At 33.0% G+C, this 144,179-nt stretch overlaps 1 protein-coding gene across 1 annotated transcript; it reads right to left on the bottom strand.

Annotated features, from left to right (window-relative positions):
- Window positions 1-27,607: 27,607 nt before the first annotated feature.
- LOC111149284 (trans-2,3-enoyl-CoA reductase like) lies at window positions 27,608-127,891 on the bottom strand. The gene is made up of 12 exons (XM_022506266.1): window positions 127,658-127,891; window positions 100,579-100,630; window positions 68,677-68,721; window positions 62,896-62,999; window positions 55,060-55,175; window positions 49,583-49,688; window positions 48,027-48,099; window positions 43,773-43,816; window positions 36,238-36,295; window positions 29,199-29,284; window positions 28,623-28,668; window positions 27,608-27,735 (listed from the first exon to the last, which is right to left on the bottom strand). The coding sequence occupies exons 1-12, from the start codon at window positions 127,889-127,891 to the stop codon at window positions 27,608-27,610; spliced, it is 1,092 nt and encodes a 363-aa protein (XP_022361974.1).
- Window positions 127,892-144,179: the final 16,288 nt, after the last annotated feature.

The following is a 144,179-nucleotide window of genomic DNA, read 5'->3' as shown; positions in this document are numbered from 1 at the left end:
AGAAAACAGATGATTTGAAAATAACTAAAGGAAAATTCTATACCATACAAACCAAAAGAATAAGAAAGATGGAATAGCTACATTAATATCAGATAAAATAAACTTCTAACATAAAAAATAGTTTCTGAGATAAAGGGGAACAGAGTTTACCATAATGAAAGGAAAAGTATATTACTGACCTCAAAACTTATTATAAAACTGCATTAATCAAGATAAAGTGATATTGGCATACAGATTAATAAATAGAGCTATAAGTTAGAATAGAGAGCCCAGAAATAGATTCTCACTTTTACAATCATTTGATTTTTAACAAAGGCACCAAATCAATCCTATCAAATCTTTTCAACAGTTGTGTTGGCATCCCCAACTCTGTGGGATGTCCACAGAGAAAAAACAAAAAATATATAAAATAAAATTTGACTCTACTTCAAACTACACTCAAGAAATAATTTTGAGGTTATAAATACATCAAAGATAATATTGAGATTAACTATAAATTAGCTAAAATGCTTTTCAAGTAAAACATAAGATATGATCTTTATGATATGGAACTATATAAAGTGTATAAAGTTTTCCTAAAGCAATTATAGAAGGAAATATATGTATGTATATAAAACATATATATGTATATATATTACTATATATATATGGTTATTTACATAATGATTATATAATCTACCTATATGTATATAATAGATTATATAAGAATATAATATCTCTATGTAGAGATATTATATATTACATATCGCAAATGACTAATTGGACTTCTTCAGAATTAATTCATTTCAGACTTCTTCAGAATTAATTTCATTTTTTTTTAAGATTTTATTTACCTGAGAGCAAAAGCAGGGGGAACAGCAGGCTGAGGGAGAAGCAAGCTCCCTGCTGACCAAGGAGGCCAGTGGGTGACTTAATCCCAGGACCCTGGAATCATGACATGAGCTGAAGGCAGATGTTTAACCAACTGAGCCACCCAGGTGTCCCCCATTTAAGAAATTTTAAAAAGCAGGTCACACACTAGAATAAAATTATCTGTAAAGTTTATATCTGACAAAGATTTATAACATACGGCCATACTGATTTACAGCATGTAGTTAGAATACTTACAAGTTAACAATATCAGTAGAAACAATCCAGGGGTGCCTGAGTGACTCAGTCAGTTAAGCATCTGCCTTGGGATCAAGTCATGGTCCCAGAGTCCTGGGATCAAGCCCTGCATCAGGCTCCCTACTCAGTGGAGAGCCCGCTTCTCCCTCTCCCTCTGCTGCCCCCACCCTCGGCTTGTGGATGCTCTCTCTCTGTCTGTCAAATAAGTAAACGAGATCTTTAAAAAAAAAAAAAAAAAAAAGGAACAACCCAGTAAAATAAGTGAAATTTTAGCAGACACTCCATCAAAACCATACAAATGTCCAGTAAACACATGCAGCATTACTAAACATAATCAGCCATTAAGTAATGTAAATTAAGAGCATAATGAAAGACCACCTCACATCCACTGGAATTAATAAAGTGGTAAAGATGTAAAACAACTGGATATTTCACAGCTTCTTGGTGAATGTGCAAAAATGACCGTATCTTTAGGAAAAATTTTAACCATTTCTTATAAAACTGAACATAAACACTTAAACATTTCTTATAGAATCTACACTGTGATCCAGCAGTTTCACTCATTGGTAGTTACCCAAGAAAATGGAAAATGAATTGGACTGATCTGTGCAGAAGCTTTCTTTTAAGAGTCAAACACTGGAAACAACTTTGGTATCCAGTAATAAGAGATTGGAAGTATGTTTAGGTGGAAAATACACACCACCTGAATGCCTCTCAAAATCTTATGCTGACTGAGATAAACTTCTGAGCAAATACTGTATGTTTCCATCTATATGGAGTTCTTAAAATGGATACATATGTAACAAATGTTTATAGCTAAATGTGTACGGTGAATCTATGTGATCACTATAAAATTCTCTCAATTTTACTAAATGATTGAATATTTTCATAATAAAAATCTTACAAATTAATAGAAAAAGAAACAAATTTACTATAAGGAATAGATATTTCAATATCCATATGTCCCAGAGGAATTGCCATGCAGATAAAACAGCTTTTTTTTAAAATAGATAAGCAGCAGCATTTAATATTGACAAATACTCCAAGTTGATGCTTTCTTTACTTGGCTCTTAAGAAACCGTGTACTATTTTATTGGAAGGGGGGTCTTATTTTACTGAGAGCTACTTAATTTTCCTTGCTGAATCATTTCATATTTTTGAAAATCATTGAAGGGTCCTAGAATTAAGAGATTATCTTCTCTCTTCTGTTTACAAATGTTACCTTGGTAAACTCATTTGGCCTCTTGTCATAAAATACTGTCAAATCACAGTTGTGTATCTCTTGACCAGACCTCTCTTTTAAAACCCAGATTTTCTTCTACTTAGTATCTCTATTATAATCTGGAGTCTAATTGTCATTAAAACCTTAATATCCATTACTGATCTCCTGGTGTTTTCTAAAACATTCTATATCTGCTGCCCTTCCTTCCTTAGTTTATTACAATATCATCCTTCCAGTTAATGAGACGAAAATTGTTAGAGTCCCACTTTATTGCGTTCTTTTTCTCTCAAACCCAGTCCCATTGACAGAGTAGTCCACTACCTATTTTCAAAATATATTCAGAACCTAGAAACTCTATCTCCAGGAGTCCTGTGCTTGTCTCACAATTGTCTCCTTCCACCAAGTCCATTCTCAATAAAATAGAATAATCCTATGTTAAAACAGAAAGGAGATAATGTCATAACTCATGGTCTCATGTGAGTAAAAGCCAAAAGCTTACAAAACTATCTAGCTTCCTGTGTCTTCTTTGACTTCATCTGCTATTACTCTCACTCAGGTTCCGTTACCTTTCTACAGCTTGCTATATCTCAGAATGGCTGGGGATATACCCCGTAAGAGAATTGTATAGGCTGTTTCCTCTGACTGGAAAAAATATATTTGGCTCACTCCTTCACAACTATGACATCTGTACATAAAAGTTGCCTTTCAATGAGGCTAACTTAATCATCTTATACAGTGTTGCAATCCTTCAATTTCACCATACCCACAGATATTAATGATACTCAATTACCTCATTTTTTTCTTTCATGTGATTTATTATTTCTAATTTATAGTTATTTAGTTAGTTTCTACTTTGATTGTTTCCTTATTTGTCCTTATAAAATACAAACTCATTGGGAGTTGGGATTTTTAATTTTTTTTTTTTTTAGGATTTTATTTATTTATTTGAGAGAGTGAAAGAGAGAATGCACAAGCTGGGGGGAGGGACAGAAGGAGAGAGACAAGGGAAGCAGACTCTCCTGTGAGTGAAGAGCCCAACACAGGTCTGGATTTTAGGACCCTGAGATCATGACTTGAGTCAAAACCAAGAGTTGGATGTTTAAGTGACTGCGCCCCTCAGGGTTCCCAAGCCTTCAATGACTTTCACATGTCTACAGTGGGGCTGGCAAACTTCTTTTTTTTTTTTTTTGGTAAAGGTCAGACAATGAATATTTTGGAGTTTGGAGGCTATGTAGTCTCTGTTTCAGTTATTCAGCCTGGCACGTGCAATACTAAATCAGTCACAGGCAGTACATGAATAGATGATTGTCACTGTGATCTAATAAAACATAAACAATGCAACAACAATCTATTAATAGTCCAGAATTAGTCAATGGATTTAGTTTGCTTTCATTTTAGCAAACTATGGTTTACAGAATCATGTTGAAACAACTGAAAAGAAGAGAATCTGAGTATCTGTTCTACTTTGGATTTTCCTCTATTTCAACTCACACAACCACTATGTGTCAAAGCATATTTTATTGCACTTGCCCGCCTTAATCTTTCTTCACCTCCTAATTTCTGTCACACATTCATCTTCCTTCTGACACTAAATAACTTAGATACTGCACTTCTGCTTTTGAAATACTCAGCTCATTTCCAATTAAAGTCTAATTCTACATATCAATTGACAAATTACATTGACTTAAGTTCTCACAATCTCTTGTGTATCCACTCATTACCTGCTCCAAATATCCTCCCATACTTATTATGGAAGCCTGGTAAATGTGTGGGATTCCCCTATGGTAAAATGTCAAGGGAAATAGTGAGGCATGAAATTCAAATCGATGCAGCCCCACAGTACTGAACTTTAGCTTGTCAAACAATCGTGAGGATTCATTCCCTTTGCTCCATGCTAATAATATAACACTTACGTAGTGAAAAATAGAAAGAATAAATGAAACTAGTGTTCAAAGAGCCTGAAGAATTTGTTAACATTCATATCTTGTGGACTTCTCCTCTTTTAGGCAATGAAATCTCAGATTTATTTGGTTACCCTTAGAAGAAAACAAATTACTGTGACATTCCCAAAACATTTGTAATTCTATCCACAGGCAACTTTAGAGCTTCTCCTTCATTAAGGCTGCATTCTGTAGCTGCTGTTGTCTGTTAAAGTCACAGTAAACACTGTTGACAACCAGCTGTTCCTTTCTTATACCATAACTGAACTGCTTAGTGTAGATCATTACTTGGCTTAAATCCACACACATTACTTTTGCCACTCAAACAATAAAAATATTAATCTGCAAATATTCCTAATGTGAATTTTGAGTAATATGACATACTTCCCAAAGAGAATTATATTTCAAGTTACAAAATCCATTCTTAATTATACTCGAGAGTTAAAATACTATTGAATATTTATATTATTACTGTTTCTGCTTGGAATAGTGACTGGTTAAGAGGATTTGCTTTTTTTCCCTTCATATGACATGACATTATTAAAAACGTTAAAGCACTATCAGTCAACTACAGCTGTCAATTGTTCAATTACACTGAGCTTAAATTTTAGGCATTTAAAATGAATGTCATCCTTCTTCTGAAGTAAATACTGATATTTTCATCTTTGAATTTAATTCATGCAGATATTTTTAATCTGAAGTTCAGTGAGATACGTGGATGCATTTTAGCATCCTTAAATCCTCTGAATTCATATGCACAATTGTGCATGCCATTTTATTTTTTCTGATGGGAATAAAAGTCTGTATATAGACATCAGTAGATAAAAAAATGGAATGATGAGCCAAAATGATCACTAATAGAAAAATGATTGCTATGACTTTAGCACTGAAAATATAACTTTTTATTTTTATTTATGTTTTGATTTGGGTAATTTAGACTCTAAAAATTATTCTGCTTATGGATTTAAAACCTTTAAATTAACATTTAAAGATAATTTTGATATCACACACAGAAGGATATTGAATAAGATTTAAAAGAAATGATAGTAGACCCATGTCGTTTGCTGAAATCAATAAATAACATTATGTGACAAATGAATGCATTGTAAGACAGAATTTTTCATTATGTTTCTTATAATGACGTATGACCCTGTGATATAGGACTGTTACAAAAACGTTTCAGGGTTGTGATGTAATCAAACTTTTCAAAGGTCTGTGCCAGAGGACTGACTGATTTTTTACTATATGCCATTTGTAAAATCCCCAGCAAGTTTTTGATGGTTGCTTGAATGACTTTGTTCTTTAGATGGCTTTCTCTATCAAAGTATTTTTAAACCATGAAATCAAGCTTTTGGAGCCTGTTCATCTAGCAAATAGGTCTGGGCTAGGATAGAAGAGAGCTAATAAGGCATATTTCTAATTATCCTTATATTGCACTCAAATTAAAAAGAAAATAGAATCCAGTTTCAGAAGAGTGAATAGAAGAAAAGATGGTTAACCTTCCTGTACCTTTAGTTTTATCATTTGTAAAATCTCCTCTAGCTTGAAAATGCTATGACTTCAGTTTCAAGAAAAGTCTAGCAAATGAATCATAAAAACAATACTGCATTGATCAGTCTAATGGTTTGAATAGGATGTAATGATTATCGGTGACCCCCTCTGAGAAATCAAGCTATTAAACTTCTAAGGTCAATTCCAGCCATCAGCTATTCAGATATTTTCACATCAGCTACCAGGTACATTTATTTCAGCAGAATCTGGACCTATATACTTGAATCAATAATATACAACGAACACAGATGAACGATGTCTCAGGGTAATGAAGCAGACTTCATAAGCAGACTTCCTCAGGCTTATTGGATTGGCCAAAGAACAGTACTTGCTAAATTTTATACTGGGTGGGATTAATCACTCTTCAGTGTTATAGAGCAAGAGAAACAACAGAAACTCCAGTAGAGGTATATCAGAGATACGAATTTTCTGAAGTGAAATAAATATGTGACCCCTTCCAAGCTGCGATGGTCTGCTGAAGAAGAACAACATAACTTCTCTTATTTTTTCACTCTATTGAAACACTTGGCTATATATTCACTATTGAAATGTGTAGAAATTTTAGTGATGAAAGTTCATTTTCATTTTGTTTATGTTTTATACCAGAAGAATTGACCCCTTTTTTCAGTGAAATAGCACAAATAATTGCTGGTATTTAGAAAGATATTCAACTACAATTCTCAACACTTCTAAGATTTTTAATTATTGTAGGGAGAGAAAGAGAGGGCACACAAGAGCAGAGAGGATGGGGCAGAAGGAGAGGGAGAGAGAGAATCCCAAGGAGACTCCTCCCTCGGTGTAGAGCCCCAGGTGGCTCTCAATCTCACAACCTTGATATCATGACCTACGTGGAAATGAAGAGTTGGACCCTTAAGCAACTGAGCCACCCATGTGCCTCCAATTGTCAATACTTTTAAAGATTAGAGATGCTAATGAGAAAGATTCCTCCATCAAAATATATTAGAAATAAGCATGAACAATTAAGATTAATGAATACAAATATAATATAAAACACCAGGGATAAGAATTACAAATGTGAAGAGCTAGAAATTATTATTACATCTGTTCTCTTTGCCATCAGTTATGGTTAGTTAGAACCATAGATCATCTTTACTGGAATAACTGCATCTAAGTTTTGTTTCATTTTGTTTTGTTTAATTCTACTCTTTCATTTAAGACCTTTGAGCATCATGGTTTACTTTTGCAAGGTAGGAAGTTTGAGCATTGATCATATTAATGATAGATAAATTGAACATCTAAACTGATTTACATTTAAAAATATATTGCCTTATTGAAGGAAAAAGGCAGATCTAAAATATGGGGGAAAAGATGAAAGTGATTCTGTGTAAGAAGAGTTACCATTATAAATAAAACTTTGAAAAAATAAATGCAGGGGCGCCTGGGTGGCTCAGTGGGTTAAAGCCTCTGCCTTCGGCTCAGGTCATGATCCCGGGGTCCTGGGATCGAGCCCAGTGAGGGCTCTCTGCTCCGCAGAGAGTCTGCTTCTTCCTCTCTCTCTGACTGCCTCTCTGCCTACTTGTGATCTCTGTCTATCAAATAAATAAATAAAATCTTAAAAAAAAAAGAAAGAAAAAAGAAATGCATAAAGAGGATATTTAAGTGTTTTTCCATTGTGAAGTGCAGTTCTCTCTTTTGAGCCTTTTCAGAGAACTGGAAAATAATTATTTTATATTGCTTTTCAGATATCTGATCTAACTCTTAATAGAAAACCAAGAAAAATTATCTCTATGATTACATAGCTAGGTTTCTGTTGTTGTTGTTGTTTTGGTTTTTTTTTTTTTTATTTTTTTGTTTTTTTTTCCAAATTCCTAAAAGTAAGATAAGATTTTGTTTGGAGGAGGAAACTCAATCTTTAAAAACAGATTTAGCTCAAAAGTCTTTTATTTATTAGAAAATACATTCAAAAACTAACTCTTATTGAAGGACAATAATAAGTAAATTAAAAATTTTGCTTTCAATTTTAGTATTTTCCCTAAATTCATAATTGCCTATGTCTGAAAATCTGATGATGAGATAAGAAGTAGAAAGTGTTCTAGTCTAAAGTATGACACCCTTCAAATACTGATTAAATTACCTGTACTCTATTCATGTAGGAGAATCATAACATCAAAACTGGAAACGGTAATGTTATTCAGCTGTTGAAAGAATAACCTATCATGTTACATGAAATAGTATATAGAATACTACTAATAATGAGGAATGAACTCTTGATGCACAAAACAACATAGATGAATTTAAATTCATTGTAAGTGAAAGAAGTCAAACTTGAAAATACACATATTATATGATTCCATTCATTTGAAATTTTGTGAAAATCAAAATTATAGTGACAGAGAACAGATGCCTGCTTTCCATTGTTTGAGGATGAGTTGAGTAGTCCAATCAAGGAGAATGATAACAGAATTTTTTGGCATGATGGAATTGTTGTGTATAATTGATTGTGATGTCATATGTTACATGACTCTATGTATTTGTCAAAACTCAGAACTGTCTACTAAAGGGAATGAAATTTTTTGAATGGAAATTTAAAACAACAAATTGAGTTGCATAGCTATTTTTCATTATCTATATAGTTTTCATGAAAAATTTATGTTTAGTTAATTTAGCTATCACAGTGTAATTTATTTTTCACTTTATTGATACTTAGCCATTTTCTGATGTTTCAATGTTATACCTCTGCAAATAACATATTTATGCATGTCAATCCCTCATTCTCCATATTTTGAAAAATTTCCTTAAATATATTCTTTACTGTTTATGACCTCTTTAAAATATGTCTATTTATCTTCTGAAGGGATTAAAATGAATTTTGACATGTCACATGATTAATAATTATATTTTCCCTTATCCAAATTTGATATTGTCACATTCATTTTCCCATTTTTATTACAATAAAACACACATAACATAAAATTTGCCATCTTAACCATTTAAACTATACAACTATACTATTAGAACATTCATATTGTGGAACCAATGCCATCAGAAATTGCCAGAACTTGTTTCATATTGTAAATCTAAAACTCTGTACCCATTAAACAATAGCTCCTCTTTCTCCTCTCCACCTAGACCCTGGAAACACCATTGTACCTTCTATGATTTGAACTACTCTAGACACTTCATATAAGTGGAATTGTATAGTCTTTGTCTTCTTGAGACTGCTGTATTTCACTTAGTATAATGTCCTCAAAGTTAATCCATATTGTAGCATATGTGACAATTTCCTTCCTTTATAATGCTGAATAATACTTTATTATAATATATATTTATATATTATATACATATTAATTTATATATATATGATATTTTGCTTATCTATTCAACTGTCTATAAATATTTTAGCTATTGTGAATAATGTTACTATGAACATGGGTGTACAAAGATCTCTTTGAGACCTTATCTTCAAAGCTTATGGGTATACCCAGAAGTGCAAACTTTTTTTTAAGATTTTGGTTTTTTTAATTTATTTGAGAGAGAGAGAGAGCAAGCAGTGGGGAGGGGGAGTGGAAGAGAGAGATAGAGAGAAGCCCCCTGTTAAGCAGGAAGCCCAACTCAGGGCTCTATCCCAGGACCCAGAGATTATGACCTGAGCTGAAGTCAAACTGCTTAACCTACTGAGCTAGCCAGGCAACCCCCAGAACTACAATATTTTGAGGAAACTTTTTTATTTATTTTTTTCCCACACAAGCTGTATCATTTTACATTCCTGCAATAGTTCACAAGAGTTTCAATTTCTTCACACTCTTGCCAGCATTTATTTTCTATTTTGTTTTGTTTCGGTAGTAGTTATCCTAATGGGTATGAGATGGTATCTACTATAAGTTTGATCTACATTTCCCTAATGATTAGTGATGTTGAACTTCTTTTCTTGCGTTTATCTGACACTTCTTCGAGGAAAAGTTTATTCAACTCCTGTGTCCATTTTTGAATTATAAGCTATTTTTTTGCCTTTTACTCTGTAAAAATAAAGATGCACAAAACATTCTTAAATTTCATGAAGTTCGATTTGTCTATTTTTTTTTCTTTTGTTTACCATGTTTTGTTGTCGTATCCAAGAAACCATTGGCAAATTCAATGTTGTAAACTTTGGCCTAAATTTTCTTTTAAGAGTTTCTTAGTTTTAGGGGCGCCTGGGTGGCTCAGTGGGTTAAAGCCTCTGCCTTCGCTCAGGTCATGATCCCCGGGTCCTGGGATTGAGCCCCACATCAGGTTCTCTGCTCCACAGGGAGCCTGCTTCCTCTTCTCTCTCTGCCTGCCTCTATGCCTACTTGTGATCTCTGTCTCTCAAACAAACAAATAAATAAATAAATAAAAGTAAAAAAAGAGAGTTTCCTAGTTTTAGGCCTTACATTCAAGTCTTTGATTTATTATGAGTTTGGGTTTTTTGGTTTTTTTTTTTAAGATTTTATTTATTTATTTATTTGTCAGAGAGAGATAGAGGGATAGAGCACAAGCAGGCAGAGTGGCAGGCAGAGGCAGAGAAAGAAGCAGGTTCCCCACTGAGCAAGGAGCCTGATGTGGGACTTGATCCCAGGAGCATGAGATCATGACCTGAGCCAAAGGCAGCAGCTTAACCAACTGAGCCACCCAGGCATCCCATGAGTTTTTTGTTTTTTTATTTTTTTAATATGGTGATAGATCATACTCCAAACTCTATTATGTTCTTCTAGTGTGAATATTCAATTTTCCAGGTGCTATTTGTTGAAAAAACTGTCCTTTCCCATTGAATGATCTTGAGACCTTGTCAAAACTCATGTAACCATGTATGAGAGTTTATTTATGGGTACTTTATTCTACTCTACTGGTCTATATGTCTATTGTTATTGCAGTAATATACTGCTTGGATTTCTGAGTGTAGTAAAGTTTGAAATTAGGAAGTGTGAGTCCTTCAACTCTGTTCTTCTTTTTCATGATTTTTTTATTGTTGTTAAAACAGAAAAAGCCATTCTAAAATCCATATAAAATCTCAGATATCTCAAATACCCATAAAAAAATCACTGGGATTTTGAAAGAGATTGCATTAAGTCTGTAGATAACTTTGGAGATAGTAATAACATCTTAAAATATTAATTTTCCAATCCATATACATGGAATATTTTTCCATCTATTTATGGCTCCTTTAGCTTCTTTCAGTTATGTTCTGTAGTTTAAGTCAGATATGTCTTTTAACAGCTTGGCTAAATTAATTCTTAAGTATTTTATTTTTTGGTGCTTTTGTAAAGGGAGTTGTTTTCTTAGAATCCTTTTCAGAGTATTTGTTGTTTGTATATAGAGTGGAACTGATTCTTTAGAATTGGAATTGTATCCCGCTAATTTATTGAATTTATTTATTAGTCCTAAGAAGGTTTATTTGTGGAATCTTTAGGGATTTCTGCATATAAAATTACGTCATCTGTGAACAGAGATAATTTTACTTTCTCATTTCAGTTTCAATGTCTATTATTTCCTTTTCTTGCCTATTTCTTCTTCCAGTGCTGTGTTTAATTGAAGTGGCAAAGTTGGTGTATTCGCCTTGTTCCTGATCTTAGAGGAAAACTTTTAGTCTTTCAACATTTAGTATAATAGTCCCTGTGGATTTTTTATATATGGATTACATTATAATGACGTAGTTTCCTTGTATGACATAACTTGTTGAGTGATTTTATCATAAAAGGGTTTTTTTGTTCAATTTTTTGTCAATTTTTTTTCTGCATCAGTTGAAAATATCATGTTTTATCTTACCTCTGTTAATCTGGTATATTACATTAGTTAATTTTTGTTTTTTGAACCATCCTTACATTTCCAGGAATAAACATAATGTTTAAGTTGGGATGAAATTACAACCAAGTATACAACCAAGTATTACAACCAAGTATAATGCATGAAAGAAAATAGACATATTAGAAATACTATATTATGACCAAGGAAATATGATTGTTCTGGCGGAGTGGAACTTGAAATACTTATGACCTGATTATGGAGAAAACTACATTCCAAAGTAACATACAAAAGCTTGTTTATAAACTTGAAAATTCCTAAGAGTAGATCTTAAATGTTCTCACCTTACACACATGTGAAAGTTATTATGGCAAATGATGAATGATTAACCTTATTCTGATAATCATTTTGTAACATCTATTTGTATCAAATTACCATATTGCATATGTTAAACATATACAATGTTATATGTCAGTTATATGTCAACAATATTAGGGAAAAATAATCCAACACCCAAAACCAAAACAAAACAAAACTGACCAGTTTGCTCTTAATTCTTGTATTGAGAAAGAGCCACTTAATGGATTTAAGGGAGAGATATATACAGATAAGCATATGTAACTCTATCCATTTTGTTGAAGAATGTCTATATTGACTAGGATTGGTTTTAATAATGTCATAGAATATGAACATTACCAACCACAAAACATAAAGAAAAGAGCAATTTATGACATACTTTTAAGAAACAAGTTTCAAGATAAATTTTAAACAAATAATGTATAACGTCTATGAAAATGTTGATTCCAGCTCTACTAATAACTGACAGTGTGATTGTAGACAAGTTATCCTATATATTAAAGAGTCTCAGTGTCAGCACTATTAATATTTTTAAATGGGTAATCTTCAGTGTGTGTGTGTATGAGGGGAAACGTGGTTGGGTGAATGTATCCTGTGAACTATAGGATGTTCCGTGGCATTCCTGGCCTCCACTGTCTAGTCATGACCTCCTATTCACGGCAATCAAAAATGTTCCCAAATATTGCAAAATGGTTCCTGGGGAACTAAGTCAACTCTGTTGTAAACCACTGCTTTACACCCTCTATAAACTCACTGTCTTCAGCAATAATATAGGATTTTATACTGAAATAGATGGTTGGGAATATTAAATTAAAATATGTTGTTCCTGATTGTCATTTAATGCTACTTATGTTATGTTTTCTTTATAATATATCTTAATATATACAGGTGGTTTGTTTACTTTGTGAAATATGTGTAAATTTCATTTCATAAAGGATTTCTTTTCATTTCATTTCATTTTCATTTCAAAAAGGATTACTTCATTAGTTAAATATATAAATACATGTTTCTCTCTACTTGTCTGAAAAATAAATTATGAACAAAGGAAGTTATGATTATGTTGGATTCTTCTGGGAAAAAGAAGATTGAGAAGACATGGTAAACTCAGGTCAGTATGTATAACTCTGTGTTTTGAGATAATGGAGAAAGCAAAGCTCCAGGAGGAAACAATAATTTTTCTTATGCAATTTGAACCCATTGAATAATTATCTTAAATGAAAAGAAGGTAATTATATGAATGGGAATAAATCATAAACATAGGGGTACTTATTAGAACCATAACTGAATAAATAATCAGAGAAGTAATAGGGTAGCTGTTGGAGCAGCAAAAGAGATGCTAAGAAGATAAGGGGTTCTCTAGTTCTCTATTTAATACAAATGAAACTCCAAATTATTTCTTTGCATCTCAGCTAGACTATAACTGATTATGACCTACTGTCAAAGAAAGGGAGCTTCAGATGGAGATAAACTCTAAAAACTCCTCTTATGTTTAGTCTCTGGTTATTGGAAGGGATAACTATATTTATGACGACTAGGAAATAATCTCTCCTGTAGAATTTTAGTGCATTAGTTTGTTTGGGCTGCTCTAGCAAAATACCATAGGCTGGGTAACTTAGAAAAAATAAAAATTTATTTCTCATAGTTCTAGAATCTGCAAGTCAGACATCTGGGTGCTAGAGTGATCAGGTTCTGATGTGGAACATTTTGCAGACTGCCAATGTCTCCTTGTAACTTCATATGGTAGAAAGATGTGAAAGAGCTCTTTAGGTTATCTTTTATTAGGGCACTGATTCCACTCATAAGAACTCCACTCTCTGGGTCTAGTCATTTCCCAAAGACTTTACATCATAGTATCACATTGGGAGTTAGAATTTTGCAAAGGAATTTTGAGGTGATATAAATATTCAGTTTATCATATTCAGACTGGGTTAAAATTATTAAAATTAAGTGTGCTTTGAAAATTCCTTGTTTTATATATTAAGAATACACTTGATATTTCAGATATTCTCAATTTATACCACAAATGTTTTTATAAATGAAATTAATTGATGATTACATCTTTATTTAACATTTATGAATTTTAAGTATTATATGTATATAGCTATAATTTTATTTCAAAGACGTTAACTCCAAATTAAAAAAAAATAGAAATGATTTCTATCAAGAAACTACAAAGAAGAAATTCATAGTTTCTTATGGTAAAATGCCAAATGTTTCTGAGTTTGGAGCTCTAAATCAGTTACAGACAGACACAGACATTAATCTATTACACACATGAGTACACACACACATACACAAACATCTTTATATAGGTATTTTTAAAAATTTTAATTAATGAGTCCACTCAGGAGACAAATTGTCTTTTCAGAATATGGAGAATGTTTTAGGAAGTTCCTGGCTCAGGAGAATGTTGCTATAATTAATAGGCACTGCATATAGGTTGTGTGGCCTAGAAATCACTGATTTTCTGAATTCCTAATAGAGCTTAAAAATGATATTAAAAGGTAATATTTAATTTTCAGTTGCAAACTGCATTCTAGAATTTAGCATGGCTTGTGACTTATGACCTAGACTCACTGGAATCAAATAATAACAAACTAAAATACTGTGAATGTATACATTTTTTTAAAAATTTGATAATCAAATTTTTCTATTTGAATTAATATTCAAATAGGTTTATACTCCTTTATAGTTTTGAGCTGCCAAATCTTTTTGAGACCTTAGTGATGGATTAAGATTTTTAATCTTCTTTTCTGTAAGAATTGCAAATTTATCAATTCTCTCATTAAAAGTAAAAAAAAACTAAACTCAAGATCAAGCATTTCACACATATAAATGGCAATCTCCAAACGTAAATCTCCTTTGTTGTCAATGAAATGAAAAACAGTCTTATCAATTTTATTTGGTTGAATTTTATCTCTTTACTGTTGTTGATTTTATTCTGTATTATGAAGTTCATGTTGTTATTTAGGGGGAGTTTTTCTGTTCTACTGTTTTATCATTTGGAATAGCCAGTGCAAGTCTTTAATAAAGTTTTTCCTTCTAAAAATCATTTTTTATTCTATGTAGACTTCAAAAATAGCTCTACTTCATCAATTATTTTGTGCTAACTAAATTGTCCCACCACACTGTATAGCTTTTCCTCATACCCTAAACAAGGGTTTCTTTTCTAATGACCTTTGTGTTCCTTTCATTTCTATTGGGAAAACCAACAGAAATTAGCATTGTAATTTTAGCCATATACCAAAAAATTAAAACATGATATTGTGGTATTGGATATGTAAGGCAAGTGAGTCTTATAGATATAGATATAGATACAGACATAGATAGTTATAGGTATTATCAAAATAGACCCATATCTAGACTCTAAATGTACAACTTGTAGAAAATGATTTGGGTGCATCAGAAGAGCAATATCATTTCCTACTAAAATCTGAATTTTTTTCAGTAATATATTCAAATTTTCAGGTATGCAAACAAGCCAATGTTATTTGCTGATCATATATATTAATAATGTAGTGTGCACTTTTAAATATTCATAAAACTAAAATTCATAAAATTACAGTGAACTTACATAAAATGTGCACACATTGCAACATTTACATTTTTCAAGTGTACAAGAATTTACCAAATTAGACCATATGCTATGTAACAAAGTCTGAAAAATTTCAAAAATAAAAAAAGTAAAGAAATCATTTAGAGTATGTTTTCTGACCACATGGAATTAAGCTAGATTAAACAAAACATCTAGAAAAGAAGCCTAAATTCTTAGAGACTAAAAGCCTACTCTTAAATAATCCATGAGTCAAATAAGAAAAATATAAATTAAAAAATATTTTTACTAAAATGTAAAATGTAAAATAATAAATGCATGACATATCACAACTTTGGTAACACAAAAAAAGCTGTGGTTAGTGAAACATTTATTATAAAATTGAAAATGTTAAAAATTATTTTAGGTCCATTCTGAGAAAGTTAGAAAAGAAAGAACAGGGAAAACAAAACAAAACAAAACAAAACAACAACAACAACAAAAAAAAACTAAAGAAAATAGAAGGAAAACATATCATTACAATAGATGAAGAAATCATTTGAGGAAACTCAATACTCCATCATGTGGGGGTCAAGGGCAGGTAGCCCCAAGATAGGCCACTTTGACATGAACATTATTTTGAGTTAAAATCTATTAAACCCAGCAGATTAAAGAAAATCTCTTTACTTCCCCCTCAATTGCCTCTTTGTACCAGGAAGAGAGCTATTAACAGAGATTCCTCTTTACTAAGAAATTTATCTGCACAGTAGGACAACCTTTGTTTTGGAAACATCTCCTTTCACCTTTCTGACAAGGGTCTTTCTCCCCTTTGTATCCTCAGGTCCCCTACTCTTCTCTGAGCTTAGGTAGTATCATGTTGCCTGTCTTTGGAATTTCCGTATCTGTGTGGAGTCTCCATTTGTTTGCTATCAAATTTGATTTGCTCCTGTTAATCTGCCTTATGTCAATTTGATTCTTCATCCAGCTAGAAGAACACTGAAGGATAGAGGAAATTCTTCCTCTTCAACTATCATAAACATTTAACAAGCTAGATATAGATGTAATATTCCATAGTCTGATAAGGAAGACTTACAAAAAACCTAAAGGAAACCTTATAATCAATGATAAAACTTTGGAAATGTTTCTAAGTAAAAATGAAAATTATCTCTCATTTATACAATATTGTACTGAGAATGTATATATTTGTACGTTGCATGATTAATGCCTAGAAAATCCAAATTATCTCCAAAAAACCATTAGAAATAATGTAGCAAATAGCAACAACAACAAAAAGAATAATGCAAATACTTAAAGGTACTTTTATTTTTCAGATTTTTATTTATTTGACAGACAGAGAGAGATCACAAATAGGCAGAGAGGCAGCCAGAGAGAGAAGGGGAAGCAGGCTCCCTGCTGAGCAGAGAGCCCCATGAGGGGCTTAATCCCAGGACCCCGAGATCATGACCTGACCTGAAGGCAGAGGCTTAACCCACTGAGCCACCCAGATGCCCCATACTATTTTTTTTTTAAACTGACAAGTGGAAGATTAGAAAGAAAAGATATAACTTAAAATAGTGATAAAAATATTTGTTAAAATATATTTAATGAAATTTATAAAGATCTCTACATGGAAATAATTTTATTGATAGAAAGTAAAGACCATCTAAATAAACTGAGAGATTGTGAATTATAAAACCCAGTATCTCAAAGATCATTTTTTCTTAAATTAACCTATAGATTCAATAAAATTTCCATTTAAATTCCAGGAGATTTTTTTTTAATTTACAAAGTGATTCTAAAATTCAAAAAAAAAAAAAATTATGGCCCAAATATAACCAAAACACTCTTTAAGAAAAGGAAGGAAAGTGGGATTAGGACAAATGTCACTTGGAAAGATGATTAAATGAAGATAAGATAAAATTAGTGCAAGGTTAAACCTGAAGCCAAGCACAAAAAGCATGTCTGACCAGTGGAATAAAATTGTGAACCCCTAAAATAGACTTACATATATAGTCACTCAATTTATAAAGATATATATTGGGGTTAGGGTAGAGCATGAATTCATCCAAAATACCTGGTTGCTTAGTAACATGGAGGTCGCTGGGGGCAATGGAAGGTTTTGGAGAAGGGATAGACCTTTGGAATGACAAGGACTGTGTGATAACTCTGCTGTAGGAATGACCCATGGAGTTGCCTTCCTCAAAGCTTTCTTAGCCCAAACAGCAGCCCTGTGATCTAAGAAATGTATGCATTGTCTCCTAGGCTATGTTTAGCAGAACTCTTAGAACATGCAAATTAGCATATCATATCTTTCTTTCCTGTAAACAGACCCTACTAGTTCCAGGAAAACCCCTTGATGCACATCACGTGCTTGAGAAACAGTGTTAAAGACTTAAGATTATCCTGAAGGACCAATAAAGGTGGGAGCAAAAAGAACAAAGGGTCTTCATCTTTGACCATTGACCCTGTTGTCTTCTCCTCTCTTTGAACACAAATTTGGAGTAAACTTTCTTCCATCCACACAGTGAATACTGGCCATTCTTGGCAGGTAAAAGGCAATGGGCATTTTTTTTTTCTTTATAAACAGTTTTAGGACATTAGCTATCTGTAATAAAAATGCATTTTGGCCTCCATCTTAATCTGAATACAAATCTACCCATTCCAGATAGATTAGAGCTCAAATGTGTAAGATAAAATATTAAAGTTTCTAACAGAAAACTTTAGGAGGCAAAAAAAATTTGAAAAAGACAGAAAAAAACAATATATATACAAGAAAATGATTAGGCTATATTAATGTTAATGTTGCTATTAAAATATGCATTGAGGGACTAGAAAAACAACTCACAGAACAAGAGAACACACTTACTAGTTCATAGATCCATAGAAAAATAAAGAGACAACAGAGAAAATATAGATGGGTATAAAACAAGGAACTCACAACTTAAATACTAAAGATATCCTACATATCAATAAGAAAGAAATTCAATAGCTTTTTGGGTAAAAGACAACTGTTCACAAAAGAGGATACCTATATGACTATTAAGCATGTGAAAAGGTGCTTAACTTCATTAGCTACCAGAAAAATACAAATTAAATACACTGTGATATATCAGCACATACTCAACCAAATGCAAATTGGAAAATACTGTATGTTGGAAGAACTGACTGTGTGAAAACTATTTATTAAAGCTGGAAAATAAGGATACCCATTATACAGCATTATACAGCAATTCAGCTGCTAGATACATATTCAATCAGCCTATATATATATATATATATATATACATAATATATATATTTATATATATATATATATATATTTATCCAAAAAAGTATTAGTATGTTCATAGCTGAGCTATTTGTGATAACCTAAAACTAGAATTTACCTAAATGCCCATGAAAATTAAAACCGATAAAAAAATCAAATCAAAATCAAAAAGGTATCACACACAAATTAGAAGAAAAATATGCAAAAATACATGCAACAATACTTATTAACCTTGTATGGTTTGAATAAAAAAACACAGGAGTAAATCTTAATACATGCAAAATTAATCTGTGCTATTAGGAGTCACATAATTTTACTTTTAGGATGGATAGGGACTACAAGGTGGGTAGCGGGTAGGGTATTCAGGGCTGCTGGTAATATTCTCTTTCTGCAACACCCTAAGTACATTTAATATGAAAAAATAATTAATACTTAGAAAAATGTATAATTTTTGGTATATATGTATATAAATAAATTTCAATATACAGCTTAAAAAAACTTTAAAGGAGTTCCTATTATAAAATAATGTATGCAGATATTTAGCCATATAAAATCACATGAAAAGTTCAACACATGTTAAGTTGATCAGTGATTATATGAACATATAAAATATGAGGAAATATATTCGGAAAAGGTGCTAGAGAAAGAAATGTAGGAACCAGCCTATGAAGAGTCTGGTATGTTTAATAAAGGTTATTCTTTTCTTAATTTATAGTGAAACAGACCATACTTGTACATGCAAAAAAATATAAAAAGCATAGAACAATAGAAAAAAATATTAATCTTCCTAATCCAAAACAATTCTTAATCTTTTGATATCTCTTTTTGTGGTATTCTTGCTTTTATATTATTACTTAGTTTATATATAAACATGTTTGATTTTATCATCTTTGGTAATTTTTTTTTTTTTTACTTTGGTGTTGTAAAATGCCTGTAGGTTTAGATAAAGTGCTTATCCAGTTTTACACTCTGTTTTATTTATTTAATCTCTCATATGAGGATTTAATTATGCTAATTAAAATTCATACAATATATATTTTAAAGCTACATTGTACTTCATGATTTAGAGCATGAACTGATTTGTTAGATCCATTACCCATTTAGTCTACCTTTAATGTCTACTTATGTATTGTAATCATGCTTATGCATATATATTACTATGTCTGTATCAATACTTTCCAGATGAAATTCTGGAGATTGAAATATTATTTGATGCACAGTGTTAGTTTGAATATATATCCTAATTTTAAGATATAATTATAGCCTGATTGATTTTGGTGAGTAAATGACTGGAGGTTTCTTTGGACCTAAAATCAATAACTAAGATTTAATTAATTTACCTGAATTTATTTTACCTATGAAGCTATTATAGCACTTTTTGTCCTCATTATGTCCAGCTTTTTGTATAGCAATATTATATGGCTAGTCATTCCAGAACAGTTTGTATTCATGGTTGCACAGTTCAGACTGGTCAATACATATGAAATTGTTTATATGTGGAACCTATCAAAATTTTCTGGAGTGGTATCTTCTTCAGGGACAGTTTACGTACCCAGAAAAATGAGTTTTTGTGTCCTTCCAGGCTTTTCAGAAAGATGCATTTTCAGAAAGATGCAGTCCCATAGGCTTTGATAAAGTTCTGCATATTCTAACAGAATGTTATTCAAGGACATGTTTGGCAAATACAGGTATGTTAGTGGTTATGGGGAGCTCTTATGCTTACAGATTAGACTTATTGATACAGGAATGGTTTTAGCTCTGTTTACTCAGTCCAGTAAATGGACTTAAAGATTCGAAATCTAGGTCCACCTTGCCTTCACTTCAACTCTTCCCTAGAATCTCTAATGTCCCATAGATGGAGATAGGGCTCTTCTGAATTTTCTTCTTTATAAAATGAAAGCAAAACCCAGAGCATCCCATAGCAACTAAACATTTCTCCTTTTGGATATTACCGGATTCTTCTAAATGTCCTCCTGTGTCATCTCTTTATCCACAACTTTTTGCACATAAGAAACAATTAATTTTTAAGAGAATATCACATCACATTATATTATTTATTGTCTTGCATCATTTTTATTTCAGTTAGAATAAAATCTAAATATTGGGGCACCTGGGTGGCTCTGTTGGTTAAGCGTCTGACTCTTGGTTTTGATTCAAGTCATGATCTGAGGGTCATGAGATGGAGCCCCAGGTCAGGTTCCCTGCTCAGTGCAGAGTCTGCTGGAGATATTTTCCCCTCTTTCTCCCTGCCCCTCCGACCTCCCGCTGCTTAGTCTCATGCCCCCACCTTTCTCTAAAATAAATAAATACAATCTTAAAAAAATCTAAGTATTATCCTCTTGTAAATTACCTTGATGCAATTTATGTGTCTCCTCTAACACATATGTATTCTCATATTCTATAGCAGAATTGAGTTTTCTACAATAATGCATCAAGTAATGTGAGATTTAGAGGCCTATGGGTCATGCATGACATGTGTCTCCACTATTTCTCCAAACTCAGTGGCTCAGTGGGCATGACTCATTCTCTTATTAAGTATATTCCATTTAAACTGGATAGCTCACTGATCTTCAAGCATGCCAAGTTTTTCTTATCTCGGTGGCTATATATATATATATATAAAATTTCATTTGTCTAAAATATTCTTTCTGCCGTCTTTCACCTTGCTAAATACTCTGAATGTCTGCTAAAAGGTCATCACCCTACAGAGTAAATTGTTGACCACAACATCTGCCTCATCTTATCCCTCACATTCCTATTTTACTTTCTCATAGCACATAAATCATTTCCTTATACCATTGATCACAGTCCAAATTAGTTTGTCACTCATTTATTTAATTTTTATATTCCAATTTTTTATCTCAAATGCTCCAAGAAAGAAGAAATTTTAATTTGTTGAGGAAAGCTCAGCCTTGTATTTTAGATACCACATACTCATAAATATATTTAACAAATTAGTAGAAATTAAGTTATATAAAAGGAAACATTGGCCATATAATTCAAACATGGATTTTATGATATATAATTTTTGAGAGCAATAAGAATTGACAATAATTTGAATTAACAACAATTTTCTACAAGAATATTCGGAAAGGATATTATAGGTTACTTACCTCAAATATCTCATTTTATAGATAGGAATACTCATATCTAAACAGGGCAAACTTTAGCCAGTGTCAGATATTTCACAATAATTCCTAAGGGATTTATTTCTTATTAATATAAACTTCTTAAAGTAATTGTACTTGGATTTTTTTAAATCCTTATTGGATTATAAATCCTATTATATTTTCTTTTGAACAATAGATAAAGTGTAATGATTTTCTCTACTTGGAGCTTCTGTCAGGAAGTATGAAAAAGCTTGTGGAAAATAAACCATCTGGTGAATGGTTAGTAAGGAGGAAATCAGGAGAGGAAGAATGAACTGTAAGAATTTATCATAGAAATAACACTGATTTCCAGGCCAGTAGAATTACAAGATACACAGGAAATTATTCTTTGTGATTGTTTTGAACAATTTCTTTTTAAAGATTTTATTTATTTGTCAAAGGGAGAGAGAGAGAGCACAAGCATGGGGAGGAGAAGGCAGAGGGAGAAGCAGGCTCCCTGCTGAGCAAGGAGCCTGATGCTGCACTGGATCCCAGGACCCTGGGATCATGATCTGAGCCAAAGGCAGATGCTTAATCAACTGAGCCACCCAGGAGCCCTGGTTTTAAACAATTCTTATATTTGTTGTAAATAATAACATTTTCCCCCTCCAGTCTTATAGGACCTCATTTCTCAAATAGTCAAAGTATATGTAAATATGTCTTCTATATGTCTTCTCAATAAAATCAATCTAGGATGATTATAGATTCATTTTTTAAAATATGTCTGAGCATTTTTTCTCACATATTTTAAGCACCATTATCAAGCTAAAGTTAAAAACCAAAATCTCGTTTTAGCAGGGAACTTCTGCCTCTGGAAATGCTTTTATGCATTTCGTCAACCAAACCTTCTCTGAAGGAAGGCTAATTATAGGCTTCAATATGCACCTGGGTGAAAATTAACTTTTAAGCAGCCTTTAAAATAAATGGTTTTTAATTATTATCATTATGCAAAAGCTGCATAAATGCCCTTAATTGTGCTTATAAAGTAACATTTGCTATAATCACCCTTAATATCCAGGAGGAACATAAAGGTTTCCCTTTCTTCTTTACTAAAATAAAAGTAGAAAGAACCCTTATTATCAATTCACAGGTAATTTTATTTTATCTTATGAGAATAAATGTTTTAATTGCAATACGTCAAGTACTAAAACTTAACATGTACTGAATACTAGTTACTTAAAATTGAACTTAAAATACCTTGAAAATATGATTAATTACTGAAGATTAAAGGTCAATATACAAGATATTAAACTATAATGTTGAAATTTCTGATTTGATAATGTTTGGAGATTAGACATAACATTTCTATAGGGAAGATAAAACATGCACATTTATAAAATAAGAATATGCTTCATTTACTTAAAAATTATTTGACCTGACATATTTTTTCCTCTTAAGAAATGATAGTGCTTGAAATTGCAGTGTGTGTCTGTGTGTGTCTGTGTATGAGTCGGAGAACAACTTTTGTTTCCACAAAGCTTACTAAAAAGCAAAATACACTACATGTCTATTTTTATTCAAAATTAGAGGCAAAACTTTTTTTTTTAAACACATGCAAACAAACTGAAAACACCTATAAAATAGCAGCTTGAGGTAGACATGATGAAGGGGTGGAGAGCAGAAGCAGTATGCTGTGATAATTTGGGGTAGCATAGCAGCTGACTTAACTTTTGTTGTTCTCTTTTCATTATTTTCTTTCTCCAGCTACTTTTTATAAGAAATATGTGAGAGATGAAGATGTGATATTTTAAAAACACTGTTTGCAAATTTTTATTTGGGATTAGAGAAAGTATTATTCCAGACAATGATTCAAAAAAGTAACTATTAGTATAATTATTAGATTAAATGAACTATAATATTTTAATATATGTAATCACAAATCCAGTATCAATCAGAAAATTCTGATTGTAACTAAATGTAATTACTATGTAATTAAATGATTAATTATATTCATAAAACTGAAATATGTTATTGGCTACCATTCTTAAAAACTTCAAATGGAAGGTGCAAAGCTATAGCTTGACAGGGTTCTTAATAATTATATTCTTTGGGTAAATGATTTGGATGATATAGGCTAAAATCTGTGATTATATTTTTGCCCTCCTGCTTAAGTTTATTTCCAGCCTTTGTTGGGAATGGGGCCCTTATTTGTGAAGACATAGTAAGTTCTACGTTAATGGAGGGACCCATTGTGTGAGACTCATTTGCCAACCTGGTCTTTTCTACATTGCATAGTTTCATCCTCCTAAAAACCCTTAAACTGAGTTTCACCCTCTTAAAGACACTTAAACTGATTTGTCTCTAGATGTGTAGAAGGGAGTTATAAAACATCAATTAAATCAATAAATAACTCCATGAAGATATCACTGGACATGATTTTATAGATCTATAACCATTAATGATATATTTTTATTTTTTAGATTTTAGGGGGTTTTGTTTTGTTTTTATAAATGGTATGTTCTGCAAAAGTGATAGAAATGAAGAGCAATTTTAAGATATTAGCAAATGGCCTGAGAGAAGATTGAGCGTATGAATGATTCCCAGTCCATAATTTGAACAGGCGTTTACAGCTTGAGGTAGTCTCCATTGCTTTTTTATCCATGCAACCAAGTGAATAAAAGCAAAAACATAAAAAAAAAAACTTATAGTATCTTTAGATGTTTGAAATCAGAGTGTAGATGATATTTGGAGAACTTATGTATTACTTTGAAATAGTCATGAAAATACTACCATCAGGCTATTTTTATGTTGTTTTTATTAACCATAAAGGGCTGGTAGGTAGTTCTATATTACTATGTCAGTTAATGGAAAGGAAATACTCATTTTACATGTTTCCATTTGTGAAATATAGAAATAAAAGACACAGACACTGTGTCCCTACGAAGATTTTTTCTATTCAGTTTTTCTTCAAGCAAACAGCTGTTTGAACATCTCATTTGTACAGTATCCTTTTTGTTGAGGCATCATAACCACTCACCCATTTTAGAATAACAATGTGACTACTGAGTTACTGATTCATTTAGAATAATTATTATTCTTTTTTTTAAGATTTTATTTATTTATTTGACAGACAGAGATCACAAGTAGGCAGAGAGGCAGGCAGAGAGAGAGGAGGAAGCAGGCTCCCGGCTGAGCAGAGATCCCGATGCCCGATGCCAGCTCAATCCCAGGACCCTGAGATCATGACCTGGGCCAAAGGCAGAGGCTTTAACCCACTGATCCACCCAGGTGCCCCTAAAATAATTATTATTCTTGTTCATTAAGGATAGATCCTATAGCCTGCTTTGAAATCCTAGGATCCAAGTATTGTGTTTTGTTTAATTTTATTTAAGTTTTTACTTACTTCCAGTTAGTTAACATACAGTATTAAATTAGTTTCAATAGTACAATATAGTAATTCAACCGTTGCATATACTCATCATAAAAAGGGTACTCCTTAATCCCCATTACCTGTTTAATCCATCCTGGCCCCAGTAACATCAGATGGTTGTCTTTCCCTTTGCTTGTTTGCTTTGTTTCTTAAATTCCACATAGGAATGAAATCCTATGGTATTTTTCTTTCTCTGACTCTTCACTTAGCATGATACTCTTCAGCTCCATCCTTGTCATAGTAAATCGCAAGATTTCTTTCTTTTTTATGGCTGAATAGTATGTCTGTGTGTGTGTATCTGTGTGTACATATACCTATATTCTTTATCCATTATATCATCAATTGACAGACATTTGGGCTGCTTCCAAATTTTGGCTATTGTAGATAATGCTACTGTAAACATAAGTATGCATGTGTCCCCTTGAATTAGTGTTCTTATATTTGGGTAATTGCCTGATGGTGGGATTATTGGTTATATTTGTGGCATTAATGTTGATAACAAAATGGTGTAAATTTATCAGGTTCTTTTTTAAAATTTTTTTATCTTATTTTTTTCAGTGTCCCAAAATTCATTGTTTATGCACCACACCCAGTGCTCCATGCAATACGTGCCCTCCATAATACCAACCACCAGGCTCAGGTTCCCTTTTTGAGGTGATGATTCCTCCAGGAAATAAAAATTAGAAAGAAATAAATTTCAAAAAGCAGTTTGTAACCCATTAACCAAGGTATGATTCCCAACTGTAAGGAAATGATTGATATGAGATAGATATGAGGGAATGTAGTACCGTGGGAAGAGAGATGTCTGTCCTATATGTATCCCATTCTTCCTTGCTGCATCAAAGAGCTTCTAGTCCTATAAGAATGTGCAAACTTCCTGGATTGGCATCAGTTAGGATCTAGTTAAGAATACATAACATATTCTTTGTCTTTCAACAAAGATAATTATCACAGGTGGTTGATTACATAGGTGTATCCAGCATATGTGGTTTAAAGCCTTAGTACCTCTTTTTAAGACTTTTGCATGATTCTGTGCTACTTTGCTGAATAGGTATTAGGGAGTTCAATTTGTTGTCTTCCTCTGAGATATTTTAATGCTCTACATTTGGGAATGATAACAAAGCTTTTAAAATGGTGCTTTTGTTATTTTTTGAATAATTTGACACACATATTAATGATAGATACCCACAGATGAATACATACCTACATTTACCAAAGATATTTAGTCAAATACGCATATAATATAACAGCTTTAATGAGGCTATTTTTATATAAATGGAGAAATTTGAAAGGCTCTAGAAATTAACAAATCTAAAGAATCCCAATTTAAAAGTGAAAAAAACTCAAATTTGAAAAAAAAAATTTAACTGATTTTTCTATCAGTCATCTCCCTGTCATAATATACATGATATTCAAATACATAATATTCAAATACACACTCACACATATGCAAACAAGCTTTGAGAGGACATAGGACATATTTCCACTCTTAATTCCAAAAGATCTTCAATGTATTCTGTCATCACATATAATCAATTTGAAATACACATATTGTAATATATATTTATATATAAACATGGTTTATATGGAAATATAAATATATATTTAATATGCAGTATATATTCAAATGACTTAGTAAAAATGTCTAGAAAATATTTTAATTTTTATAGTTTCAGAATGGCAACATAGAATGTATGTATGAGTAAATGAATATGATAAATTACATGTTTAACTTTTAATATAGGTAGAATTTTAATAAAAAATTGAAATGTACTTCTCAATAACATGTTGAACAATAAAGAAAATAATAAATTACTATCAAAATATGTAAAATTCAAGTGACTTAAATGTCACAATTTTTTTTTTTTACTTTAGAATTCAGGTGTTTAATTGTCTTAAGCAAATAGTATTATGAAATACTGAATGAAGTAAGAAAATCTTGTTTAAGGATCAACCTTTTGAAAATATATTGGGTACTATTTTTTATTAGTCATATTTGTAGTTTCTACTTTTTATTTGCCTCAGGTTTATTCCTCTAAATTTAGCTAGATTCTACCATTTAATACTTCTACTCAGTAAAAGTACTGTAGTTTTTTTTTTTTTTTAAGATTTTGTTTATTTATTTGACGGAGAGAAATCACAAGTAGGCAGAGAGACAGGCAGAGAGAGAGAGAGGAGGAAGCAGGCTCCCTGCTGAGCAGAGAGCCCGATTCGGGACTCGATCCCAGGACCCTGAGATCGTGACCTGAGCCAAAGGCAGAGGCTTAACCCACTGAGCCACCCAGGCACCCCTCAGTAAAAGTACTGTAGTTTTTGAAATTCTGTTAATTATAGTCAACAATTGCCCATGTCTGATTTATTGAGATTATATACTGTTCTTCTATACACTTTTCCTACAGTATGAATGGAATCATTGCTGATTTTCTATGCATATAAGAATTGAATTTCTTCAAATAAATCTTATGTTTCTTTTGTGCCCATAGAGACATCTGGATACTCATCAGAAGTGTAAAAATCCCAACTACAAAAAAAAAAAAAAAAGGGAAGTAATTATTCTTTCTTATTCCTATGATAGATATAGCAAGTTATATTAGAAAAAAACTATAATATTTAGCTCTTAAAATATTTCTCAAGTACTTCATACTTCCATGTCAATTTTCTTTACTCATATTAATTGCTGAGCATAATATATGTTCAACTATTTTTATTGTATGATTGAATAAACATAGAAAGTACATAGCAGAGGTCAAAATAAATCCACATTTTTTTTTTTTTACTTCCAACTGCCACAAAGTATTTCCAAATAAGGAATTTTTAACTCTGAATTTTTCAGTAGTAGTTTTCTGTATGTATATAATATACATCTGCACACACACATGCATATGGCAAACTGCATTAATTATGATTCAAAAATTTTATACAATGGAACAAATAATGGATGAAATGGATGTAATACATACCCTTTCCAATACATGCAGCCCATTTCAATTTAAATCTCCTATGTGTGTTAAAATGCCCAGCATTTAAGATTACACACTCATGCTCCCAGCCTTCCCTTCAGAGACATCATGGACACTTGAAGGACACAACACATACACATGTCTGTGTTCATGCATAAGGGAGAGTTTCAAGTGAAGTGCATTATTACCACCACTTCTGTTAACAAATTCTTGCTGCTTAATAAATATGTTTGGGCTACATTTCCCAGGTTGGATTAAGCCATGGTTACCTAGATAATTTTGTTTCATTATATTTTAATACTGCTAAAAATATCTAAGATAAAAATAAACATAGAAGCCCCAAATCCTTTTGCATAAATACCAAACTTTAGCACTATAGAAATTTGTTCTCAGAAACCACTTCTCCCAAAGATGCATTTACTTAAATGTCAAAAAACCTAGGTCTTACCTGGCAGAGTTTGTGTCATGATTGTGAAACTAATCCATGATCCAATCTGTTAGATTAAAACATAAATTAATAAATATCTATGATTAATATAGTATTTTTTTTTCATTTGTGATATTATATAGGTAATGTGAAAGCTTAAAACACAGTAGAAAAACTATGGGTAGAAATAAATTTCCCCCAAATAATACTTTTGTTGTTAAAAATGATAGTCATAATTCCATAAACAGCATCATATTCATAAAACAAAATGAAAGATTTTGTTCCAAAAACTTCAAAGATATAAAAAGGAATCCTGAAATATCTTAAGACATTTTATGTGAAGATTATATTTTTTAAATAAATACATGCGAAAATATTCATTTTTTGCAGGGAAAATTGTGGTTAAATGTTCCAATTTCCTATGCCTATAACTCGAATTGAAATAATATATCATAATTTATCCCTGTGCCAAATCTACAGATAAAACCTGTGTATAATCATATATATTAAACTTTAATATATATGTAAATACATAAACATATGCATTTATTATATCATGGGATAAAGTTTAATTATTTATGTAAATAAATAACATACCTCGTAGGTGTAGTTAGGACATGACACCAGGAAAAACATCCATGTGAAGGGGTTATAATTTGGACTTGGAAAACATGCATTAATTCCTTTTAGAAAGAAGGATATAAAATATCAATGATGATACACATTGCAAATTTAATCATATGTCTTATATAATTCTAAATTCCCTGGAATAACTTATACTACATAAAATGTCATCACATATTTATAGAAACCTATTTCCTAAATTACTCAGAAGAATCCCAGTTTCAAATGTTATGACCTTTTGACTCAAACAGAATATCTGTTATTTTCTATGTCTATAGCTATGTTACTATAAAATTACAGAATATACCATGATAATCAGTTCTTTAAATTCCAATATATAAAGGTTATTTTTCATAATAGATGCAGCTGAATTGCATAGTGAAATAGTAAATGTGCTTTAACAATTGCATGCCTCTTCTCTTTTAGTATCAAAGAAGATGATGTTTTTGGTTGAGATTATTAAATACTTCAAACCTCCCTTTCTATTTAATTAGTGAAAATCCAAGGGGAATTTTATAAGGATGTCATTTATATTAGAAAAGTGTGAAAATCTCTCATAAGAGGATTACAATGAATATCAGCATAGTTAATATTCAGAAATACCACATAAATTACTTCTGCTTAGCGATCAGAATTGTTATTTACAGTTTTCATTATACTTAGCATATTGTCACTTGATTTTTGTGATTTTTTTTTGCCTTCTAATTTCTTTCAAGAAATGTTTTAGATAACAAATTTATAGTGATTTCAAGTTGAGCTTTGAGCAGTGACATTTGTAAAAGTAAATATGAATTATAAAATTACTGTTTATTCTCTATAGCAAATTTAATCAGATAACACATCAACTAATCTGTTTTAGTTATAATTCTAAAGTCATAATGAAATGTCAGTATGTTGTTTTCAGAATTGTAACTATTGTTAAAATATCAAAGTAAAAATATATATTAGGTACTGGGCAGATTTCATGTACTGCTTATTTCAAGATAAGGATAAATACATATACCATTTAATATTACAGATTCTCTTGATAACATACATGCAAGTGCCTTTTTGTAACATCCATATATTCATCAGAAGAAAGGTGATTGAGGAACCTACTATCCATGTTATAAAAACTGCAATTCAGAGGTGGAAGATGCACAAAAGATAATCTGGGTTAAACCTAGTTTATGACTGTTCAGCCTCTAGTGGTAGTGGAAATGTTCAGGGATTCACAAACATGTATTTCTTCTAGTTTGTAGATTTAATAATCAATATGTCTTGGGATCCAGAAAAATATATGTATATAGATACTATCTCCTGTATCTACTTACTGTTAATGTTAAGATGTAAGTCTAGAGGTTACTAATTTAGTACTTGCATTCCCATGAAAGTTTTTCTCAATCAATAGTTACTATTTCTAATAGAACTTCTATTAAATAAAAGTCAGAAGATTTTTTACATTGCAGTGCTGCACTCCCCAGATTCTTCTTCGGGTATAAGAGTTTATTCCACAGCTTCAGGAATAACTGCTGGCAGAAAACTTTAAACTCTCAGCACCTTCTATGAAGATTGTCAGGCATAAGGTATCAACCTTACACAAGATCACACTCACTCTTTGGTGTAGCCACAATTCAATATTTGACCAATGTGGTAAGTAAAGGATTCAACTCAGCATAACACTTGCCCCACAGGTTCGTCTGAAACTCCCGTTGAAATTGCAGACTTTCAATTTTCTCCCCAAACATGACTATTTTTCCCCATTCATAAAATCACTCTCTAAGAGACCTCCTGAATGCTAATCTCCACTTCAGCATCTGCATCCCAGAAAACTGAACCAACAGCACTTTTTTTTTTTTTTTAAGAATGGCATTTTAAAGTGGAATGACCTACTGAAAAGCCTGCAATGAGTACTCCATCGTTAACAGTAGGTCCCATACAGATAGCTGCTGGTACAAGAGTAGCTCTGCAAATGTAAAGCCTTTTACCAGTGGTATGCTGGCATGCTCTACTGGTGGAAAGGAATGCTTTATTTGGTCCAATGAAGTTAAGTGGTGATTACTCTCAGTGCTCTTGATAAAGACAGCTGAAATTGAAATTGACAATTAGCAATTAAAATCCAGCCATGAGAAAGTTAGAGGACCTCATCAGAGAAGCTCTAATCTCTTGCAATGAGAGAAAGACAGAGAGAGCTGAAGACCAGGACAAGGAGTTACTTGAAAGAGTAGTCAGGCTTCAAAGAAAAAAGAACTCTGATCCAAACAAGGTCTGCTAAGCCAAGGTTGTTGTTCACAAAATCTTGGAATATATAGATTTCCATGAACTCCCTGAACCTGCAGAAGTCATCCACTCCTCCCTATTAAAAGTTAGCACACTCCCTTGCTTAAAGGCAATATATATGCCACTATGTTGCAAGAAAATCCCCTCTAGGATCTTCTCCATGCCCTCTCTTAACTTCTATGTTATAGGCTAGAGTTCCAATTCAAAATAACCTACCTGAGTTTGTTCTGGATCTGATAAGGGAACAACAACAACAGATTATGCCCCAATGGACGTACAGAACCCAGCTACCATGTGGTAGCATAGTATGAGAAAATGTACTGTGATTGGGGTGCTTGATGAAAAAGGCAAAATATAAAATTGGACCAGGGTAGGTTTATTATGTTGACACAGTCTTCTGAGATATAGGAAATAATGTTCTGCTAAAATGGTACAAACACACTAATGTGCACCTGGAAGCATGAGCAGAGTAATGGCATACAGTAAGTGAGGAAGAAATGTTAGAATTCCATGGCAAGCAGGGGAAAGGTATCAAATGGTCTGGAAAAGCAGGGATCCTAGATTAATCTATATAAGGCTGAAAAAGGAAGACCCCTTTCTATGGGAAAATTTTTTTTCATGTTCCATATTCCCATGTTCTCTTTTTTTTTTTTTAAAGAATTTATTTATTTGACAGAGAGAGAGATCACAAGTAGGCAGAGAGGCAGGCAGAGAAAGAAAGGGGAGGAAGCAGGCTCCCTGCGGAGCAGAGAGCCCAATGCGGGGCTCGATCCCAGGACTCTGGGATCATGACCTGAGCCGAAGACAGAGGCTTTAACCCACTGAACCACCCAGGCGCCCCTCCCATGTTCTTTTTTAGTTCTTAGAGCATTTTCCAAAACTATAAGGAATGTTTTCGTAAAAGGGGCACACCAGCACTAAGATTAGTGTTGTTTTTCTGCAGTTCCAGTCTGAGTATAAGTGATGTCATCTTAGAATTAGAATGAACTAGTAGTGATCGAGATTTAAGGATCCGTACTTCCCCTTCTCCCAAATCAAGGCATTTCTAGTGGCAGCACTTAGCTGTCATAAGCCAGAATGTGTAGTAAATTCAGAAGAAGTTTGATCCACAAAGCATGATGGCTAGTTAAAATAATGAAACATTTGTAGCGACTAGCTGATGTTTACTCAACACCACTATTTCTGAATTTAGGCAAAATAAGAGATGAATAGAGATGAAAAGAGATTTGGGGCAGCTGACTTAATATAAAATCCTTTCCCAGTTTTTGGACTTCAACCAGTTGTAAGACACTAACTTCATTGGTGGAAGAACAACCTGGGACCTCAGGAAAGAAGACCCTGCAACACTAGAACAAGTATCCATGAAAATTTTATCCTCTAGTTGAGGATCTAGTAGGGGCACCTGAATGATTGGCTCAGTCAGTTAAACATCTCTTGATTTCAGCTCAGGTCGTGATCTCAGGGTTGAGAGAATGAGCGTCACGTTGGGCTCCATAATGGGCATGGAGCCTGCTTAAGATGCTCTCTCTCTCTCTCTCCTTCTCCCCTTCCCCTGACTTTAAAAAAAAAAAAAAAAAAGAGAGAGAGAGAGAGAGAGAGAGAATATCTAGGTCATGCCAACAGATAATCCCTGAGACATTAAATGAGCATGTTGAGGGTAAAAGGAATCTACCAATTTGTAGAGAAGAAAATTAGCACAAATCAGTTGTTTTACCAAGACCATGTACAGTGGTTAAGGCTGTGTACTCTCCCACTAGCATGTCTCTTTTAAATTTCCCCCAGAAAGAGAGGCCTACTGGCATCTTCACAGGGCTACTACCAAAAAATATACAAATTGGATCTGTGAAAAAAGAAAAAAAAAAAAAAAGAAACAAAGAGACTGTGATGGTTTCTGTGATACACTGTCAAGATCCCCAGCAGGTATGATGGACTTCTTCCATAAATGCTGGGAGTGCTCGTAGCAGAAAGTTTTCAACTATCAGACCCTCTGAGAGAATGGTTTTGACTAAAGAGAGCTGCCTTATCCTTGGTCATTCACATTTCCCAGAGAGATCCACACCTAAGTTACATTTTTTCTACTTGTTCCAACATAAGACACAAGTCAGCAAGATTATCCTAGCATCAGATACCCCTATAGAATTGACTAAGGCCACCCATGAGACAGTATCAATTTCCCACTTAGCAAAATTCTCCTTCCTTTCTTCTTTTCCATACTTTGTAATAAACTTCTTTTAAACTTATTCTGTATCAGATTGTATCTACTGGGGAGCACATTTTGTGACATCTTGTTTAAATAATAAACGTTAAATGATCTCCCTATACATAACTTAGGACTAAAGCACTTCTAAGGAAGAGATATTATTATAAATTTCAATTAATACATAATGGGGAGTAAAAATTCAGGAGTAGCAGAAATTTTTCAAAGCCAACAAAAGAACTGGTATTTTAAAAAAGGAGTTTATGTAAAAAAACAAGAATGTACTGTATTATAGAAATCTAGAATTCATGATAAGAAAAAGAAGGTCTACCCTGAGAAATGGTCTGATACCTGGTAGGTCAGAACACTGGATATGAAGAACTGAAATGAGATGAAATGATTTGGAAGTAGTGAGACCAGAAGGTTTTCATCTTAGAAAACACTGCTTCCATCAAAAGAAAAGTAGTATCAAAGAACAGTACATGGGGAAGACATTGCTTGGAGGTTTGGAAGAGAAGGAAAAGAAGAAAACAGTTCTGGGAATTGTGAGGTTAGGAAAAAGGAGTGTTTAAAGAATCAAAAGACCCAATAAAGAAACCCCCCATCCCCTCCAGAATACACTTTAGGGACTCTACTTCAAGTTCCCATCTGTAAGAAAACATTTGTTATTCCTCTTTTAGGACAATCCATACACTTGAAAATGAACAGAAGTTGATCGGCATTCATATAAGCTTTCTATGTCAATAAAATAGGAAGTTATTTTCTCCATGCTGATAAAAACATCCCCCCAAAAAAGAAAATTGAAAAATTTTAACAGAACATGCCTACACAGAAGCATTTGCAGATACCAGAGAACATAACTATTAAGAATTCCAAAACTCAAAATAGATATGGCCAAAACAGAAAGAAAAAAAAAATATGAAAGGTGATTGTACTCAAGAAAGAAATTGTAGAAAAGGAAAAAAGACTCCTCAGTAACACAGACATTTCAATTTGCCTGAGTGGAATGTTTAATAGAATAGGGAATATTAAGTAGATGAACAAAAACAGCCAAAAACAAACAAAAACTAAAAATAGAAAATGAAAGATATTAACATATAAAGATATAACTTATATATAATTTACCCCCTGATAAAGCCCACAATGCAACAAAACAAATTTTAACCTTCTAGAACTAAAAAAAAAAAAAAAAAAAAAAAAAAGACATGAATCAACCTCCTGGAAGATTGCATCATGTTTTTGGGAAAATTGTCCTGAAATTATGAACTCTAAAACATATCTGACAAAATTAATAGACTTAGTGGTAAAGAAAAAGTCCTTTGAGTCTCAAGACAAAAGGACCAAATCAATTAATAGAGAAGACAAGATTAGATTGGCATCTGCTTTCTCGAGCTGCATACAAGCGAGATAAAAGATGCAGTAAATACTGAAGAAAAGACGTCTTTTTCACATGAAAAATTCCAAAGTCATGTTTGACTTCAGAAACATAATGATTGAAAATTTTCATTTTCAAATCACGATACCATAATCCCAATAGATGAAGAAACTTGAGCAAGGTTTTCCTTTGTAATTCTCTATATTATATGAAAAAAATTATTTTGGAAAGTGTTTAACCAACCTGCCAGAAATGTGCAAGTCAAGAAAATGTTAAGACAACCAGGTAGATGTTAAAAAACACTTGAGGCAATGCAGCTTTATATCTGCAACTAGACTGATAACAGCATGAATTCCAAATGATGACCATTGCCATTTGACATTATAATTAGGGGAGTCTGGGTGGCTCAGTGAGTTAAAGCCTCTGCATTTGGCTCAGGTCATGATCCCAGGGTCCTGGGATCCAACCCCACATCGGACCCTCTGCTCAGCAGGGAGCCTGCTTCCCCTATCTATCTGCGTGCCTCTCTGCCTACTTGTGATCTCTGTCAAATAAATAAATAAAATCTTTAAAAAATAAAATAAAATAAAATTATAATTAAATTATGTATCATATACAAGAAGCAGTATGGATCCATACCTATAATTAAACCTGAATGAGAGGATTGATTTATGAAGAATATCTTTATATAAACACTGTGAATTTTGTGAAATACTTTAAACTAACTAATAAATTCAAAATGTCCTCCCTGGCATTGTTATTTCAGAGCTATTGAATTTGCCAAACAAAGATCAATTTTATTAGAAAAAAGTTTAAGTCACTTGAAATACAGTGGGATTATATAAATTTTAATGTAAATTAGATCAAGATTGGGAATTAAGCTAAGAAACTGGCATTTATCCTGGATTTTGTACTGCCTTAATTCTTAATCATCTGTTTATTTTTTACAGATTTAAGTGAGATTGTCATTTGACATGAGAGGCATGCACATTTCATTTTAGAGAAACCATTATTAGAAAACATGATTTAGTTCAAATATTTGAAAAACAGGCATACAGGAGCTAGAATTGGGACATATTGTCTTTAATGTTTCCAACTATTGCTTTAAAAATTGTTTACTAAAGGCTTTTAAAAATAGTAAGTAACATTGTTTAGAGAGATATAGAGAAAAAGGGACTAACCTGTATGATTAGGATGAGCCAAGATTACATTGATGAAATGATTTCCAGCTTCACAAATCTGTAAAATATTTTAAACTTTTCAGTGTGATCTATATGTTCCTCTTTTAAAATCATATTCTATAGGGGAACCTGGGTGGCTTATTGTATTGGGTGGCTGCCTTTGGCTCAGGTCAAGATCCCAAGGTCATGGGATCTAGCCACAAGACCTGCTCCCTGCTCAGTGGGGAGTCTGCCTCTCCCTCTCCATCTGCTGCTCCCCTTACCCTCTCCCTGCCCCTTCTTTCTCTCAAATATATAAAAATTTAAAAAATTAAAAATTATATTTCATAAACTTACCAATATTCATGTGACATATTAATTCCAAAGATCCAAGAGATATATTATTACTCTAACTGCAGGGAGAAGGAAATTTGTACCCTAACAATGATGAAAAAAGCCACTGTAGATATATATTGAATTAACATAATGAGTCACACTGAGCTAGAAACTTTGAAGATATTATTGATCCCTTTTGATAACTAGGTTAAAGTTCCTTTGTTAAAAATCTGGTTGTGCTGATTCTATGCTTTGTACTTGTTTAATAGGTTAAGTTTCCATGCCATGAAGAGAAAAGTCAGGTCAGGGAATACAGACTTGGCATAGGTATGCATGCTCTAAATTCATTAGCACAGTAGCAACCCTGTTACTGCAACTGTGGTAGAATGATGCCCACCTGGTTTCCATGTAGTTTAGAAAACCAAGGTAAACAGTACTGTCCTACAAAGCCATGTGTTGCTTGTCTGTCATCTGACCTTCCCAGTCAATAGGCCACCATGACCATCTAAGAATCATAAGTCTTACTGACATCTCCAGGGTTGGGGTTAATAATGTTCCCAGTCTGCAGGAGCCCGAGTGGCTCCGTCGGTTGGGGATCTGCCTTCAGCTCAGGTCCTGATCCTGGGGTCCTGGAATCCAATTCCACATGGGGCTCCCTGCTCTGCAGGGAGCCTTTTTCTTCCTCTGCCCCTGAACCCCTGCTCGTGATCTCTCGCTCGCTAATAAATAAATAAAATCTTAAAAAAAAAAGTTCCCAATTTGTAATGTGTCCTCATAAATTAGTACCCTTTCTTTTGTTATATATACACCTCATCTGATTAACACAAGGTCTATATTCAAAATTTAATACTTTGTTTATTAATAACGGAGTTATCCAAAAGCGTTATTGCTTAAAGTCGTCCAAATTTTCACTATAATATATCCTATAAATTAAGCACATTTTAAATTATGTGTCTTTCATGCTATTAATCTCTTACCATATATCTGATTTTGATCTTTTCAACAATTTCTGTATGGATCTCTTCACATGTAATAGTTTTGTAATTTTGGAAGAGGTTCCAAGTTTCTCAAATTATCATTAGGAATAAAAGCTGAATTTTACATTTTCAGATAATAATTTTATAGTTGAACTTATTTATAGGTGAATATGGGTAAGAGTGTGAGCCATTGTTGGATGAATTTGTGCTCAAATGCCTCATCATTTACTTTTTAGAGATTACATGATTAAGACATCTGAAATTCCATTTTTTCACCTAAATGCTAATATTACTTCCTGTCTCATGATGGTTATTTTAGGATGATTAAATGAAATCAAGTGTAGGATATATGAATTACCCAATAAAACTATGATAAATTTAGTTACCAATGTCATTAATTAAAAACTTCTTCAGAGAATAACTCTACATTGATTAATCTTCTCTAAATTTCTATCTTACAAAATGGCAGCACTATAAAACATGTAATTACTAAATTAATAATTTGTCATATTTGTTGTCTTCCTATCTTTTGCTCACCTTTTAGTCAAATCTCATGTCATACTTATTTTTCATCACTCACAGGGCCAAATGCAAAATGGAATTTATGATAAAAAGTCTTATTAATAAGCCAATTAACTTACCAAATTTTTGTGAACAAACAGTATTTTAAAAACTATAGTTTTTTTCAGGAGTGTCTGGGTGGCTCAGTGGGTTAAAGCCTCTGCCTTTGGCTCAGGTCATGATCCCAGGGTCCTGGGATCTAGCCCTGCATCAGGCTCTCTGCTCAGCAGGGAGGCTGCTTCCCCTCTCTCTCTCTCTCTGTCTGCCTCTCTGCCTACTTGTGATCTCTGTCTGTCGAGTAAATAAAGTCTTTTAAAAACTATGTTTTTTCTTCTGATAAGACATATTCATTTTATGTTTATCAATCAATATTTTAAACTCACTCGACCACCAAATTTTTTTCTCTTTCCTACTTTTCACAACACCACTAAATACAAACCATCAATCTTCTACCCAAAGTATAGGCCATGGAAAAATGAGCATTTAGGCTTCAGTTAGACCACTAGCCATATACTAATGTCATAATTTATTAGCATGTGCCTCTTCCCCACAGGACCACAAAGAAAACATAAAACACACTTAAATAAATATAAAAGAAGGAGATAAAAAAGTGGTAAATAATCCAACTTTTCCATCTGCTATCTACAGATAAAATACATATCTATATACATTCTAGGGGTAGAGAGAGAAAAATCAGCTATATCTATATGTTTAGAAATAGTTTATCATCAATTTAGCAAGTCTGTAATGTATTTTAAAGAGCAATTGTGAATATTGTCAACTTTCACCTTAAGCACTGACTTTAAAATTCTGAAGAATGAATGTGTCCACTATAGCTTAATTGACCTGGATAAAAGTGTTTGATATAATTTCCTCTTGGGTCAGAGCGGAATAAGATTAGGAAATTCGGTCAGTGCCTTAAATCTCAATATATGGTTCTATCACTGAATAAAATTTCAGAAGCACATTAAATGTGAAACACTGGAACATTTTCCAGCATGACTTACATATTTCTCCTGGACTAATTCTTCACTAAATCAGATATCTTCATTTGGCACATTATATATAAACACAATGATTTCAAAAATAAAGTGTGAAGAAGTTGCTATCATTAGGTTTGATTTTTACTTTACTTAAATGTTAAATTATCTTATACAGTAAAACATACAGATGTGTTAGAAGAAGCCCAACTTGCAGAGATCCACTTTTATATAATTTCTCTAATGTTCTTTATTGCAAGCTTCAACAGGTGAACATTCTCTACTATACCGGTGAAAACAATATGTCTATAGAATAAAATTGAGGGGCCCCTGGGTGGCTCCAGTAAGGGTTTACCTTTGGCTCAGTTCATGATCTAAGAAACCTGGGACTGAGTCCTGCATCCAGCTCCCTGATCAGTGGGGAGTCTGTCTCTCCACATCTCCCTCTGCCCCTACCCCTGCCGTGCTCTCTCTCCTGCACTCTCTTTCTTTTAAATAAATAAATGAAATATTAAAAATAATAATAATAACCTCAAACTCAACACACAAAAAAAACAGATAATCACATCAAAAAATGGACATTGGGAGATAGAGAGAAGTGAGTTGGGGGAAATCGGAGGGGGAGACAAACCCTGAGAGACTGTGGACTCTGAGAAACAAACTGAGGGCCTTGGAGGGGAGGGGAGTCGGGGATTGGGTGAGCCTGGTGGTGGGTATTAAGGAGAGCACATATTGCATGGAGCACTGGGTGTAGTGCATAAACAATTAATCTTGGAACACTGAGAAAATACAATTAAATTTAAAAAAATAAAAATAATAACAAAATCTAAACACACTAATACAAAATTTGTAACCATCAAATAGGCTCTGTCATTTTGTCTTAGTAAAATTGCTTTGGTTTCCACAGTAAAAATAAATAATCTTTATTCTGAGATCTAATAGCATTTTTTATAGGAATGAAAATGATCTATATTATTTCTGTATATATTTGCTCTCCCCAAAGATTTATATATGTTATCATTATTATTAATTATTGGCAGATATAAGTTTATAATTTGAGCAATGTAACAGCCATTTTATAAATATAATTTAAAAAATTGAATCTGCTAAAATGTTTCTCTGATAATCAGGTTTGTTTTGAATTTCACCTATTGTAATTTTCTCTATTCCTAATGATAATGATAATTATTATAAGTCATGTCTTATTTATCTTAATATTTCAAAAGTAAGGAAAATCTTGGATTACTCTATAGTTACGAAAAGTTTCATCATGATATGCATCAACTATTATAATCTTGAGAAGTTAGTCTCTACTCTAAAAGATAAAACACATTTGCACAGACATGGTATTTGGTAATATAGGCCATTATTACACAGTTTTTGCATCAGAAGTTTTATAACTAATGATAACATATCACTATGATAACATTATAAAAATTTTTCTAATTCCTAATCTCTACTTTTTTAAGTTAGGAAATATACATTTCAACAAAAAAAGGATAACATGCATTGTGTTCCAGAATAAATATGTACTATGTTAATTATGGGTTTATCAGAAAATATATATACTAACCAACAGTTTTTTCATTAAGACTTTTTTTTTAGATCAGTTTATAGCAAAATCAAAGGGATGGTCCCAAGATTTCTCATATATCCCTTCCTCCTAAACATGCATATCTTCTTCCATTATCCATGTCCTCCACCAGAGTGGTACATTTGTCACAACTCATGAACCTATATTGACAGATTATAATTATGCAAAGTCCACAGTTTACATTAGAGTTCACCCCTGGTGTTGTACATTCTGGGTTTGGATAGATATACAATGGCACATATCCATCATCATGGTATCGCACAGAGTATTTTTACTGTCCTAAAAATCCTCTGTACACCTTTTCTTCATTACTCTCTCCACAACTCTTGCCAACCACTGATCTTGTTACTGTTTCCACAGTTCTTTTTTTTTTTTTTTAATTCGGTATGTCATATAATTGGAATCGTACCGTATTTAGCCTTTTCAGAGAATTTATTTTACTGAGTAATATTCTTTCAAGCTTTCCTCGTGTTTTCTCATGGCTTGATGGCTCACTACATTTTAGCACTGAGTAATATTCCTTTGTCTGGAGGTATCATAGTCTGGATGTATCATAGTCCATTCACCTACTTTGGCACGTCTTAGCTGCTTCCAAGTCTTGGCAATTATGAATAAAACTGTTGTAAAAACATCTATTTGTAAGGCTCTGTGTAGACATAAGTTTATGATTCCTTTGGGTAAATACCCAGGAGCACAATTGCTGGATAATATGGTAAAAGTGTATTTAGGTCTGTAAGAAACTGCCAAACTGTTTACCAAAATGGCTAGTTCATTTTGCATTCCCACAGCAATGAATGAAAGTTCCTGCTGCTGTTCCACATCCTTATCTTCATTTGGTGTTGTCAGTGTTCCAGATTCTTGGCCATTTTAACAGTTGTATAGTGCTATCTCATCTCAATTTGCATTTCCCTGATAGGATACGATTTGGAGCATCTTTTCACATGCTTATTTGCTAACTGTGTATCTTTACTGGTACTGCGGTGTCAGTTAAGGTCTTTTGCCCATTTATTAATTTAGCTGTTTGTTTCTTATCCTTGCATTTTAAGAACCCATTGTATATTTCTGATAATGATCTTTTATCAGATGTATCTTTGGCAAATATTTTCCCTAGACTATGCTTTTCTTTCTCATTCTCTTGACATCATTCCTCACAGACCAGAAGTTTTTAAGATGAATGAAGTCCAACTTACCAATTATATCCTCTGCGGATCATTCTTTAGTGTTTTATCTTAAAAGTCATTATGGTACCTAAAGTCATCTAGGTTTTCTCTTGTATCATCATCTAAGAGTTTTATGGTTTTGCATTTTGTACTTAGGTCTGTGATCCATTTTGAGTTAATCTTTGTGAAGGGTATAAGGTCTGTGTCTAGATTCTTTTTTTTTTTTTTTGTATATATCTAGTTGCTCCAGCAACTTTTTTTCCTTTTTCTTCTTATGCTAGTTCTTTTTTTCTTATTCTAAGAGGATACATATATCAACAAAACAAAGTCCAGGAAGTTGTGCAAACTTTAGCAGAAAAATTAGCATTTCTATAAACTTTATATTATACAAAATTGACCTATGAATTTCCTTTTTTCCCTTCTACATAATAATGATTATCTTATATGCTGATGATCCTAATATAATATAATATTAAAAGCACTTGACTTAAACATAGGTGCTTTTCTTTCCAAACCATTTGCATATGCATTTCTTATGATAAATGTGAAAGGCACACACTTAGGCATTCAGTTATTGTGAATGAAAAAAAAATTAACCTTGAAATATAGAATGTTATGTTCACAATGATACAGTAGGCATCTTCAATTTAGGTGATATATGTGCAAACTCAAACAACTCGTTTGTTTTTAAATCCTGTATTAAAATTAGTTTCCTGGGACGCCTGGGTGGCTCAGTTGGTTAAGCAGCTGCCTTCGGCTCAGGTCATGATCCCAGCGTCCTGGGATCGAGTCCCACATCAAGCTCCTTGCTCATCAGGGAGCCTGCTTCTCCCTCTGCCTCTGCCTGCCATTCTGTCTGCCTGTGCTTGCTCTCTCTCCCTCTCTCTCTCTGACAAATAAATAAATAAAATCTTAAAAAAATAATAAAATTAGTTTCCTAAAACTTAGATCTTAATATCACATTTATTCGTGAAAATTAAATGTGTTTTGCCTATATGGAACATTATTAAGAAATTCAGGGCTAGCAAGGCTTTTTAATTTGAGATCATGATCTGAGCTGAAATCAAGAGGATGTTATTAAGTAAAATATTAATTAAAACACACACACACACACACACACACACACACACACACAGAGGTAAGCATGAGAACTTTTAACAAAGTGGTATGATCTGTGCCTTGTATGAAATGGTGGGGTATAAGTTATGCAATACCGGCTTCACAAAGGATATAGACTTATATATAAATCAAGGGAATTTATCAATACATCAGGGACCAGGAATCATGGGAGTTAATCTATCAAGGACAAGAATGAAGAAGAACATAAATAAAGAATAGAAGCATGGGTTATATGGTGGAATTACATGGGGTATGAGAGAAAATCTGTGTTTAATGAAATAATGCGTTTTGGAAATAATAATCTGTTGTATTCAGATTGATATGTTCCCAATTCAAACAATGCATATGTAAAGCTAAATAGAATGATCTAAATAACTGGATTGAGAACACTTAGAAAAGACATTTCATCCAAAAAAGCAGACTGTTTTCATTCAGAATAAGTTAAATTAACATTATGCCAAAGGGCTTTTTAGATGTTCATCTGTTAGGCTCGTAATACTTTTGCTCTTAGAGGTTTGTAAGTGTATAGACAATAGGAAGAATTACTAAGTAGGATTTTTTTCAAATTCTACTAGATTCCCAATTATTCTAATCATCCTTCAAAGATGAGTAGAACATTTTGATTAAGAGATTTAGAAAGCTAAAAAAAAATTAGCTAATGGCTTGATTCAGTGTAATCATTTGACTTACTCCACTTAATATCATTAAGTATATAATACAAAAAGAGATCATATTTTCTACATGTGAAATCCTCAAATATAATTTGTTTTGCATTCTTAATAGCACTACAATTAGAGCATGAATAGCAAGTAATAAAAGTAATACATACCAAAAAATTGATAGCAGATACTGCGACTTGCCTGTTTCCAAACGCTAGAAAGTAGGAAAAGAAGATGTAATGCAAATATTCATATTTTGGATTGCCACACGGTAAACATAACTAAAGCAATGTTGATTGGGTATTACTACCCTCTAATCCAAAGTACTCTGATGTATGTAATTAACCCTTTGGGATAATACTTATGCAATCTGAAGGGATAAAAATATTTTTGCTTTCAACATACACTTTTTTTCTAAGTTACCTAATTATATTTGAAATACAACAGGAATCTATTTTTAATTTCTATTATTAAACTCTTTAAAGGCAGATTTAATCTTTCATTTGTTACCTTAACGGCCCATAATATAGCATAATATAAGATGGCACCCAATGATAGCTCTTGTTTTTTAATGGTTAACAACAAAAGAAATATGCTAATAAAAACAACTTTTATTTTTTGCATTGATATTTTATGAGAGGTAATATTTTAAGTATTTTTAAATTTTTCTGCTAAAAACAAATAAATGAGGCAAGTATTAATGTTCTCATCTTAAAAGAAAAATATAGGTTATGCAAATTCCCAAATAATATAGAATAAAGAGTGAAATAGAATTTAAGACATTGTCCTAAAGTTACTTTTATCACGGCAGAGAAGGTGGAATACACAAAAGTACCAAAAATAAATTTTTTGATAAGCTCATGATCTGTATCAACAGTTGCATTTCCTTTTCTTTTACGTGTGTGTACATATAAATTGTGTTTATGTAAACACATTTACAAAATTGCAAATGTCTCATTTTAAATCTTGCATATTTTATAAGAATATATTTAAAGGTTTTTCTAATATTATTAAACTTTCATGATAAAAGCTATGACAACATCTGCATCATAATGTATAATGTAGCTAAGTTTAATAACATTAAATATTATCTAATTGCTGCATAATTAGTGCTACTTTAATTTTATATATGACTAGTAATAATGCTTCAAACATCTTTCTTTATAAGTCTCTTATGGAAGTTCCAGTTCCATGGGCTAGAAACTTAAAGGATAATTTAGTCAAAAGTTATGTAAGTATCTATGTATGGATATATGTTATATATGTTATACGTATGTTATATATATGTATCTATGTATAGATATATAGATATATACACACATACATATATAGTGTATATATGCATATATATACACACATAGCATATATGTATGTGTATATATATATGCATATGCACATATTTAAAATATGTGGAAGTATTGGAAGTTTTGTTTTTACAAAGTGTATATATCTAACTATGAAATAAAATACATTGATACATTAATGGAAAAAATTTGGAAAATAGATAAAAATGTAAATGGAAATAAAATACATTAAAATCCCATTATCCATGATAAATCAGTTAAAATTCAGATTTTCCCCTGGGAATATACATATTTGTTATGTACATAAAAGTGTTGAACACTTTTATAATCCCTTATTCCTCAATATTATATTTGCCATACAACTAAGCAACACTCTTCTCTTTAACTTCAACACTCTTCTAATTAAACACTCTTCTCCAGCTAAATAAAAAAAAATATATATATGTATATATATATATACATATATATATATAGGTTTTTTTTTATTTGTGCCTATTTCTAGACTAGACTTCATTCATTCAATAATACTTATTAGGAAAAGGACAGGCACTATACTGTGTGCTTGTGATAAAATCAATTACAAACTAAACCAAAAGCAACTCTTATCTTAATAAAAATTACTGTCTGAAGGAAGTAATAATAATCACAAGATAACAAAGGGAAATTTGCAACCCTGATAAGTGTTACTAAGAAAGATCTATATAGGATTTAATGTGAGAGCTAAAATGACTGATTTAATCAGGGAGATCAAGGAATGCTCTCAAGTACAAAGATGAACTCTGGTTTAGAAGTTCAGAACATTTCACATAGCAGGACAGTAAAGACATACCTTGTTTTCATTTTTTAATGAGAATAAATAATGATGTGATAAAAACAGGTACAGGGACAAAAAGTATAATTTTAAATATTTTTAGTTTTTTATTTCCAAAAAGCAAAGTTACAGAGAGTGTAATCTGAAACAAATTTTCTAGAAAAAAATTTAGCCATCATTAAAAATTTCTGTAATTTTTTAAAAAGATTTCATTTATTTATTTGTCAGAGATGGGGAGAGAGAGTGAGCACAAGCGGGGGTAGGGGCTGGCAGAGAGAGAAGCAGGGTCCCAGCTGAAAAAGGAAGCAGAGCTGGACTACATCCCAGGACTCTGGGATCACAACCTGAGCAGAAGGCAGAGGCTCAACCAACTGAGCCACCCAGGTGTCCCAAAACTTTCTGTAATATTTTTTATAATTTTTATAATATTTTACATTTTGCAAGAAAAAAACAGGTTGTTTTTCTTTGCTGCTGATACTAACATTTATGTATTAAGTTTTCTGAACATATGCATGCCAGTTTGCAGTTAATGGAATATTCCTGCCATTAGGAAGTTTTCAATTATGATAATTTGTTTCTTATTTACTTTAAAATATTTTCAAGAAGTATGAAAAATGACTTCCTTAATGGTATATGTGGTGGAAGTACATAATACGTTGTTTTTTATTCAAGTTAAGGTGTGTAAATGTACAGATGTTATTAATTTTATGCAGTCAAATCTGTTGAGAATAGGACTATACATGGTATTTATTCACTTTCCAGTTGGAATCAGTATTGTAATGTTACATATGTTTTCACAGAATTTGGGGCCTGTTTACATTTTATGCGTTTAAGAGTCTTGAGAAAAATAAAATTAGACTTTCAAGTCCTCATTTTCCTAATCATAATAGAGATTATTAACACTTACATAATAATATTTCTTATGATAAAAGAAATAGAAAATTTTACAACTATTGACAAACATTAAGTTTTCAGTAAATATTTTGCATATGTTAACAACAATCAGCTTCTATTATTTTGCATCACATATGTGAATGCTGGGATGCCTGGGTGGCTCAGTCGGTTAAGCATCTTCCTTTGGTTCAGATCCTGCTCCCAGGGTCTTGGCACTGAGTCCTGCATTGGGCTCCTCGTTCAGCGGGGATCCTGCTTCTCTTTCTCCCTCTGCCTGCTGCTCCCCTGCTTGTGCTCATTCTCTCTCTCTCTCTCTCTCTCTCTCTCTGACAAATGAATAAATAAAATATTAAAAAGAAAAAGACATGTGAAGGTAGTAGCATTTTTCAGAGGCTCCACTTAAACATTCTATGGAGCAAAAATATCTGTCTGTAATGTTCTAAATTTAGTAGGTACATCTCTGATAAAATATTTTTAGAAACTATATGATATTAAGAAATTTTCCCCTTCAGTATTCATAGTTGTTAGTATTTAGAAGAATTTAAGTTTTGAACATCGCAATGATTTACCTTTAGCATGCTCGACTAGATTTCCTGATCTTAGTAAAGATTCTATAGTTGGTACTTCAAGCACAGATATTAAGATGGTTTAACTTATTTTATCAAATCTAAAATAAACCCTGACTACTCCCTTTATTTCCATTTCAAATTTCATAAACACCAGAAATAGACCAGAAAAAATAATTGTCAGTTACCTGTGAAACCTCAACCCTATAGCACTAGAGCCCTGTTGTGTGCCTTGAGGGCTGCAGTAAAAACTGAAGAGAGAAAAGTGCACAGCAAATAAAAGAAATGGAATTCTTTGATGAGGACAGCTATCCACGTTTAGGGACTGAGGATTTAGGTTTGGTGCATTGTGCTTTCCACCAAAGTGCTTCATCTGAGTCAATGGTCAAGACATTTAATAAAGTTATAAACTTTATGTTACAGAAACAAATTGCTTCTATTTTTTTTCTTATTGAATTACATTTAATATAATAATTCCATATTTATTGTCTATTTTTAAAAACCTGATAGGTGAGTTTATGTGATTATGTGATTATATGGAATTTTTCTTCTTAATTTTCATTCTTTCATTTTGCTATCTGTCATTTTAGGAGGTTTATAATCAACTCATATTTTTGCTAGAGTTCCTACGGAGAGAAAATAAATCAAACCATGTCAGTCAAATTTGGTCTTTTAAGTCTACATAAAAATGTAATGGAGTGTGATATGAAAACTATTTAAACTGACATTTTTTCATTATTTGCTTCTTTTTTTAAGTTTGCCAGGTTGTTCGTCATTTCTGTGTAGTTTAGAAGAGAGTTTTGATGTTGTCAAATCAGTATTGTTTCATTAGAAAAAAATCCTACATACACGGTGGTGTATACTGTGGGTGATTAATGTAGTAGGCAATCCAAGAAGTAAATCCCCAATAAAAGGCACAGCCCTACAAATAAAACATAATAAAAGTTAGCGAACATATATAATCTATCATATCATTTGAAATCATTCCATACACCTACATGACACACTGAAGCTTTTTTTTTTTTTTTGGTATGAAAAATGGTATGCTCTAAGCAAGATAAATGAAATGCCTCCTCACCCAATAAAGTAGCATTTTACAAGTACCTATTCGATATCACTAAGAAAAGGGATTACTTTGCTCAATCCTTATTAATATAAATGGGTACTTAGGATATAAGGTAAATGTAACAATATATTTTAGAAATATTTTTCAATGGTCTTTGACTATAAAGCAATAAATATGGATGAAGTAATAAAATAATAAATAATGTATTACATAAAATATACTAATATTCATTTCCCAACAGTAAGTAAATAAAATAATGAATTATTTAATCATTAGTAAAATATATCTTGACAGACTGTAAAGGGAAACTTCCTAGTTCCAAAAATCCTAGACTATAAAACTGATCTTGTAACTGATATGATAAATTTTAATATCTTGTGCCAGAACAGAAGCTAGTCTAAATGATTTTTGAGGTTTCTAAGAATTTTGGAGTTTTTTGTTTTATTACCATGACAACAATAGAAAAACAATAGAAAGAAACAGGTTTTTGCCAAAGAAGACAGGAAATTTTTTTTTTAAGATTTTATTTTATTTTATTTGACAGATAGAGATCACAAGTAGGCAGAGAGGCAGGCAGAGAGAGAGAGAGGAGGAAGCAGGCTCCCTGCCGAGCAGAGAGCCCGATGCGGGGCTCGATCCCAGGACCCTGGGATCATGACCTGAGCCGAAGGCAGAGGCTCTAACCCACTGAGCCACCCAGGCGCCCCGAAGACAGGAAATTTTTAATAAGAAAATATTTCCTATGGAGAGTAAACTTTAAATTGGAAATTAAAATAAATTGGAAATAGAATTGGAAAATTGAATTGCAGCATGTCATCCAATGTATATTTCCACTTCAATATTTCATAAAACTTCCCATTTTCTTGACAGCTGTTTGATGGGATGGTTATTAACTCCTGAATTCACCATTTTTGGAAGAACAAAGACAGTGTCTTCTCACTGACAGCTGTCATAAATACACGGTGTTGTTTCATCAATGTTCTCACACGGATGTATTTTTATAGGAATGTTGATGTATGACATCCCTCGTCCTCAAGCAGCATGTAAAGAATCTGAATTCAGTGCTAAGTATTTCCAAAATTAAGGGTGCCTGAGCATGCATGGCTTAGAACAAAAAGACATGGCAAATCTTTTATGCAGTTATTGGTTGAACACTGCTCCAGTGAAATAGGTCACTCAGGAAGTGGCATTTCAGGAGCAGATGTTTAAGATATGATGACAAAGTTGAACAGAAAAATCTAAGCATGAGGAAAATAAATGTGATTGTACCATTTTACGGATGACCCAATACACAAAATTTCCCAATAATAATTAAAATTATAAAACATATCAATCCCACCTTTATCAAATTTTTCAAAGGCGTATGTCCTGCAGAAACTTTATGGACAAATAAGGTTTCCAAAAGATAACGGATATAGTGTATACAATGACAGAAGCAAGCCAAGCTAGAAAGAAAATAAAACATGAACATAGTAAGTTCTCTTCCAAAGGTCTGGCTTGCCTTAGACATAAGACATTTTTTGTTAGTTTACTAAAATGTTATATATTTATTAAGAAATGTTTCCAATAATCAAAACATGAATGCTTATTTTAATACATTTATTCTAGAAATTTTCTAAATTTATTTCACAGCAGTATTGTCACAATAGTTTCTATAAATTTACTTCTGATGATGCTCAAAATATTTTATAATACCAATCATCATCTGTATGCTCACACCTAATGCAGCAATATATAATGATTATAAATGTACTCATAACAAAATGCCTCATGAATGAAGCAGAAAATGTACAAGGTTTTTTTATCTAAAGCTGACACACAATGTTACATTAATTTTATATGTATAACATGGTGATTTAAGAAGTTGTATATTTTGCTATGATCCCCACAACTGTACCTGTCATCTATCATCACACAATGCTATTATAATATCATTGACTATATTCTGTATACCGTGTCTTTCACTCCTGTAATGTATTTATTCTGTAGTTGGAAGCCTGTATCTCCCATTCCCCTTTACCCATTTTTCCTGATTCCTCAATCTTCTCCCCTCTGCCATTGAAGACAACATGGATGGACCTACAGGGTATATGCTAAGTGAAATAAGTCAGATTGAGAAAGACAGATAGCATATGATTTCGCTCATGTGGAGTCTAAAAAATTGAATGAATAAACCACAAAAAAGCAAAATCAGGGAACAAACGGATGCCAGAGGAAAAGATGTACAAGTTTTAAAAATATCCAAAATCTACTTAGAATTCATTTGACATTTTATAGTATTCAGAATAATTTTTCATTGTCTGGTTGTCCTTTAGCAAAAACCTTACATTGAAAGGTTTGAATTTCATTTATTTATGGAGTCAGTGCAGCTTTTGTTTCCTTTAGTTTGTTTTATGTTTGTTTTTTCCCTACCTAACAAATTGTAGTATTTTCTTGGTCTCTTTGTGAGTTTCTTTTTGTTTCTGCTTTCCAATTGACAAGCTCTTGTTGCCATCTATAAATTGTTGTAAAAGTAAATGTTAGATATGATTTACAGAAGTATATTTTATGGCTTATGCTTAAAATATATGTTTGTTAGAATCTGTATTGATTTTGATAAAAATATAAAATTTCAATAAGTGTGGTTGCTATTCAAGAAAATCAATATGGATCAAAAATTGCACACTTGGGGCGCCTGGGTGGCTCAGTGGGTTAAAGCCTCTGCCTTCAGCTCAGGTCATGATCCCAGGGTCCTGGGATCGAGCCCCACATCGGGCTCTCTGCTCGGCAGGGATCCCGCTTCCTCCTCTCTCTCTCTGCCTGCCTCACTGCCTACCTGTGATCTCTATCTGTCAAAAAAAAAAAAAAAAATTGCACACTTAAATCAATAAAGCCTGAACAGAAAAATCAGCATATCATTTACTCTATGTATAAACATTGACTCTTCATGGGATTTTATTTTAACAGAATGAAATAATGATTTTTGGTTAATAATAGTGACTTTTGGGAAAACAAATAGATAAACATAAGCCAACCTGCCTAAATCATCAGTGAATTTACTACTACTCACTAATTCATAAAAAAATAAGTGTGCACCTATTAGGGGAGAGACATTTTCTATGTGTGTATTTCTCTAAATAATAGACAAATTCTGTGAGAAATCAAAGAACAAAGTGTAGATATCCAGGGGCAGAGCTTTCTAGACAGTAAGACAAGAAAAAGGAAAGGTTGTTATTTAGAAGAAGGTTTAAAAATTGTAGGTTCAAAGGATTGACAAGGGAATCAGTATCTCTCCTACCTTTTTTGTTCTTCATAGGAGTATATACTTGAATGATAAAGTTTTCCTCTTTCTAAGAAAGCATAAAGTGAGGTTATGTCCAGCTATTTAGCAGAGCACTAAACGAGAAATTTTAGTTCATGCTATGATTAAATTAGTTCACTTAGTTTTCTGATGTTATACTGGCATAGTACATACAGCTGTATCTTACTCTTTTGATGCATGTTACTCTCATGGTTTGTCGCCCCCTCCATTTTCCCCAACTCCCTTCTCCTCTCCATCTCCCCATGTCCTCCATGCTATTTCTTATGCTCTACAAATAAGTGAAACCATATGATATGTTACTTTGCACAGTGTTGGTAACTCATCATGCTTGATTTCATTCCAAATATTTCCATTTAATTATGGTTGACTTCCCTTCAAATATCCACTCTTTCTCTGTGCAGTGCTAAACTAAGTGAATATCCATGAATAGGTTTGGATCCAGTTCTTTTTCCTAATCATAATTTTCAAAAAAAACTTTATCACATATGTTTCAAGATAGGAGTACTGTGAAAGGAAACACAGTCTTGCGGTCACTGGGTGGCTGTTGATTAAGCAATTGCCTTCCACTCAGTTCATGGTCTCAGAGTTCTGGGATTGAGCCCAGGGGGCTCCCTGCTCAACAGGGAGTCTGCTTCTCCCTTTTCCTCTGGTCCCTCCTCCTCTCCAGCTCATTGGTTCTCTCAAATAAATAAAATCTTGAAAAGAAGAGAAAAGAAAAAAGAAAAGAACAGAAAAGAAAAAAAAAGAGAGAGAAAAGAAAAGAAAGGAAAAGAAAAGAAAAGAAAAAGGAAAAGAAAAGAAAAGAAAGGAAAAGAAAAGAGAAAAAATTGTCTCAGTTTTATAGAACTATGCCAGGTTTCTGTTGTGGAAGAATATGAAGACAATGTTTAAATAAAATGCTGAAGACATAAGAGATTTTGCTATTAACGGACTTTGAATTGCAGAGGTAGAAGAATTCCAGGAATTAGGAAGGACTCAGTGAAAGCAGCACAGAGAACTGTGGGGTTTATCAAGATGTATGAGAGAAGAGGGATGGCTTTAAAGTATGAGGTTAATAATGTGGAGGTCCTAAGCAGGGATTAAGTGACCAAATAGACATATTTTCTTGCATTCAAGGCAGATGGTCCAACTGTGTGTGTCCTATGTGTAGGAAAGGTTTCTAGGACTGCTCTTCCATCCCTGATGATGCCGTTAGAAGTCCTTAGGGAGGTGTAGTCTCAGCCTCAGTTCCTTTGATCCCTACGGCAGAAAAAACCTTGACAATTTCAAGTATGTGTCCTCTATCTTAACTACTGTTGATTGAATAAAGTTCAAACAAGTTTAACTGGATCCGTTTCACCAAACTGTGCATCCCCTTTTCATTGCTTGATGGGGATGGGGGTAATATAGGAGATACTGCCTTAGTTCCAGTGTGCAAAAATTTCTAGGAGATACTGCCTTAGTTCCAGTGTGCAAAAATTTCTAAGAGATCCAAAGAATTTTGTGGTGGTTGAGTCACATATAGATCTAAGCTAGCCGAAAAATAATTTTGAACTCTGTGAAATGATTCAAAGCCATTTTGGAGAATTAATAGAGTGGGAGCAAATGGACACAGCATTTGAAATTTGATCTTCTTAACTTTGAGAAATAGTAGTCACTCATCCTAAATTGGGTTGCTTCAGAAACTATGTGATTATTTTATAGATCTCTGCTAGACACTTAAATTTCACAAGTAGTTTGTGTCTTTGTGTGTATCTGCTCTGAAATGATTTCCTACAAACTTAACATATTTGCTATTTTGGAACAACATAGTGCAAATTTTTGTCACTGAGATGTTATAAAACATTCTGTGTTTGTGTTTAAGAATAGTAATCAACTGTCAGTCAATTCCCTTAGAATGCCACTAGGAAAAAAAGTGGTCTTTTTTTTTTTTTTCATGATGCGTTATATATCTAGTAGATGTAATATGTTGATCTAAAATAGGAGTACATTTATATTGTCTTTATATTGTCTTTATATTGAACTTTCCACCCCAGACTTTCTAAACAAATTGGTCATTCCCTTATTCCCTTCAGTAGAGAGAAAAATGGTAATATTCTACTAGGCCCTGAACAACTTGGCCATCATCCCTAAGAACCAATTTCCCCTGTCTCTCTTTGATTCTGCCATACTAGACTTCTTTTTGCTCCTACAAAGCACCAAATTTCTTTGTACCATAAATCATGTCCACATGAAATTTCCTATTTAAAATCTGAGTCATTGCTCCAGAAAACAAAGAAATAATTCAAATGCCACTTTCTTAGAAAAGCCACCTCAGAACTCCCACCCAGGTCAGACACCTCTCTTTTATAACCTAGAATTTCTCGATGTGAAATAAATATGTTTGTAATTGGTTCATCTATCTAATCATTCAAAACATTTTTATTGAGTATTTCCTGTAAATCAGGTAATGTTAAGCAGTGAAAATAAAATGTACATCAAAGTACATCCATTTTAGAACTTTATAGAGGGAAATATACAAACAAGTGATTATGTGAACATATAATTTTAAAGTAATAAATTGTAGAAAGGAAGAACACTTCAGTGGCATATTTGCATTGGGAAGAATAGGAATAGCTATCATGAGTAAGAAATACTGAACTTCTATTTCAAGTTTATGTAAGAGATAAGAAAGAGGTTACCGGGATGGAGGATGAGGGATAACATGTGTAAATGTCTTTGCATGAAAGGGAACATGGTAGGTATCAGAGACAAGAAAGTGCAGCTGTGGTACAGAAATTAAGTGTAAAGGAAAGCTCTATATAATATGAGAAAGTTAGGAGTCTAATCACTCTCTATCTTTTAGTATCCTTATGACCCAAATTTTGTTTCTTAATTCACTTAGAGTTTAGTCATTAAATCAGGTTCTTTTTTATCTTTTTAACAAATTGCTAACACCACATCTCAGTGTAGTGTCTTGAGTAATAATTATTCTCTTACTTTTCAATTTTGTAGGTGGAGGGAGAGAGAGACACAGAGAGATTATTCTCACAGTATGTTATATATTCTGCTTTGATAATCACCCTCACTGTTTTCTGTACTTTACTTTTACTTTTTACTTTAAAGTAAAATTTATTTTGAATTTTGACTTACTAAAGGTAACTTATAAAACCCTTTTGTTTTTTTCTGTTTTTTAGGTCATTGTTTCTTTCCTATAAATGTTTCCCATGAGAAGTACATATTTTATTATTTTATTTAGTTTCATATCTTAAGCCCTTTATATATGACCTCACAACTTTATAACTTTAAGTTTCTTGTGATATTTCTAAATATCCAGATTTCTTTCACTGTGATCATTATGAACTAATATTATCTATGCTTTAAGGTATACTTACTAGTTCCTTGTTTATAAATTTGCAAGCTCATGTGTATACATTTTTTAAAGTTACTTAAAATATATTTTCTTAAATGTAACCCACTTTAATTTGGTTTATAAACAAACTTTAAAATTTTATCTGTGTACTAATTTATCTAGAGGTACTATATATATTACTTACTGTACCACTGGATGGCGTAATCTTCTGGAGCTCTCTTTCATGTCATATATGTATGGGATCCTCAAATAAAAGAGGAGATATATCAGCAGAGGTCCTGTGTATTCAGCCAAAAATACCTGAAAATAAGAAGCTAATTTAAATAACAAAAATAAATTTTTGTAGATATTATTAAGATTTACATAAAAACACAATAAGCATATCTACAGACTTAGCCTACTGAATGAACTTGTAAAAGGGACACATAGCATTATCTGTAATTTAAAATGAATTATACTAGGTGCTAATATAATTCACAAGAAGTCTTCCTTACAATAACTAGCCAAGACTTAAGGAAAGGACAATTATAAGTGGTGAATTTAAAATAAAAACAAATATTGAAACTAATGTAATTATTTATTCATAATTTGTACACAGTGGTTTTCATTTAACCAACCAAACTATTGTAAACATATTTCTCTGTGTCTCCCCAGACCCATTTACACTCCATCTTCAATGTGAACTGTTCTTATCACTGAATGGAATTAGCCTCAGTGACTTTTTTTTTTTTTCCAATTTACACAGCTGGGTTGTCTTGAATTTAATTGATTTGACATCGATTCAAATTGAAAAAAATTAATTCTCTCTTCTGGAAATTTTAGACTTTAATTCTAATGAGTCTGAGTAGATAGTTAAAAGGATTGCCTTCTGAATTCTGGAGCTGAGTCAACCTTATATATGGAGAGAGATATCTGATCTATAGAGAGATAATCATTAAGATTTGGAAAGATTATTGGAAACAAGGTTGTTTGTATAAAGATTCGCTGGCTAACTGGTTTCTGATAGTTTTCTAAATCTATGATGGTCCATTATTAGTTTTCTTTTGATGCTAAAACCAGGTTACAGTAACTCTGGAATTGATACAGAAAAAAGAAAGTAATTTATCTCTGAGTGTTCAAAGAGGAAGAATTCAGACATGACAATGATAAATTCAATTGCCATTACTGCTTTGCTTTGTCTTTGCCAATTTTCATCATTTTCTAAGAAAGAAAAACTTAAAGCTGCACATGTTTTACTCAAATATCCAGGTGTGCATGTTGATTAGAAATTATGTTATTTCTCGTGAGAACTTTGTATAACTACATGGTTAGAATACATGATATATATGCATGTTTTATATATATATATACATATATATATATAATTATGTCTGTGTGTATGTATACACACAAGTATAAACATTTTTATATGTAGGTTTCTTAAGGTATACTTTTTCTATCCCATTAGCCATGGAAGACTTTTATATGAGGGTAAATATGCAACATCTGATTAAGTCAGTGTAAAGCAACTTTTTTACTGTTAAACTATATTAATTTATGGCATACAACATGCCTGACTATTCAGAGGTAAAGAAAAGTATTTACCACTTGTGCATGTCTGATAATAGAGTTCAGTTAATACTCCTGAATTAGAGTAATTATTTTATTACAACAAAAAGCTTAAAATACTTATTTCAATGCCATCTGATCTAGTCAAGTTAATTTTGAGCAAATCTTCTAGTAATATATCAGTAATGAAAAATGTTATGAAAAATAGTTAACCTTGACCACATGTCATTCTTTATTAAGTTAATAAAAATGCTATCACAAATATGAAGTTTCTTTGGATCAGGAAATTAAACTACAGTCTTATCTCCATCATACCCTAAAAATAAATCAGGAGAACCTGCTGGCTTACAGTAATATGTTCAGGGAGGCCCAATATTTTATCATAAATATTATTCATGCTGAAACATGGAGGTTAAAACAGTACTAAAGTACGAAGGCTATATCCTGACCTGAAAGCAGTAGAGAATGATAAGAAATAACATTTGGACAATGCATCTTTCAAATAAAGGTCCATTTGGGTGCAAATAGGAAAAAAAAGGGGAAAGGAATGTTTTATTAAACTTAGAAAATAATCAGAAAATAGCTTTAAAGTAAGTAAAAAACAAGGACCAGATAGACAAATATTAATAAGACATACTTCTGAAAAAAAAAAATTCTTCTCCTACTAAAAAGAAGCAAATCCAAAACCAAAGCCAAATAAACAAATATGCCAGTTATAAGCCCTAGGATATCAGATGAATTTACAAAGACTAGGAAGTCCATTATAAACCAAAAGTTTGTTGGAAGTTATATATTCAAAATAAGCATGTATACTTTCTTCTTACCTTGAAGATAAATATATATAACATCCATATTATGTAATATATAATCATAGTTATAATTTATATATAATGTACATTTATATGTATATATATAACATAGCTATACCATAAATAAATTATAATTATATAATTATATATATTATACTACTTTTAAATTCCAATTTATGTCTAATATGAAATTATTTTCATGCTTTGCCTTTATAGAATGATCACTGTACTAAGCTAATGTGCTGCTTTAAATGTAAAATTTAAACTGATAGAAGGCATAGGATACAAGGCATCCTAGGTAACAGATTTTTTTTGGAACTTCAGGGGAATATTCAACTTGGGATGTCTAAATCGAAAAAGGAAGAAGGCAATAAGATGTTTTAGAAATGTAATTTGAAACACACAGCTGCAATTGTTGAGAACTGATTAGAATCTTTATGCTTAGACTGGGCTTAATGCATTCCATCCTCTCGAAAAAAAGAAAACTTCTTAGTGCTATTATTATTGAGATGGTGTTGGCTTTACTTCTTTTTTAAAATTACAATTGACAGTTGAAAACAAAATAAATTGCCTATTTCACAGTTGTTGAAAATTACTGACAAAATAAAATGGTGCCATCCTTAATCTTCTAATGATGGGAGAGCTATTTAAATTATGAGAGAATTTCTCAACAGTGATACCACTTTGTACTGAATGAAAATCATTGAAGTTAATATAATATTAAAAGAAGTTTTTGTTTTGTTTTTGTTTTGTTTTAATTCAACCATTATATTCATAACATGTAATGAAGAATTTTATTCTAGGTTATTCAAACCATTGTAGTGAGATCAGCATGAAAACTTGATCAAAATGTTTTTCAGGGTTCAAAGAGCTACTGAGTCATTGAGAATTAGAAGGTCAGGATTTTTTAAACAGGACTCAAGAATAGTGATTGACTCTAGGATTTGAAGTCTGATAGCAACCTAAGAAGACTAAATCTTTAGAGGGTGCCTGAGAAGGGAGGGACAAAAATTGTTGGTTGGCATCTTTTAAAGACAGAAATGGCCTTATAAAATCACCAGGATTTGGGTTAAGACCTAGAGCCATGATGAAGCAGAAGGAGATCTGTCTTTACAGGTACTAAAGCTCAGCCTGAAATAATTTCAGCCATCAACTGGATTAAGACAACCTAGACCAAATGCCATTAGTCTATCTGCAGGACGATAAATCAGTTTGACAGCAGAGTAACATGATTCTAGGCCTCAAGTTGCCTTTACAAGTTGTTCATGGGTGCCTGGATGGCCCAGTTGGTTAAGCAACTGCCTTGGGCTCAGGTCATGATCTCAGGGTTCTGGGATCAAGTCCCACATAGGGGTCCCCTTTTTCTGAGGGGAGCCTGCTTCTCCCTTTCCCTCTGCCTGCCACTCCCCCTGCTTATACTCTTTCTCTCTCTATCAAATAAATAAAATCTTAAAAAAAAAAACATATATATTTTCCTGCACTAGGTCAGAAATATAAATGTATAACAGGAGTAAAGATACTGTAATCATATCCAAAAAAACAGGAGATATTCCAAAGAGATAAACCGAAGATCTACATAGTAGAATTATGAGACACATTTAAAAATTATATTTTATATATTCAAAAAAATAAAAAAAAAGTTTGAGTATTTCAGCAGATAGTTGAGACCTCCAATAAGAAAAATATGGAATTGAAATATGAATCACAGGAGGAGAATACAAAGTGAACAGTGGAAAACCAGATGCTAAAGTGATTATGATAATTTTTCAAACTAAATATTTATACCAAACAGCAGACTCAGATAACACTATAAACCCAAAGCAGGATAAATAGAAACATAATTGTAACTGCATGCATCATAGTCAAACAGTGTCAAACAAGAGACAAATTTAATTTGAACCAGGGAAAAGACACATTATTTCAAAAGAGCATAGTGGAATTTTCAACAGGAACTTGGGAGTCAAAAATCAAAATAATGAAATTTTGTAAAGTGAAGACAAATATAACTGCCGATATGGAATTATTTTTTCCACAAAAACATTCTCCCCAAATAGTTAAATAAATACATTATAGGATAAACTGAGTTGAGAAAATTCATCAACAGCAGAACTAGAATAAATCACTAAAGTTGTTCTCCACGAAGAATGATAATGCTTGGGGCGCCTGGGTGGCTCAGTGGGTTAAAGCCTCTGCCTTCGGCTCAGGTCATGATCTCAGCGTTCTGGGATCGAGCCCAGCATCGGGCTCTCTGCTTAGCGGAGAGCCTGCTTCCCCCTCCCTCTCTCTCTCTGTCTGCCTCTCTGTCTACTTGTAATCTCTGTCTGTCAAATAAATAAATAAACTATTTAAAAAAAAATGATAACGCTCACAGATATAAACTCAGCATTAGAAAGAATAACTAAATTAAAGTAAAAATTATAAATCTAAATAACTATTGACATATAAATTTATAGTAGTGGATTTTTATTTGACAGTACCTAGAAAACTAAAATATACCACAATAGAAGGTTAGTCAGAAAGAGATTAAATATCATAAAGTCATTCAATTATCTATGAAGTATTTTCACATCAGTAAACCTAAATTAAACAACTTTTATTAGTGTTCAATATTTTAAAGATGCATATTATAATCTCTTGGGTAATCAGGGAAGTTGGTAAAAAAAGAATATATAGCCAAAATAACCAAGAGGCTAATAGAAAATAAAACGTGACAACTAATTCCAAATGGGGAAAAAATAAAAACAGAACAGAAGAATTATAGAACACAGGAAACAAATTGAAAGAAAATACTAAGCTTGGTGATAAAATTAGGTATTTCTTTACAATAAAAATAGACTCTGATTAAAATGTAAAACATAAAAAACTATTAAACTATTAGAAGAAAACATAGAAGAAAACTCCCAAATCTAGAACAAAGCAAAGGGTTTTTACATATGGCAGCAAAGACAAAATCCTTAAAACACTGGCAATTTACACTGCACTAAACTTGAAAACTTTTTGCACACAAAAAAAAAAAAAAGAAAAGAAAAGAAAAAAAAAGACAACCATAAATCTTATTCAGAGAATGGAAAGACAAGCTAAGACTGAGAGGAAATATTTGCAAACCACTTACCAGACAAAATACTTTATCTAGACTATAAAAGGTACTCTTAAAACTCAACAGTGTGTATCAGATAAATAAAAACTTATGTTCATAAAATACCTACACAAAATTGATAACAGTTTTATTTATTGTGAAATACTGAAAGCAATCCAAATGCCTGTCAGGGGGTGAAGGATAAACAAACTGCCACATTCATACAACCAAATATTACTCGCCAATAAAAGGAACTGAGTATTGATACATACAATAAACAGGATGGATCCCAAAGACACCACACTTAGAGAAAATTAAACATCAATATAAAAAAAATTGAAAAACTGTCTAATTTTGTTTATAGCACTTGACACATGACAAAAATATAGAAATAAAGAACAGACTGGTGTTTGCCCCAGGATACGGAATATGGAAAAGAGTGCATAAATATAGAGATTAATATGAAAGAGTTCCTTTGTGGGGATGGAACAATTCTGTATCTGATTGTGGTGGCAGATATCTGAATCTTTGCAAGGTATAAATTGCATAGAACTATAGGACACACAGGAATGAACATAAAAATGGTGAAAAGTGAATTGGATCTTTAATTAATAAGATCTATATAATGAGGATTATTATGCTAACCTTCTATCCTGTCTTTCAATAAGTTCAATGAGGCAAATATTTTCTTAATATTCCATGACAGCACACTGCTACTTGATGAAAAATATTATTAAAATCTTAATTTTTAACTTGCTACAGAGATTGTATCAAAAAGAAAACCTAACCTTATGATAATGCTTTTATTATAGAAACACGTTTTACTATTTTATAAATGTACAAGAATGTTATGAGTGGTAAATATTACTTTAATTATATAATTTAGTAGATATAAAGTGGGTATGATTGCAATGTAATGTGTATATTTTTAGCATTTAATAGGATTGACTCATTTGGAGCAAAAGATGGTGTGAACAATAGTGTTGATTTAAAAATATTCACCCTATTTCCAGAGTTCTCTTTGTCACCTAAATGACTTTCCTTTCAAATAAGCTGTAATTTTCTAGTACAATTGTCCTAGAATTCCACCTTAGCACTTTACTTTCTCTGCTCAGTGCTTATCCAAATGATGCAGTTGGAATTTCTAATGAACTCACCATTAATGTCACTAGTCATGACAAAACTTCTGTAGACAGAATTCCCTTTTCATCATAAATGTGGACAAAGGCTATGAATATTTTAACCTTTGAATATCAGAAAGTGCTTGTCCAAAATCTCCTTTAGTAAAGGTCTGTTGATATCACATTTAAATATTAAACCCCTTGCTTACATAATTCATGCATTAGTAGGCTTTTTTATAAATATTATACTTTACAAGGATTCAGAATACTCTAAACTCAGTTTTTTTATGCAACAAACTAATACCAAAAAGCTCAACCAAGGAACTTTGAAAACTAAAGGAACTACTTTACCAATAACACCAAAATATAAATAATGAGCTAAATACAGAAAAATAATATATATTAAAGGAGGGATTGTCTGAAAAATAAAAGCTGTGACAATATTTTAATAAATACAAACTTGAATTTATTTGAGAATTAAATTATAACAAACTGTCCTGTGTTTGCAATAATTTTAAAAATTGAGTGTTTATATGGAAAACTTAAAGGACTATGTCTGATTATGTGGATTGTTAATGATGGCAAAAAGAAAAGCTATCTTAATATACAAAATATTAAAAGTACAATCCCATCACAGATATGAAATAGAATGTAATTGGAAAAACTTTAAAATTCTAAAAGAAATAAAATAAAATAAAACAATTGAATTGAAAAAATAGAATGATTGCACTACCCTTTGTAAGTCAGTGTCAAAATTATTTATCAAATTAACTTTTTGCCACAAAATGTCAGCTAGTATTTCCTCTTGTCACTAAAGCTACTCCATCTCTCAATTCCATAACTCATGAATAGGTCAATGCTTATGAACTAGTGTCAAGTAATTTCTCTGTTTCTTAATCCTCCATATCTTAATCTCTGTTTCTTAATTCTCCATACTGTAGTCTTCATTCTTCTAATGCCATTGGAGTCAGTTGCCACCACTTTGAAAGTTCCTCCTTCAAGGAGAGCTGAAGGTATTCCATGACCACTCAACTCAAAGAAGTCTCACTACTCCATTCTGATTTTCCAAAACCCTTGCCTTAGAACATTTTTTATTGAATATTTTATTGCTTCTTTTTTCAATGTCAAAAGAGTCTTCTTATCTCTAGGTTCCTAGAAGGAAAAACTGAAGAAATATTATTTAACTAACAACGCACAGAAGAAGCAGAAAAAGAGTCAACAGTCATAGGATAGGTTCGCATTTTAAAAAAAAGAATTTATTCTCCTTCCTCCAACTGTGTATGTCCATGGTTTTAATTCCTGTATAAAATTTTGGCCACAGTTCATCGTAAGAATGCAACACTTAAAATGCCATTCTGTACAGTATTTTGTTTCATTATGAATTTATTTGATAAAAATTGTCCTGTGAACACATTTTTCCTATCAAAATGTAGGACATGTATATTGCATTTCAAATTGATACTTACTGTAGTCCAACTGACCTGTTGACCTAGGTCTGTAAAATAAAGAGTGACAATGGAGGAAGCTGCGATGCTTTGAATGGTTATGTAGTCCTTCAAAAAAGGCCCACCTTAAATAATAAGGAAAAATATTTTAATACAATTTCAAGGCATAGTGATTTTAACAAATAATTTTTAATGTGAAAAATTGTGAATACTAAGGATAAATCATACGTAGAAATTGCAATGTATAATAAATATTTAAAGTAAAGCAAAATGTAAACAAACCCATTTTATAAAATATCTAACAATTTTTCAAATATACAGTAGTTTCCCACCTCTACCTAAACAAAGTGCAGCCTACATCTAGCTACTATCCTGTTGTATTCTGAGAAAATGTAATATTAGATAATATCATAATTGAATATGATACAAGGTGTTTTTAAAGCATAATTTGGTAGGAGGCACCTGGGTGAGTCGGTGGATTGAGTGTCTGCCTTCAGATCAGGTCATGATCTCAGGGTCCTGGGATCAAGCCCTGTGTTGGGCTCCCTGCTCAGTGCATGTCCCTCTCTCTCTCTCTCTGCTCATGCCCTCTTTCCCTCTAAAATAAATAAATTATATATATATATATATATATATATATTTAAGTATAATTTGGGGTGTCAGTAGACATAGATGTCAACTGTTCTCTAAATTCTTTTATTACATGATAAAATAGGGCAAGTAAATTTTAGAGGTCATTGTAAGTATCAACAGAGTGACTTGATGTATGTTTTAAAAGATCTCTATGGACGCTGTGTGGAAACTGGGAGGAAGGGAGGTAAGAATACTTAGGAAGAAATTCATCAAGAAGGAATTTTTTGGATTAGGATAGCACTGGTAGAAATGTTAAAAGTTCATCATTTTCAGATATGTTTTGAACACAGAGCGGGTTCAACTTGAGAAGAAAGTATTTCAGTTAAATAAAGACAGCTCTTAGATTTTTGGCCTGGGCAATTAGGAATATTAAATTTCATTAACTGGCAGGGAGAAGACTGAGGAAGGAGAAGGATTTGGGGGTAGAAATTAAGATTTCAGTTAAGGTATGTCAAGTATGTGATATTTATTAGACATTCAAGTAGGAGCTAGCAAATAGGCAGTTGGGTAGGTGTGTCTGTAGATATTTGGAAGTCATTAACATGTAAAGCCATGCCATGTGATGAGATTATTTAAGTGTTCAGTTTGAAAAGAAAATGGAAACTGAATCAGATTTCTAACACTATGGCTTTCAAAGTAATAAGAGAAACATAGAGCAAAGATTACTGAAAAGGAGTTTCTCATGAAATCGGAGAAGAATGCAACTAATGTCTTAGAAGACATGTAAAGGAAATGTTCCATTCTTAATAACAAACACTAGATAAGCCCAACATGTGTGTCTTGAAAGATATGTACAAAAATGTTCATTTTAGCATTATTTATAATTACAAAACAATTGTAAAACCTTAAATCTTCATAAATGAGACAATGGTAAATATATCTTGTTTTATTCAAAGAAAGATATACCACACAGAAAGAAAAGTGGACTAGGGTTAAATGAATCTCATAAGTATAAAGCCATTATTATTGTCATTGTAGTTGTTTGTATTTTTATTATTCTTTATGCCAATCTATCTGTGATTTATCTTTATCCCCAGTCATGAAAAAGTGTCATTTCATTCTCTATTGTTTTTAAAGATTTAACTTACTATTTGAGAGAGAGAAAGCAAGAGAGAGAACATGAGCATGGGGAAGGGATAAAAGGAGAGAGAGAGAGCTGAGCAGGGAACCTGGAGCCAAAGTGGGGACCCTTCCAGCACCCTGGGATCATGACCTAAGCTAAAGGCAGATGTTTAACTGATTGAACCACTGAAGCACACTCCATTCTCTATTCTTCCAAGATACATTAAATGTTAATTTATGACTATTTTTTGATGATTTTCAGAATCCAATTACAATGATTTACAATTACAGATATTTTAAAGTAAGGTAAAAATGTGCAATTTTTATGTATTAATTTCGAAAATGATATTTGATAAAACCAATATGTATGTGGTAGGCTATCATTCCCTTGACTGGGTCATGTTTTGTGGCTTTATAAGAGGGATTATTCAGGTAGGCTGAGTTAATCATGTATTATTTGAATCTGCATGAATAGGTGAGTGAGAAGAATTCAGATTCAAAGTACTAGAATCCTGGTACTATAGTATCAGAAAGATGGCTGGGATGAAGATGGAGAGAACCACATGGCAAGTAAAGAAAATAGCCTCTAGGAACTGTAATGGCCTATATAGTGCGACAAGTAGCAAGGAAATAGGAACTTCTGTCATAGAGCCACCAAAAAAAAAAAAAAAAAATCTTCAGACAGTAAGAATGAAATAAGAATGAAAAAAAGATGTAGAATTTTCTAAACGTCTTAAGATGAGAATTCAGTTCAACCAACACCTTGATTTTGATACTCTGAGCAAAGAATCCTGCCATACTGTGTCTTCAAGCTAATAAATGAGTGTTATTTTAAGCCTAGTTTATGGTGATTTGTTATACAGCAATAGGAAGTTAATGCAACATGGATCAAGGTAAAGACTTCAATATACAAATGGCCATTATCATTTTGACAATCATATATAACAACAAGAAATGTTAATAAAGACGAAATAATCTGAGATCTCTGTACGACCTGAAAGTGCTGAAAACATCTTTCCAACATACATCTATTGACACCTTGGGGGAGGGGATTAGTTTCTACTCCTGTATCACTCTTGATGACTGCAAGGAACAGACCATTGGCATATTTTTAAAATGCAGTCCCATCAATATGGCATATGAGTAGAAGGAGAGAATCCAGGCATATCATTAACCATACTACTCAGACTCAGTAAACAGGGAAACCTGTCCTTGGCCTTCTATGCCTATGTCCTTTACCAAAGGGAAACGAATGTGTAGGGCCAAGAACATACTCCTAAAAAAAGAACCAGTGCCATGGGTATTGGGCTTCAGCCACTTAAGTCCCCTAAATTTTATGCCAAATTATTTTAAAAAAATCTTCTTTTTGGGGCTTTTCTTCCCCCCAAATGGGCCAGATGCTAGGGTATGTACCTTGGGGTTTGTCAGGGCTCTTATATAAGGGGCATGGATGATTAGAGCCAGGGTTAGGAAGGAAATGACCAAGTCTACCCATGTTTTACCTTTCTATTGTAGAAATCCAATGATTTTAAGTGTTGGAAATTCAGCTCTGTGCTTCCAGAACATTATTAAGTATATTAATCAAAGTAGGAAGAAAGAATAAATTTTAGTTACCAGTTTCTATGACCGTTGTATTACAGTTGTGACTGTAGGTCCTTACCCTTCCCATATCCACACCATTTACAGTATGACTTTTAGTATCTCCTGTAAGAGTTGATGCCTATTTCTGCACTCCCCTGAATATGGCTTAGCCTAGTTAATCACTTTAGCTAACAGAATGTAGGGCAAGGATTATGACACTTCCAACCCCGGGCTTTAAGAATTCTTGAGTGCTTATGCTCATTTGTTTGCACCCCTGAATCCACCATGAGAACGAGTCCCAAATATTCTGCTGAAGCATGAGAAACTAAATAGGGTAGAGAGGATTGGCTACAGTCATGGCCATCCTAGACCAGCCAGTCACCAAGAACCCACCAGTTGACTGAAGCTGCTTGAGTGGACCCACACAAGTAATGCTAAGACCAGCTCAGCTCAGCACAACCACTGAGCTTAAAAGAAAAAAAAAAAAAATAGTTGTTAATTTTCTCTTAAAGTCTGTTTGTTATTTTCTTTTATGTTTTACTGCTGTCTTTTGTGTGAGGAAACTGTAAAGACTAAGTCTGTATGATGTCCTTGTTCATAGTATAAGCATTCTGGGAAATATATTCTGGCAGGAAATATATATAATATTTAGGCCTTACCTTGTTTTAGTGTTAAGATTTCTTTCCCTAATATTAATACTTATAACATCAGTTATAACTAATTGATGAAGTATCTACCATGTGTCAATCATTATAGTGCTTTATAAATATGACCTTATATAACACTTATAAAACACAAACCAAACCATGGGTTAAGCCCTTTATTAGCTCTACTTTATGAAAGAAGATTCTATAGATAGGTAAGAAGAGTCAGATTTCAAAATTCTGTGTTACTCCAAACAACCTCTTTGTACCACATCCAGCTTAGCTTGCTAAAATAATTGACCCTTTGTTTTTTTTCAAATATGTCATCACATTTCTATTCAAGGACACTTAATGACTATATTTTATTCAGATCATATCATGTACATTTATGGGAACGGAACAAAATAAATATATGTGAAGAGAAAGTAAAAAGTCACATTCACTAGGAAGAATGAACAGAAATTCCCAGTTTCTTGTAGTATCCTTCAAATTGAACATTATTTTATATTGATGCTTATGGCATTCTAGAGTCTTCATTATATGAGTCAATTTAGAAAAAAATACTATATAATTTTATGTTATTTGAACATTCATGTGTTGAAAGATGTTTATATAGTTGGCATATACTGGGCCCTGCAGAGGCAAAAATAAGGAAGATAATGAATCTTCTCTTTTAATCTCTAGCCAGATAGGAATTTATCTTTCACATTTGAGCTTGGAAGAATTTGAGATCATCAAGAAAGTATGACTTCTAAGAATACCATGATTCCTATTTCTTCAGCATAAAGGTGTTGGAGAAAGCTGGAATGTCTAAGAAAAAATGAAAACAAACAAAACACCTTAGAGAGATGTGAGGAAATCATCATTTGTCCTTAAGTACTGAATATTAGCAAAGGTACCAGAAAAAAGAAAAAAAAAAAAAAGCAGTTCATCACTGTATGGAAAAATTTAGAGACTGAAATTCCTTAATAGATGCCTCTTGTAAATTTACTGTTACTGACTTCGAGTAAGTATTCTTCCAAAATTTATATGCTACCACAGCTCTTATTTAACAAGTCCAAATTTAGGGTCAAGTTGATGTAATATCACTGACAATGATTCTTTTTTTTTAAATATTTTATTTATTTTTTTGACAGAGAGAGATCACAAGTAGGCAGAGAGGCAGGCAGAAAGAGAGAGAGGAGGAAGCATGCTCGCGGCCAAGGAGAGAGCCCGATGTGGGGCTCGATCCCAGGACCCTGGGATCATGACCTGAGCCGAAGGCAGAGGCTTTAACCTTCTGAGCCACCCAAGGGCCCCACTGACAATGATTCTTAATAAGAGTAACTTTGAAGTGTATCTACTTATAATAATTTTTTTTAATGGAGAATAGGATTTAATAGTTTGAGAAACTTGAGGCTTAATACTGGATATGATATTTTCCCTAAAATTCATTCATTCATTTTTGCTCTTCCTTAGCTCATTTATTCTGCTGTCAAAAAGAAAGAAAAAGAAAGAAAGAAAGAAAGAAAGAAAGAAAATGGAAAGAAGAAAGAAGGAAAAGGGAAGGAAGGAAAAAATTATTGAGCAGTATCCCTGAGAACTTTTTAAGTGATAATAGAATGAGGGAATAAAGCAATAAAACTTTTAGAAACAGAAAGATGTTAGCTCAGATCCTGCCTCCAATGTACATGACGGTGGATGTGTGAAAATTATCTCCTTGAGACTAAAATTTCTCATGCAAAAAATGAAGCACAAACTTGTGGAGAATCAATTGACATAACTGACTTAGTGCACTTACTACAATGCCTACCATTTAGTAAGTGGTAAATAAACATTAGCTATTGATGACAGAAAATAGATTCCAAATTAAATAAATAAATCAGGGAAAATTGATTCTTACCTTGTTCTAGCTGAAGGCCAACTTGGGAAGGATACCACTTTGGGCCTTTCCACGAAAAAGAAAGCATTTAATTGTTAGCACAAGTGCATACACATTTTAAAATCTAATATTTCTTTGGGTAGATCCCTAGTAGTGCAATTGCTGGATCATAAGGTAATTCTATTTTAAACTTTTTGAGGAACCTCTATACTGTTTTCCAGAGTGGCTGCAGCACTTTGCATTCCCAACAGTGTAAGAGGGTTCTCCTTTCTCTGAATCTTCACTGACACCTCTTGTTTCTTGTCTTGCTAATTTTAGTCATTCTGACTGGTGTCAGGTGATATCTCATTGTAGTTTTGATTTGTATTTCTTTGATGATGAGTGATATTGAGCTTCTTTACATTCTTTCAGGTGTCTGTGGGCCATGTGGATGTCTTCTTTGGAAAAATATCTTCTGCACATTTTTTAATTGGATTATTCATTTTTGGGGTGTTGAGTTTTATAAGTTCTTTATATATTTTGGATACTAACTCTTTATCAGAAATTACCATTTGCAAATATCTTTTCCCATTCTGAAGACTGCCTCTTAGTTTTGTTGATTGTTTCCTTTACTGTGCAGAAGCTTCTTATTTTGATGAATTCCCAATAGTTTATTTTTGCTTTTGTTTCCCTTGCCTCAGGAGACGGATCTTGTAAGAAGTTACTATGGCCAATGTCAAAGAGGTCACTGCCTCTAGGCAGTAATCTGTTACTCCTCTAGGATTTTTATGGTTTCAGATCTTACATTTAGGTCTTTAACCTTATGATCCAGCAATTACATTACTAGGTATTTACCCAAAGAATATAAAAATACTAATTCAAATGGATAACATACACCCCAATGTTTATAGCAGTATTATCTACAATAACCAAATTATAGAAACAACCCATGTGCCTCCAACTGATGAATAAATAAAGAAGTAGTATATATGTTGAATGGAATATTACTTGGACACAAAAAAGAATGAAAGCTTGCCATTTGCAATAATGTGGTTGGAGCTAAAGAGTATCACATTAAGTGAAATAATCTGAGAAAGACAAATACCATATCATTTCACTCTTATGTGGAATTTAAGAAACAAAACAAATTATCATAGGGCAAAAAGAGAAAGAAGCAAACTAAGAAAGAGACTCTCAACTACAGAGAATAAAGTGATGGTTAACAAAGGGCAGGTAGGTGGAGGGATTGGTTAAATAGGTGATGAGGATTAAGGAGTGCATTTATGATAAGCCCCAGTTGTTGTATGTAAGCACTGAATCACTAAATTGTATACCTGAAATCAATATTACACTATATGTTAACTAACTGGAATTTAAATAAAACAAATGAATAATCCAATTTTAAAATGGACAGAATATATGTATATACATTTTCCTCCCAGTGCCAAGAATCTAATAGTTTCTTCTGGAAGACAGATTCAATCTTAGGAAGTGCATAAAGTAGTTATTCAGTATCATAAGTGGAGATAAATCTTGGCAGTGTGCTGATGAGCATGGTGGATAGCTATGATAAGAGCTTTAGGGTTTTTCTGTTTTTGTAATTTTTTAAATTTTTTTCTAATTTTCTGTTTTTCAATCTGGGGACTGGCTACATAGATGTACAATCTGTGGGCATGTACTAAGGTATATGACATAGAACTTGTGCACTTTATGTAAGTTATTCTTCAATACAATGCTTAAACACCTTCATTTAAAACCAAGGAACATTGATCTTATTTTTTTTATATTGGTACCTGAAAGTGGGTTATTTTCTTTACCAAGAGTAATGCACACTATTGGAATAATATATATTATTGACTTTTAATAATTGTAAGCCCATTGATCATAGCAGACCATCACTTTAGTATATTTTCCTTATACTGTCATTAGGAATAAATACATAGTTTACTAAAAAATTCTACCTGGATAAGAAAATCAAAATACATTTACCAAATACAGCCCTAATAGAAAAAATGTATCACAATTACCAAAATATATTTATTTTCTCTTAAAATGAATTTTGCTATCATTTTAAAGATTTTATTGAAAATTTAATTCTTAACTTTGATATCCAGTATTAAGAAAATTAACTCTGTTTATAATAAATTAAAAGAAGAGTACTATCAAAGGAACATTCTACATTGCTCTTTTGTTTTCAAAACATTGCTTTTTAAAGTGGTAATAAGAATGATGATGATAAGACATAACTAGACTATCTCAATAGATTCTTTCTAAATTTATTGCAAAAAGACAATGTATATATGCACATTATCAAGGACAAATAACTATAAGTCAAAATTGTAATCACATATTTAAAACTATTTAGGAAGAGCCCCTGGGTGGCTCAGTGGGTTAAAGCCTCTGCCTTCGGCTGGGATCGAGCCCCACATCAGGATCTCTGCTCAGCAGGAGCCTGCTTCCTCCTCTCTCTCTGCCTGCTTCTCTGCCTACATGTGATCTGTCTGTCAAATAAATAAATAAAATCTTTAAAAAATAAAAAAATAAAATAAATAAAACTATTTAGGATATCCAACAAAATGTGATAACAGCATGACAAATGAGCAGACACAAAATTTAACTTAGATATTAATTTTTTAAATTAGAGGATATGAAGGTAAAGACACTTTTGTTTTGTATTTGTATTTACTAATAAAATTATTATTATTTATATAGCCATTGCTTGTTCTGGAATGTATACTAGCATTATTTGCTGAAAGATATTTTTAAATAATTATTTTTGTTACTCATAGTGAAAATCTGCTACCAAAGAAGATACAATGAAAATTCATACAACAGAGACTTCTATAGTTTTTTTTTAATTTTATTTATTTATTTGACAGTCAGAGATCACAAGTAGGCAGAGAGGCAGGCAGAGAAAAGGGGGAAGCAGGCTCCCCGCTGAGCAGAGAGCTGATGTAGGGCTAGATCCCAGGACCCTGAGATCATGACCTGAGCCGAAGGCAGAGGCTTAACCCACTGAGCCACCCAGGCACCCCGAGACTTCCATAGTTTTAACTGAGTTTTGAATATGGGTAATTGCAGAAAATACAAATATAATTGGAATCCATTTATATTGAACAGATGGAAATTGAGCACCTATGATGGGTGTATATAAAAGCTCCCAATTTATGTCTATTTAAATAATATGCACATGAGATCCTGCTTTCAACAGCACTTTGTAATGCCTCCTATGGTGGAAATGAAAAACTATCATTCTAAGCCCATAGATCTGTCTATGAACTAAATGACTGAATACTGGCTGAACCCACAATGATACATCAGAGAAATTAGAAATTCTAAACACTTACTGGGAAACCCATGTCCTTCTAACTCTGTCAACATGGATAAACTAATAATGTACTTTTGGAATAAACTTGGCATTTATAGGTTGTGACCTTTTAACAGTGTGTCCTAGTGAAACATAGATATTAACTGATTATATAAGCCTTTAGATTGGTTTCAGTCACCTTTTCAAAGAGCAGAGAATACATTTGCTGAAATGTTCTGTGCTTGTTGTGGGAAGGTAGAATAGGTTTGAAGAATGGCAGAAAAAAAAACAATATAAATGATAAAGAACATATGTTGCATAAGGATTTTTAGCATGGATGAATAGTCTAAAAGATTATATTGTGGAATACTTTAAAGTTAGACAACTGGCTTACAAATGAATTATAACTACAGAGAGGATCTAATGCATCTGCCAGTCTCCAAAATTATCAAGATACTAAACTTGATTTGTGTAACTTTTTTTTTCATATTCTAACCATGACTTATAATTCATTTCTTGAAAACTGAAAGTGTTTATATCACTAAGGGATAACATTTTATTTTATTATTTTTTATTTTATTTTAATTCATTTGTATTTTTATTTACTTATCTAAGAGAGAGAGCACTAACAGGGATGGGCAGAGGGAGAAACAGACTCCTTGCTAGCTGGGACCCTGGTGCAGGGCTTGATCCCAGGACCCTGAGATCATGATCTGAGCCAAAGGCAGATGATGCTTAACCAACTGAGTCACCCAGGTGCCCCAGGGATAACATCCTAAATGAGTAATATATGTAATTCAATATATATGTACTTAAAGATGTAATTAAAATATATTTATTTTAAAAAAGTAGTATTTTCCAAACTGTTGATTGTGAGTCATTAATAAATTGAAAAATGGAATTAGTGTATTATTCTTAGCATTACTTAAAGGAATAGAATAGAATATAGTAGAATAAGTAGAGATGGATCATCATGACACTGGATGCAATGTATTTCAATAAATTCTAGATGGGTTAAATATTGTTTCTTGAACTTTTGTTCAATAGTTTAAATTGTATAAGTACATTTTATTTTTATAAAACCAATAATAATTTCTTATTCAGAATCACCATCAAAAAGTTTTGAAATCAGTGAATCCTAGAACACTTAGGCCCTCACTTATAACCCTCAGTAAAACTTGCCCTTTACTCTGACCCTTTTCTTGATTCACCAATCCCAGTAGGAAGAATAAGTTCTGAGAGCAGTTAGGGATTAAAGAAAATTAATAAATGTGATGGAACCTCCATATTGAACCACAGAGACTTCTGAAAATTAATGAAATTATGACCAATTTTTGTTGTTTACATCCTGGGTTCTTTATGGCTTGTGTGAGAAAAGATAAAGAATAAAATAAATAGAATATAGACCTAAGAAGTATGCTCTGTTCAAGAGTTTAATGGAAGAAAGATGAAGTTCTACAAGCTTCTACATGGCTCAGTTTAATTCCTCAATATTCCAGAACTAGTTGTAGAAGAAAATAAACAAATTTGTCTGACCTATGCACTGTGACCTGCCACTAGATACTAATGTAGCAATCAAAGCTAATCTTGGAGATGACAGTTCCAAAGATTTAGAAATGATGAAGTCTTATTTTCCAAATAATTAATATATACAAGATAGGAAATAGATTCTAACTGTGCTGAAAAAATAACAATGACTACTGTCAGGGAAAACAAAAAAACAAAAAAAAAAACAAAAAACAAACAAACAAAACACTTTAGATAATAAGCCTCAAGAAAATGTAGCATTATTATTATTTTTTAAAATAATCTATAGGTCCAGTGTAGGGCTTGAACTCACAACCCTGAGATCAAGAGTCACATGTTGTACCACTCCAAGAAAACAACATTATGAATTAAAGTGTACCAACTGTTATTTCTAATAAACCTCTTGAAAGAAAAAGTAAATCGTATGTGTATGTAATTATATAGTATATAACATAATAATATATATATATATATTTAAAGATTTTATTTATTTATTTGACAGACAGAGATCACAAGTAGGCAGAGAATCAGGCAGAGGGAGAGGAGGAAGCAGGCTCCCAGCTGAGCAGAGAGCCTGACGCGGGGCTCGATCCCAGGACCTTGAGATCATGACCGAAGGCAAAGGCTTTAACCCACTGAGCCACCCAGGCACCCCCATAATAATATATTTGTATAATTTATCCTTGTTTATATACACAGGAGCTTATTTGACAAAAGACTGAATACAATTTATAGAAATCAAATTTATCAACTTATTTTTAGTAATAACAAAATAATGGGATGATAGAATAGGCAACTAGACCAGGCAGAAGAGAGAATTAGTTAGGTGGAAGATGGACCAGAGGAAATTACTCAGAAAGTAGAAACATGAAATGATTAAGAAAATATGAAACAGCTTAAAAGAAATAGGGGTTAAAAGTGAACAATATACTAGGCATATGAAAGCTTAAGAAAAAAATATTAATTACAATGGTAAAGTATATATTCCTCCCCATACCTCATACTGAGGACAACTAGAAAAGTATGGAAAATATTTTCTCAAATTTTCCACAAAGTAATTAGAAACATGAAGAATTATGAAACCAAGCTCTGGGAAGGCAGAAAGTCCAGAAAGCTCAGTCTAGCAACTGAAGTCACAATCCCCTAGAGATATCAGCTTTTATGGGAAGAAACAGCTGAGCAGGACTTCCCACAAACTCACAAGCCTAAGGGAACAGAAGGAACAGACTACATCTCCAATTGAGATGTAGAAGCTCTGGTAAAAGCACAATATCCCAATTGGTTTTGCAAAATAAGGGCAAATCAGAAATAAGTCAGTTCCTACAAGAATTGAAACTGAATTTTGAATCATTTCATTTCCTGTTTGGATTCAAGTGACCTGTAACCTCCACATTCCTGCCCAAGGAAGCAAAAGTAACTAACATCTGGAGGCAGATAACTCTATCCAGAGTCTGTTATTATCTTTATGTATTTTCACATTTTTCAAATTTTCATGGATGGCAATTAAACTGATACCAGATTTCTAAGTAACAACAATAAAAGGCATTGGACAATTCTTCTAAATGGAGTATCTTTTAAAGAAAACACAAGGACATTACTAGAGTGAGAAATCTCACATTCAGTAGACCCATTCTGCCTATTATTAGTTGAATACCTAAAGGACCAACTTTTAGAAAAATAAGTTAATTCAAGGATGAAAAGATAAGGTAAACTAAACAATGTTGAACAAAGGAAATGGCATATATGTGGATACTTTTATATAAAATAGCAAAATATATATACATATATACAATTCATTTATATAAAATAATATAGGTAACAGTAATAATAACGTATATGCATATACAGAAACAAAATACTAGACAACAATAACATGCAAAATGGAAAGCACTCCCCAAAATTGAAAGCATTCTTAAGACTTAGATAATTCTAAATACATGGGGTTATTTAGGAAGAATATATAAACATTGACTAATCTCAGATTTTGATAAAAAGATTTTTCTTTCTTATTTATTTATTTATTTATTTATTTATTTATTTATTTGAAAGGGATAAGGAGGAGCAGAGGGGGAGAGAGAAAGAATCTTATGCAGGCTCCACACCTAAAGCAGAACCTGATATTTGGCTTAAACTTACGACCCTGAGATCACAAGCTGAGATAAAATCACAAGTCAGACACAACTTACTGAGCCACCCAGGATCCCCAAAAGATTTTTTTTTTAATTTTGACAGTTTATTGTAAACATGTTTCTATTAAGCCAAACTTTTTCTTATTAATAACTTCCACATATATTCCTTTTTGTAATATCCAAAGTATACAACTGTCTCTTTTCCTCTCAGTCAAAAGATACACTCTGACTGAAAAGTTCTTATATGTGAAAAATGAAATTAAAGTATAGGAGATATCAATCAAGTAATAGAATGCTAAGTAGGAAACATGATGTCATGACAGAATGTCCTGTGCTCTTTGCTTCGTCTCCTTGGTTACAATGATTTATTAATTAGTACTGCTATAGTCCTTCCAAACACTATAATCCTATAAGAAAGCCTGAACAAAAGGGCAGACACAAGAATTCTGTTTCCTTTTTTATAATAAATAAACACCAAACATATTATACAAAGCTCCTTATGCACTAAAATACTAGCTGTTAATTTAATATTGTTGAGTCAGTTGTTTTATTTGGTACAAATGATTCATTCAGTACAGTACTTCACTAGAACTAAATGGACCATTCTTTTCCTTGTAAACCATTTATTTGCAGTCTTATAAATGCCAACTACATAATTAAGTGATCAAGCTAAAATAGAATCAAGGAAGCCAGCAAGATATGATATGTGTGATAGTGTTTATACATCTGAAAAATAAAAGAACCATTTCTTATTTCATCCCAACAACAACAAAAAGTTTTAACACTAAAGCTGGCACCAACCAATGTATATAATTTTGCTGACCTTGAAAAGAAAATGCATCTGCTAAAGAATTTGCTATTATGAAGTGCTCAAATAAGAAAGACAGAGTGCTATCACACTGTATAATCAGCAATCACAAAGCAAGGCTTCTGCAGGAAAACAGACATGGTTCTAAAAATGGAAAATTTAAAAGCTGCATAAAAATATTCAGAATTATAAAAGAGAGCATGAAAGGAAGAAGCATAAAGTAACAAGCCAATTTCACAGTAAATACAAAACATAAAGCAAGAATAATGTGGGGCCAGGAGAAGAGCACACAGAGTATAAACAGACTATTCCTTTATCCTCACCGGCTTAAATTCATAACCAGTTTGTTCTCCAAATTACCCACCATACTTCTAAGAAATTACCAGAATTGATCATCATGCCTATATCCCCATTTACACTGGACACCATTAGCTATCAAGTCTCCCAGAATATTTATCAGCATAATGATACTTCTTCCAATTTTGTCTTGCACAGTCACTAATCAGACCCAATTGTTCACCTCTTCATGCCTTCTAATACTCCCCAAATGCACTTGAGGGCACTTATAGTCTGTCAACAGCAAAAAACTTCTAAACGATCAATTTCCACTCAAAAACATCCCTCCATCTTCTTCCTTTAATAGAAAACTTCTCTGCATGATTTTTTTTTTAAGATTATTTATTTATTTATTTATTTGACAGAGAAAGATCACAAGTAGGCAGAGAGGCAGGTAGAGAGAGAGAAGGAAGCAGGCTCCCTGCTGAGCAGAGAGCCTGATGCAGGGCTGGAGATCATGCCCTGAGCTGAAGGCAGAGGCTTTAACCCACTGAGCCACCCAGGCGGCCCTGCATGATTTTTAACCTAGTATTTGTTCTTCACACTAAACCCTTCCAATTAGAGGTATGAAAATGTCTTAGGAATCCTCCTTGCTATTAAATGTTGTTTCCAAAATATTTTCCTCCATTCTCCTTGTGGATTTCGTATAATCAAACCTAATTTTATTTCTTTTTGTTGCCTTCTCTCTTGGATTGGTCTTTCCACTTAAAATATTCATGATTTTAGCTCAGAACATGCTCTCCACAACTACTCATTTATCATTGTTAGTGATTTCATTTTATTTATTTATTTGTTTGTTTGTTGACCACATCACACACACACACACACACACACACACACACACACACACATTTTACAATAATGTTGCTGCAAATACCCTCAGGCACTTGGGTGGCTCAGTTGGTCAAGCAACAGCCCTCAGCTCAGGTCACCACCCCAGGGTCCCGGGATTCTTCAGGCTCCCTGCTCCTCCTCTGCACCTCCTCCCACCAGCTCTCTTACTCTCTCTCAAATAAATAATCTTTAAAAAAAATACCCTCAATATTTTATCTGGATTCTTGGGAGTTTTCTAAAAGACAACGTGTTTATTTTTGCTTTGTTTTGAAGATTTTATTTCTTTGACAGAGAGAGACAAAGTGAGAGGGAACACAAGCAGGAGGAGTGGGAGAGGGAGAAGCAGACACCCTGTTAAGCAGGGAGCCTGACCCTGCGATCATGACCTGAGCCCAAGGCAGACACTTAACGACTGAGCTACCCAGGTGCCCCAAGACAATTATGGATATGCAGATAATACCTTAGTTCTTTCTCTCTTTCTCTCTCTCTCTCAAATAAATACATAAATAATCTTTAAAAAAAATAAAAATACCCTCACGATTTTATCTGGATTCTTGTGAGTCTTCTAAAAGACAATTACATTTTTGCAGGTAATACCTTTGTTTCCTTTCTGTGCTTAAGACGTTTTCAGCGCCATTTTACGGGGCTGGTTCCAGACTGCATAATTGGGCTGTTGGACTGTCACCACCCTAACCCACTGACCAGTCATAACATCACTAAAGCAGGACAGCTAGACATTATGTAGGCACTTATTTGATGTTTTTTGAAAAACATTGCATCACCTATGAATTGCTCCTGCTGCAAAATTTGGATCTGAATTCAACAAACCTTTGCAGCTACCTTGTAGGTGATAGCAAACACAGGGAGTAGAGGGGGAATAAGCAAAATGACACTATGAGGAAGCAACACAATTATGTGAAAATTATCCAAGAGAATGACTTAGTCACTTCAATAAATAGTATCCAAAAACAAAAGCGAAAAAAAAAAAAAAAAGCCAGTTGGAACTGAAGATTTCTATACTACTTCTTAACCAAAAGGCCAAGAAGCAATGGAACTGATAATTTCTAAATGTGAAACCTGGAACTTTGGATTGTGATTTGAACAAACCAAATTTAAGAAGGTATTTATGAGCCAGTAGGGGAAATTTGAATATGGATTAAGTATTTAAAGCATTGGTTATTTTCTTAGGAATTATAAAGGCAAGGAAATGTCTATATTTCATTTATTTATTTATAGATATTTTATTTGAGAGAGACCACTCATGGGCAGAGGTGCAGAGGGAGAGAGTGAAGCAGACTCCCTGCTGAGCAGGAAGCCTGTCATAGAGCTCAATTCCAGGACCCTGAGATCATGACCCAAGCCAAAACCAAACATTCAACAGACTGAGCCACCCAAGCACCCCAGTGTCCATATTTTTAGTAGCAGCTGCTTGTGTGTGTGTGTGTGTATGTGTATGAAATGACAGCAACCAAAAAGGGAAAATTGAACAGGAATTAACAAATTCAATAAATGTTGAGTGAGGATTAATGGAAATATGCTGTTTTAAGAATTTTGTTCTTCCTGTTTCTGTATATTTTAAAAACAGTTTCATATTAATTTTTTTAAAGATTCTGTTTATTTGACAGGGATTACAAACAGGGGAGTGGGAGAGGGAGAAGCAGGTTTCCCTCTGAGCAGGGAGCCTGACACAGGGCTCAACCCCAAGACTCTGGGATCACAACTCAAGCAGAAAGCAGAGACTTCATGACTGAGCCACTAGAGGATCTTCATATTAATTATTTTGAATAGTAGATTGAAAGGTACCACATTCTGCTGCATAAAGGAATGAAATAGAAGAATGGTTTTGGGGATAATTTAAAATTATATAATTTTTTTAAATATTAAACTATTGAATCAAATACAATTTTAATGGGTATTCTTCATAAAATAGTTATGCCTGGATTTGGAAGAAAGCATTATGAAGGATCTTTTGTTTATCTTATAAAAACATTTTATTTACTGAGGTGCCTGGGTGGCTCAGTTGGTTAAGCATCTGCCTTCAGCTCCAGTCCTGATCCCAGGGTCCTGGGATGGGATAGGGCCCTGAATTGGGCTCCCCACTCAGCGGGAAGCCTGCCTCTCCCTTTCCCTCTGCCCCCAACTCCAGCTTGTGCTTGCTCTCTCTTGTACTCTGTATCTCAAAAAAGAAAAGAAAAGAAAAGAAAAAGACCATGGGCTTAAGTCTAGTGTGCCTCCAGTGTGCCACAGGAGTGCCTTGTAACTTTGCAGATTTGGATCTCTGTTTTGAGAAACATATAGACAGCAGTGGCAGAAGCAGCATAGATGTTTTATAGAGTCTTAGTGCACTATCCACTTGAGGAGCATGGAGCTCAGTAATTCAAGTCTTCATATTATGATGGTTATTTACACAGTGACTGTCTTTGCCTGACACATGTGACTACTCAGCATCCAGGATATCACAGAGGTAGTCTTTACCCTGAGTGCTCTGCAGAGCAGTAGACAACATCTAGTGACACCCTCGAACAATCAATCATGGGTTAGAGACTTTCTCCTGAAACTACACAGGTAACAGGTAAGAGCTGATGCTAGAATCTAGACACACAATTCATTCTACAACCTGCAGATAGGTCTAGACTGAGACACATGACCCAGAGCCACATTAGAGAAGAGCTCAACCCTTTCTTCTATCCCTAAACACCAATAATTATGAAAACATCTGACACAGGACAGTTAAATTTAGTCAGTTAAGCATCTGCCTACCCCTTGAGTCATGATCTTAGGGTCCTGGGAGTGAACCTCACATCTGGCTCACAATACAGCACTAAGAGCTCCTCCTCTTCCTGCGAATCAGTAGCATCTTGTCCATCCTCTGAGTGCCACACAGAACATCCTTTCTGTTTACCACTGAGCTCTGAATCTCTGTTGGTGATTTTAGTATAACCTTAATTTCCTGTCCTTTTGTTCCTCAATTTACTCAAATTAAGATTTTCTATCTATTCACTCACTCTTTCCCTGAGTCTTTAAAGATTTTTTAAAAATTTATTTATTTAACAGAGAGAGATCACAAGTAGGCAGAGAGGCAAGGAGAGAGAGAGAGGGGGAAACAGGCTCTCTGCTAAGCAGAGAGCCCAGTGAGGGGTTCGATCCCAGGACCCTGGGATCATGACCTGAGCCGAAGGCAGAGGCTTTAACCCACTGAGCCACCCAGGTGCCCCTCTTTCCCTGAGTCTTAGGCTCACCACTCCTAAACACAAATTTCAAGCATCTTTCTCATCACAGCCATTTCTCCTTCCTATTGACTTAAACTACTATTTCTAACTAAAATATTCTTTGATTCATCAACTACTTTCCAACAATTGCATACTATTATTATTTTTCCCACACGTTCATTCCTCTCTAAGCTCAATTCTAGGGTCTATAGTGCAATCACACAACCTAATCAATGATTAACTACTTTGCACTACTTTTCCTCTGTCTCACTCCCTGGCAAGCACTAAACCCTGTTTTACTCAACTATTTGATTTCCTGTATAAAATTTGAGTTTTTTGGATGACTCCTATACAGAGAATCTCCCTGATGCTATCTGAACCCATATCAATCCCCAGTCACTTTTTTTTTCATTACTCTGCTTTTGATCTTCCTATCTAAAATGATTTTATGTACTTCTAAAGATTTTTTTGTACATTTTTTAATTGTACAACCTCTGTGAGAACAGACAGACATAATTTTTATTATTGTATATGCAATGATCAGAAGATTGCCTGGCACATAGGAATGTGATTTTATAAAGATTTGAATAAATATATGGCCTTTTATTGAAGAAGAATTTGTAGAAGTTATATATATATTTAACCAAATGTGAAATTAGTTATTACATAATAAATCCTTTTCTCTATGTAAAAAAGTCAATGTTTCTTTGCTAGTTAACTACAAAGTTTGTAGACATTCACGGTCTATACTTTACTCCTTACTATAATCTACTAGTCATCTTATTTAAGCAAGTTATTTGCTTTTCTCATCTGTTAAGGGAAAAAACTTCTAAAAATATAACAAAGGCACCTAACTATTAGGGATGTTGTGAGTGTTAAATGAAATACTATTTACAAAGTACCCAAAACTACTACTAACTAATTTAAAATGTGATATTAACTTTAATTTTAAAACAAAGCAACATAAAACCTTTCAATCGTTTGTATAGATATAAGATTTTCTGCTAACAAATATATACATTCTTGGAACATAGCTTCCACAAAATCATACACTGAACATAATGGGTTATGAGAAGTAATTAGGGGTATATTATTTAAAATCTGTACTACTCTGTATTGTGATCACTAAGAGAAACCAATAATAATTACAATAAAAATACCACACAGTTGAAAAGATGTTTAAAATAAATGAAAAAAAAAAGGAATGACAGAAAATGTGTGGCTTTAACTTGTTTTAATAAAGTAAAGGTTGATGGAATTGTGTGTAAGAAATATTTTCAACAGCTGAATAACAATAAGAGGCAAAGAGACAATCCACACTTCCAAGGTAGAGCACGTGGGCAAATTGAGCCAGGTAAGAAATAGGTATTGTGATATAGTATCTATCTGTCCGCAAAATAATGTGTTCATGTTGTGTTCTCTGCATTTAACTACTGTTCGTTCCTCTTTCAAAATGATACTATGCTCAGAAAAAAAAAATGTATATGAATAATTGTAAATTCCACATTAGGCTAATATTATTCTCCTATTTATCAATCATATGTGAACTGATTATTGTCACAGAAACAATATAGCAAGTAAATAGTCAAGTAGAAATAATCTCATAATGAAAATACAGTTGTTATCTGGGAATAATACCAAGAAAATATTCCTCACCCCACCCTTCAAATTATCTATTAAATAGAGTTTTCTTTGCTACCACCGAGAAACATATACACATGTAGATATATAGAGAGTGAGAAAATTTTGAAGACTTTATATGCGATCAGGAGCTTGAACTTGATGCCAGAGGGATAAGCAGGGATAAGATACTAGAGCCACTAAGTGTGTGAGAAAACTGTATCCAAAAGACTATTATTGGCATCTGCATGAAAAATTACACAGATTTGAGCTGTGACTATGAGAAGGTAATGTGCTGATTTCAGATATACCAATTGTACAGAATTGGTATTTGTCTTTAGTAGCACTCAGTTATTTAATAGTTAGACACTACTTTCAGAAAACTGTATTTTAACACCCAACCCAAGAATTTAATTAAATAAATAAAGGTATATACATACATATGGCTGTATGTACATATACCTACACAGTCACACATACCTATGCACATACACATATAGTTGCTCTTATAATTGGTCTATTTCATTTATTTTGGGGCTAGGCAAATACATTAATTTGCCATTTCCCAAACCCAGTAGTTCAAATATAAGCAGAATGCCTAGGATGGGGGCGCCTGGGTGGCTCAGTGGGTTAAAACCTCTCCTTTGGCTCAGGTTATGATCTCAGAGTCCTGGGATTGAGCCCCGCATCGGGCTCTCTGCTCATCGGGGAGCCTGCTTCCTCCTCTCTCTCTGCCTGCCTCTCTGCCTACTTGTGATTTCTGTCTGTCAAATAAATAAATAAAATCTTAAAAAAAAAAAAAAAGAATGCCTAGGTTGAGTATGCTTTCTCATTATCAAATTGTGGCAAATAATGAGAAATCCAAAAACAGTTTTCAGCAGAGGCAGATAAATAATTCAGAAGTTTAAAATCTTCTATGTTAATAAACCTTGAGCATTTTAATGGCATTTTTACATTGCAAAATAATTCACTATGAACTAAATTCATTATATATTGTCCCTTGAGCTACTTCATTTCCATTTTCATCCATTCTTGAAATATGGGAATATACCTTGAATGTTTCCAGATTGAATTTATTCCTTTAGCTTTGTGTGTCAAAATTCTAAGAAATTTGCTGAGGTGTCTGCAAAAAATACAATATATTGAGAAGCTACATTGGCAGTTTATTATATGTTTGAAAGTTCTGGGAAAGAGTTTTAATTTCATTCATTCATTAGTGTTAATTTCTAAACCATGGGAATTGTTGAGAGCACACAAAAAAAAAGAAAAAAGTATGTCAAATTAAATGGAAGAATGTTGAAGACAGAACTTGGGAAATACTAGCTTTTAAGAAGCCAAATGAGAAGTCCTCAAAGAGTCTGAGAACGAAGGGTCAGAGAGAAGACAAAAAAAAAAAATCTGTCTTAGAATCAAGTGGACAGTGTTAGAATCAAATAAACAGAAAAAGACAATGAAAGTGGTATACCAAATCAAATGCAATTGAGAGTTCAGGTTACACATAACTAAAAATGATCTACTGCCCCAACCAAAGGGAAACTGCCAGTGACCTTAGAAAGGTCTTTGGCATACTGACAAAGTAAAGTGTTTTGAATTGAGTGCTGAGTGATGGAGAAAGGAAGAGTCATGGCATTGCTATAAGTGGTATGCAAGTTGGGAAATTCTTGATGAAAGAATTTTTAGAAAGCTTTTGAAGATACAGGAAAAGAAAATAATACTCAAAGGAGTAAATCTACTAAGGATTTGGAGAGACAACTGCCCAGTGGAGCTAAGAGTCTGATCTGGATTTATCTGTAAAAGAGCAGTTCAGATTATGTACAGAAGAGTTTTAAGTTAGAAACTGATATGGAGGGCGCCTGGGTGGCTCAGTGGGTTAAGCCGCTGCCTTCGGCTCAGGTCATGATCTCAGGGTCCTGGGATCGAGTCCCGCGTCGGGTTCTCTGCTCGGCAGAGATCCTGCTTCCCTCTCTCTCTCTCTCTCTGCCTGCCTCTCCATCTACTTGTGATCTCTCTCTGTCAAATAAATAAAATCTTTAAAAAAAAAAAAAAAAAAAAAAAAAAAAGAAACTGATATGGATCAACCAGTAAGTGCTCAGTTTAGATAAAGTACAAAATATAATTTAAACTAGATGATAAATCAGAAGAAAGGTAGTGTTCTAGAGACTGTATCTCTCTGAGTTCCAGAACAAAAGAGTGAAATGTTTAGAATCATAGATGGACAAGTTGTTTGTTTGGCTTCAAATATTAAAATTATAACTAATATCAAATCACATGGTGTGGACAAATGGTAAGTAGCTAAAGCAGAGTGGAAGTGAAAATTCCAGAAAAAGCAAGTAGTTTTGAGACTACTTGAAATATTGGATTATTATCAAAATTTTTATTGGATATTTTTATTTTAGATGTAATTTTCAAAGTAATGCCAGGGCTTAAAATGAAGGGGGAAACTAATAGCCAGAATTTATTAGATCCCTCAAAGAAAATAGAGAAAGTTTGGGTAGGTAAGTACAAACAAAGAAGAATGAATAGTAATATACTAGAATGACATGCATCTTATAGCATGGAAATTTTATGTGAGAGAAAACTTTATGACTTAAATTACAAGATGAAACTGAGAGGTAGACAGACCATAAGAGACTCTTAATCTCAGGAAACAAACTGAGGGTTGCTGGGGGGGAGGGTGGTGGAAGGGATAGGGTGGCTGGGTGACGGACACTGGGGAAGGTATGTGCTATGGAGAGTGTTGTGAATTGTGTAAGACTGATGAATCAGAGACCTGTATCCCTGAAGCAAATAATGCATTATATGTTAATAATAATAATAATAATAATAATAAAAAGATATACTGCAGATTGTGACAAAATTACAGATTTCACTTGATAAACATTTGGTCAACCTCAAAAAGATACTATAAAAATATCTAAAATATTCTTCCTACATTAAAGCTTTGACTTTTTCACATTATTTATGTACATCTTGGAATTTTTTAAAATTTATTTGAGAGAGAGAGAGAGAGAGAGAGAAAGCATGAGAGGGGAGAAGGTCAGAGGGAGAAGCAGACTCCTTGATGAGCTCAGAGCCCAATGTGGCACTCGATCCCAGGACTCTGGGGTCATGACCTGTGCCAAAGGCAGTAGCTTAATCAACTGAGCCACTCAGGTGCCCCCATCTTGAAAATTATTAACATTAAGTTTTTAGACTAACAAGACACTAAAAGGGAATTAAGATAACCTATTGTTAAGAACATAAAGCTATAATGAGTTTTGACATGTTAATAAAAGATAAAAAAAATATTTCTAATATATATTGTTTGGAGTTTCTGAAAATGTTTTTTCTACACTAAAAATGTTAGTTAAAATATTTCTTTATTCATATAAATGCATTTGTTAATTTTTTCAAAACAAATTTTAGATCATCTCTATATTTTCTCAGCTCTATAGTAGAAAAGGTAAATATTTTAACTACATATAAATTTTATGACAATTCTCTACCATATGATCCCACACACATACGCACCCCTGAGGTCTGTATATTAAAATGCACATAGTATACAGATAGTACATAATATCACCGTACTATCACTTAGGAGATACTATAACTAAAAGCTTTGTCAATGTGGATTCATTCTAAGAATGTTTTACTCTAACCCATTTCATTAAAGAACTAGTACTCATTAAAGTAACTGGTGGAAAGATAAGAGTGCTATGCAGGCTCAGTTTTGGTAATTACTGGAAAATTAAATGCAATGGTAATATGGAAATGTTTGGATTTTTTTTTAAGATTTTATTTATTTATTTGACAGAGAGAGATATCACAAGTAGGCAGAGAGGCAGGCAGAGAGAGAGGAGGAAGCAGGCTCCCCGCTGAGCAGAGAGCCCGATGCGGGGCTTGATCCCAGGACACTGGGATCATGACCTGAGCCGAAGGCAGAGGCTTTAACCCACTGAGCCACCCAGGCGCCCCAAATGTTTGGATTCTTATATATACACAATATCATGTCCCTGAAAATGTTTGTAATTCAAGCTTATGAACCCTAAACAATACACAAAAGAGATATCAAGAAGTTATTTAACCAAAATTATCAATAAAAGAATGGCAAAATCATCATACCAAAGAAGTAACATAAAAGAAATTCCCTAGCATTTAGATATTGTTTCATAAAAAATTGAAGAAAATAATAAAAATAAATATGAAAGAAAATAGCTCTATACATTCACTAATAATAATATACGATTAGAATATAAAATTCTAAAAATAAAATATAATTAAAATGGTGAGAATTTGGTACTCCAACCCCTATACCAGGATAAATTACAGATTTTTTTAAAGTTAGGTGAAAAATAAAACTATAACTTACAAGTGTGAGAATAAGGCATAAATCAATATCTCTAAAGATTAGATGATGAAAATAATACTTCTGAATAGGCTACACAAAACAGAAAACACACCAAAATAAATAATTAATTTGAATAATATAAAACAATTTTTCTAGCAAAATTGGGGGAAAGTGTTTATGTCCTATATACTAACCCATAAAGATCTTCTATCTTGTTAAGAAGCAAAACATCAAAGTAGGTAAAGATATGTGTTAAGACCATGAACAGAGAACCTCCAGAAAAAAATATATTAAAATCTCAAATAAGAAAAAATTAATTCACCAGTGATTCAATAAATACTAATTATGTTTTCCACTCATCAAATATCAAAACTTATTAACTTGTTAATATCCAGGGCCATTGAGGAAAGGAAGGAAGGTCTCTAAACTACTGTTTTAAGTCTATAAACTAGGAGAGAAAATTTGGCAACACATGTTAGGATTTCAAATAAGCTTTGTTTTATGATAGCAACCTTTTCTGTTATTATTTTTACAAATACACCTAAAGAAGTTCACAAACATGAATTATTCTGGTCAATATCTTGATGCATGGTACATGTTAAATGTTCAATAAATATTTTTCAATGTTCAACATTATTGAGTAAATAAACATAATATTTCTTTATTATAGAACAATTTGAATGTGTATCCAAAAAAAGTCTATCAACCATCCAAAGTATATCTCCAGTGATGATCAATATATATCTAGAAAATACGTTGATGGAAAAGCTATTGGAGAACATTATGTAAGATATGTGAAATTATATATATAGGCATAGAGAAGGATCTCTAGCTTTTAGTAAAGCCATTAATATTCTTTGTGAGTTTTTCTATTTTTGGAAATTTATCTTGTATGTTCATTATTTTATTATAATATAAGGTGAAGCTATGGTTATCTTGCAAAAATAATCTCATTAATTGAATATGACACTTTGCCAACAAAATACATACATATCAAACCAAAAAATGATACATGAAAATGAGACATTTGTGGGCATCTGGATGGCTCAGTAGGTTAAGCATCTGCCATTGGCTCAAATCATGAACCAGGGTGCTGGGGTGAAGCTCCAGGTATGGCTCCCTGCTCATCAGGGAGTCTGCTTCTCCCTCTTCCTCTCCCCCAACTCATGCTCTCTCTCTCTTAGATATATAAATAAAATCTTAAAAAAAAAAAAAAGAAGACATTTGCACACTAATATCTTTTGGGATTATAGAAACTACTGTGATACATGTTAGCACATCTGAATTTAACAATGAGATTATTTGTTTTTCAAAAGATTTGCAGTAAGATCCAAGTAACTTTAAATATGACCTATTTTATGAAACATGAAAAATTAAAGATATTTTAATCAACTAGATAGATGACAAAATATATAAGAATAACCCATTTTAGACATTTTCTTGTAATAATGAAATATCATTAATAAAGCATTCAAAAAGGTCATTTTCTTGTCTTTAGATTGTTTACATAGAATTTCACTGTGACGCATTCTAAGTTTTTTTTGAAAATGTCCTTAAGGGACAAAGTCTCAGAAAAGAGAGGACTAATGTTGTTAAAACATGTCTTAATAGGCTCCCTTGCTATTTTACATTACTCACAACATTTTATGTCCATAATCTTTTATGTTCATAATTTAACCAAAAAACAGTAGCAAAAAAAGAAAAGTCAAAAACAGAGAAAGGAAAAGAAAGTAAAAAACAAAAAACATTGCCTTTTCATTAAAGTTTGCAAGATAATGACATCGTACCAGTGGCTTTAGTACTCTGGGTGTTTTCTGGTTTTGCATTATTGAGAATATTCCCTTATACAATATCATAACTAGTTCAGATATTTCACTGTCCAGATATCTATTTCCTTTGAATTTAAATTTCTTCACATAGTCACATATTCAAATATAAATTTGAAACCACTCATTTGTTAAAGATAGAATATCTCTTCTAATATTTGGCGAATCTATAATATAGTCACTTGCTCAAGTTCAAATAATTCTATCTCAACCATTTTGACTTTTAGAGATTATAAAACAAAATTATTTCATAATATCAGCCTTTGGGAATATCAGCATGTCATTAAAGATGAATCAAAACAGCCCTGATGTTGCAGAATAAATGAAACAAGATGGGAGTGGGAGGGAGACAAACCATAAGGGACTCTTAATTTCACAAAACAAACTGAGGGTTGCTGTGGGGAGGGGATTGGGAGAGGGGGGTGGGGTTATGGACATTGGGGAGGGTATGTGCTATGGTGAGTGCTGTGAAGTGTGTAAACCTGGCAATTCACAGACTTGTACCCCTGGGAATAAAAATATATTATATGTTTATTAAAAAAAAAAAAACAAAACAGCCCTGATGTTGCAGAGCAATCCACAGGTTTAAATGTTCCAATATGGGAGATGAAACAACTTACAAACAAGATCATACCTCATGCACTTTGGGAATTATATTAGTTATGATAGTTTTATTACATGAAACTTAACTGGCAAATGGGCATTGGTTCCTAACAATTTAGTCTCCTAAGATTCTGCAAACAATAATGCATCACATAGGTAAACTGAATTTTTGACACTTCTATGAGTTTCTGATAACATTAAGTACACAGCAATGTAAATTTGACCAGTATTTTAAAGTAGTCACAATGAGAAGAAGTCTATTTTCAACACCTGGTGCATTAATATGTGCCAGTGGTTGACCCTATGATTGGAACTGAAGCCACAAAAACAATTTTGGCTTAAGTAAGGAAGTTAAGAGAAGTACTTATGACAAGGGCTTTTAGTCAGTTAAGACAACAGAGAAAACAAAATTGTATTTTTCTATATATCATTAGTTGAATTTCACAATAGAAAGCATTAATGAGGTATCATAAGAAACCATGTTCTGAACAATACATTATTCCACTTTGTGGTTGCAGTACCTATGTACACTATAATGAAATAAATGTGATATGTAGTTCCTTTCCAAAATATTATCTCAAAACATTTGCAGTTCTTAATATGTTGGTGGATGATAGATTTTTTAGTTCTTTTTTTTATCTCAACTTGCCACTTTTGAACAAATTAATCCTCAATATCTCTAAAATTTCAAGATTAGAGAAGCAATCTTCTTCCAGCACTACTTTTTTTTTAAGATTTCATTTCTCTCTCTTAATATATAAGTTGCTGACTATTTTGAAATAGACTTAAGAAAAATAAAGTTGGATATATCCTGTCAATTCCTTTTAAGAATCAAGAGAGCAGGGGTGCCTGGGTGGCTCAATGGGTTAAGCCTCTGCCTTCAGCTCAGGTCATGATCTCAGAGTCCTGGAATCGAGTCCCACATCAGGCTCTCTGCTCAGCAGGGAGCCTGCTTCCCCAACCTCTCTCTGCCTGCCTCTCTGCCTGCTTGTGATCTCTGTCTGCCAAATAGATAAATAAATATATCTTAAAAAAAAAAATCAAGAGAGCATCTGTGACCATACAGAGTAACATTTACTAACATTAATGTAAAAAAAAATTAATTATTTTTTAACGAATGAATTCAACATTAAGCAATTCTGGAAAATCATTCAGTTTGTGTGTATGTGTGTATGCTTGTGTAGGCAGATGTGTTTCTGTATGCTACAAAGTCTTGATGGTTAGACAATGAATATTCATCTATAGCAGTACAGCATACTACCTGATAATTTAACTTGAATGAGTATTCATTGAAATAAGTTGAATTAAATAATTTTTGTTATTCAAGTAGCAAAAAGAAAAAAAAAGATTGTTTTAAAGATAAAATTGAAAATACAAAAATACTGGTTGCCTGGGTGGCTCAGTTGTTAAATGTTTGCCTTTGGCTCAGGTCATGATCCCAGGATCCTGAGATGGAGCCCCACATTAGGCTTCCTGACCTGCAGGAGGCCTGCTTCTTTCTCCCCCACTCCCCACTCCCCCTGCTTCTGTTCCCTCTCTCGCTGTGTCTCTCTCTATCAAATAAATAAATAAAATCTTTATAAAAAAAAGAAAATACAAAAAAACCAAAACTATAATTTTGTGAGACAATCATGTGAAAACTTGAAAAATATTTCCTATTTTTTTTAATTACCAAATATTATTTGGCTTCAAATTGTATCGATTCTTTCTTTATTGAAGAAAACAACAATGTGTGGAATAAAATTGTTAAAATGATGTATATAGCATGCTTAATAAAGAAGAGATATTTTGAAAATCCTATTAAATTTTAAATGGGTTAAATACAATTTATAAAAATTCACTCCTTTCCTGAAATATTTCGCATGAGACTCGTCTAGGATGCTGTTAACTAACATATCTCTTTTGTTATTTCTATCTCAGGGAGACCCAAATAATCTTTTTTTTTTTTTTTTTTTAAGTCAAGTAGCACATTCCTTAGAATTTCTTCAATGACAAGAACATCAGTATTTTTTTTTCAGAACATCAGTATTAACAGGATTTATTAACTTACCTCAATCTTGAAATCTAACTGTAATATTAAAAAATTAGTGAGATGTTTACCCATGAGTGAAGCGTCTTACTGGACTGTGGTGATTAGATTTCTAGAAGGGAACTAGCCACTTAATTCCCATAACTTTCACAAAATGTCAGCTATATATAGAAGAATGAAACTCGACCATTCTCTTACACCGTACACAAAGATAAACTCAAAATGGATAAAAGACCTCAACGTGAGACAGGAATCCATCAGAATCCTAGAGGAGAACATAGGCAGTAACCTCTTCAATATCAGCCACAGCAACTTCTTTCAAGATATGTCTCCAAAGGCAAAGGAAACAAAAGCAAAGATCAACTTTTGGGACTTCATCAAGATCAAAAGCTTCTGCACAGCAAAGGAAACAGTCAACAAAACAAAGAGGCAACCCACGGAATGGGAGAAGATATTTGCAAATGACAGTACAGACAAAAGGTTGATATCCAGGATCTGTAAAGAACTCCTCAGACTCAACACACACAAAACAGACAATCATATCAAAAAATGGGCAGAAGATATGAACAGACACTTCTCCAATGAAGACATACAAATGGCTTCAGACACATGAAAAAATGTTCATCATCACTAGCCATCAGGGAGATTCAAATTAAAACCACATTGAGATACCACCTTACACCAGTTAGAATGGCCAAAATTAGCAAGACAGGAAACAACATGTGTTGGAGGGGATGTGGAGAAAGGGGAACCCTCTTACACTGTTGGTGGGAATGCAAGTTGGTGCAGCCACTTTGGAGAACAGTGTGGAGATTCCGCAAGAAATTAAAAATAGAGCTTCCCTATGACCCTGCAATTGCACTACTGGGTATTTACCCCAAAGATACAGATGTAGTGAAAAGAAGGGCCATCTGTACCCCAATGTTTATAGCAGCAATGGCCACGGTCGCCAAACTGTGGAAAGAACCAAGATGCCCTTCAACGGACGAATGGATAAGGAAGATGTGGTCCATATACACTATGGAGTATTATGCCTCCATCAGAAAGGATGAATACCCAACTTTTGTAGCAACATGGACGGGACTGGAAGAGATGATGCTGAGTGAAATAAGTCAAGCAGAGAGAGTCAATTATCATATGGTTTCACTTATTTGTGGAGCATAACAAATAGCATGGAGGACAAGGGGAGATGGAGAGGAGAAGGGAGTTGAGGGAAATTGGAAGGGGAGGTGAACCATGAGAGACTATGGACTCTGAAAAACAAGCTGAGGGTTTTGAAGGGGCAGGGGGTGGGAGGTTAGGGGAACCAGGTGGTGGGTATTAGAGAGGGCACGGATTGCATGGAGCACTGGGTGTGGTGCAAAAACAATGAATACTGTTACACTGAAAAGAAATTTAAAAAAAAAAAAAGAGGTAACCTAGACTGTTAACACAAGACTGAATAACCAGCCAAATTTTTCCATATCTTTATCTAAATTCTTGGTAAGACTCGTAATTTCTGCTGCTGAGGAAACTATTATAGAAAGAATATTAACTACTTATAGAGTTAGTAGTTAGCTTTTTAAAGAAAAACATTCTGCCACTTCTTCCCGTGATTACATTTATCATTTTTCTAGCTCCTTTCATAGAGAGATCAGGGAATTCTACAGCCTTGTCCAGGAGGCTCCTTTCAGGTCGCTTAGAGAATACTCATCATTCTATACTATTGTCATAAATCCTTCTACTGTGTTATCTTTGTTTTGAGTTATTTTCCTTGAACCTTTCAAAGTGTATCATTGTTTATGTCCTCCTGGCCTTTTGGCAAAGAATTATATGCATTTCAGCTGTCACAATAAATTATACATCCCTTTATGTGTCTGAAACTGCGATTGGTTTGCTAATTCCATTGCCTTTTCTTGCTTCTCTCTCCTACTCCCCTCACCCTCCCCTGACCACAGGCTCTCTCTGGGAACTCAGAGACAAGTAGTCCAATAAATTATAAACATCATTGAAACTTTGTATGGTGATACCAACTAATAGATAAAACATAGGCCATGGGTAAAATGACATGGTTTGTCTTTCAGAAACTTCTTTGATGACACTGAAAGAACGCACTAGATACACTTCAACTGATTGTTATTCACTTTTTACTTTAGTTCTTACATCACTATTTCCAAGATCAGTCTCACAGGAGAAAATTCCATCGACAATTTCAAACCTTATTTGCATTCATTCCTCTTATTCTTATTAACATTATTAATCATCATTCTTATTAACTGTTTTTTTAATTTAATAGCTGATCTTACATGGTGCCATGTGACATTAGACAGATTTCAATTTTTATAACCAAATGTGAACTATGCATAGAATTATAGTAATATTATTCATTACATAATTTCTAAAACTAACTTTCAAGTTAGTTCTCTATTTGCAAATGGGGAATAATGATAACATTTCTGAAGTAAAATACACAGGTAATATCTGAACTTCTTCCTGGAAAAACAACTTAAAATTATGACTCAGTAAAATAGAGACAATGGAGATTAGTGGTTTGAGTATAGGTTACAGAGTCATATTCCCTGAATTTGAATTCCAGCTCTGCCATTTATTAACTATGTGACCCTGGGCAAGTTATCTAATCTTTTTCTAAGAATTTTATCTATAAAATGAAAACTAAAATACTACTAGATAGTCAAAAAGTTGTATTTTCAAATATTTGCTGCATAGAAATATTCTTACAATATTAGTAACAAGGAGTGACTATTTGGTAAAAGTTGGCTATATTTATTTTCCTTACTATAAACATCAATGCAAAGGAACTAGAATAAGACATACAAAGATATTATAAGGCACGATATTTGATAGCAACAATTCAACTTTGATGTTGGCTATAATATTTCAATTAAAAATGAGAGTATAATTAAGAAAAATCAGATATTTTCATGGAGATCAAAAAGGCATTTATATCTTGATGATTTAGTGAATTTTGTAAAGATAGATTATCCCAAATAATATAGAAAAACATGAGCAAACATGGGGAAGGAAGAGGGATACTTTAAGAGACACTTTAAACTTAATAAACAAATTTAAGGTGATTCAAATGTCCAAAAAAAGAAAAAATGATGCTGTAATCATTGACAGAAAGTATGAAATTTAACAAGAAGAAATTCATTTGAAGGAGAATTAGAGGTTTTAACTATCAAGGGACAGTTATGTGGAGAAAAAGCTTATAAGTTTTAGAAATAGATTTTCCAATAAAAATAGATTTCTGCAGCCCAGGGATGGTAATGAAAGCTAAGAGAGCTATGTCTTTGAGGAATAATGTTTGAAGAGCACAAGGATACTAATAATTGAGACACTTTGATTTGAAGAAAGAAGAGAAAACAATAACAAGATAAACATCACAGGAAAAGAGCTTTTCTTTTCATTTTCCTTTCCCTTCATGGTTTCCTCTAATTATCTTAAACACGGTTGTTTATCAATTTTGACAAATATGTTACTGGTCCATAAAAAATTGGTGAGTAGAAAAATTCATAGAATACCATTCTTATTTCATGGTGGTACTATTTCTGACTTTTGGAGGGCTTAAAACATCTATTTTGGGTTTTGCAACCAATTTCAACATGTGTTGGGGGAGGGAGGGTGTTCCTCCATAACTATCTGTGGTTGGGACACCACGGTGGCATCCTACAATTTAACTAAATTCTGACTCTGTATACCTGGAGGTACCAATAGATTCCACAGGTTAAGAGTTCAGTCCTATAGGACTGCCTTTCCATTACTTCAAATGTCAGTTGCAAGTCCAGTTTGTCACCTGTTCTTCTGACCAACTGCTTATAAAACAGTTTCCCATGATCTCTTCCTCAGGTATCAATAATTTGTGAGAGCTGCTAACAGAACTCAGATAAATATTTTACTCATTAGATGACCATTTTATTATGAAAGGATACAACTCAGAAAGAGTCTGGTGGAAAAGATGAATACAAGGATGGAGAAATATCTCAGATCTTCAATGATTTGTCCGAAAAAAAACATACTTCCTGAATCTCCACATGTTCTCCAGAAGCTCTCTGAATTCAATCCTCTTGGCTCTTGACAATTGATTCAAACTTTAGACCTTCCCTTGCCCAGAGGCCTGGGGGTGAGACTGAAAGTTCCAAACCTCCTAGCAACAAGCCCCCATTCTTAGGTGTAGTCCAAAATTTGTCTCATTAACATTACAAAAGACATTTTGTTGCTATCATTACTTAAGCTATCCCAAGGTTTTTAGGAGCTCTGTGCCAGAAACTGGGATGAAAACCAAATATACATTTCTTACTATAAATCAAAATGTCACAGCATCCTAATTTTTTCTGATAATTTAAAAAGAAACATGATCTAGAAACACTAAAAAGCATTTACTACCTACAATTTTCCAAAAAAAAAAAAAAAAAGAAGAAGAAGAAGAAGTGTTCAAACCTTAGTGTCAAATAAGGATCCAAAATATTTCTGATGAATTATCTAGAAAGAAACTATTCATCAAGTGTTTGGTACAAATGCTCATATTAATCAAAATCTCACATGGTTAATCTTATCAATTATATACAAACCTTGATATAAGCTTTGAAAAAATAAACATTGATGTAACTCTGAAAACACTTAACAAATCTTACGCAATTCATTATTACATAAAGGTTGAATCCCATTCAATATTCTTCAAATGTTTATTAGATTTTATATCTCACCAACTTTAAAACTGTGGATTTGTCAATGTTAAATGAACAAAACTTTTAGATACTCTAAAACATAAGAGTTTTAAACAAAGATTAGAGCAGAAAGAAATAATACAGAAACAAAGAAAAGTAGAACAGATCAACGAAACTAAGACCTGGTTCTTCAAAACAGGTAATAGAACTGATAAAACCCTAGCCAGATTTATCATAAAGAAAAGAGGAAGGACCCAAATAAATAAAATCACAAATGGAAGAGGAGAGATCACAACCAACACCAAAGAAATACAAATGATTATAAGAGAATATTATGAAAAATTATACGCCAACAAACTGGGCAATCTGGAAGAAATGGACAAATTCTTAGAAACATACAAATTACCAAAACTGAAACAGGAAGAAATACAAAATCTTAATAGACCCATAACCAGCAAAGAAATGGAATCAGTAATCAAAAATCTCCCAACAAAAGTCCTGGGCAAGATGGCTTCACAGGGGAATTATATAAGACATTTAAAGAAGAGTTAATACCTCTTCTCCAAAATATAAGTGGAAAGAAAACTTCCAAACTCATTCTATGAGGCCAGCATTACCTTGATTCCAAAACCAGACAAAGACACCACTAAAAAGGAAAAGTACAGGTCAATACCACTGATGAACATGGATACAAAAATTCCCAAAATATACTAGCAAATCATATCCGATAGTACATTCAAAAGAATTATTCACCTTGATCAAGTGGGATTTATTCCTGGACTGCATGGCTGGTTCAATATTCACAAATCAATCAACATGATATACCACAGTACTAAAAGAAAGGATGTGTGTGTGTGTGTGTGTGTACACACATATATGTATATATATTTACATATAAATTTTTACTTAAATTCTTGTTAGTGAACATATTGTGCAATATTGACTTCAGGAGAAGAATTCTACTAGAAGAATATATACATATTCTTCTAGTAGAATGTGTGTGTATATATACACACACACACCCACGTATATATACATATATATAAATTATAAATATAAACACATATATACATACTTAAATTTTTTTTAGAAAGAGAGTTTTATTTGAGCCTAAGTTAGGATAGTTGCCAGGGAAACATGCTCTTCACAGGAAAGAAAGTGCTCTGGAGAATGAAGAGTTTTTGTATGGTTGTATACTTTGTACTTCTTGTAAAAGTTCAGAAGATTATAGATTAGCATATAGGCAGGAATCACAAATTTTAATGTTAAGGAATTCAGGCAGTAGGAGCATTGATTGATATCCATGGAATAGATAGTTTTCCCTTAGGCTACTCATTTATAAGCAGGTGTACAAGGTATGCTTATGGAGGCCATTAATCAGCCTTTGGTTTAATTAGCAATAATCGCGCCTCGGATAAACCTCATTGGCTATGATACTGTCACTGCGCAAAGCTAGCCTTTGGTTTAAATGAAGTTTATATTCAGTTCTGTTAACCTAGAAAGAAAGCTAAAATGGCTTCCCTTGTATACCAGATCTTTAGAGAGTTTTTTCCTCATTCATTTTAATTATAACTATGGTATTTACCTTCACTAAACAATCACAGAAGTCATCATTCACAATAAGTGGTTGATGGCTAGTTCTTTTAGAGATTATGCATGAAATTGTAATAGTATTCAGAGCACCTTATCTTCTTGTGATGGCAAATCACTTTTAGCTACAAAACCAATAAAAGTTTTTAAAGATTTGAAAAAAAAAAGATGTTTTTTAAAACTATTTAGATGAAATCCTACCTTTATACAACTTTATACAGTAATGGTATTGTCTAATCTCTGCTTTAGATTCCTTGGCTTCCTTCCTAAGACAAGTAATGACAGAATTCTGAAAGCATATATTCACTAGACCTTTGCTTTTAAAAATCTTTAAATACTATTTATTAATATGTCTTCTATTTTATCCATGCTATTGCATCCATCAGTCTTCTAAGGAAATCTAGATAATACTTTTAAATAAAAGTTTTAAATAATAGTTTTAAAAGTTTTAAAATAATACTTTTAAATAAAAGTTTCTAGATAATACTTTTAAATACTTTTGAGTGTGATAAAGCACAAGAAAATAACTTGTAACATTTGGGCAGAATTTTTGCACTATAATTACTTGTTATTCTGGCAAACATTTTGATTGTTGATTGATCAAAGCCACAAAGTGGAATATAACATTACAGATTTAAATTAGTACATACACAGTTGCCTGTGGCTTTTTATAAGTCCTATAATGTTCCAAAATTTTAACAATTGTTCTAATAAAGTCATATTGTACCCCAAAAAGAGAATGAAAGTAAATTTAAAATAAAGAAATCATGGAATAGTTGTTGATCTGAGTAACATGAAATAAGGTTATGCTACTCAGCTTTAATATGTAATAGAGTTTTTTTTTAAATACTTTATTTATTTGACAGAGAGAGAGCTAGACAGAGATAGATCATGAGCAGGGGGGAAGGGTAGAGGGAGAAGCAGACCTTTCCGAGCAGAGACCCAGATGTGGGACTTGCCCTAGGACCCCAGGATCATGACCTGAGTCGAAGGCAGACATTTAACCATCTGAACCACACAGGTGCCCTGAGTTTGTTTTTTAACATAGAGTTGGTTTTTATTAAATCTCTTGAAATCTTATAAAATATTTACATAGTTTTAGTCAGAGTGTCACCTAGACTTCCATGATTCTTAATTTTTCAGCTCAGCCCTAACAAGATTTAATTCTTCTGCACAACCTTTGTGAGAAAATGAGAGTAAACAGAGCATGTCTTATAGGGCCATGAGTGTGATGGTCTCTGAGAGTCTCTAGGAGAGGCTTCAAGATACAAGCAAGAACAATCATCACAAGTATGAATAGAGGCATGTGTGGAGGTACAGAAAGACAGTATTGCAGCTGAGGCATTTCATATTTTTTTTTTTGGAGAAAAGAAGAAGAAAAGAAATAGATGAAATTGCATGTATGTGAACACATATAATTCAAAGTTTCATTAGAATCTCTTTTTCATGAAACCATTGTTCTTTCCCTCTTATTTTAACAGCTAATATTTTAATTGTGGTTTCCTTCCTATTCTATTTCTTCACTAGTCTGACTGCTGTGGTACCCTCAGGGTAATCTAAAAGATGACTCTTAAAACAAAGCTGAACCAAAAAATTACAAAACCAGGAAGAGGAAAAGATAGTCACTTTACAGTGCAAGAAAATCACAGTAAAGAAAGTTTGAAAATAGAACTAAGAAAAATGTAAAGCTAAACAGAATCTCCAATTTGATTGACTTACAGATAATTCTCTGTAATGTAACACAGCAAAAAATGTTTTTGTGCTTTGTAAAACTTAAAAACCAATAAGTTTTTGAAGTGAAATACAACGAATGAAAATTGTTTGAATACTGTATTTCTTTTTTTATTAAAATATAACTGACACATAATACATCATTTTCAGGTGTGCAACATACTGATTCAATACCTATATATATTATGAAATGATCACCTCGAGAAGTAAAGTTATCATCTGTCACCATACAATGCTTTTATGTCAACTATATTTCCTATGCTGTATAACACATCTCCATGTGTTATTTATTTCATAAATGGAGGATTGTACTTCTTAATCTCTTTTACCTACTTTATCCATCTCCCTATTTCCCTACCCTCAGGCAATCAATTGGAGATTCCGTTTAATGTATCTACCAAATAATAAAAAGCAAGCAGAAAAGTGGTACTAATACTAACAATTTACAATGGTAAAAATGAAACAAAACAAAGTTATGTCTTGATTGCCTTAATATTTTATGTTTAGGATATTTAAAACCCAATAACATTGAATATCGTGTTAAGTTTCATAAATACGTTCAAATAATAGTAGTCTTATGTATGTAACTACAATTGTTAGATTTTTTATAAACTTACTTCTTTACTTTCTGACATAGAATAAATTTTTTATTATGATACCTCTGATGCTGTTTATTTGCAGACCCTGGAGTTATAATAGGAATTATTAATCTTGTAAAGAAGGAAATACACTCATCAGAGGACTGGGTTTCCAGGAGGGAGAGTTCTCCTTATTTGTCTTTTATCTCCATTCTTTTTTTTCTTAGGTGTTTTGACTGATCTTGATTTCTGGTCTCCCTGCAATTTTTTGACTTTGTTTTTGGTTTGACTTTAAGTTAAGAATAAACTTTATCGGAAAATTATAAAATAAAAATCTAATTTAAATAAACATCATATAAATATTTCTAAGTAAATAACAAATAGACCTCTTAATGAGGTAAATTTAGCTATTAATAAAAGTAAATAATGTAGTTTTAATTTACTGTATAAAGAATTCCAATGTGAAAGAGATTTGGCCAGTATAAATACATGGAGTAAAATTTTTGATTAATATTTTCCTTACATATAAATAAATACTTGGTCTCAATAACATCTCTCATAAATAGAATGTTTCCTGATATAACATAAATGTTCAAATATGAAGGAGAAAATAATTTTGTGAAAAAGTAAGAGTATTGTAGATTAGAATTAGATATGAAAATGCTCACAGTCAAGAGGTATATACCATATTATTTCTGAGTTTCCTATAAAAATATGGTTTCCATACACTTTTCCATTCTAATATGGAACTTATTCTTACAGATACATTTGAACTAATTTGAGAAAACTGTAACATAAATTCTGAATTATATATAAAACTTACATTCTTTGTGGAATTTTTGTTTAACATCGTGAATAGTAGATGTTTGCACCACCTAAAAAGGAAAATAAAATATTTAGAGAAAAATATGTATTTATTTCCTGTATTTTAAGAAGAAAACATAATTTATTAAAGTATAAAATTATTATGAAATAACAAGGGTGTTTTGTTTGACTTTTTAATCATTACTACTTTGACAGCCTTAAAATATTGCATCTGTATGGCTTTTTTAAATTTTGTTTTTGTATGATGCAATAATTGTGTTAATTTATGAGCTTCTCTAAATGTTCATCTCAAAAATATATTTTTGAGGGGCGCCTGGGTGGCTCAGTGGGTTAAGCCGCTGCCTTCAGCTCAGGTCATGATCCCAGGGTCCTGGGATCGAGTCCCGCATCCGGCTCTCTTCTCAGCGGGGAGCCTGCTTCCCTTCCTCTCTCTCTGCCTGCCTCTCTGCCTACTTGTGATCTCTGTCTGTCAAAGAAATAAATAAAATCTTTAAAAATATATATATATATTTTTGAATCTTCTTTGTCCATAATATTCAATTTCTGTTTTCCAAACTGGTAAGATTACCAATTAAAATACGACTAAATATATGAGATAGACAGAAGGTAAAAGAGTTTGTAACAGAGGAGCTTCAGTATATGAAGATGATTTATATGGGCAACAGAGGGAAATGTTTACTTCAGAATATCAAAAGGAAAAATATCCTATCCAAGCCCCCTCATTGGTAACATTAAATATCCTATCCCAAAATGTTATAGTTCTGTCAAAATTCATGTTATATATATTAGATGCATAATTAAGTTTGTTATTGTTACTATTTATTCACGTTAGATATATGGATTCATCAGAACTATAAAATGTATGAGGATGAGAGTTCTATTTAAACACCTCAAGCCATCACAACATTTTTTTTGACCATCTGACTTTATTCATACCAAACTTGCAAACTGAAATTTTTCTCTACCCCTGATCCCTTTCACGGGCTTATTAAAAACAACAACAACAACAACAACAACAATACTTGAAGATCTATGGCAAAGGACATATCCATGACCATATAAGAAAATATATTTCCTTTCTCTAAACACATATAGACTATTGTGTTCACAGTGTATTTTATTGCTACACTTAAATCTTACAGCTATTTTGGGAGGGTGAAGTGAAGAATAAAAGTGCATAAAGGATGGCACATAATAACACTCCAGGCAATTCTAATTAACATTATTATATTATATTTAATATTTAAGTAAATATTAAAAGTATAACAATGAGTGCACTGATTTTACCATATTCCACTCTCTTATTAATAGACTTATAACCAAGGGTGTGCTACATTATTCACAGAATTTTTTTTTTTCTGATTCCTTCTATGTATGGTTTACTAAATAAAAATGTTCTAAGATTGAAGCACAGAATGAATGATGATATTAATTCTCATTTGGGTAGTGCAAAGGACCTTAAAGAATCTGTTTGAAAATTCCAAATATCTCATAACATTGCTCTTGTTTGGAAGATGTTAGAAAATACATATATTTTTAAAGATTTTATTTATTTATTTGACACACAGAGATCATAAGTAGGCAGAGAGGCAGGCAGAGAGAGAGGAGGAAGCAGGCTCCCTGCTGAGCAGAGAGCCCAGTGCAGGGCTCGATCCCAGGACCCTGGGATCATGACCTGAGCCGAAGGCAGAGGCTTTAACCCACTGAGCCACCCAGGCGCCCCTAGAAAATATTTTTAAAACAGTTTTTAGAGAGGGTAATATATATTTATATACTTGAACATAATTATATTTCATTTTAATATTGATAATTTAGCTTTATATATGAATTTTATTTTTTAAAACATGGTGCTTTGTTTTAACATTTTTCATGGCTTTATCTTACCATTACTTAATCACAAAACAATTTTATATGTTGCTTCCTCTTATAAGGATGCCTAAAATCCATATACTATTTTCTATAGAGTATCAATTATTTGTCCACCACTCATTTCAAGAGCCATCTAATCTGGAAAAACAAATAATTTTCATGATCAATAACTCCTTAGAGTTCACTGTTACTCAGCTATCACTTGAATGCATATTATCTTGTGTTTACATGCTAGTTGTTCCAATGATCTCTGAAGTCCTTGAGGACAATGACCTGGTGTTATTGTAGTTTGTGTTTCAATATCTAGTGCACCATATAGCATGTAATAATGTTTAAAGTCACTTTTTTTTTTTTTTAAGATTTTATTTATTTATTTGACAGAGAGAGATCACAAGTAGACAGAGAGGCAAGCAGAGAGAGGGAGGGAAGCAGGCTCCCTGCTGAGCAGAGAGCCCGATGTGGGACTCGATCCCAGGACCCTGAGATCATGACCTGAGCCGAAGGCAGCGGCTTAACCCACTGAGCCACCCAGGCGCCCTAAAGTCACTTTTGTTGAAATAAAAAATAAAGCTGTGAATGCAAAGTCATGTGAAAACAGAAGTTTTTAAATCTGGTATGAAAAGTCTTTCTCAAGTACATTTCTGGGGAAAAGCTACATGCTTTACCAGAATAATTTAAATGAAAGTCTTCTAATTTGATATATGCATTTTTTTCTCTGAATTTGCAAATTTTCAAAATGAAAATTATACTTTCCTGAAAGAAACCTACATGCAGAAATGGGTTGTTCTTGCAAGCTTTTAACAAAGTTTTTAATTTACTTTTTAAAAATTACATTTGACTTTCACATGTTAGAAAAGTGCTGATTTTTAATAAATCTTTGAGAACTGCCCTAGCTGGAGCAATTTTAGTCAAATGCAGAAGAAAAAAAAATAATTAACTATTAAATGATTCAGACAATATTGCTCAATTAGCCACAAGACTGTGCTTGATCAACTCCTCCAGCCCTTCAGTTGTACTCAGAGCACAAAGAGAGGAAAAGATGATAATTAACAGAATATATAAGACTTTCTGATTACTAAAATCCATGTCTCTGTAGCTTCATCAGGAAGTTTATTCATAATAACTTCTACTTTTTAGCAAGTTTTAACACCTCTTAAAAAAGACAAACTATCATCACAATAATTTATTCACTTTTATAAATCACAGTTAATTGTACAGATGGGAGAGATAAGTATTCTGACATCTGAAATCCTGAAATTCTCTTCATTAATGTTTCTTTCTCATTAGAGGAAATTAATCTTAAAATGTTAAGTAGACAAGGTAAATGGTGTTTGTTAGTTGAATGAAAATTTACTTCTAATTCCAATTGATCATGATTGAGTTTTGGGTCATTATTACTTTATCCAACAATTTAAATTGACAGAGTTTTTTGTTTTTTTTTTTTTTAAGATTTTATCTACTTATTTGACAGAGAAAAAGAGATCACAAGTAGGCTAAGAGGCAGGCAGAGGGAGAGGGGGAAGCAGGCTCCCTGCTGAGCAGAGAGGCCACAGGGAGCCAGATGTGGGGCTCAATCCCAGGACCCTGAGATCATGAACTCTGCGGAAGACAGGTTTAATGCACTGAGCCACCCAGGTGCCCCTGAATTGATAGACTTAAAGCTTTTCGCATTGAAGTGAAATCTAGGATTTGCTTGAATTTGCCACCTACACACATACTGCAATATTACACAATTAAACTCTTTTGTACTATTACTACTTTTTAGAACCAAATTTTAGCTACTCTCTCAGGATCTCCTTGAAATGAACAGATTTCTTCAGAATACTGCTTATCCTGCTTAAAGAAATGAAAATTAAGGGATAAGGAAAAACAACTTCTTTGAAATTCATTTGATAGTAATTAGAATGCACAAACCAAAAATTGTCAGTAAATTTTGTTTAGAAAAGAAATGTGTCCAACAATACAGAAAACAGAATAAAAGATGAATTGAATAGAAATGAATAAATACAGAGGCATGAAAATACACACACACATACACACACACACACACACATACAGGCAAAATATCTGGTGCAGTTTTGCTAACTGGCATAAACATTTTGTTCCTGGTTTTTGAGATACATGGAAGAGTACTAACCTAGAGAATCATATTTTAAGATTAATTAATTCAAGAAGGAGAAAAATATTCCTCTAAGAATTTCCATTGGAAGGTTTTACATTAGCTAATGGAATACATACTTGCATATACTGCATAGATTTTAGTTGGAATGGATAGGAAGTACTCTGAGTGAACAAATATTATTTTACTAATAAATAAACTTCATATCATAACTAAAATATTTTACGATACATTTTCAGCTTTATTGAGGTAGCATTGAAAAATTAAATGGTAAGATATTTAAAATGTGCCATGTGGGGATTTGATATACACACTCATTGCTTAAGAATTTCCCCCATTGAATTAATTAACACATTTATCGCCTCATATTTTTTGTCTATGGTGAGGACATTCAAGTTCTACACTTTCATCAAATTTCAACCATACAATACAGTGTTATCACCTTAACACCTATCGGGTTATATAATAGATTCTCTGACTTTATTCATCTTATAACTGAAATTTTGTACCATTTTGCCAACCTCTCCTAATTTCCCCTACCCTCCAGCCCCTGGAAACCACTTTTCTACCCTGTTTCTAGGAGTTAGGTGTTTTTTTGTTTTGTTTTGTTTTGTTTTTGTTTTGTTTTGTTTTGTTTTAATTCCATTCATAAGTAATATCATCCAGTATTTGTCCTTTGCACTGTGACTTATTTAACTTAGCATAATGCCCTCCAGCTTTATCCACATTACTGTAAATCACAAAAGTTCCTTTCTCTGGTTGCTGAATAGTATTCCATTTTATACACACACCACACACACACACATATATATACACACACACTGTGTTTTCTTTATTCGTTCAACTGTTAATAGACACTTTGGTTGTTTCCATACTTTGGCTTTTGTAAACAATGTTGCAATAAAATGGGGTTACAGGTATTTCTTTGAGATGACAGCTTTAGTTTCTTTGGATATATATCTCAAAATTGGATAAATGGATCATATGATAGTTCAAATTTTTAATTTATTTTATTTTATTTTTATTTTTTGAAGAGACAGAGTGCAAGTGTGTGGGAGGGACAGATGGAGAGGGAGAGAGAGAATCTTAAGCAGGCTTCATGCTCAGCTAGTCTGAGGTGGGGCTCAATCTTACAACCCTGAGATCATGACCTGAGCCAAAATCAAGAGTTAGGCACTTAATTCACTGAGCCACCCAGGCGTCCCTATTTTTTAATTTTTTTTAAGATAGTCCTATTTTCATTTTCTTGAGGAACCTCCATACTGTCTTCCACAATGGCTGTACTGATTTACATCCCATCAACAGTGTACAGTGTTCCCTTTACTCCATATCTTGGCCAACACTTGATATTTTTTGTCTACAGTTGCAAAGCGATATTGTATTGTGGTTTTAATTTGCATTTTCCTGATAATCAGTGATGATGAGCATCTTTTCATGTCTGTCGACCATGTGTATGTTTTCTTTGGAAAAATACCTATTTTAATCTCCTTTGCCCATTTTAAAATTGGATTATTTGATCTTTTGCTTTGATTGGTATGAGTTCCTTGTCTATTTTATAAACAAACCCCTTAGTGGACATGTGGTTTGCAAATACTTTCTCCCATTCCATAAGTTGCTTTTTCATTTGGTTGATGATTTCCTTTTCTGTGAAATTTTTTTTAAGTTTGATGTAGTTCTTCTATACAGTTTAAATGGAAGAGGAAAAAAATGACAATGATATAGAAAACTTCTCTCTTTGTCTTTGTTGTTTTTCTAATGATTAAAGGATCTTTAGTAATGAACTGACAAAATCATGAAATGATATTTAACATTTAAATTATCACTTTTTAAGAAAAAGTTTAATCATGCTAATTCAAGTTTCATTAAATGCATTCTTAAAATAGGTTGTGCCACAAAAAATGGTTGAAAACAACACACACTTATTTTTCTCATACACTGCACGTATATCACAGACTGGCTGGTGGATCTACTGTGCATTTTCCTCACTCTAGGATCTATACTGAAGAAGCAGACATCATATGGAACATTGCTTATTTCCTAGGCAGAAGTTGAAAAAAAAGAAAAAGTGGTGAAATTAGATTATGTTCTGAAAGCTTCCCCCAGGAAATAAATGCATGCCTCTCACCCTCATTTCACAGCACAAAACAAGTTACTTCAAAGAAGTAGGCAAGTTTAATTTTACCAATTTCCTGTGTGAGAACCTGCCAAAAATTCTTAATAAACAGCGCTAATGCTTACCAAGTTTATCCTTCCAATCATCAAATATTTGACCCTATATCCCTTACATTGCAAAATACACACATTATGTCCTCATCTATGTATTTATCTTTTTGATGGATAGATATAGATATATAGGTAGGTTAAATATTATATATTTTAAACATCGTTTCTTAAAAATAACTTTTATCAATTTCTTTCAAAAGTAGTTTTGAAGGACAGGCTTCTAGAATGCACTTTTCTCAAAGGCTTAAATGTAGAAAAGGCAACCGTGTAATTTATAATCCCAATGGAGACAATTTTAAGTGTAAATACTAAATACAGCATGAAACTTGAATAAAAATGTGTAATACAGGTAAGGAGTTCTAACACTTTCTCTTCTGAACATAAAGTGCCCTAAACAGCTATTATGGACCTAAAGAATCTGAGTATTACTGAAACCTAGAATTTAGATCAATTTCCATGCTTGGTATATGCTATTTGCTATTCTTTCATCTATTACTTTGATATAGATCATCATGTTTCATCACTGATATGCATTTGCTAGCTAGTGTAATGTTTTAATTAAATCGTGTATCTCATTTTTGTTTTAAATTAGTATGTAATGGAGAAACCACATTGAAAAACATTAAGAATACTGCTAACAGTCATAACTAACATCACTGAATGCTTAATAAGCGTCCACCCCAATTCCAAGATCTTTACCTTTACTAAGTAATTTAATTCACATACCATCTTTATGGCTTCAGATACAACATTATTATCTCCATTTTACATGAAAGAAAACTGTGACTCTGAGTGGTTAAGTAATTTATCTGGGGACACAGGTAACAAGTTACAAGAATGGACTTTGAATGCAAATATCCTGGTTCAAAACTTACTCTTCACCATGGTACACGACAAAACAGAGTGGGTGAAAAAGGTGAAGGTAGGGGAATGGAGGAAAATGTATTGAATATTTATCATTGTAAACATTGCTTTATGAATGATACAGATAGGCACTGGGTCATCATAAGCAATTTTATGAAGTAAATGACACTGAGACTTTTTAAAAGATGAAGAAATTGTAGTCATGAAATATGAATGTCTTCCTGAAGTTACATGACCAGTAACTTAAATAATATGGATTAAAAAAAAAAAAACAAACAAAAACAGAGAAAGTATTCACTGTCATGTCTTGCTATTCATAATATTTATTCCAAACATTATATTTTAGATATTTATTTTACAAATCAATTGCCATTATACAAATGCAAATAACATTTTTATTTTATTAATATAAAAGGATCCAAGCTAACAACAATTATGATATGTAAATATGTGTGGAGTTTTTTGTTTCATTCAAAAGTATTAATTGAGCACCAACTATGTACCAGTAAATTTTCTATGTGTCAGAGCAGAAAAACTCTCTCTCTTTCTCTTTCTCTCTCTCATTCTATTTTAAAATAATAACCAGCACTTACACAGTGTCTTATATGTATCAGGTACTTTTCTAAAGAGTTAACTCATGTGAACTTACAAGCCGGAGTTAGGTCCTGGTTGACAGAGCGGAGACTGATGCACTTATCTGTTAAGAGAGCTGTGTCCTGTCCCATAGCCAATAAGAAGCAGAACTGGGTTAAATATAAGTAGTTTTATACCTGAAAGCACTTTCTAAAATACTATGGCACAATGGCACACATTGAACTAATATTCAATTATAACGAATATTAAAGAAATGAGACAGAGAATAAACACATATGTAATATATTCAAGGATGATAAGTTCTACGAAGAAAACATAAAAGAGGTAAGATATCAGAATAATGGGAAGAAGAAATATAATTCTGATAGGAAGAAAAAGATATATGAGCAAAAGCCCAAACTAGAAAGCAAACTATGCAGATAGCTTGAAGAAGAGTCTTCCAGACAGAGGTAACATCAAGGACAGAGACTGTGAGGGATCACCACATCCAGAGTATCTGAAAACAGCAAGCAGGCCAGTGTGTTTGGAGCAGAGTAAGTCAGGAACAGAGTGTTTAAAGACATGACCAGAGAGATGAAGGTGGGGAGTAAGAAACAACCTTCAAGAATATGGGATTTTCTTGGATTTTCTTCTGAGTGATATACGTAGCTGTTGGAGGGTTTTCATCAGAGCAGTGACATGTATAACTCAAGTTTTAAAAAAATCAATCTGGCTTCTGTAAATTGAACAGAATCTAGGTGACAATTAAAATGATAATGCAATAATAAATGATTCACCTATAATAACAAATTGCAAGTTGTATTTCACTTGGTGATGCTGTGGAACAGGTATGAGGTATAAGTACAGAAGATACAGACTACAGTATGTTTATTGTTTTGCGACATATGCCATGGGTGTTTGGTAGATCAGTTGGTATGTTAGAAGTGGTAATGATTTGAACTAAGATGGTAAAGTTCAGAGGTATATCGTATATAGAATAAAACGATTTACTGATTGATTGAACGTAATACAGACAGGAAGAAATTCTAGAGAATTGAAGCAGATTGATAAACTAAGGTGAGACTTTCTTTGTCAGCTCATTTAAGAATTAGCTTCACACGTGAATTCTCTACTGATGGAAACACTTTGATCATCTTGCAATCACTTGCTGAGTGTTAGTCTCCAACCTCCCAAATGAATAACCATGAGGCAACAGCAGGGGCCCATCTGAAAAAAATATCACATTCCATCTCACATGCATTATGTATTATAGAGCTCCACATGTTGGTCCCTCCTTTCAGGATGGATGTGATGGTGAATGATGTCTTTACAAAAGACATAATCTGGCAGAGGGGATATAGTGTCATTGTGTGCAGAAGAGAGCTAAGCTGTGAGTCCAGATTTTTTTCTATTATAGCACAGTATAGATCCAAGAAGAAATAGCTTGAAAATTAAGTATTTAGTGGGATTGTACTTACATATTTAAATCATGACATACATGGACCATTAATTTAAGTTACAGGAATTCTATTGCCAATAAAAATCTAAGAAGACATTATGTTACCCTGAAACTAATAACACAGTTTATGTTAATTAAACCCAATTTAAATTAAAAAAAATCTAAAAAAGAAGACATTATATCTATGCAATGCCAGAAATGCTGATTGAAAGTAAAAGCAAACAAGTACAATTATGGATCTCTTTTTTTATAGTTGTAGAAAAATGTATTTGATTTTTTTTCTTCTCATTTTGAAATTAAGAAGATTTCCCTTTAGCAATCAACAGCTCAGGGTTTGTGGCTGTTCTTGCTGCTTATATGCTTCTTAAAATGTTGAGTTAAAATTCCTGAGAAACTACTTTTGCCTTAAGAGATACATAAAATATCTCTTAAGGCAAAAGTAGTTTCTCAGGATTTTAGTGTGAAAGCTCTTTGAAATTTTCCTAACTGTACAAAAGTAGTAGAATATATCCAGAACATCTCAGGCATTCTATGTTAAAGTCTTTATTAGATTAAATTCAGGTTACAAATGGATTTTATTAAATGAAGTTAATGAGATAATAAATAGATATTTAATGGCACAAAGACCAATACTGACAAATGAAGGACTTAGTTATATAGCTAGTAATTCATGGAATGTTTTGCTAAAAGAAATTATAATTACATTACATTTTTATTTTTAAGAAATCAAATAGCCAATAATTAAAAAGTCAGAAACTCCCAGGCATGAAGTAATATAAAATGTTTATTTTGGAGGCAGTGAAAATGTGTAATAAGGAAACTTCAACTGCAATAAGAAAAAAGACAGGTGATAATACACGCTTTTCACAAAATGATGTTAAAATGATGAGTTTGTAAGAAGGCAGAGGTACAGCTTTCTTGACTTAAGAGTAAGATACATTTTCAAATAAAATATCCAATATGTTGATGTAGTAGTCAGTTCACAATAAATCTCTCTAAAAAGAGAACTAACTTCTCATAGGAAAATAAATGAGTGTGACATTCATAGGCTTTATGTGGTGACAGACTGGTGGGCTCAGGTTACTTAGTTGAATCCCAGTAGATTAACAGGGATTGAAAATTATTTTATGACTGTCAGTTTAAAAATCCACTAATAAAATATAACATATTAATGTTATGGAGCCCGAAAAGTTTGCACATTTGAAACTCTAAAGTGGGTAGAGAATTCTTCTTTGCCTTCCTTCCCAAATTCTCCAGAGGTATCCCTGTGGCTATATGCCTTCGTTAAAGGCTGAAAAGCTGAGGATATAAAGCATTTAGAGGAGATAATTTCTACTTTAGGAGATTGCCCTTTACTGTTAAGAGATACCCTCGGGATGATCTGTCAGATTGCCCTCACTGTTTATGACTGGAGGAGGTTTCTAAAGCCACTCTGTTTCTGCAGTAAAAAAGAAAATCGTCCACTTGGACTCAGTCAGCAGTCTGTTCATGCCTCTGTTTTGGCTTGTGTCATATTATCTTGTTTTGGACTACTTACATGTGCTTATCCATCAAAATACAGAGACTTTCCGAAGAGGAAGGACCATATTTTTGGTTTGGTTTGGTTTGGTTTTCATGATGGTGTTCCCAGGGTCTATTATAGTTGAAGATTGGTGTTCTTCAATATATATGGGGAGAAAAAAAAAAAAAAAAAAAAAAAAAAAAAAAAAAAAAAAACAGGAAAGAAGGAAGGAGGGAGGAAGGGAAGAGAAAGTTCATATTCTAGGGTTCTGCCCTTAAAAGATATTCTTGTAAGAACTTGATGATCCATTTTACTTTATGGGTAATACCACCTTAAAACAATGATTGGCTCCAAACCTTTGAGCTCTTATCATGTAGCCAGGCAAATAGCAGTTTTCACAGCAGATGCTAAAATGCAATATAAGCATACATAAATCTAAGATCACTCACATTTATGTATAATTACACAAATTCTAACAAAAATATAAATTTCATCACTGCTCTATTCTGTGTTGTTAAGAAGCACAAATGCCTATTGTGAGGATATTAAAAGGCTTAAATAATAGCAATGTCAGTTTCCATTTTCTGCAATATTATACCTTCAGACCTCTTGCCCTGAGACCTTTAGATAATTAAAAAAACAAAACAAAGCAAAAATGGAATGTTGATTTCTTAATATTGCCTTAAGTTATTCCTCATTTGTTAAATACAACTGTTATGAGTTACAGTACAGGAAAGAAAGTTGTTACTGGATAATTTTGAGAAGTAAGGTCTATAAAAGGAACAATTAAAATAGTATTTTGTATTTAAGTAACATTAAGTTCACAGCAACTCATTCAGTAATGATTTTGATAGCTCTTTACTGGGCTACCCAAAAGTACCAGTAAAATGTTAATCTGGACAAGGTACATGCCTAAAATATAATTTCTTTAAGTTTATTTAGAGAAAGGGATCAAAGAAAAGCACAAGAATATCAAAGCAAAATTATTTCTCAGAAATATGTAAGCACAAATTTTAATCTTTTTTTGTTTGAACTGTTAGATAATGAAAGAACTAGGAACCCCTTCATCATGAACTTTCTGATAACAAGACACTCTGCTCATCTTCAGGTTTTTTCGAGTTTAGCTAAGTTGAGATATTGCTGCTTTGGTGTCTGTTTTGTTTGACCAAGCAGCCTGCAGTGACCTTCACCTGACACTAGGCCCTCACACAAGGACAGGCCCAAGATAGCAGCCCTCAGAGTCACAACTAAATGTCCATTCTGATAGAACGTTTCCAACAGCCCTTGTGACTAACAGTCTCCCCTGTTTCTCAATGACTTTTCTTAATGTGCCCCTATGGTAAGACTTCTTTGGCGCTTACTAAAACCCCATCTTTTGGTTTGAGTTGACTAACTCGGCCTTAATCCAGGAATCCCCAGCACTCCACTCGCATACCCTAATAAAGACATGTGCCTTAGGTCCTGTCTGTCTCTATCTGCACCCTGTCTCCTCTCACCTCCCATGTAGCGCCCTGAAACCCGCTGGATACTTTCTCCAGAACCTGTGGGTAATAAACTTCTTTATTTTCACTTCTCTTGTGGTCTGTCGTCAAACCTCAGCTCACCACCTGGCACCCTGTATTCCACGAGTGTGCGTTAATTTGACAAATTCATAACAGGTTTGGATATAGAAGATTGCCTTGATTCATTACAAGTGCAAACAGCAAAATCCCTGTTAAACCAAACCTAACTGAAATAAAATAGTAATGGATATCATATTCCCTTTATCTACAATAAGATAGTAATGGGATATCATATACCTTTTACCTACAATAAAATAGTAATGGAATATCATATTCCTTTTACCTATAATACTGCATTCTATTCTATTGTACCCAGATGTATACACTTGTCTAATATATATGGATCATAACAACATTAGATAGAAACTACAGTATATTTATTACGTAACTATTCTCTTTTGTTACATAAAGGGTGTTGTCTAGTAAAGATTAAATCAGAAATATATGTGTATGTATTTATTACTTTAAGGCTCAGATATGTCTTAAAGATGTGCCCCAAAATTTATATTTGATTTAAATTGTTTTTTACTTACTCCCTAAATATGGGTTATATGTACATACAGAAAGAAAATAAATTAACTTCAACACTTTTATTACAGTGTGAAAATTTTGTTAAACCTTCCTTCATTTTATAGTTTTTAATATATTTAAATGATATGAAAATTTCTGTTTTATTTTAACATTTGTAGACTTTAATTCGTTAGCAATATTCAAGGTTCTGTGCCATAGCATTTTCTTATGTAAATCTCTACTACAAGATGGCATTCATTCAGATGATTCTAGTGACATAGCTGGTCTCAGTAAAATTTTAAGGGAAAGAAAAATAAGGACATTGCCCAATGTCACAAGCTGGTTAAGTGTGAGAGGTGCCTGAGTATCATCAAAACCCAAGCAAAGCCCATGGTGCTATGGTGCCTCCTAAATGTGGCAGGTCTGAACAGGCTCCCAGAAGATTTGCTTCTCAGTTTTACTAAGCTCTCTGTCTTCAGTCTTTCTTTTTTCTTTTCTTTTTTTTTTTTTTAATTTTTAAAAATTTTTTAAATATATATATTTTTTTATTTGACAGACAAGAGATCACAAGTACACAGAGAGAGAGAGGAAGGGAAGCAGGCTCCCTGCTGAGCAGAGAGTCTGATGCAATGTAGGGATCGATCCCAGGATCCTTGGATGGTGACCTGAGCTGAAGGCAGAGGCTTTAACCCACTGAGCCACCCAGGCGCCCCTATCTTCAGTCTTTCTGTTATCCAGTCTATTTTCCACATTGTTACTAGATTTAATTTTTTGAATGTTGTATCTTAAAATATTATCTCCCTGATTTGAAAGGAAAGAAAAAGGCCAGATGCTAGAAAGTCAACTAGGCCTCTACCCTCCATTCCAGCCAAACTATCTATTCTGTTTGTTCCATTTTGCATCATCACACCATCGACTTAATTACAGTAACCCAGAAAGCTTGCTTACTACTTTTCTGCTTCTTTGGCTTTGATATGCTAATTCTTCTTCCTGGAATGCTCTTTGTCCACCACCCATTTATATATATATATATATATTTATATATATATTTTATATTTATATATATATTTTATATATATAATATTTATATATATAAATGGGTGGTACCACCCATTTATATATATATTTATATATATTTTATATTTATATATATATTTATATATATATAATATTTATATATATATAAATGGGTGGTGTATATATTATATATGGGTATATATATATACATTATATATATATAATGTATATATATATACATTATATATATATAATGTATATATATATATATATAATGTTGATTTTTCCATTTTTCCATATATATAAAATCTGTTGATTCTCACATTTAGTAAGTTAGTTTATTGTTTATATATATATACACACACACACACTCATACATACACATATGAACTGAGGTATAGATGGCTTACAATATTATGTTAGTTCCTGGTGTACAACATAATGATTGGACAATTATATGCATTATGAAATGCTTACCACAATAAGTGTAGATACTATCTGTCACAATACAAAGTTATTTCAAAATTATTTATTATAACTCCTATGCTGTCCTTTTCATCCCTACAGCTTATTTATTTTTTAACTAGAAGCTTGTACATCTTAATTCCCTTCACCTGATTTGCTTATCACCCCAACCTCTGGCAACCACATTTGTTCTCTGAATTACGAGTCTGTTTCTGTTGCTTGTTTTGTTTTTTTAGATTCCACTCAAAAGTGAAATAATATGGCGTTTGTCAAGAAAAGAGCAAAATGTCCTCTAGGTCCAACCATGTCGCAGCAAATGCTGAGATTTCATTGTTTCTCACGACTGAGTAATATCCCGGCACTTGTGCAAGTGTGCATCTGTGTGTGTACCAACTTCGATATGATTTCAACTATTCCTGGACACTTCGGCTGCTTTTAGACCTTGGCTATTGTAAATAATGCTGCAATAAACACAGGAGGGCATATATATATATGTGTGTGTGTGTGTGTATACACATATATGTATATATATTCATATGTGTGTGTGTGTGTGTGTGTGTTTCCTTTGGGTAAATACCTGGTAGTGGAATTATTGGATCATACGGTATTTCTATTTTCCACACTGGTTGCACCGATTTAAATTTCCACAAATAACACATGAGGGTTTACTTTTTTCCACATCCTCACCAACATTTGTTATTTCTTGTCCTCTTGATACTAGCCGTTCTGACAGGTTTGAGGTGATAGTGTGATTTTGATTTGCATTTTCATGATGATGAGTGATACTGAGCAACTTTTCATATGTCTATTGACTGCGTGTCTTCTTTGAAAATCTGTCTCTTCAGGCCTTCGGTCAATTTTTAACTGTATTATTTGATTTTTTTGTATTCAGTTGTATGAGTTCTTAATGCATTTGAATATTGACCCCTTATTGGAATTATCATATATCTTCTTCCCTTAAATAAGTTAGCTTACTGTTTTGTTGATGAAAAGACTTGCTCATTGTATATTCTTGTTTCCTTTGTCCTTGATTAATTGACCACATAAGTGTAGGTTTATTTCTAAGTTCTGTATTCTGTTCTGTTGATCTATGTGTTTATTTTTGTGCCAATACCATACTGGTTTTCTGTTTTGTTTTGTTTATTTATTTTTAGCATACTGTTTTAATTACGACAGCTTTGTAGTAGAAATTTAGGATTGTGATATCTTCATTATGCTAATTCTTCCTGGGATGTTCCTTCTTGTTTCTTTTTATTTTTTGAATTTTATTTATTTATTTATTTATTTATTTAAGAGAGAAAAACAGTGCACACACAAGCAGGGGAAGGGATAGAGAGAGAAGCAGATTGCCCTCTGAGCAGGGAGCCTGATGCAGGGCTCAATCCCACGACCTTGTGATCATCACCTGAGCTGAAGACAGAAAGAAGCTTAATTTACTGAGCCACCCAGGAAACCTCTGGGATGTTATCTCTACCTTACCCATGCTAATTAATTGTAACATATATATTTTTAAAATCCTTTTGAGTCCCTCCTTCCACTCAATTTAGCTTTTCTCATCTTCATGCCTAAACCTCTATCAGATAAAAAAGTATTCTTTCTCTAGTCTTCATAATATAATTTGTGTTAAACTTGTATATGCTATTTGCCATGTTATAATTTATTTTAAAATTCATAATCTATCTTTCCAATTTGACTCATGTATATAGGGGCAAGGAAATATGTTTAGTTTTCAGCCTCAAGTAATCTAAAGTATAGTAGCTACTCATAAAGTAACTATTTATCTAATTTAAATAATGTATTTCTTGGATATACAGTTGACTTTTGAAAAACATTGGTTTGAACTGTGTGGGACCACTTGTTCACAGATTTTTTCTCAGTATAGCACTGTACATGTATTTACTTTCATTGTGGTTTTCTTAATAATACATATTTTCTTTTATCTAGTAACTTTGTTATAAAAATGTTGTATATAGTACATATAATATTCAAAATATGTGTTAACCAACAGTTTATCTTATCAGTAAGGCTTCCAGTCAATAGTACATTATTAGTACTTAAGTTTTGGAGGAGTTAAAAGTTAAACATGGATTTTCAACTGCTTGGGGGTCAATACCCCATATCCCAAAATTTCTCAAAAGTCAACTGTAGTTACAATTTCATTGTTTGTTTCTTTACATATACTGTTATCTGTGTCTTATGCACTTTTTTAAACCTGCATTTCTAAAATTAACTATCTTAGTTCAGCTTTGACTTAATAGGAAACAGGATTTCTTTTAATAGTATAATACTCCCCTCATAATTTTCTTCCTTAGCATTAACGTTTCTCTTTTCATCCTATATTTACATTTCCTAGAAAAACATGATTTATTTACTTTATTTGATCCAAAGACATGTTATTTCAGCTATAATTTTGTAGTATATTTATAATTCAGATGTTTGGAAGTTATTATTTTACCTTGTTAGTCAAGAACATGTAATTTTTAGAATGAAATCCAAGAGGAGCCTGGATATGACATGTTCCAATTTTGCATCCAATACATATTTATTGCACAATAGCATTTAGGTCATTTCCATGTCATGCAGCTCAATGCTTCCTAAATTACGTAGGACAAAATATTACTCCTTAAGAAATTCTATGATATATTTGTAAAATACAATGAAATAAATTGCTAGAAAAAATGAAATTCTGATAAACTAATTATATTTCTCATTTAGAAAAAAAATGTATGATTGAACAAGCACAAAATTAATCTTTCAGACTGTTGGGATAGCTTACAAATGTTCATTTTCAAATACTAGGTTATTTAATGGAAATTTCAGCCAATAGTTTCTGGGACAAATAACATATCTGCTTATTGGGGATGGTAAATGGCACACAAAGAAATTGTCATCTCAGTTCGATCATGAGGAATGGACAGAAGATTGTGACAGAACACTCCAGGCAGAGGAATCAAATTTTACCCAAACTCAAAGAATGGAAATTTACAGTATTTTCAGGGGGCTGATGAGTAATACTGAATGTTAAAAATGGAAGAATGAAGAAGGGTAAAACATAAACCAAAGTATGTGAATCAGACTACAGGAGTCAATATAGAGTTGAAGAATGAAGGAGTTGAGACAATAAAGTTTTCAAGACTTCTGCTGCCTATGAAAGAAAAGCTTCCTAGGAAACTCAAATTTCATATTACCCATAGAGTTTCATCTAGACTGGATTTTTCCCCACAACATTGTACCTAAATTGATCTGATTAAACTAAACAATGAACATTATCCCACTTAATACAAGGGGTACTTGTTTTATTTCTTTTTGCTTCTCAGCTGTATCTACTGGTCTTTCCCTTCTCACTGAAGTATTTCTTCTAGGTTTCTGTGAGGAAAGAGTTACCATATTTCTTCTGTCTCTCTGGAAACTTCTCCTTATTTTCTTTTTCAATCCCCGCTTTTATTTAAGATCTGTACATATTGGAATTCCTCAGGCCTCTATCACTGGTTCTTTTCTTTCCTTATTCATTATATTGTTCTTTCTAAATTTTTATCTTCTATACTACAGTGGCTGCAAGAGACACCTATACATTTGTAATCCCCAAGTCGACATATTTAAACATGACCACTTCCCTGAGTTCTAAAACTTCAAACCCAAGTGCCTGCAGGTTATCTCTTTTTGGATATTTCACAAAGACCTCAACTTAAAAAGAACAAAACTGAGCTCTTGCTTCCTACCTGCTTCTCTACTTGTCTGCACTAAAAAACAAGAAAGCAAACAATTGCACACTTGAAACTAATATTACACTGTATGTTAACTAACTGGAATTTAAATAACAACTTGAAAAGGATTAAAAAAAAGAAGCAAAAAATAAACAAAAACCAATAAAAATGACTCCATAAATTATGCCATTCTCAGGATCTCAGTTGCTCAAGTAAGAGTTCAACATCATACTTGCATCATCCTTGGCTGTTATTTTTTACAAGCAAAGAAGTCCTGTTCTATCTCCTGTATCTGTCATATTCTCCTATTTCTCTTCCATTGTATTCACACATAAACATCATTCCTCCAAGGAAATTCATCTGTTTCACAGATTATCTCCCTTTGTTTACCACTTCGAATTACTTTGTTTCCTCTCACCTTTGTTTCCTCTCACCTTTGCAGTTAACATTACTTATACAGTGCTTGGCTTCCACAAGAAAGAACAGAATCTATGAGAATAAGAATTGCATATCTGGTCAAGTTAGTGCATTATCTTGAACATGTAATAGAACACTAGACAAATGTCTTAACAAATACCTATTGAATTAATAAAAGGTTCATTGTGACCCTATAGGACATCAAAATATATAGAGAGTTGGAGAACCAATGAATCTGGTAAATTTCAACTCTTCTCTTTCAAGATGCATCCTCCAAAACTTACTCATCTATGTTTGACCTTCTAAAAGAGTATCACTGCATCTCATATATTATAGGAATTAAAATGACATCTTCTTCATACCTTCACCATATAAACAGTTTTCTTACATGGTGATATATTTCGAAAATGGAAAATGTAGACATAATTTAATTGAATACACTCAATAGTTTATATTTGCTTTACAAATGCTATACCCGAATAGTTTTCTAAAGTATATTCATTTTTCTCTACTATATATTGATGTTCAATTCTTATATATCCATTGGCATCTTTCATGGTATATCATGGTATAAGTACCCAGTGCATATTATAAAATAGTTGGACATAGGATGCTAGAAACTGATGTTACAAAGATGGGCCCTATGACCATACTTCCTTTTTTAACATTTTATTTATTTATTTGACAGAGAGATAACAAGTAGGCAGAGAGGCAAGCAGAGAAAGAGAGGGGGAAGCAGTCTCCCTACCTAGCAGAGAGCCTGATGTGGGGCTCGATCCCAGGACCCTGAGTTCATGACCTGAGCTGAAGACAGAGGCTTAACCCACTGAGCCACCCAGGTGCCCCCATACTTCCTAATTCTAATGTTTCCTAATAATTTCAGAGTGGAATCATAATGACTGTCATAAAAAATGACGGTTATTACAGTTATAATATTAATTTAATTATTTTCCTCATCAGTGGAATAATAATATTACTGATATACTGCCACTATCTAAAAATATAACATTCATTTACAGAAAATCAAACATGTGGTGGACACATTGCTATGTTTTTCATATTTACAAGAATATAAAAACCCTAGATATTCCTGGAAGATACATACTTATTGTGCTTTGATTTGTAATTTACCCTACTTGTAAAAGCAAGAATTAGACTAGTTAAGTAACATGTTACAAGGATAAAACATTAATAATTTGCACAGCTCAAATACAGACACAAATGTCTGACTTCTGTGCATAAACCACTGCATCACATTGCCTTTCATGGCATTATGTATTTGTTAAATAAAATAGGTTCACTTTTTCTGAAAGAAATCTAAGGCAGGGCAGATGATACTAAAATATACTAAGATCAGAGTACACTGATTGCTTTGAAATTAGAATTTCATGGTATAGTATGGAATTTCCAAGTATATTAAAAAAAAAAAAAGGAGTGGACACTGAGGCTCCTCTGGGCTCACAGAAAAAGATTATGTTAATTACTTATTTGGAGAGGAATCATTCATCTCAATTCTTTAATTTTTAATGACATAAACATGTTGAGCATATCTGTTGCTTAATTTATTATTATATAATATACTTCAAAGATATTTTTAATTTCTAGGTTTGAATGTTAATTAATGTTATTTTATGTCTCTATATAAAAAATAAAAACAAACTTTGGAAACTTTTTTTCATATCAAATAAGAGAAAAAGATATTCTTCAAAAATAGCACCTTCAACAAAACAGATGAACTTAGTGGAAAGAAAAAACAAGAAGGGAGGCAAATCATAAATGAGACTCTTAACTGTAGAAAACAAACAGGGTTGCTGGAGGGGAGGTTGTGGGGCATGGGCTAAATGGATAATGGGTATTAAGGTGGGCACTTGTGATGAGCACTGGGTGTTATATGTAAGTGCTGAGTCACAAATTCTACTCCTGAAACAAATATCACACTCTGTTAACTAGATAAATTAAAATGAAAATTTGAAACTTTAAAAAAAGAAACAAAAAAGAAGATGCTGGTTGAAGGATGAAAAAAAAGGAAAGGGGAAAAAAAAGAAGAAAGAAAGAAAAGAAAATAGCACCTCTGTTTTGAAACACATTGTCTGTTTCAGAAGTCAGAATCAGATGTTCTGTTTCAATCATGAAATTAAAGAGAACATGAGAATTTGGGCTAATGAAAGTCATTAGTACAGGGCGCCTGGGTGGCTCAGTGGGTTAAAGCCTCTGCCTTCGGCTCAGGTCATGATCCCAGAGTCCTGGGATCGAGCCCTGCACTGGGCTCTCTGCTCAGCAGAGCCTGCTTCCTCCTCTCTGCCTACTTGTGATCTGTCTCTGTGTGTCAAATTAATAAATAAAATCTTAAAAAAGAAAGAAAGTCATTAGTATCTATCAAGTGGTAGCATATAGTAGCTAAGATCAAAGCCCAGAACATATATTGGCCAATTCAAAGTTTGGTTCTAATACACACTAAGTTCTTCATTTCAAGTGTCTGTGCCACTGTTCTTCCTTTATAAATGGATGAATAGTAATACTTACATCCTTTTTACAATAAATGATAATAAAGGTCAGAGATATTGGGTTATATCTCAAGACAAAATAAAAACAGGTTCCTATTAAAAATGTGATTTATGTCAATTCAAAGTTCATAAGCTTCAATGCTCACAATAGAAGCTGCCTTCGGCTCAGGTCATGATCCCAGCGTCCTGGGATTGAGTCCCACATCGGGCTCCTTACTCGGCAGGGAGCCTGCCTCTGCCTGCCACTCTGTCTGCCTGTGCTCACTCTCTATCCCTCTCTCTCTCTGACAAATAAATAAATAAAATCTTTAAAAAAAAAAAAAAGAAAGAAATAGGAAGAAGGGGACTGAGGTGGAAGAAAAGAAAAAAGGGACAGCGATGGGAGGAAGAGGTGAATGAAAGAGGAGGAAAAGAGGAAGAAGAAAAAAGAAGAGAAGGAGGAGGAAGAAGGAGAGGAATAGAAGAAAAATGATATTGCCACTTGTATATACATGAAATTCTAAAAACGGCCATGAAGATATTTTAAGATAGACGCCATTCTCATTTTATAAATGAGTAAATTGAGGCCTATATATTGTTAGCTGCATGCTTCCCAAGGTAAAATATTAAGTGGCAGCATTAGAAATTAAGAATTCTTGGGCGCCTGGGTGGCTCAGTGGGTTAAAGCCTCTGCCTTCAGCTCAGGTCATGATCCCAGGGTCCTGAGATCAAGCCCCTCATCGGGCCCTCTGCTCAGTGGGAAGCCTGCTTCCTCCTCTCTCTCTGCCTGCCTTTCTGCCTAGTTGTGATCTCTGTCTGTCAAATAAATAAATAAAATCTTAAAAAAAGAATTCTCAAAATTTCTAACTAAAGTATTAAAATTGCAACTTTCATTCAGTCTGACTACCCTATAATTCTCTCCAGTATTTTCTGGTAAAAACTGATATTTTTACCATTAGAAGGATTAGGAAATTACCGAGTGCTTCCCTTTATTTATAACTGTCTTTCTTTAACATACAATGGTTTATTAGTTTCAGGCGCACAATACAGTGATTCAACAATTCCATACGTCACCCAGTGCTCATCACAGTAAGTGTACTCCTATAAGTAGTCTTAAAAATGCTTTTTAAAGTTTTGACATAGAGCAAATAAAATAATAAGAGAAAGAGGGCTCTTGAGGTCAAGTTCCTTGGAGAAAAGATTAAAGAAAAAAGAATGGGAAGATATTGGAAACATTTATCAATCCTAGCTTTTAGAGTTCTTGCAGTGCTCTTGAATCATCAATATATCACTAGATAAGCTTCTGACATTTTACAAAATAGAAGTGAGACAGGGATAGTGAGCAACTGAAAATAACTCACTGGTAAAGTTCTAAAAACTATTTTTCATATATTTTTATGGTCCAATAAAAACAAGAATGATATTTATATTTTATGTCAGCTCCCTATCTTAACCTTGATTAGTCATATTATTTTAATCACAAATGGGATATAACTAAATTAATTAAATAAATATCCCCATCTTCATTGTCTGCCTTATGAAAAGCTTATTAGCTTTTTATTATCAGAGCATGACTGTCAGTAAATTATACACTAACACAAAGTTAAATCCTATACATCTTTGTTGGGGGCAAACCAGAAAGAACTTTGGCATTTAGTGAAATGGTTTAATCAAATGCTTTTTATTGTGAATATATTTTTTCAATAATAATTTTATTTAGAGTATAGTAAAAAGTACTTTCAAGTATCCTACCCTCCAGCCCAAAGTATCACTTCTAAACATGTGTGCATTGTCAAATCCACACATTTCTTGAACTGGCATCATTTATTCAATACATGTTGGTTAAGCAATTTTTCTGTGTATGTTTGTTAAATACTTTCTTTGTGCCAATCACTGTTCAAAGTGTTGGAGATACAGGAATTTAAAAAAAAAATAAAATCCCAGATTATCTGAAGTTGGCATACCAGGAGCAGGGCAAATAATAAACAAAATGGAAAAGGAAAAATAAACAGTGTGTTAGAGGGTATTAAGTAGTAGCAAAGAAATAGAACAGGAAAGGGTAATAGAGAATACTGGCAGATTTTACAATTAAAAAAAAAGTAGTTAATAAAAGCCCCCAAAGAAACAGTGACAATTAACTAGATCTAAAGAAGACACTGTCTAATTTTATGTAGGAAATGATAGTAGCTGACACGGTATAACAGGCTAGTCCTAGTTGCTATGTAAGCAATATACTGAAGGTGCGAAGAACAGAAGTGGAGGAAAGATTTAAGAGTGCTAGCAGTAGAGGTGGTAAAAATTTGTCACTTTGGATATATTTGAAGGTATCACTGAGAAGATGGATTGCGTGTGGGGGGAGTGAGATTAAGATAAGAGTTATGATGTCTCTTAAGTGTTTGGCTTGAGGTATTTGAAGGATGTAGTTGCCACTTATTGACTTGGGAAACTGTGATAAAATCTGGGGGTGAGGCCAAGTGCTCAGTTTCAGATACACTGTGTTTGAGATGCCTAGCAAACACCCATATGCATGGATAGGTAGTACATAAATAGCTACACAGATAGATGCATAGGTAAATACATATGCAGCGGCATGCATAGATGTCTACATACATGAATAAATGAATTTGCAGTTCAGGAGAAAAGGAGAAGCTGCAGTGACATATTTATAAGTCATCAATAGATAATATTCAAAGCTATTGGACACAATAAGATGAATTAGTAAAGATGGGGAGAAGTTCTGATGACCGAGTTCATGACAATCCATAATCCATTAAGTCAGATGACGAAGCAGCAGCAAGAGGAAAGGGAGAAGCAATGAAGTAAGTTTTTAAAAATATGTGTCTATGCTCCTGAAACTCACACAGGAAAAGTGTTTTAAGAAGGAGGACATGCTTATCTGTAGCAAATGTTGCTGACACACTAAAGTGTGAGGAATAACGTTTGGATTTAGCAAGTAATTTACCACTGACTCACTGGTGATCTTGGCAAGTTCAAACTCTGACAAGCTATGGAAGTAAATCCTTGAATGGAGTAGCTTTAGGATAGAATGAGAAGAGAGAAATGTGGGTAGACAATATGAACAGGATGAAAGTAATCAGAGAAATGGGTAGAAGGTGGAGAAGATTGTGAAGGCAAAAGGTTTTGGTTTGTTTCTTTGGTGTGCGTGTGTGTGTGTGTGTGTGTGTGTGTGTGTGTGTGTGTGTGTTATGTGTATGACATTAAGTAAAAGAACCTGATTCAGTATATATTCTTTGACCCCAAGAATTCTCTCAATGCTTTGTTTCATGAATATCCTTAGTAGATACTTTGTCAATTTTGAATTTTAAATTAAAGTATCTAGATGTAAACTAAATTTCTACTAGAGTTCAGCATATATTACTAAAATACATACATTCCACTCAAGGTCTTTGAATATTTATATCTAACCTAAACATTATAACAATTCATGTCAATGGGCAATTACCAAGAGGTCAAATTTAAAGTCTGTGCCAGTATGCACAGTATGCACAATGCTCATCACTTATTTTTTCTTGAATATTTATGCACATTAATTTTATCTTTCCAAGTGATTATTAAAATTAATAAAAATATAGCTTACCCCATATTATTTTCAAGGAACCATGCTAAGCATGTTACATATATTATTCCTATTTTTCAGTCTAAGCCTACAAAAATATGTTTTATTAACCTATTTTCTAAATAACATGGTGGTGATCAGCAATTCAGCAACTTCCCTGAGCCTTGACAAATATGATTGAGGCAGCAGGGATTTGGTCCAGATATACTTAGTTCCAAAGTACATGACCTTTAACTTTTACTACTTTTCAACACAGTGCTTACTGAAAGACCGGACTCAGTCATAAACAACACTTATTTAGAATACTGAGTAGAGCCAAGAACAGTTTAAGGCACTTAAGATGACCTTACTGCTAATGTAGCTGTTACTTTGTCCAAGAAAAACAGTATCTTGGACAACAAACAAAAATCAACCTTTCTCGTGTTTATAAATTTGAATTTTTAAGAGTCATGGAGCAAAAAAGATGTACATTAATCCAGATCTTGTTCTTTTAAATGTCTTGCATTATTGAGACAATTTATCAAATTATAAACAAAAATGAGAGAAAACAAAATCCAGTTCTCCTGACAAGTCAAACACTCCTATATTGTGAGTTGCACATCAGACGGTATCATTGTGCAATAAAGGCGGTGTGTAATCCAGAAGTAATCCCCTCGTTGGCCTACTGAGTTTCCCCAAAGGCTTGCCACTGGAGATCCAATTACCAGAACTATTCAAATGCAGGCAAAATTTCTGAACCAAAATTCCTAAGCCAAATCCTTATCTCTATCTAAAAAATAAATGCTGGCTCTCTGCCTGCTTATTTTATTTAATGTATGTATGTCTGTATGTATTTTTGCAATAAATAACTGAAAATGTAAAACTCCATGTTTTACCTTCAAATACAATCTCAATATCAAAATTTAAATTTATGGGAAAAATAGTTCACAGTCCTTTAGCAGGTTCTCATTACTTTAAGGTAGATTTTGCATCAAAGTTTAGACACATATCAGAAAGGACACAAAACCAGTCTCATTTTAGAATCTTTGGGAATCCTTGACCAATTTAACATCCATTTAATTCATTATCTTTTTTCCTTTCATTTAATAAATGATAATAATAAACACATTTTTATTTTTATAAAATAATATTTTATATTATATATTTTATATACTTATATTTATATATTTATATGTATCATACTTAATATTTATATATAATATATACTATTAAAATATATACTATATAAAATATATACTATGCATTATAGTATATTATATATCATATATTATATATAAAATGTGCTATATATAATATATTAAATATATTTCTATATAATATGATGTAATATACATTATGTCATACATAAAAATATAAAATATAAAAATAATAAATATAAAAAATAAAAATAAAAATGAAATGGAATAATAAAATGATAAAAATACATTACTGTATTTTTCTTATGAGTTTTAAATTTTCAAGAGTGACATAATGCAAACATTAGCAATTTGGATAATTGTTTCAGTTTGTTTTCTTATTCATGTATGATATTTAAAGCCCCAAAATTTTATTGAAATATTAAAATAGAAATATTGTAGCATGCATGAAATTCATGTGTTATTAGCAATACATATTCATTATTTATATATGATTCTAGTGGTTCTATAGAAAAACAATGTGATTTAGAATTGCATGGAAAGAATTCTGAATCTCTTGCATTCCACATATGACCTGTATGAACTTGTAACAGTTATTTTTTATTCCCATCTGTAAATAAAAGTTAGTGTCACCCAACAAACAGGTTGGCCATAGTGTCATAACTACTAAGTGAGAAAATACATATGATCTTCTGCAATTAAAAGCAGTAAACAGTTTTGTCTCTTGCCTTCTTATCTAGAATTATAGGTTGAGTATAGTTAAAAGAAATCAGTGACTGGATTTTATTTTTAGAACAATAACAAAAAACTTATCTAGCATGTCTTTAAAGAAAAATAAATGAAGATACATTGTTTTTAAAAATACCAATCTTTCACAATAAATTAAACTACCAGTGACTTTTCCAACTTATGAAAAACTGAAAATGTTTTAGATATTATATACACATATGTATATCCATGGTGTACACATATATTTATGTGTTAATTTACTAACCTAGGAAGCATGTATTTTATCTTGCCTGAGTGACAGATTTGTGATATGAATATAAAAGTGTAACATATTAAGCAAGACTGTTTTTTAGGAGCTTAAGCACTTTGAAATAAGTAAACTTTTCATAAAAAGTGAGAGGTTCATTTTTCAAGACAATTAACTCCAAATAATTTTTAAATGACTAGACTTTATCATATATGCTAAATATTTTTTAGGAAATTTAGCACCTTTTGCTTGTTATTTTCTATGAGCACTAATAAAACTCTATGGTAATTTGAATATGTAATTAAGTACATGAAGAAAATAACCTAGAGAAATTTTGTTATGATGCTGAGAAGTTGAGTACTGAAAATTTTACCTCTGGACAATGGTCAGTGTTAGCAAGAAAAACCAGAACCTAATAATTATTTGCTACCATTTAAACTGACTGTGAAAGACACAATAAATATCTTCTACTGGAACAATATATGAAATATCTATCCTACCACCCATAAAACTAACATTAAAAGCCAGGAATATATTTTGAGAAAACCTTCTCAGCATTAAATTAACTGGTCAGCAATCTTTGGGGCAGACAAGAGAAATTCAATGAATGAATATCACTTACCTTATTCACAATACATATCTGCTTTCTTGTTTGAGCATCAAGTATTTCAATCTCAAAGTGCACAGTTTTTGAATGTTTAGATACTGGAGCTGATTTTAGAGGGCCTGCTGAGAGCACAAGTTGCGACAAACAGTGAAAGTTTCTCAAGTCATTCCTCAGCATGGACCGGGTAACTCCTTGGGAAAATATTTCTCTCTTGCGTTCCGAAGTAAGGGACCTGTGCCTTTTGAACATTGTGTGAACTAGTAGGAGAATCTGTCATGTCAACAGAAGACACTTGCAAGTGTGTTGCCTTGCACCAGTTTAAATACTGCTGGTGAAACCAGGAAAGGTCAAGTGCTATGCCCTTCCAAGAGTTCAGTTTTATTTAGCCGGCTTGAAAACAATGACTGATCTATTTCTATATATAACGCGCTATTGTAAATTGCGGCCGCGTAGAGGATTACTTTACCAGCATTCCAATTATTTCTTACTTTCTCCTTTTATCTCTGCTTCTTAATATGGTCACTACTATCTGAAATCCCAAAGCAAGAAAAGAGTGGAAAGAGTTTTTATTATCTTTGAATTCTGTATGCACTAATCTTCAAGTACATATATTATTATTCACACATTCACATTTAGATGTATTTAAAATTAGCAAAGGACTATCTTTTAGATAAATTTTAAAACATCTATTGCATAATTACATAGCAACTTTTTTATAAATGCTGCCTAAGATAAAGATTTGTGGCATGTTTTAAATACATATACATAAATGCAAATATATAAATATATTTAATATAGAAATATCAAACATGTTATATATAACATAATGTAATGTAAGTAACATATATTATATATACAAATGTGTATATATATGGTACAAATGGATGAATTCTTCACTTTATACAGGGAATAGAAAGATGGCAAGTCATCCATGAGATTAGACTATGTCGAAAGCCGTTTTATAACTTGAGGAAAAAGAAGTAAATTTCATGTGAACATTTCTACACATTATATGTTATGGGCAAATCTCTGAATTTATATACAAAATTAGTACTAAACACCACATGTACCACAACAGTAAACTATGGCAAATTGAAATCTCAAAATGAACAACAAAAAATGTTAAATAAACTGGAGAGATTTGTATAAAATATTCCAAGTACTTAGATACCAGTGTATTTGATGGACGCCTGGGTGGCTCAATTACTTAAGTATCTGCCTTCGGCTCAGGTCATGATCCCAGGGTCCTGGAATGGAGCCCCCCATCAGCCTCCTTCCTGGGGAGTCTGCTTCTCCCTCTGGCTGCAGCTCTCCCTGCTTAAACTCTCTCTCTCAAATAAGTAAGTAAATTTTTAAAAAGAAAAAAAAAAAAGAAACACTGAAAAATATTCAAAACATACTGTCACTGATTCAAAGGGATATTACAGGAAAGTCTTCTGAGATGTCATTTTTAATGATGACATGAAAAGCAAAATGGTTAAAATTATAGAAAGTTGTGGGGTTCCTGGGTGGTTCAGTGCATTAAGTGACTGAGTTGAGTTCAGCTCAGGTCTTTATCTCAGGGTGGTGAGTTCAAACTCCATATTGTGGGGCCTACTTAAAATAATAATAATAATAATAATAGCATGGTGAATCTATACAGCTATGAGGCAAATATTTACTTTCATCATTAAACAATCTAACGTATTGATTTTTTTCTAACGTATTGATTTTTAATTTTGACCAAACATTATGCAATAGAGAGCCACTTACACGGGGTTCAGTTATCATTTTCGTCCTCTAGACAACCATTATACTCAATATTTAATCTTTTGAAAACATAGAAGACAGGGATATATATATCTGTGTGTGTTTGCATGTCCATGTAATTACACACACATTCGCACGCACATGTATTGTGCAATTTCATCACCCCAGTTAAACAGAACTCAAATTCGGAATCATCCTTAACATCTCCCTTTCTCCCACACCTCAGTTCTAATCCATCAGAAATCCAGAACCCAGGGTGCCTAGGTGGCTCTGATGGTTAAGCATCTGCCTTCAGCTCAGGTCATGATGCCAGGATGCTGGGATCGAGTCCCGCATGCCAAGAAGGGAGCCTGCTTCTCCCTCTGCCTCTGCCTCTCTCTCTGTCTCTTATGAATAAATACATAAAATCTTAAAAAAAAAAAAAAAAGGAAATCCAGAACACAGCCTTTTCACCACCCCATGCTACCTTCAAACACCAATTGCATCTGTATTGCTTTTCCAAACTATTCTCCCTGTGTCAACACTGGCCAATCTAGAACCACTTTATTTTTTTTTTTTTTAAAGATTTTGTTTATTTATTTGAGAGACAGAGATCACAAGTAAGTAGGCAGAGAGACAGGCAGAAAGAGAGGGGGAAGCAGGCCCCCTGCTAAGCAGAGAACCCAATGCGGGGCTCAATGAACTGAGTCAAAGGAAGAGGCTTAACCCACTGAGCCACCCAGGCACCCCCAGAATCACTTTAATTCAGCAGCTAGACTGATCAGGGTCTATGCTAAAGCAGATAATGCAATAATCTGCTCAGCACACAGCAGAGTCTTCCTTTTTAATGGAACAAAAAAAAATCTAAAGTTCTTTGCAAATGTCTACAAGGTCTGCATCATCAGTACCTTGTTATATCATTGATCTCATCCCTTAAACCATCTACAGTGCCTACAATAGTGTCTGGCACACAGTAGGTGCCCAATAAACATATACATTTACAAACAGTCAGTAAGTGTATCTTGGAGTTGTAGGCAGAATGGTGTGATGCTAACAGAATGCCCAGATAAACTATTGTCTTATATTAAGATGACATTAAAAACAACCTGTATGTCTCCTCAAATACAGTTTCTGTTTTTAAAAAAGAATAGTCTAAAGGAAAAATTGAAAGATCTCCCATTGACAAAGCTGGAATAATTCAAGTAACAAAATAAATATTGATGGTAATGTAGTCTAACTCAAAGAATATTATAAATATCCATGACTCTATATTTGTATGAACAAATTATTAAAAATAATAAATAAATAAATAGGGATAAGGGATAATTTTCCTTACCCAACAATTACAAATAATGTATATGGATACTTTCCTCCTGAGTGTGGGTTTCACTTACAGACACACTTGCAAAAAATAATAAATGGAAGGGAAAATGGAAACTTTATAGAGGAGAAAACTAGCAGGCAGGCAGCATTTCAACTGAGAAGTCAAGTTGAATATCACCATACAGAGTTATGTTGGTTTCATGTACACCCACTAATGTCCTAAGATAAAGATGCTTCCCCCTTTATTCTTCTAAAATTCACTTTCTCATTGTAACCATGAGAAAACATCAGACAAACACAAATTGAGAGACAATACTTAAGTCTTCAAAACTGTCAAACACTTGAAAAATAAGGAAAAATTGAGAAACAGTAACAGATCAAAAAAGAATACATGGTAACATGACTAAAAAAATGCCATGTCATTGAAATTGTTTTCTGGAACAGAAAAAGAAATTAGGAAAAATGGTTAAAAGAGAATAACATTTGTAGTTTATGTGATAGTGTTGTGCCAATGCTAATTTCTGAATTTTGATAAAATACCATGGTTGTACAAGATGTTAAAATTAGGGGAAGCTGGGTAAAAAGTACACAAAAAGCCCTCCTTACCCCCTTTACAATGTTTTTGTAGAAATATTCCAAAATATAAAGCATGAAATAAACACACACCATCACCGACATGTAAAATAAGGAATGGAGAAAGAGAAACAATGGAAATGAAAGACATCTGAATGAGTGAACTGTGCCAAATCGCTCAAGTAAAAAATTTGGGGAGAGAACAAAAAATTGTTCAGATATTATGCTATTCCTTATTGCATTATGTATTTTTGAAGTAGTTTTAAAAATAAAATGTTTTATATTTGCTAAGTTGTGCTTATAAGATTATTGCTAAATAGATCCTAATGAAATAACACCCCTAATTAATATTTGTTTAATAGTAGACCTGGGATGCACCTTGGTAAAATAGATTCCAATTTAAAATATGTTTAAAATAGAAAAAGTTGGGGCACCTTGGTGGCTCAGTCAGTTAATCATCTGCCTTAGGCTCAAGTCATGATCCTGGGGTTCTGGGATTGAGCCTCATGTTGGGCTCCCTGCTCAGCAGGAAGTCTGCTTTCCCTCTCCCTCTACCCCTCTCCCCCCTCATGAGCTCTCTCTCTCAAATAAATAAACAAACAAATAAAATCTTTTTAAAAAGTAGAAAAATTTACAAAAAGATGAAGTGTCAAATAGGAGTCTTTATTCTAATTGGATTTATTTATAACGAAGTTTGAAGGAAAGGGGTTAAGATACTGTTCTTTTTTTTTTAAGATTATTTATTTATTTATTTGAGAGAGACATAGAATGAGAGAGAGAGAGCACAAGCAGGTGGGAGGGGCAGAGGAAGAGGGAGAAACAGATTCCCAGCTAAGCAAGGAGCCCAATCCCAGGACCCCAGGATCATGACTAGAGCTGCATGGAGACTTAACCAACTGAGACACCCAGACGCCCCAAGATATTATTGTTCTTTACCTTCACAGTTTTCATTTACTTTTGACAGAAAGTTATTCATTTCAGCTCATTTTCCATTTGAAGTATCATTTCTTCTTAGGTTATTCAAAATAATTAATAGATTTATTTTTAAATCAGTTCTAGTTTACAGAAGAGAAATACATAATTGAATGTACAGCATTTCCACATACTCCCTTATTCCCCCACAACATAAATCTTTCAATTGGTAACATCGTGTATTAATGTGAAATTTTTGTTAAAACTGAACTAATAGTGACAGATATTTATTAATTAAAATCCACAGTTTGTTTTAGAGATTAGTCTATAAAATTGTTCTTTAAGTTTTTGTTTTGTTTTGTTTTGCAACTACTACATTTAATATGGGGCAAAGTTTGAAGATGGTGGTTTTTCTTTTTTCATTGTATTTTATTTTATTGATTTTCAGTGTTCCAAAATTCATTATTTATGCACCACACCCAGTGCTCCATGCAATACATGCCTTCCTTAATACCCACCACCAGGCTCACCCAACCCCCAACTCCCCTCCTCTCCAAAATCCTCAGTTTGTTCTTTTAAGTTTTTGTAAAAAAAATAAAAAGTCATGTATCTACCTTGACAGTATCATGCATAATAGTTTCACTGACCTGAAAATACCTTGTACTCCAACTTCCCACAGTTACCCCACTCTAAACCCCTGGTAATGACTGATCTTCTTGCTGTCTTCAAATTCACTTTTTCCACCATATCAGTAGTTGAAATTATATAGTATGTAGTATTTTCAGAGTGCCTTCTTTCATTTATTGGTATGCTTTTAAGTTTCTTCCATGCTTTTTCATAACTTGAGATCTCTCTCCCTCTCTCCCTCACATGTGCATGTATGTGTGTATAAGACCTTAGTGTAAGGATATACCACATTTTATGTATTAATTTATTTATTGAAGGACATCTTTGTTGCTGCTATAAAATTATTTGAATATAATTTTCAAATTATTGGGTTAAATAACTAGGAGTGTGATTGCTTGATTGAATGGTATGCCTATGTTTAGCTTTGTAAGAAACTATCAGACTGTCTTCCAAAGTGGTTGTACCATTTTGCCTTCTCACTTGAAATAAATGGGAGTTTGTTTTGTCCCATATCCTTACCAGAATTTGGTGTTGTCAATGTTCTGGTTTTGGCCGTTTTAATAAGCGTGACTTGGTATCTCATTGTTTTAATATGCCTTTTTCTAATGACAAATGAGGTGAAACATATTTTGGAGCATCTTTACTTAACGCTTATTTGCCATCTGTATATCTTCCTTGGTGAGGTGTCTGTTCAGTACTTTTGTCTATTTTGTAATGTTTTTTCTTATCGTTGAGTTTAAGAGTTCTTTGTATATTTTAGACATAAGTCCTTTATCAGTTCTTTGTATATTTTAGACATAAGTCCTTTATCAGTTTTTCCAATTATCTTCCTCCAGTCTGTGGATTCCCTTCTCATTCTCTTAATATTACCTTTTGCAGAGCAGAAGTTTTTAATTTCAGTGAGATCCAGTTTATCTTTTTTTTTCATTCATGGATTATGTTTATGATGTCGTATCTAAGAAGTCATCACCAAACCAGATAACCTAGAGTTCCTCCATGGAGCACTGGGTGTGGTGCAAAAACAATGAATTCTGTTATGTTGAAAATAAATTAAAAAAAAAAAAAAAGCTAGAGTTCCTCCATATTATCTTCTAGAAGTTGTATGCTTTTACATTTTACTGATTTTGTGTTAATTTAATCTAATTTGTGTTAATTTATGTGATTTTTTTTTTGCCTGTAAACATAATTTATTCCAACAGTCACTTTTTTATTAAAATTTGTATTTAAATTCTAGTGAGTTAACATATAGTATAATATTGGTTTCAGGAGTAGAATTTAGTGATTCATCACTTACATATAATACTCAGTATTCAACACGGTAAGTGCCCTCCTTAATACCCAGCATCCATGTAGCCCATCCCCTGCACAGCTCCCTCCAGCAGTCCTGTTCTCTATATTTAAGAGTCTCTTATGGTTTGCTTCCTCTATCTCTCCTTTTCACCCCTTCCCCTATGTTCATCTGTTTTGTTTCTTAAATTCTACATATGAGTGGAACCATACGCTATTTGTCTTTCTCTGACTGACTTATTTTGCTTAGCATAATTAGGTGAAATATTTAAGGTTTGTGTATAGATTCATTCTCTTTGCTTGGGGTGCTTAGTTGTACTAGCAACATTTGTTGAATAGAATACATTTTCACCATTGCATTGCCTATAATTGGTAGATTATATTTCTGTAGGTCTATTTCTGGGCTCTCTACTCTGTTCCATTGATCAGGCTATTTTTCTGCCAACATCACATCATCTTTATTACTGTAGCTTTAGAGAAGTCTTGATGGTGAGTAGTGTCAGTCATCCAACTTTGTTCTTCAGTATTGTGAGGGGTATTCTGGCTTTTCTGTGTCTTCGTTCAGTTTTTTATCATAGATATTCCATTTGTTTCCAAAATTGCATTGTATATTCTCTAAATCATAGTCTGTCAAATTTGAATATCTGCAGTTTAACAATGGAATTTCTCCTAAAATCATAGGATTGGGGATTTGCAAAACTGATATGCCTTTGCTCTGAATCAATGGCAAAAATGCAAAAAAAGGAAGGGACCGTAAGCCCATCAATGGATAAATGATTGTTACTCCTTCCTATAAATATAATATAACTTAAATATATATAAGATAAATATAAATATAAAATATATAAATAAATATAAATATAAATATAAATATAAATATAAATATAGAGAAGTAGCTCAGTTCTCTATATTTAACATTCATTGTCAGATGACTACCAAACAATGGAAATTGTAGTCATCTATACATGTTTATGACATTTAACCAAGAACTGTCACGCACCTAAGTTTCATGAGGCAGAAATCAGATCTAGTTTTGTCCATCACTCTACCTTTAAGGCATAGAATAATTCCTGGCATATAGTAAGTATCCAACATTGTTGAATAAACAAATCATCATTTAAATTAAGTTTTTCCCCTCTAAGCTGGGATATTAATGAATGGTATCATACTAAAGTAGTCACTAAGTAGTACTACTACTACTAAGTAGTAGTTTAAGAACATCTTTGATAGTTGGAATGTCCTCATGATAAAACTATGCTTTTAATCAGTGCTACATGTCACCTGAGTAAATCCTGGAAGATACTAAACCTGAAATTAAGTGGGTGAAAAAGAAAAGTACAGGAAGCAAAAGACAAACCACTTATCCTGGACATTTTTTGTCAATGCTTATGGGAAAATCTTATATATTAGTTACAAAGAATTAGAGTTTAAGAAGGTAAGGCATGAGCAGAATATCAAAATATACAACAAGGTACGCTATTCTTAGAACCTAGGCAAATATATAAACAAGCAACATGTGTCTAGGAAATAACATTATTTAGCGGAAATAGTATGGGCTCAAGAAGTTACTTGTAAATAGTTATGGCATCTCAAGTTTCTATTATCTTCACACTTTGATAATGTTATAAATTTCATGAAATTTTTATGAAGTCAAATAGGACAATGCATGTGAAGTACATAAAGAAGTTTCTGAAAACTAGAAGGCATTCAATATATACTCACAAGAGTTTCATGCTCTGCTGACTGAGCCAACCAGGCACTCTCAGTGTATACTTACAATGTACTTTCTCAGTGTTGGTCTCCAAAATCAGATTTATGTCTCCCCAAATCAGATCTATGCCTTTCTTCACCCCATCCTCCTATTCAAGCATTCAAATTATTTCTATTCTCTACCTTTCTAAACCTGAATAGTTATAGTACTAGTTCAGAGGAAAATGAAATTTATTCATAATAACCACAGTGATGGACAGTGTTCTAACCTAGTTCCATTGACTCCCCAAAATATCTGCAAGTATATTATCCTCTTCCTCTGTGAAGTTTATATGATCTTATTTTTTCTCCAATTTTCCCAATTTTAGTGATACCAATGAACTGTTAAATGGGCTCTAAATCAGCAAGCTAAAGTCAGATAGGAAGGACCTTAGTAATATGGAAATAAATTATTTTCTGAGTCTCCAGAGGATATGAACTTTCCCAAAATAATATTTTATTTTCTGATCTATTTTACAAGCTTCTGAAAGTCCTGAAACAACTAAGTGGTTAAAATCACTGATATTAACATTTCAACTGATACATAATAATTGAAAAAATATACATAATAACTGAAAAAAACTATTTTGGTCACATGAAATAAATCACTCTAAATAGTAAAGGGACAGAAGAGAAAAACAGATTTTTGATCAATAGATTAGGATAGTTGATCTGAACCAATTTTCAATTAAAAAATAATGATAAATGCATCAGTTCAAATTACAGATAAATCATAGTTCCTCTATTCAAAAAGACAGTATAGCTGAAACATATGGGAAAGAGCTCTGGTATTAAAGAAAGAGATATAGATCCTTTTTTTTTTTAATAAAGATTTTATTTATTTATTTGACAGAGAGGGCACAAGTAAGCAGAATAGCAGGCAGAGGGAGAGAGAGAAGCACGCTCTCTGCTAAGCAGGGACCCTGATGAGGGGCTCAATCCCAGGACCCTGGAATCATGACCTGAGTCGAAGGCAGCCGCTTAACCAACTGAGCCACCCAGGCACCCCAAGAAAAAGATAAAGATTCTTATTTTAAGTCTGCCAGTGTGTGCTGTGTAATTTTGGATAAACTGGGTGGCCTCTTTTAATAGTATTTATAACATTCATGAAATGAGAAAATTCTCAGCATGATCTCAAATGATGCCTGTAACTGATTTCCAAGTTTATTTATCTTTTTTTAAAGTTTTTATTTAAATTCCATTATGTAAGTGATGAGTCACTAAATTCTGCACCTGAAACTAATCCTACATTGTAGCCAAGTAATATTTAAAATTTGTTTCCTGTTTAAAGTCAGCCATAACAAAACACAAATAAATCTGCATAATAGTCCTTCCCTCACAAGGTTATTGGACAGTTAAGTAATTTTTGTAAAAATGTACTATGAAATCCGTGACATTATTATTAACTAATAAATCAGACTGGAGTGAAAATAATCTGTTCCTCACCAAGACTATGATGGAATTAATGGTTCATTGAAAGGCACATCCATTCGACTGAGATTTAATCTTTTCTTAAAGAAAACTGAATAAAGCATAGCTCATCTTGTGTGTCTAAGGTTCAAGGTTTTTTGTAAAATTAAATTTCCATGGAAGAGGAAAACGAAAAGGAGGGGAAGAACTTAATTTCAGAGTTTCAAGCTGGCCATGCATTTCTGTTTATCTTGGTTGTATTTATCTTTTTAATTTTAATTTGAATATTCACTGAAATGTTTCCTTTGAATCATTTATACAAATTACAAACTCATCACAAACCATTCAATCTCAGTCTCTAATTCAGCTCTGCCTGCTTCATTTCCCTTAATTACACACTGTGCTTTTATTAGGGCAGTTGGCTATGCCTTCTCTTGCGTTCTTTGAATCATTCCTGGAGAGTTTCCAGATCATTCAGGCCTGGCCTTCCCCCGAGCCTGTCTTAAGATTGCAGTTGTTTGCTGATGTGTGTTGGCACAGGCTACCCTTTATTTTGGGAGCTGAGGCCAAGCCTATTTCTCATCCTTCTTTCGGGGATTTGTTGTCAGGAATGGTGTGGGCTATAGAGCTTCTGAATCAATGTTCAAAAAAGAACCTAAAAAAAAAAAAAAAAAAAAAAAAGAGAGAGAGAGAGAGCAACAAAATTCAACACTTCTTAGACTTCTTAGGCAATTTTTTTCCCCCTCTACTTTGACAAGTTGTGGGGAAATCGTGGTCAAACAAAAATTTAAGGTTGAGTTTGAGAATCAAGAACTCGGTTTGTTTATTTCTTATTACATGTAGCTGATTTTTTCATTCAGGTGGTAGGATTGAAGCAGGTGAATTTCTTTGTTTCCATAGATCTTCAAGAAAATGTAAAATACATCAGAGAAATGAAAATGAGGCAGTACAAACAGAGTGAGGGTATTAACCACCCTCATAATTTGAAATTCAATATTATTATTTTTATTCAGTCTTTTAAATGCACATTTAAATAAATTTAAGTAATTAGACCTGAGATGTTTGAAGTACATTTTCAACTGGAAGCAGAGTGATTGACTATCGATATTTGAACATCTTGTCTTAAGATTCTCTGGCATTGTCATATTGTTTTCATTTTGTTACATCTTATACCACAAGATTTACATAGTTTAAATCTTCTTTGGGGATGGGGGGTGGGGTGGGGTGGGGAGTGTGTACGTTGAAGTACTTGGACACAGAATTGCAGAATGCTAACCTCAGGCTTACAGTCCAGGCAGTGTACTCCCTGTTTATCCACATAGCAACTCTATAGGGTGGGGTTTATTCTAGATGCAGAAACTGAGACACATAGAATTTATGTAACTTGACCAAAGCAATAGTCAAAAAGTGTTGACAAACCAGGTAAGTTCCTAATCACTTCCCAGCATCACTTCTCACGACCACACACATTATATGTAAGGGCCTATTATTTATCTTTACATTCAGTGCTTAAAATAGAACTGTGACTGCAAAATGGTAGACACACATGCATTTTTCAACAGCACACTTTCAAAACCCAGGGATCCCTCATGTAGGATATCATCTGTTTGTGGGTACGAGTGTGTGTGTGTGTGTGTGTGTGTGTGTGTGTGTGTGTGATGATGATGATTTAGAGCAACTGGTGTTATTCTTTGGCAGGCTTAGTCTTAGTGAAATAGCAAATGTAACGTCCCCTGACAAATGCATAGGCTCACACTCCTCCAGCTTTTATTCAGTCTATGTTTGCTCCATGAGTCACTCTCCCTGCATTCCTACATCACAGTTTTCTGGGATTTACCTGAGTCAGAATGATACCTAGAGTTACTCAATTTCCTTAAGGGCTGAGGTAGACCATTAATGGGTCATTATGTTTGCTATATAAGAAAATTAAACTGCACTGTGCTGAATCGTCATTTTTTTCTGTCTTCTGATTTAATATATTACGCAGTTTTTATAAAAGAATTGTATTTTCTTAAGTTTCAGAATTTATTCTAGTTAATCTATCTTAGAAATAATAGGGCATAGTTCCTAGTATGCAAAAATGAAAGGCATTCAATAAATTTTAATGAATAAATTAATAAATGGAAATAAAATATGCTAAAGATAGATAAAATATAGTTTTGTGTTAATAAGTATACTCAATAACATTAGAATATTGGGCTAGAATGTATAGGGACAAGAATATTCCTTTGATTATATTAGGAAAGAAAGATCCAGTCAAAAATAGTCATACTTAAACTCTGCCATGTCTGTCTCTACTGGTAGAATGGAGAGACACTGAATGAATTAAGAGGGATCACTTATCAGAAAGATAAGTCCTGGCTAATGTATCTTCTAGTGGTCTATATAATCACATAAATAGTAAACAATTGCAATTCTTTTTTTCTCCAAGATTGATTGATTGATTGATTGATAAAAAGCAGGAGCAGCATGCTCCCCACTGAGCAGGGACTCAATCCCAGGGGCTCAATCCCAGGACATTGGGATCATGACCTGAATGGAAGGCAAATGCTTAACCAATGAGCCACCCAGGTGCCCAACAATGGCAATTTTTTACAGTTGAATACCAACTAATAAGGAATAATAGAACTAAAAAGACACCACTTTGCTACCATCACAAAACCTTTTCAGGCAAAAAATTTTCAAAGGACAATAAAACAGGGTATTTATATAGTTTTAAATGTCTCCCCATAAAGTAATCACTAATCACAAAGGAAAATGTAATGTTTCATTGAAGAAACTTAGTGGCCATCACCATAAGTGATCTATTACTATAACATTAACAAAAATGCAATTAACTGTTATCTTATGTCCCCTGATATGATGTAATTAGAACATAATATTGATTCTGTAATATTCCTCCCCCAAAACAGTTGCTTATTCTAATCATAATCATAAGAAAATATCAGATAAAAATAAACAGGACATTTGTACTAAATTCTTCAAAAGTTACAATGTAAGCCAATGAGCAAATAACTTCTCCAAATGAAGAAAGACTCAAGAAACATGAAAAATAATTAATATTTAATTTTTGAGTAGAGATGGGATCAGGTAGAAACTTTCAGTTATACAATAAAAAGTCATGGGGATGTAATGTATACGTAACAACATAGAGAATTAGTAAAATCATAACAACGCTGTATGGTGAAATGTTAAATAGAATTATCATGGAAATCATCTCATAATATATAAAAATATGGAACCACTATGATGTATCCCTGAAACCAATAAGAGAGTGTGTCAATTATACTTCAAAAAAAAGGATGAATTTGAGATAATTGAAGAAAAAATGAATTACATATAAAACAACATTATCATATAGATTTAATGTGCTAAGTTAGATAATTTTATCATAGTTATGAAAGAAAGTGTACTAAGGGAATAAATGTTGAATTATTTAGGGGGAAAGGGCCATGATATTTTAAACTAACTTCCAAATAGTTTAAGAAAATTTGGCATATACACACAAGTTAAAAAATGGCAAATCTGGCTAACAGGTGTTCTTTGTATTATTATTGTTACTATTTTTTATGCTTATAGCTGTTTAAAAATAGGAAGCATTTTTGTTATAAATGAAGAGAGAGTAGAGTGGGAGGAGTCAAGATGGCAGAGAAGTAGCAGGCTGAGACTACTTCAGGTAGCGGGAGATCAGCTAGATAGCTTATCTAAAGATTGCAAACACCTACAAATCCAACGGGAGATCGAAGAGAAGAAGAACAGCAATTCTAGAAACAGAAAATCAACCACTTTCTGAAAGGTAGGACGGGCAGAGAAGTGAATCCAAAGCGACGGGAAGATAGACCGCGGGGGGAAGGGGCCGGCTCCCGGCACGCGGCGGAGCAACGGAGCACAAAATCAGGACTTTTAAAAGTCTGTTCCGCTGAGGGACATTGCTCCAGAGGCTAAACCAGGGTGAAGCCCACGCGGGGTCAGCGTGGCCTCAGGTCCCGCAGAGTCACAGAATGATCAGGGATGTCTGAGGGTCGCAGAACTTACAGGTATTAGAACGGGGAAGCCGGCTACAGAGACAGAGCCCAGAAGTGAGCTCTAAGCTAGGGGTTACCTTGAACCGGTCGCAGGCTCGGTCACCTCGGAGCGCGGCTGGAGGCCAGGGTGACGGGAGTAATTGGGCGCTGTTCTCTGAGGGCGCACTGAGGAGTGCGCCCCGAACTCTCGGCTGAGTAGTAGTCTGGAGACCGGGAGGCCGCCATCTTCATTCCTGTCCTCGGGACTCTACGGAAAGTGCTCAGGGAACAAAAGCTCCTGAAAGCAAACCCGAGCGGATTACTCAGCCCGGCCCCGGGTAAGGGCAGTGCAACTCCGCCTGGGGCAAAGACACTTGAGAATCACTACAACAGGCCCCTCCCCCAGAAGATCAACAAGAAATCCAGCCAGGACCAAGTTCACCTACCAAGGAGTACAGTTTCAATACCAAGGAGAGCAGTGGAATTCCAGAGGAGGAGAAAGCAAAGCACGGAACTCATGGCTTTCTCCCCATGATTCTTTAGCCTTGTAGTTAATTTAATTTTTTTTTCTTTTTCAATTTTTTTTTCTCTTCTTCTGCAAAATTTTTTTTAACTTTTACCCTTTTCTTTTTTGAACGTTTTTTAACTAGTTTATCTAATATATACATATTTTTTCCTTTTTATATTTTTTCTTTATTCATTTTCTTTTTTTTTAATTGTTTCTTTTCTTTTTTCTTTTTTCTTTCTGAACCTCTTTTTATCACCTTTGTCCCCCCTCACGATTTGGAATCTCTTCTGATTTGGTTACAGCATATTTTCCTGGGGTTGTTGCCAACCTTTTAGTATTTTACTTGCTCTTTCATATACTCTTATCTGGACAAAATGACAAGGCAGAAAAATTCACCACAAAAAAAAGAACAAGAGGCAGTACCAAAGGCTAGGGACCTAATCAATACAGACATTGGTAATATGTCAGATCTAGAGTTCAGATGACGATTCTCAAGGTTCTAGCCGGGCTCAAAAAAGGCATGGAAGATATTAGAGAAACCCTCTCAGGAGATATAAAAGCCCTTTCTGGAGAAATAAAAGAACTAAAATCTAACCAAGTTGAAATCAAAAAAGCTATCAGTGAGGTGCAATCAAAAATGGAGGCTCTCACTGCTAGGATAAATGAGGCAGAAGAACGAATTAGTGGTATAGAAGACCAAATGACAGAGAATAAAGAAGCTGAGCAAAAGAGGGACAAACAGCTACTGGACCACGAGGGCAGAATTCGAGAGATAAGTGACACCATAAGACGAAACAACATTAGAATAATTGGGATTCCAGAAGAAGAAGAAAGAGAGAGGGGAGCAGAAGGTATATTGGAGAGAATTATTGGAGAGAATTTCCCCAATATGGCAAAGGGAACAAGCATCAAAATCCAGGAGGTTCAGAGAACCCCCCTCAAAATCAATAAGAATAGGTCCACACCCCGTCACCTAATAGTAAAATTTACAAATCTTAGTGACAAACAGAAAATCCTGAAAGCAGCCGGGAAAAGAAGTCTGTAACATACAATGGTAAAAATATTAGATTGGCAGCAGACTTATCCACAGAGACCTGGCAGGCCAGAAAGAGCTGGCATGATATATTCAGAGCACTAAACGAGAAAAACATGCATCCAAGAATACTATATCCAGCTAGGCTATCATTGAAAATAGAAGGAGAGATTAAAAGCTTCCAGGACAAACAAAAACGGAAAGAATTTGCAAACACCAAACCAGCTTTACAGGAAATATTGAAAGGGGTCCTCTAAGCAAAGAGAGAGCCTAAAAGTAGTAGATCAGAAAGGAACAGAGACAATATACAATAACAGTCACCTTACAGGCAATACAATGGCACTAAATTCATATCTCTCAATAGTTACCCTGAATGTTAATGGGCTAAATGCCCCAATCAAAAGACACAGGGTATCAGAATGGATAAAAAAACAAAACCCATCTATATGTTGCCTACAAGAAACACATTTTAAACCCGAAGACACCACCAGATTTAAAGTGAGGGGGCGGAAAAGAATTTACCATGCTAATGGACATCAGAAGAAAGCAGGAGTGGCAATCCTTATATCAGATCAATTAGATTTTAAGCCAAAGACTATAATAAGAGATGAGGAAGGACACTATATCATCCTCAAAGGATCTGTCCAACAAGAAGATCTAACAATTTTAAATATCTATGCCCCTAACGTGGGAGCAGCCAACTATATAAACCAATTAATAACAAAATCAAGAAACACATCAACAATAATACAATAATAATAGGGGACTTTAACACTCCCCTCACTGAAATGGACAGATCATCCAAGCAAAAGATCAACAAGGAAATAAAGGCCTTAAATGACACACTGGACCAGATGGACATCACAGATATATTCAGAACATTTCATCCCAAAGCAACAGAATACACATTCTTCTCTAGTGCACATGGAACATTCTCCAGAATAGATCACATCCTGGGTCCTAAATCAGGTCTCAACCGGTATCAAAAGATTGCAATAATTCCCTGCATATTTTCAGACCACAATGCTCTGAAGCTAGAACTCAATCACCAGAGGAAATTTGGAAAGAACCCAAATACATGGATACTAAACATCATCCTTCTGAAGAATGAATGGGTCAACCAGGAAATTAAAGAAGAATTGAAAAAATTCATGGAAACAAATGATAATGAAAACACAATGGTTCAAAATCTGTGGGACACAACAAAGGCAGTCCTGAGAGGAAAATATATAGCGGCACAAGCCTTTCTCAAGAAACAAGAAAGGTCTCAGGTACACAACCTAACCCTACACCTAAAGGAGCTGGAGAAAGAACAAGAAAGAAACCCTAAACCCAGCAGGAGAAGAGAAATCATAAAGATCAGAGCAGAAATCAATGAAATAG

This window comes from Enhydra lutris, unplaced genomic scaffold, assembly GCF_002288905.1.
Source record: "Enhydra lutris kenyoni isolate GAN:26980312 unplaced genomic scaffold, ASM228890v2 scaffoldscaffold21, whole genome shotgun sequence".
In the NCBI taxonomy this organism is placed as follows: domain Eukaryota; kingdom Metazoa; phylum Chordata; class Mammalia; order Carnivora; family Mustelidae; genus Enhydra; species Enhydra lutris.
Note: the sequence above shows the minus strand (reverse complement) of the source record. Positions and strands in the feature narration are given on the sequence as shown.

Coding starts and splice junctions, on each gene's coding strand:
- LOC111149284 (XM_022506266.1), bottom strand. CDS start 127,891: ATGTTCAAAAGGCACAGGTCCCTTACTTCGGAACGCAAGAGAGAAATA. Junction 49,689..55,059: donor TTACGCCATCCAGTGGTACA/GTAAGTAATATA, acceptor TTTTCTTTCTAG/CTTGGCTTGCTTCTGTCATT. Junction 27,736..28,622: donor CATGACACAAACTCTGCCAG/GTAAGACCTAGG, acceptor TTTTTTTTGTAG/TTGGGATTTTTACACTTCTG.